Source organism: Trachypithecus francoisi, unplaced genomic scaffold (genome assembly GCF_009764315.1).
Source record: "Trachypithecus francoisi isolate TF-2019V2 unplaced genomic scaffold, Tfra_2.0 Contig00586, whole genome shotgun sequence".
In the NCBI taxonomy this organism is placed as follows: Eukaryota; Metazoa; Chordata; class Mammalia; order Primates; family Cercopithecidae; genus Trachypithecus; species Trachypithecus francoisi.
In genome coordinates this window covers 2688483-2832661 of record NW_022680749.1, presented here as the reverse complement: position 1 = coordinate 2832661, position 144179 = coordinate 2688483, and the positions used below count along the sequence as shown (strand labels likewise).

General features: G+C 37.9%; 2 long non-coding RNA genes across 2 annotated transcripts; both read right to left on the bottom strand.

The window, feature by feature from the left end:
• Positions 1 to 42195: 42195 nt before the first annotated feature.
• Positions 42196 to 86526, bottom strand: LOC117085809. The gene is made up of 5 exons (XR_004438082.1): positions 86294 to 86526; positions 63966 to 64112; positions 56152 to 56299; positions 52143 to 52199; positions 42196 to 42296 (listed from the first exon to the last, which is right to left on the bottom strand). It is a non-coding gene; the product is annotated as an uncharacterized LOC117085809 (long non-coding RNA).
• Positions 86527 to 113162: 26636 nt separating this feature from the next.
• On the bottom strand, positions 113163 to 134822 carry LOC117085808. Its single transcript, XR_004438081.1, has 3 exons — positions 134642 to 134822; positions 115583 to 115721; positions 113163 to 114609 (listed from the first exon to the last, which is right to left on the bottom strand). It is a non-coding gene; the product is annotated as an uncharacterized LOC117085808 (long non-coding RNA).
• Positions 134823 to 144179: the final 9357 nt, after the last annotated feature.

The following is a 144179-nucleotide window of genomic DNA, read 5'->3' as shown; positions in this document are numbered from 1 at the left end:
GATACTATCTTCTGGCCTAACTTAATGTAGCTAAACAAGCAATGATAGGGCAGAGTATTTGAGCCTAATGCTGAGCCTAATGCTGGCTAATCCAGAATAATAGCCATGATGTCATTTAGGTGTCAGAGCAAGTGTAACACAGAAAAGATCATGTTTTCACACAATTGGGTAATTTGTTATCAGTTGGATTCCAAAAAGAAAGTAGGTGCTCTCATACCAGAGAACATAGGCAGAAAAGGGCTGCAATTTCAAACAGGAGAAAATATGTGTCATTCTAGTACTCGCAAGTAAGTAGGCAGTTTACTTTTAAAGGCATAGTAGGGGGATAAAAATCACTGTAGGAGCTAAGGCAAAATAGAGCTTTGTTTATTTGTAGTGCATGGACAAAGATTAGTAGGGACTGAACAAATATTCTCCACATATCAAATACCACTGAAAAAAAGAAATATAATGGAATACAATGATAATTAGAGTGAGATAGGAAAGAGCAAATATTCAGACCAGGTTGGAACAGATCTACACTGATAATCTTCATTGAAAAGGAGCTCAAGGTTGATGTCATTGTCATAGTCATCACCACACATTATCATCATTTTACAGTATTAAGTGCTTTTAGTATGAGTTAGTTCTATGCTAATTTATTTTACTTAGCTTTTACTTAGTATGAGGTAGGTACTCTTATTTCCATTCTACAGATGAGAAAGTTAGAAAGGCAAACTGCTTTGCTCAAGCTCATGCTAATGTGTGTTACTCAATAAACCTCTGTTTGAATTAATTTATTTTAATCTCCACTCTATGTGGCATTACCCATCTAACGCTCATCTACTCAATATTTCCTTGCAATTATATACATTTATGTTTAATTACACACAATTCTGATGTCACATTAGATTCAGCTCTTCCCAAAAGGATTCTGAGTTAAAATAAACTTCATAAAATTCTGAGTTAAAAGCTATCTATCCAGGTATAGTTATGAATAGGCATCCATACTGAATGGAGTCTGTCTATTTTGGTTAAAATGTTGGTATTTACATTTAGTACAAACCATTCCTTTGCAAAAACTTCTGTTAAGAACACTTCATTCTTTCTGAGTATGCTTCTCCTATCATATTTAATATCATAATTTGAAGTCTCTCTTCAGTCACACAAAAATCCTAGTGTAAGTATATAAACTCAGTCACTGAGAAATCTGTTCTGTTGAAACAATGCAAAAGACTTTTAAGGTGAAAATACATTTAACATCTTCAGTCCTTTTCTTTTTGCTGGTTCTTTCAAACTGATATGAATTGTCCTTTGTGCTCTGGGTTCTCTGAAAAGAAAAACTGGTTTTTTAAAATCAATGTGATGACATGATTAGTGGCACATCAGCTGTGACATAGCTAGCCTGCTGTTCTTCTATATAGAATGCTGCCACTAGGTTTTTGGTCATAATTTTCTTCCAAAGATTTCTCTCCCACTGAGTTAGAAAAATGAATTCTTACTGTTTGTTTTGTTGGAAAGAAAGAAAAGTCCCAAATGATTGTCAGATGCCAAGTATATCATTCACATGTGGCTTTGTTTGAATGCTTATTGCTGGACCTTTATATGGAACCTGGAGATGGCTCTCTGATGACGTAGGTCTTCTCCTCCTTTTGTGATTTTTTTGGGCTTTGCAGCCAAAGATCATTAAAAACATTTTTCTTTCAGTCTGAAGATATCTTTTTCTTTTAAACTTTGTATTCCTATGAAAATTCAGGAACAAAATTATTCACTGATTTCTTTTTTTAAAATTATACTTTAGGTTCTGGGATACATGTGCAGAACGTGCAGGTTTGTTACATATTTATGCATGTGCCATGGTGGTTTGCTGCACCTATCAACCCATCATCTAGGTTTTAAGCCCCGCATGCATTGGGGATTTGTCCTAATGCTATCCCTGCCATTGCCCCCACCCCCTGACAGACCCCAGGGTGTGATGTTCCCCTCCCTGTGTCCATGTGTTCTCATTGTTCAACTCCCACTTATGAGTGAGAATACGCTGTGGTTGGTTTTATGTTATTGTGTTAGTTTGTTGAGAATTATGGTTTCCAGCTTCATCCATGTCCTGCAAAGGACATGAACTCATCCTTTTTTATGGATGCATGGTATTCCAAGATATATATTTGCCATATTTTCTTTATCCAGTCCTATCATTGATAGGCATTTGTGTTGGTTCCAAGTCTTTGCTATTGTAAATAGTGCTGCAATAAACATATATGTGCACGTATCTTTATAGTAGAATGAATTATAATCCTTTGGGTATATACCCAGTAATGAGATTGCTGGGTCAAATGATAATTTTGATTCTAGATCCTTGAGGAATCACCACATTGTCTTCCACAATGGTTGAATTAATTTACATTCCCACCAACAGTGTAAAAACTTTCCTATTTCTCCACATCTTCTCCAGCATCTGTTGTTTCCTGACTTTTCAATGATCACCATTCTAACTGGCATGAGATGTTGTCTCATTGTGGTTTTGATTTGCATTTCTCTAATGACCAGTGATGATGAGCTTTCACATGTTTGTTGGCCACATAAATGCCTTCTTTTGAGAAGTGTCTGTTCATATCCTTTGCCCACTTTTTGATGAGGTTGTTTTTTTCTTGTAAATTTGTTTAAGTTCCTTGTAGATTCTGGATATTAGACCGTTGTCAGATCTTTTTCATAAGATCTATGTGATTTTTTTTAAGGGCAAACTATCACTTGTTCTAATCACAGCTTTAAGGTACCTTGACTCATTTATATTCAAGACCTTTCAATATCATTAAAAGCAGTTGCCTAGGACACTTACTTTTCTGCTAACTCTGGTCTTATATTTTTCCCTTCTGCCTGGCACTTGGCCATAATATTTATCTCCCATAGATAGCATTTGGCCTCATATTGGATCTCAGTCTTCTCGGCTGAAGGTTCTGTTCGTCTGACTTTTGCTTCTTCTCATGCCTCTGGTAGAATGCCTTGTTTTAGCTTAGGTTCTAAGAACCATACGTCAGTACTACATCAGTTGGTATCTTGGCTCTTTTCAATATTCCAAACCTTGTTTAGAATATTCATTCATGTGACTATGCATGTTCAATTTTTTTTTTTTGTAATTCTCCAGTTTCTTTCTAAAAAGAGCTAATAAGATGTCTTAATGGTAGAGGCAATAGTTTTCTATTAGTTTGTTGGCTGTTTCCTAAAAACTAGGAGAAATTTTGCTTTCATATTTATGTTCTGAATCATATAAATGAAAAGTACATCCGCATTTATTAGGTAGGTAACAGATGTGACAATTACAGTGAAAAATCTGAGACAGCAAAACCTTTTGGTTGAGAGGACATTTTAACTAGAATGATATTCTTTTGTGGCTAATAACATCAGTTTAATTCTTATGAATTTCACAGTTTCTGATTTTTAACATCCTTTGAAGCTGAATGAAACTCTAGAAAAAAAAAAGCAGTCACTTCAAAGCTTTCTTGTTGGCTCTTGATAGTTTCACTATTTGTCTTTCCATCTAAAGAAGATTTAATAATATATCTGAGCCTTTTACCAGCAATATCAAAGCACTGAATGCTCTTCTAGACCAACCCTTAATGAGAACCTAACACAGGATACTGCATCACATTATCTTCCCAGTTTACTAGGACATTGGGATTTTTGAAGTTTAGTTACCCAGGAGACTGGCTTATTTGGACTAATTGACATGAGAAATAACTTTTTGACACAAAGTAGTAAACAAGCAGTAAGCTGTCTTTTCCCCTAAACATTACCTATCTTCCTTCTTGTGAATAGTTACAGTATTGTATAACTTTCAGCATTATAATTTAAAGGTTTATAAAATCTTTGAAAGTCAATTTCTTTGAGTTGGGTTTGCCTTGCAACTGAAGGCATACAGAAGTACATGCCTGTGGTAATGACATTTCTAAGCTTCTGTTAGTCAGAGGTTACTTCAATGGTGTAGACCACAGATCCAGACTGAGAAGTCACCATAGAGCACTCTATGGCAATAGACACCTCATATCCTGGTTGTCTAGATAGCCACTATTTTCATAATAAGTTCATTAAATGTACACAGTTAAATGTGATTTAAATTTTTTAACTTATATAATACTTTTCCTATGAGTAAACTCAGAAATCAAGGGAAAAAATCCTTTACCGGTCTATCCTGACTTTTATTTAAAAACTAGTGTCCTTGCAGCTAACGTGCATTCATAAATACATGCTAGAGAGTAATTTTAATAGTTTGTAAGCTCATGCACAGCTCTCATTTCAGCAGCCTAAGGAAAAGAGATGATTAAGATCCTATGAAGCTTGGCGTTAGCCTTATTTTTACTTGCTGCAATCTGATGGAACATTTCATTTTTATTCATTTTCTTCTTCCTCCATTTTTATGCACTGGCACCCTAGTGCTATCTGGAAGTGAATTCAATGGCTCAGAAGCTGTGATTCTGTAGCTATTAAAATGTGAGAAGCTGGAGTTGTTTATAGAAGGAGCTCTCCAATGCACCCTTGGCCATTTAAACCTAAGAAGTATGCAGGCAGCTTGTTCATATCTTTAAATGTTTACTGTTTCTTTGCTAAATGACTTAGGGCTTATTCACTTCAGGAATCACAACTGCCATGGATCCAGGGGCAAAGCAACACATGCGGTTGTGCTCACATTCCTGCATAGCTAGACAGGACCTGCAACAGCATGCTCCTCCAGAGCCGCTGGGCTGCAGCTGCGCCTCCCAAGGTCAGAACTGCTGCAAGAGCAAGTCAGCAGCATTGGCACCCTTTGATATCTCAGTTCCATTTTTGCAGCTGAAAGACTTGGCTTTTCAGTCTGACTCTAACCTTATGTGGCAGTGTGTCTGTAAGGCCAGTGGATCAGGCCCTTCTGTGCAGGGCCAGAGGAAAAGCAGGCCCAGGGCTATGGTGAGAGTGGGACAGGAGACCTGCCCTCCACATGGGTCAGAAGCATGGCTGAGAAGGACCAACTGCCCCTTCCCCTTGAGGAGCAAGTATCTGCTGACCAACAAGGCAAGGGCAGGAGCCCTGCTGTCAACAGCAAAGCTGGAAATCTGTTATCTCCCCAAGAGAAGCAACATTGCTGGGGCATTGTGTTCCTGGTGCCTTCTACCCAGACCACACAGGAGAGAAACACCATAGTGGAGAAGGGAAGTGTGAATGCTGACTTCTGTGTGCTAGGAGAGCAGAAAGGTCTAGCTCTGTGCCACTGCCCTTCCAAAAGGCTCACAGTGCACCCGGAGTCTCACAGGGACCAGCCTGGTACCTCGGCCCTGCTTCTGTCTTGAATGCTGTCTCCCAAATAGATGCCTCGACTTGAGTGCTGTCTCCCAAGCAGCATGCAGTCACCACTGCCAGTGATACAGACATGCATGGGCCAGGGAGATGGAGCTCAAGCCCAGCACCACCTTGGACAGCGGTCCCGGCCCAGCGACTGCCTTGTGGTATTGCTGTCCTTGTTCTGCCACAGGGAGACAGACCTCAAGGATCACTTGCCCAAGGCCTCACTGACTAAAGAGTAGAGCTGGGATTTGGACCCAATAGTTGGGCTTCAGAACTGTGCTTTCAACTATGGGGTGGCTGCAGGAATGAGAAGGATACTGTTCTAAAGCTCAGTATGTGCTGCCTTTATTACCTGGCTTCCCACTGAGAAAACACCTATCTTAAGTAGAAAGTGGTATCTATTCCTCCAGCCATCTGAAAGTGCTGCATTTGTAACAGCGTAGATGCTGTAGCTTCCTAGCCATCCTGTTCTTACCCATCCCTCTGCAATGTAAAAGGCATCCACTGCTGTGTAAATGCACAATTGCTTTCCAGAAAAAAAATTTACTGTTTCTACCTATGTACTTTCTAAATCAATGAATAATTGTTATTTAATAGAATTATAATAAAGGCAAACATGATAGAGAAGAAATAACATATTTCAAATAAAATACACAAAACTTCATCTTCAAGTAACTAGAACGCGAATGCAATTCCCCATTCATTGTACCATTGTACCATTGTTCCATTTCAGGCTGGAAATTTGTTATCTCCCCAGGAGAAGCAACATTGCTTGAGCATTGTGTTTCTAGTACCTTCTACACAGACCACACAGGGAGAAACACCGTGGTGGAGAAGGGAAGTGTGAACGCTGACTTCTGTGTGTAAAGAGCAGAAAGTGTGTGTCCTTTAAGGCCTGTCCCAATATGAAGAAGCTACTTCAGCGTACTTTGAGATAGTACTACTTCATTTTATAAATATTTTCTGGAATTGGTTGCAGGGTGGAAGTGAATCATTATTGTATGGGACATAATTTGTAACTGTTTCTGTTATTTTCATAAAAACCTATGCTTATTCTCGACTGTAATGTCTCTAATGTTACAAAAAGAGATGGGAAGTCACTAAAGTATTTTTGTCATTAACATCTATTTTAAATAAGGCTTTTATTCTTATTATTTGAACCCCACAGTGATCTGAAACTTGGGTAGTTTTCTTCTCTAAAGCCGGCACCCAACCAACCTTTTCTCTCTCTTCCCTCTCTTCTTCTTCCCTTCCCTTGTCCCCTTGCCCCTTTCCATCTCCCTCTTTTCTCCTCTCCCTCCCACCCTTTTCTTTTTTTCCCCACCTCTCACTTCCCACTTTTTGATCTCAAACATCTATTAAGCTCTTGTGTGGCAAACATGGAACAGGTTATAGAGACAGAAGAACAAATAAGATGTTATCTCTGACTTTGAATTGTACACACTGTAAAAAAAAAAGTTTTCAAACTTTTTTGACTGGGCCCAGAGTAAGAAACACATTTTACCTTGCAACTCAGTATACACCTGCACACATGTATTAGTTTCGTAGGGTTGCCATCACAAAGTTCCACAAACTGGATGGCTTAAAATACAGAAATCTACTGCCTCACAGTTTGGGAGGCTAGAATCCAAAGTCAAGGTGTTGGTAGGTAGTACCACGCTCCTCCTGAAACCTTTAGGGAAGAGTCCTTCCTTGCATCTTCCTAGCTTCTGGTGGTTTGCTGGCCATCCTTGGCATTCTTTGGCTTGCATCTATAGCATTTCAGTCTCTGCCTTGGCCGTCACATGACATTCTCCCCTCCTGTGTCTTTCTGTGTCTGTGCCTTGTCTCTTCTTATAAGGGCACCACGCATATTAAATTAAAGGCCTGCCTTACTCCAGTATAACCACGTTTTAACTTCATTAGTCACATCAGTCATGATACTATTTTCAAATAAGATCACATTCTGAGTAAAGGATTTGATGTGGTTTTGCTGTGTCCCCACCCAAAATCTAATCTTGAATTATAATCTCCATAATCTCCATGTGTCAAGGGTGGGACCAGATGGAAGTAATTGAATTGTAGGGACACTTTCCTCCATGCTGTTCTTGTGATAGTGAGTATCATGAGATCTGATGGTTGTATAAGTTTCTGCCATTTCTCCTGCTTGCACTCACTCCTTCCTACCACCCTGTGAAGAAGGTTCCTGCTTCTCCTTTGCCTTCTGCCATAATTGTAAGTTTACTGAGGCCTCCCAACCCTGCAGAACTGTGAGTCAATTATACCTCTTTCCTTTACAGATTACCCAGTATTAGTTATTTTTTTGTAGCAGTATGAGAACGAACTCATACAGTATTTGGTACCGAGACAGTGAGGCACTGCTGTAAAGATGGAAGTGACTTTGGAACTGGGTAACAGGCAGAGGCTGGGAACAGTTTGAAGGGATCAGAAGAAGACAGGAAGATGTGGGAAAGTTTGGAACCTCCTGGAGACTTGAATGGCTTTGACCAAAATGCTGATAGTGATGTGGATAATGAATTCCAGGCTGAGATGTGTCAGATGGAGATGAGGAACTTGTTGGGAACTGGAATAAAGGTCACTCTTGCTATGCTTTAGCAAAGAGACTGGCAGCATTTTGCTTTTGTCCTAGAGATCTGTGGAACTTTGAACTTGAGAGAGATGATTTAGGGTATCTGGCTTCAAGAGGAAGCAGAGCATAAAAGTGTGGAAAATTTGCAGCCTGATGATGTGATAGAAAAGAAAAACCCATTTTCTGGGGAGAAATTCAAGCCAGCTGCAGAAATTTGTATAAGTAACAAGGAGCCAAATGTTAATCACCAAGACAATGGAGAAAATATCTCCAGGGCATGTTAGAGACCTTCACAGAAGCCCCTCCCATCACAGGCCTGGAGGCTTAAGAGGGAAAAATGGTTCTGTGGGCTGGGCCTAGGACCCCACTGCTGCTCTGTGCAACCTCAGGACTTGGTGCCCTGCATTCCAGCTGTGACTAAAAGGGACCAATGTACAGCTTGCGCCATTGTTTCAGAGGGTGCAAGCCCCAAGCCTTGGTGGCTTGCATGTGGTACGGGACCTACAGATACACAGAGGTCAGAAATTCAGGTTTGGGAACCTCCACTCAGATTTCAGAAGATATATGGAAGTGCCTGGATTTCTAGGCAGAAGTTTGCTGCAGGGATGGAGCCCTTATGAAGGATGTCTGCTATGGCAATGTAGAAGGGAAATGTGGAGTTGGAGCCCCACACATAGTCCCCATTGTGGCACTTTCTAGTGGAGCTATGAGAAGAGGGACACCATCCTCCAGATCCCAGAATGGTAGATCTGACAGTCTGCAACATGCACCTGGAAAAGACATAGGCACTCAATACCAGCCTGTGAAAGCAGCCAGGAGTGGGACTGTACTCTGGAAAGCCACAGGCACAGAGCTGCCCAACACTGTGGGGGCCCACCCCTTGCATCAGCATGACCTGGATGTGAGACATAGAGTGAAAGGACATCATTATGGAACTTAAAGTTTTAATGACTGCCCTATTGGATGTAGGACTTGCATGGGTCCTGTAGCTCCTTTATTTTGGCCAATTTCTCCCATTTGGAACAGGTGTATTTACACAATGCCTGTACCCTCATTGTATCTGTGAAGTAACTATCTTACTTTCAATTGTACAGGCTCATAGGCAGAAGGGACTTGCCTTGTCTCAGATGAAACTTTGGACTTGAACTTTCAGGTTAATGCTGGAATGAGCTAAGACTTTGGAGGACTGTTGGAAAGGATGATTGTGTTTCAAAATGTGAGGACATGAGATTTGGGAGGGGTGATGGATGGAATGATACGGTTTGGCAATGTCCTAACCCAAAATCTCACCTTGAATTGTAATCCCCATAATCCCTACAGATCAAGGGCAGGACCAAGTGGAGGTAATCAGATAATGGGGCCAGTTCCGCCATGCTGTTTCTGTGATAGTAATTGAGTCTCACAAGATCTGATGGTTTTATAAGTGTCTGGCATTTCCCTTGCTTGTACTGACTTCATTCTGCTGTCCTGTGAAGAAAGTTCCTACTCTCCTTTGCTTCTGCCATGATTGTAAGTTTCCTGAGGCCTCCCCAGCAATGCAGAACTGTAAGTCAATTAAACCTCTTTCCTTTATAAATTATCAAGTTTTGGATATTTCTTCATAGCAGTGTGAGAATGGACTAATACAGGATTTAATATATATTTTGGAGAAGACGCAGTCCAACCCATAATAACACACAAACACGTATGTACAATGAAACGATAGTTCCATGAATCATCATTCATTTTTAACTGCGTGATTTTTCTACTCCCTTTTACTATGGTAAAGACTGGTTTTGATCCCTGTAAGTTGATTTCACCATCCACTAATAGATATAAGCCCCAGCTGGAAAAACACTGTTCTAGAAAGGGAGATAGGCATGCAGAGGAATATGTACCATATAGTATTATGGGTGCTAAGAGAAGAATTCATAACATGAATATTCTAGCATGGGGAAAACTTTGTTCATGCAAGTAATGTAAATCTACATAAGAGGTAACATTGGTTGAGTCGTAAAAGGTAAATAGGCGTCACTAGTGGTGGGAATGGGGACTTGGGGGAAATATAAAGGAAGATGATGAATGTAGGTGTGTAGGGATGATTTGATGCTTGGAGGATAAATAGGAGTTTATGGAAAAAATGAGATCAGTATATAAATACCATACTAAAAAGTTTGGCTTTTATTGTGTAATAATGAAGAATTGTGGACAATAATAATAGAATGGTAAAGAACATGGGTGAGAATTGCTTGGGTTTAAATCCCAACATGATCTTTGAGTAAGTCACTTCTTTCTTTGCCTTGGTTTTCTGACATGTAACTGAGAATGCCACCTGCTTCATTGAGTTGTAGAAGTAAATGAGCCATTATCTGAAAAAAAAAAAAAAATTGTTCCTCATCTACAGTGAGCCCACTTAGGGTTAGTTATTGCTTTTGTAATTTGTATTGAAGGCTTTTAAGCAAGGGAATTAAAGAAGGTGAGCAAGTGTGACTGGAGAGTTTGAAGATCATTGCAGATAAATACATAGACTAAGGTCATTAGGTGAGAAAAAATAATAATCAACCAGTGCTATACAACAGTTCCAAAGTCCAACCCTCATAAATATTTTGTTCTGCTCCCCAAACTTCCAGGATGACTGGAATAATTGGTTGTTTAGCTGTCTTGTAGATAAGGTCAATCAAGTCTCTCCCTCTAGACAGTTTTATTCACAAGAGTATATTTGTCATCATTTTTATAGTTCAAGTCCAAACATGAGGGCATTGCCTTTCTACTTTATGAAAATACTCCCCAAAGGCAGTCCTTGGGGATTTGTAAATACTCTTGGAGCTTCAAAACTGACTTTTTTCAATAAGCCAAGTTTCAAATGGACAAATTAAAATGATCTGTCATTGTTATATCATTATGTCATTCTATTTTGTATGATAAACTGAATGTAATGTATTTTACATAATATGATGAAATAGTTCAGAATATTTAGCTAAGACTTCGCTTAAAGTCAAAAATATTTTGTTAAAGTTTTATCACCATTTTGGGTTAATGTTGGCACTAGATTCAAAAGTTTATCACAATTAGACGTTTTATTTTGTTTCAACAACCTTAATTGAGTCTTTAGCCCACTCGGCTTGGCTTTAATGAGAGCTGACAACTCTAAAGTCGTATTAGTAGCAGTTACTGCAGTTGCACTGCGTGTGGTGAATGTATCTGTGAAGAAATCTGTCTCAACCCTACTCGGGCCAGCTGCCTTCAAATGGAGCCAAAATTGGAGCCAGCCAAATGAACCTCAGCGAAGAATCGATATCAAAGGGAAAGGTAGAGGAAATCTCATCTTAGGAACCCGGGGATCAGCCCAGTCCGACAAGGGCCTCGTGAGCAGGCAAGGGAGCGGCCCCGCTGCAGGAACTGCCTCGGAACCGGGGTTTCCTAAGGTAGCGCAAAGCCAGCCATATACCCACACGCTGGCGTGAACATACCACTCCTGCCGCGTTGCGCTGGGAGGCGCCCATTTCTTCTCTGCCCTCTAGTGGTTGCAAGGCTGTAGGGCTGGGTGATGCACTGAGGGAGCAGCAAAGATTCTGCAAACGATTGTCTTCTGTTTTGGCTAAAGGCAGCCCTGAGGATTATAGCAGTGAAGGTCACTTGCAAATACATTTCCTGGCTCTAGCACTGAAGAAATTTTACTTTCAGGGCTTGAAAACTAAGGTTCAGAGAACTCACCAGGCAATATGAAGATTTTGTAGACAGCTCCCCTGGCAGAGAGAAGCGGACTAGTTGTCAACAGACCTTGGCAAGAGCCCAGCAAAGCGGGGCTATGGTGGGAGGGGGAACAAGGCGGGTATTGGGGGACTGGACTTTCATTTTTCGTAAAACAGTCCTACATGTTAATACAACTTCTGTATATGAAAACAACTGTGAACCAGCATAAAAGGATTTTTGTTGTTGTTATGATCTCCTTTCTTAGTGATTGCAAAGAGAAGTGCCCCCATTTAGTCCCCTAATACTTTCCAAGGGTTTTGTAAACTAAACTTAATTCTTCGAGATTTCCACGGATTCTTAAAGCACACCATTACTGAAAGCAACCATGTACAATAATACCTACCTGCAGTTTAGTCACAGGTATGGCAGGATACATTTTCTGATTTATATACAAAACACATAGGTAAAGACAAAGCGATTTTAGGTTCTTGCACTTTAAAAATTAACTTTTGTTTTATTTTATCACAAACTGATGTATATATTTTATTGAAAACTTAGAAAACACAGAAAGACAAACTGAGGACAAATAAACACCACCATCACCCTACTGTTCTGAGATAACCAAAATGTAATTTGTGTGTTCTTTGGTGGCAGGAACCACACATTATTTCCTTCTGAATCTTCACAGTGTTCAGAGCCTCACATAGAGGATGTCATTGGTTTTATAGAGGTCAAGGGAAAACTTCCCCTTCGCCCTCTGAAGGTTTGCTCAAACATCGACTCACAAAAGGCAGAAAAGGCATACAAAATTATTAGCATGCACAGAGGAGAATCACAGTATATATCCTAATGGAATACAGATGATTATATATCCTTTTCCTTAGGGGAAAAGGAGATAGAGAAGAATGGATGATTTGAGGGAGCATAATAAATTATCTTTAGGAAAATTCAATGGGCTTCAAGAACATACAATGGCCTGGGACAAAGTCTGTTGGGCCCTTAGAGCAGACAGTGGTTTGCGACAAAAGTCTGTCCAAGTGTGTTGACAGATTTCAGTCTTTCTTTCTCCAAGATGAGGTCAGTTAATAAAAACTTAGAAAAGGAACCCAAGGTAACTGTTTTCTTCTTTGGCATGTCTGAAATTTGGGCAGTTAAAGAAACTTCAGAAAACAAAGTATATTCTGTGCTTTGGAAACAACAAAGGATTGATAGACAGGAGGAACAGGGCAAGGTCAGAGACCTAAAGCCTTCTTCTTCAGTTCTGCAGGTCAAAGTGCTAGATTTTGGGATAATGGTTTCTGAGCTCCCACAGTCTCAGCCTTGAAGGAGCATCTGTGATATCTGTAGAATGAAAAATAAGTACATAAACAAAGTGCTTATGCCTGTGCTCCACCTCAAACTTACTGCCTCAGATTTTGTTTAGTGGTGGCCTAGATCGCAGTATTGCAAGAAACTCCGCAGTGATTTTGTCACAGTTGCCAAGTAATTGATTTAATACTGAAAAACAATTTTTAAATCAAATGAAAAGTTTTGGATTTTGTTGTAAAATAAAAGTGGGTACACAAACAAGATACAGTTATGTTTTCTCCCAGCTGCTGACTTTGCTTACATTCCTTAACGCCTCAAATCAGCAGGGAGCTGCCACGCATGTTTGAAAATAAGTGTTTAACATCTTGAGGGTTTAACTTCAATCTTGTTGAACAAGGTGTGGCCCATGATTTTACTTAATCACTCCATACCTAGTTTTTAAGTTTGGTTATTCTGTGTGCCACTTAATCAAACATCTAAGAGCAATCTTCAAATATCATTATATAGTTTGAACTTGACTCCACCCGTGCTGTCAATTGGAAGCATGATTTTTTAAGTTATCTTAAATTTGAAAACACTTAGAACACATCTTTTGGCTTCTTTTTAGTTTACCACTAACTTAGTTCTGGTTTTGCTTTTGGCTTTTCTCAATTTCTTCCTCTTTGAAACAGGCTGACACTCTGGCCTTTGCCCACAAGGGGACATTAGAACTCAGAGACCAGATAATTATGAAGGACAATTTAGTTGAAGTCCCCTAAGATTTTTCTCTTCACTTTAGAGTCCTTCTTTTCTTATTTAAGATCCTGTGTACAAGTCTAGTATGCACACTTTATTTATCCACTCCACTTCCTTCCCTCTACCTTTCTTCTCTTCATCTCTCCATCATTTCTTCCTTTCCTTTTGCTTTCACTTATTCATTTCTTGCTTGCTTTCTCATTTTCTCCCAGTTCTTTTACTCCTTCCCTTCTCTCTTTTTTTCTTCTTTCTCCCATTTAAGAATAAATAACACATTATAGATGTAGATGAAGGCCTCTGTGTACCTCTCCCTGGCCCTATTCCCCTCTTTTCCTCTCCTGACTGAACTGCTATCTCAAGTTGGTATCTCGTATTTCGTATTCTATTTTATACCCTTCTATATGTATACTCCAGAACAATAAGTAGCACGTTTTATAGGTTTGCACAATTTTTATACATGGTGTTTGTTGCTTGGGTTTTTCTGAGATGAAGATTAATGTGTAGGATATTGATTAGGGAAAATGGTCAGAATATGCACCTGTAGGAGGCTGGGGAAGGAAGCATCATGAGACAGAGAGAAGCCGAGCTGCCATGCCCAATGAATACTGTGGCTGTCTCCACTCTTTTCCAACCAGAACCCTCTCTTTGGCATAGAAGACCTGATTTGGTTGAAAGTTTAACCTTTTTGTAGCTGGGATATTCTTAAAATTAATTTCCAAGCCCGGTTCTCAATGTTATCTTCCTTCTCTTTGAGAAAATGAGAGTGTTCTATTTGCAACCAAGAAGACACTCTGATTTTCTCACCTAGCTTTTAATTACCAGTTAATCACTTCAAGTTCTCTATTTTTTTGCAGAGCTTCGACTGAGTTTTGCAAGTCATGCAATTTCCCTATACTTATAGTTACTATTTCTCCGTATTTTTCAAATTCCCGATATAGTGTGTAGTAATTGTTAATTAATTTCCTTCATTGTTGTACCATGTCAGTTCATTGCCTGTAAATATATATTTTTAAATTATACATTAAGTTCTGGGCTACACGTGCAGAACGTGCAGGTTTATTACATAGGTATACATGTGCCATGGTGGTTGACTGCACCCATCAACTAGGTTATCTAGGTTTTAAGCCCTGCATACATTAGGTATTTGTCCTGTTGCTCTCCGTCCCCTTGCCCCCCACCCCATGACACTGCCTGTAATTATTTTAAGAATTGAACTGCTCCTTTATGCCAAAGGCTATCTGTACTTTATTTAATACCAGTGAGGGGGCCCTGATTCAATTTATCTATATATAACAATTTATTATTATTATCATTTTAATTGCAATCAGATATATTAATTGGTTTATGGCTGCAGAGCAGTTTTTCAAGGAGGCTACTTTATTTTTATGTGTTACAATTCTCATTCTGTGAGTGGATACTGCCCAAGTAATCCTTGTGACTTTTGGCCGATGAAACAGCTGGAGACCAACTCAGAAGTCAGAGTAGTAGGTTTAAGCTGTCATGTTTATTTATTTCAAACTTATGAGAATTCAGTCAGTAGTGTTTTCATCATACTGTCAAAATTTTAATGTATTCCTTTGAACTATACATTTAAAACTTCTAAGAGCCTAATTTGATTTAGGTAGCAAAGTTTAGTGGAGGCCAATCTAGAGAAGGGTTGCAGGTAGTTGTCAACTCAGCTTTTTTCAATAGAAGTTGCAAATTAATATCAACTAATTAAGGCAATGGCACCCTTTCTAGAATTTTGCTTGTCAGCTATGATTTTAGCAATTCCATTGTGCTCATTGTTTCATGGTAATATTCACATTTGTACTCCTATAAATGGCATAAAGCCTTCTTAACCTAATGAATTTTATATTCTTTTGGGAGGAAGTAAATGGAATTTTTTATAGAAAAAATTAAATTTACGTTAAGCCAGAGCTCTACAGATCAAAACCAATTTTCAGATATTATGGTCTGAAAACCAGACTATACTTTCACTGATCTAGTGGAATTATGTGATTTATCAGGTTACTGTTGTTTTATCAATAAGAGCAGATTCCAACCATTTATACACACTGGTGACTCTAGAATACCTAATCTCAAAGATGACCTTGGTAATAGAAGTTTCTGTTTCTCAAAACACAACCCAGACTTAACTTGTGCACTGTGGAGGTTTCACATCAAATAGCTGAATATGGGAAGGAATGAGCTGAAAACTTCCAAGCATAACAGAAAAATGTTAGTCCTTATTGAAATTCTTAAGGAAAATCGAATATGACCACTTACAGACCACCTTTCCTTTCTTAGGAAGGTTGATAATATATTCATAATGGAAATGGAATGGCATGGACTTAACTGAAATTAAGAAAAGTCTCCCTTCTTCATAAATTTAGGAATTATGCCCTTAATTGTAATTTATGACTAGCTAACTCAACAGAGGTATTGTTTCATTAATGAACTGTTTTGGGATTGTTTAAAAAAATTATTTATGTGTGCATATCTGCATGTGTATGTACCTTGGGAGGGCTGGGCATGGATTCCAGAGTGGTCGGTGAAGCAGAAGCAGAGAGAGTTGCTGGTCTGTCACGGGATCTCATTTGGGACATACTTATCCCAGGCCAATGAACTGGTAAACCACTGGCGTGTTTGGACACTGATGATAACACCCTGCAGGTAGAGCTAGCCAGATGGAGAAACTCAATTACTGTCACACCATTGCTCATTTATCCTTAGAGTTTTTATCTCTATTTCAAAGAACTACTCCTGGCAATCCATGTGGTTTCATTTAGAAGACTAATTATAACATTCCCGATCCTTGAACCGGACATCAATGTGATCACATTCTTATAGCTCAGGGAGAGAAAGTAGAGCCAATGTCTAGGTATCTGTGAATAATGTGTTTGTCTCCAGCTCTCCAGGCTTCTGCAAAGCCCATTTTTCTGCAAGCACTTACATATCTGTTATAATTACATTTTGGTTCCACTATCCTATTCACCTTGGAACTCACTGACAACAAATAGAAAAATATGAAAATGACTCATGTAAGCTGTGAACTACTAAAGAGTCATAAATTTAAATTTAAGTTAAACTTAAGATTGGAAGATTGCCTCTTAAATGGTAAATAAAAGCTATTTTAATAAGGTGTTTTCTAAAAAGTAGATTTTGCTTTAACATCTTGATAAACAAATGCCAGTCTCAGAATTGAGCCAGACTGCTTCTAAACTGTGATCTTATTAGTTTGGGGAGCAATTGGCCCAGCATCATACAGAAGTTTCACAAGGCTCATAAAATAACCTCTTCCCTGAGCCTCTGGCATCCAGGCATTCAAGTGCATGCAACTTTGTAATGTTTTCACAGCAGGATCCTGCAGGCTTTGAGTGATGTTGCCATTTTCTGGAGTTCTCAGCAGTGCAGCTCTTCTACCCAGTTGCAAACAATTTCACTGATCAGTAGTTCTGGCTTAGCTTCCCCCTCATAAATTTAATAATTCATTTGGCAGGTGCAAAGCAGACAAATCTCAAAAAAATGTGCAGATTCTTGGAAGAACCAGAAAAAAGACTCACCAATTCTTTAGTTCCTTTTGGATCTCAACATTTAATATGGTTATGGGGATTACTCAGTAGTTCCAGCATGTTCAGCCACCAGAGATACATTTTTTAATTCTTTAAATGGTATTCTCCTTCTGTAAGATGACTTCTATCTGTGGAATCCATATAAAAGCCATGGATATCAATAGGTTGCTAAATGTGGCCATAGAGATGGGCCAGTGAAGTATGGGAACAGAGCATTAACTTAGTGTCTGTCTGGCACATTGCTGTAGGCACATCCAATTGTGATCATACAGAGACTTTGTGTGTGTGTGTGTGTGTGTGTGTGTGTAGCCACACAGGGCCAGACTGTCTGGCTCCAGTTCTGCTACTTATCAGCTGGGTAAGTAATCTTGGGTGTATTTTTAAGCCTCCTCGAGTCTCATCTTTAATTTGTAGAAACTGACCATCTCTCATTGTATGTGAGGAATGAACAAGTTAACACATGTAAATAGGTTTTTTTTTTAATGTGCCAGGCATAAAAGAAGTTCTCAATAAATGTAAACTCTTATCATTATATTGTTATTTTCCACTCTTATGAAGAGATCTATCATCTATAATTTTTTTTCTATATTGCTAACAAATTGCTCTTTCTGTCTTTATTTTTCTTGAACAGGTAAGATAGTCATATGGTAAAATTTCACATAAAAATAAAATATATACAATGAGAAGTACATCTTTTTTCATCTCTACCTCTTGCCTCGCTTTCGGCCTCCCAGAGGTAACCATGGTTCCATCTCTTAGATATCCATCAGAGATAACCCATGTGGTGAAATATATTTACTTAAATACCCCACTTACAATTTTGAAATATATTTTGAATACAAATAGAAGATAATTTTCCTTAAGGAAAAATTTTGTCTCATTAGTATCATTACCAGTGAAAATAATAGTAATCATAATGTGAATAATGACAGCTGTCTTTGCTGTGTAGAAAGAACTCTGCTAAATTCCAAACTGATAGAACTTTACTCAGTGCCTACAACAGCCCTCTGAGATGAGTATTATTATCTCCCCTACTCGACGCATGAAGATACTGTGGTCAAGAGAGGCTAAGCCACTCTCTGAGGGTCACTCAGCTAACAGGTGGCAGTGCTGAATTTCGAACCCTGTGCACTTGAGACTCAAGAAAGTTTTCAGTGGAAGAAAGACACCTCCCAATCTTGGATTTCTCTTTTGGAGATGCTCCATGAGTCTTCACTTTGATTTTTATTTCCCTTTAAATGCCTTGGCCTGTGAGAAAGCATTCACAATTCGGACTCTTCGCATGTCCCCCACTTCAGTTCATCGTGCCTTTGTAAAACTCCACCTGTACCAAGCCTGTAGTAGTTGGCAGTTATTCCCATAACTGATCACATTTAGCCCTGTTCATCTTTGGGTTTGGGGATATGAGAACAGTCTGAACTCCTAGAAGGCAGGGGCTATGTATCCATTTCCTTGTCACTAGGGTGGAAGACATTTCCTGGCTCATACTTTGGGCTGAGGAAGTGTTGGCTGAATGAACACATGGGTACAGGCAGTGTTTCACTATAAAGAGGACTTTGGAAATCAATTAGATTAATTGGATGTGGGCCCTGGAGTGCAACTTCAAATTCCCTGGTGGTAGAGAATCTTTGTAAAATGAACAATTCTGGCCTTCAACAAATCTCAGAGACCTAAAGGTCTAGGTATAATTGCTTCCAAGGCATCCTGGTGAGGTAATGCATGTGCATGCGAGAGCATCTTTTTTGAGCCAAAAATTTTTTCTAACATGTCATGGGACAGTCCTTAGAAGGACTTAGGAGAAGGTGCTAAAAACTGTCATGCTTACTTTGATTTGTAGTGTCCTTGGGTTGTTTTGTCTTTGACCACTTACAAACTGATCTCACTGGTCAAATTGAGTCAGAGCAGCTTTTTAGATGTATTAATACAATTTGTTTTTGAGGAAGAGGCTTGAGTATTCAGAACTAGAGGAAAGATAGAGATGGTTAGAGTTGGAAGGAGTTTAAATGAGCCCAGAATAAATTAACAAAACAAGGCAAAATGATGGAATAGAAGAGAAGTTACGTTCAGCCACTGACCCCTAGTTCCTCTAATTGCTTACCAGCTTTAGCAAAGCCCTTTTGTACTCAAGGAAGCCCCTTGGTACTCTCACAGTCCTTTCTTTTTCTCAGTGAGATCTTGCCCTCAGAAAACTGCCTGTAAATTTCTATAATGCTAAAGTGTAACTGACTAGCTGTTGCAAGGGCAAATACAAATTATGTCTTAATTCTCCCTGTTGAAAATAAAGGAAGAGACTTCCCTCCCTTTTCCTAGACCATTTACTTTAGAAAACTTATACTGTATGTATAAGGTCTTTTTCTTTTTGAAATGTATGTAAATCTTTTTAAAAGCAAAATAAGCCACTTGGCAAAAACATCTTTCTCAAGGACCTAGGAACCGTGTCTTTCAAATGTAATCAATTAAGGTAGGTAGCACCACATCTCCTGGTTTCTGTGGGAGGGTAGGAACGCAACTTTGGTGAGCACCGTAATCCAAGTTACAAAACTATCTTCTTTCATAAAGATATGAGAAGCTTATTTTTTCCTTTCTACAAATAAATTAACTAACACAGGGGGATTTTAAGATAACCTAATTTTAAGATAATCTAATTTTAAGATAAATTAACTAACACAATTACCAGGGGGATTTTAAGATGAACTATGTGTGAAAAATGGTGCTGTCAAGTCCTCTTACTTGAGGACTAGTTATTTTTTACCTTGAGAGCATGTATAGAATGGGTTTACCTGCTTGGCTATATCAAAGGGTAAGATTTCATTCCGTCTTTGCAAATTCTTAGCAGACTATTTGTGATACGCATCACATTCTGGTTTAATGCTTATTCAATAACAAAATTGTTTTCTTTCTCTTCTAAGTTCGTGAAGAAGTTTTCTGGGTTGGGATGGGATTTTGTTTTTAATTATATTTTCCAATATAATATGCTTTAGGTTCAGAGACATTTGTATTTTAACTGGCGCTAAACCTTTACGATTAAAACACTGAAATGCTATAAACTTCCAAGCACCAATGAACTAAAATGGGAGGTTTATCAGGAAGTCTGGGAAGAGATATGTGTTAAAGAAAAATTTAAAGCAAGTTAAATTTAACAGAGTTTATTTGAGCAAGAAAAAGGCTCTAAAACAGGCAACACTTCAGATGGAAGATAGTTCAGAATGGTGAGCTGTATTTATAAAAAAAAAAAAAAAAAAAGACAGGAAATTACTTATTACAGAGATTACCCGATCGTTGCAATTCTGCATTTGCCTTATTTGTGAGGAATCTGGCAATGTTCAACCTGGGATTGGCTACTATGGATTGATCGAGACTCCATTGCTTGGTTACAAAGGCATACTCTTAGGTTAGGTTAGAACTTGCTTTCATGCCAAGCTATGTTGCAGTTCACTACATAGAGAGAAACTTTGGCCAAAATTTTATTAACCAAATATGGAAGGTGCTTTGAGCTAAACTTAAATAAGTTTAACATATGATTCAGGGCCAGGTGTGGTGGCTCATGCCTGTAATCCAAGCACTTTGGGAGGCCAAGGTGGTTGGATTACCTGAGGTCAGGAGTTCCAGACCAGCCTGGTCAACATGGCAAAACCCCATCTCTACTAAAAATACAAAAATTAGCTGGGCATTGTGAGGGCTGCCTGTAGTTCCATCTACTCAGGAGGCTAAGGTAGGTGAGTCGCTTGAACCCAAGAGGCAGAGGTTGCAGTGAGCTGAGATAGCACCACTGCACTCCAGCCTGGGCAACAGAGCAAGACTCCATCTCAAATATATATATATGATTCAGGAATACCTGAAGTTCTATCCATTAGCCAGTCTCTTGGGAGTGAGGAGCACTTTTCTTGGAAGAAAACAGCTGCCCTCCAGTATTTGACTCATCTCTGGGAGACGTCCACACACTCCAAACGTTAGAAGAGAGCAACTCTCCTTTCTTCGTGGATATTCCTCTGGCTTGCATAAATTGAAATTGCTATACCTTCTAAATTTAAGTATTTCTATTATGTAACTAACCACACACTTCAAAAATAACACATATTTCCTGAGTAGCTTAAATATCTCATTCACTGTGGTTTCTTACCAGTTTCCCTGGTCAATTCTTCCTGTATTTTGATGGTGCTCAAAAAGTATAGTGTAGTTTTTCTAGCTACTGGTGATGTCATCCATTAGGTTTACGTGTCCTTGAGAGCAGAGGCTTTGTCTTATTCATCTCTTTGCCCCCCACATTCTGGGCACATTAACTGGCTCATAGCAATTGTTCATTGAATGCTTGAGTGAGCAAATAAATGGATGGCAACCTCCAGTGTTCAATGAGGTATAAAACACAATGAGGAATACACAGATAATAAAAAGTTAATAATTCCTTAGTTTTTACATAATGACGCTTGAAAAGCCTGATTCATGGGAAGCAATTTTTAACAACTTTATTATCTCTCCCTATTGCTTTTAAATCCACTCTGTTGAGATATTTCTTCTCCTACCCCATGTTTTCCCTAGATATGATTTAGTAAAGCTGAATGCTGAGTTATAATGAACATCTCCATTCCCATATTAGAGTATAAACTTTGAACTTATTTTAACATTGAGGCTTCTTCTCCTGGAGCTCAGGTCTGAAAGAGAGGGAGACACCTTCAACCAGTATTAATAGTAGTGGTTGGATTCTTTTCTTTTTCCTCATATGGAGGGATCCTCTTGGACTGAGTTTTCTACAGTCCTGCCTGGGTTGGTGAATGGCAACTCAGTTTTTTTTTTTTTTTTTTCTTTGCTGCTCAGGTAAACAACTTGAGAGTCACCCTTGACATCTTTCTTCCATGCCCTACGTCCAATTTTTCAGCAAAACCTTAAAATACTTCCACATCCCCCTAGATCTCCACAACTCCAACCTGATCCGGGTTATCTTCCCTCTCATTTGTTACAGTACAGTCACATACCTTTCCTATGTTTATATTTATTCAGATACAGAAGTACTTACCATTGTTACAATTGCCTGCAGTATTCAGCATGGTAACAGTTTGCACAGGTTTGTAGCCTGGGGGCAATAGGCGATGTGATATAGCCTAGGTATGTAATAGGGTCCTCCATCTTTGTTTGTGTAAGTACACTCTGTGATGTTTGCACAAGGATAAAGTTGTCTACGGACGAATTCCTTGGGATGCGTCACTAAGCGAGGCATAGCTGTGGTTTCTTACCTGCTTTCTCTGTGGCTTCCACCTTCCATCCATAAGGCTACTTTCCACAGAGTACACAGAATCATCTTTTGAATATGCCGGATTACATAATTCTTCTATGCTAAACCCTCCGAAGATTTCCTATTCTTCTTAGTATGCCAGTGAAGGTAGATATTGAGACCACTTGATTGAAGAAGAGCGCATACGATGTGTTCTGTGACCTGCCTTCCTATATCCGAGATAACAAAGGTCAGTACAAATGGGAGTAGAACGTTGTCGTTTCACCTGTTATCCCCTAGATGGTAGTGTGGGACCGCGCAAATTTCTACCTCCGTTGTGATTTCTATAGGGCATTGATGGTGCAGTTATTTTAAGCTGAATCTTCAAGCAGCCTGAACTAAAATCGACAGAAGTTCCTGCTTTTTCTCTTTCTTTCCTTTTCCCACTCCCTTCCTCCTTTTCAAGAGTGCTAATTGTGGCTTCGAAAACGTGAGCGCGCACACACACACACACGCACACCAAATGGCAAAATTCGCAAAGTGCTTGATTCTCTCAGAAAAGCACGTCTGCTGTTCCCGAACGTAGACTAAACAGGCTTTCACGTCCAGGAGATGGGGGCTTGGGGAGGGGAGCTTCCAGGGAAAGCATCCGAACTCCTTGGAGACACGATTCCGGTTAGTGGCTTGTGTCTGCAGTTGCGGGCTGCCTGGCAGACCCCTGGACATTTGGGAAAAGAGTCCAAGGTCTTGAAAATTTCATACAAATTCATCAGTGTTACAACATGCTGCTTTCTTTCTTTTTCCTTTTTTTTTCTTTTTTTCTTTTCTTTTTTTTTTTTTAAGACGGGGTCTCTGTCGCCCAGGCTAGAGTGCAGTGGCGCGATCTTGGCTTAATGCAACCTCCGCCTCCCGGGTTCAAGCGATTCTCCTGCCTCAGCCTCCAAAGTAGCTGGGATTACAGGCACCCGCCACCACGCCCGGCTAATTTTTTGCATTTTAGTAATATTGACCAAAGGAGTGTCCTTGAAATTGGGTGTCTCTGAAGCCTAGGAACAGACACCTTCTGTTTTGTTCCGAAACAGTTTCTAAGGAGGAGAATCCTCGATTTGGAAGGGTCCAGGTGAGGCCGTGGTTGAACTCAGACCCAAGAAGAGACAGGCTTTTTATCTGCCTGAAAGCAATCTTGTTTTGGTGACGATGTGTGGGTGGGTGTTTGGCTCCTTTTTTAATGCAAGAAGATGTTAAGTTTCAAAAATAATTTTTCTTTTTCTTGGTCCAAAGTTTTCCTTCTTCCTTTTGGACAACATTCACTTAACTTTCTGCCATAAGTTAAATCAATTCATTTATTACGCTTTAACTCCAAATGGATAAGCATGAATTTCATTGATGTGATCAATTTTTAGTAATTACACCACCTTCACATGTGAGATTTCACTAGTCCTTACAGCATCCAAGGAAATAGATCTTCTCATTGCCATTTTCCAGAGGAAAAATAGTGGTTTAAAAACATCAAGTGAATGACTCCAAGATCACACAGCTAGGATAAGGTGGGGGACTTACTCAGGTCCATGCAGACCCCCTTATTCCATATTCATGCCTGCTTCACCATACCATGGTGCCATTTCCACAAATAATTTCTTAGTATAGGGATATCAAAGTTCGACTATTAATCCTTATAAATTAGAGTCTGTACTATTGTAGACAAAAAAATGATTTTGTGGTATATTAAAATAAAATTTAGTCAGGATTGCTTACCTCTTGAAAACAGTCTGTGAGTTCTCAAGATAGGGATAGTTTGAGCTTCAGTTTTTAGAACAGTTTCCTACACAGGAGCACACCTTGAATAATCCAAAAACATGCTCACTGCATCTTCCTTCATCAGCCAAATTCCATTAAGTAATACACAGACAGCTTAAGTCTGGCATAATTTCTTTGTATTTCAGAGATCTAGCAATAAGTAAGACGATCTGTAAAATATCTAACATGTAAGAGACCTTCAGTTCATCTGTCCATTCATCAATGTTTCACAATTCACAAATATTTACTCACCTCATATTATATCTCCAAAGTGTTAGAGAAGACAGTAAACAACACAGACATCACTGGGCTCACGCAGCTTACATTCTAGTGAGGAAGACAGAGGATAGACCATTATTAAATGTATACATCAGAAAGTTATACTGAGGACAATGAAGAAAAATAAGAGATAGTAAGAACACACAGGCAGATGAGAGTTGAGTAGCATTTCAGCGAGGGTGTTTCCACTGTGATAACATTTGGGTAAAGACTTCAATGAACTTGGAGAATAGTAAGTAAATATTAGTTATAATAGCTTCTTTTCAAGAGCATAAAACCTTATCATTTTTGATGGTGACCTTTCTTTCCATGCACTTATTAAGTCCAGTACCAATGTTTGTTCTGTTACTAGTCTACTATCATATAAAGCTGCTATAAAGCATCCAAAACCTCTCTTTGTTCGAATGCAGATTTTCCTGGCATATCAGCATCCCCCTTGTAGGCCCCTTGCCTCCTCCTGGTAAGCAGGCTGACAAACTCCAGATGCTGACTCTTGGCTTCCTTCAATTTGTCCTTCACACATGTGGCCTGGGTCCTTCCTCATGTGGTCATCTGGTTCCATGTTTTGGGTCTCAGACACAGAAATTTCTCGGAGAGAAATAAGTACAGTATACATGTAGACATTTTGACTCTCCCCAGCTAGAGAAAAATATATGCATCGTATAGTTAGAAATTTGGGAACTGATTCAGATTACAATGAAAACAATCAAAGTCTCTTTATGCAAGATAGATATTTGCCAACTTTAAATCAGAAAATCATTGTATTATGAGAATTATAATTGCAGGGCAAGCAATTAATTTAATTTGGTCCTGAAGCTCTGCTTTCCAGGATGAGCTTAAAACAGTCAGGGTAAGTCTGTTTTAAGACAAATTAAGGGGAGGTGAATTTGCGCCTGTGCATTTAAAAACAAATTAAACTCATGGATTTGGAATCTAAAATGTTAAATAGAGAGAGCAAGGTGGGAGCGAGTAGACAGGAAGAGATAAGTGACAATGCAGGGAGGCCTCTTGGAGTTTGAATAATGTGACCAGCTTTAGAGACCACCGAGTTCAACTACAAGCGGAGCCCTCAGTGACCAGCCTGCACAGATTGTATTAACACTCTAACTTCATTGTCTGTTTCCCACGTGATTGATTTCGATATAGCTTTTTGTCTTCACACTATATCTGATCTTCAATCCCCCCAGACTATATCACCTTATTGCTTCTCTGTTTCCCTGTGCTGCCTCCCTAGAGGTAATTTATCAATCTTTCAAATAACAGATTATCTCTTTTGAATTGTCTCACTTACTGTTTGACCATTTTATGAATAGTTTTTCATCTCTAGAAGTTCCTTGATTCTTTTTAAAGTTTACTCGTCCTTTTTTCATAACATTCTGCCTATCTGTTGTCCCTTCCTCTCTCTTTAGAGTGTTCAGCATGTTTTGTATTATTGGTATTTCTTTGGGTGTGAAGTCTCTTGTAGTTGCATTGGCCAGTCAGTTCTCACATTGGCAGGTTGGAAGACCAGTGTTGTCTGTTTTATGCCCACCTTCAGTGGGAATTATCCTCTACCATCCCCTTTGGACAAGATTTCAATACAATATTGACTTTTTTTTTTCTTTTTCTTCTTCTTCTTCTTCTTTTTTTTTTTTTTTTTTTTTGAGATGGAGTCTGGCTCTGTCGCCTAGGCTACAGTGCAGTGGCCCTATTTCGGCTCACTGCAAACTCCGCCTCCTGGGTTCACTCCATTCTCTTGCCTCAGCCTCCAGAGTAGCTGGTACTGGGACTATAGGCACCCGCCACCAAGCCCGGCTAACTTTTTGTATTTTTAGTAGAGATGGGGTTTCACCGTGTTAGCCAGGATGGTTTCGATCTCCTGACTTTGGGATCCACCCACCTTGGCCTCCCAAAAGTGCTGGGAGTACAGGCGTGAACGACAGCGCCGGGCCAACACTGACATTTTTTATACCAGCTTCTCCTCTTAGATTTTCATTACACTTGAATACACAGAATGTGAGCCTCACGCTTACAAACAGGGCAGGCTTGGGGTTCTGCATGCATAATAATCACTGTTTATTTACCTGAAGCTCAGGAGGGGAGTTGGTTTTCAAGGTAAGCCCTGGAGCAAGTAGGGAGAGGTTTCTGTTTGTTTGTTTGTTTGAAGTTTCTGATTTAGACAGGATCATCCCCTATGTTTGGCCTTTGGGTTTTTGCAGAAAGGGTAGTTCCAGCTCTCCCCCAAGAATGGCCACAAAACTAGTTGAAGATTGAGGGCTAAAATATACTTCCTCACATATGTACTAGTTTCAGTTACCTCCAAGGACTTCTGCAACCTCGCCTGATTCTCACGGTTGTGTTTCTCAGTTTTCTGCCATACAAAGAGTTCTCTTTCTTGCTTCTGAGCTTAACATGAGTTTGAAAGGTTTATTTTTGAATTGCACATGTAATTTATAAAATGTTTGGAACCAGGGAACTGGGGATCTAACCAACCTGTCTTCTTCATTAGAAGCTTCTGAACTAATTCTTTATGTAATTATAACGGGTGGCAGTGGCAGCCCATCGGGAGTGCTGCTGCAAAGATGCCAGCTGCAGCAGGGGAGGCGCCTCCAGGGCTGCAACCTCCTCAGAGCCCATGGAGACGGGACAGGTGGAAGCCCCGCCCTCTTCTAAGTTAGCGGGGGCGGGAGTCCTGTCCTCCCTGGTGCAGCTGCAGCCACCCAGCCTCAGCTGTGGACCCAAGTATCCCTGCACTCTCTGGGATTTCGTAAGCACCCCCAGGACCCTGCAGTCTCAGAAGTGCTGGGTTCCGATAGAGCCCGAGCTAGACCCTGGTCCGGATGATCTGCCTGTAGAAAGGAGCCACCCACTTCAGGTCTCCTGAGAGCTGTTTTGTTGCTCAGTGAAACTCCTCTCTGCTTTGCTCACCCTCCAGTTGTCCACACACCTTATTCTCCCTGGACGCAGGACAAAAACTTGGGACCCCCTGAATGGCAGGACTGAAAGAGCTGTAACACAAACAGGGCTGAAACATGACCCCACAGACTCACACAGCCTCCAAATGCCACATTGCGTCCATGAGAAGAAAACAGCTGTGGCCGTTGGGGAAGCCCAGACCCAGAGGCTCTCCAAGCCAGGGCTGTGACAACCTCTTTGGGGCTCTGCAGTTCCTGGTGTCTCCACACTTCCAGGTGCCGCCACATTTTCCTCATTCAGACGTGGGTGGCCGCAGGGGAAGCCGTGTGTGGTACACCTGGTCCAGTCACAGCCTCGCATATAACCAGCATCTGTGCGGGCGCCTGGAGCTGCCCAGCCCTCTGTAGCAGACGGCACACCTAGCTGTGCGCAGTGACTTGACCCCGCACTTGCTTGCTCGCACATCCCTCACCACTCTGCGCTTGGCTCGTCCTTGGCAGGTGTGGGATGTGGGCAAGCCAAGTGCAGCCTGCCAGGCCGAGTGCGTGGAATGAGCCCAGCGGGCACAAGCAATACTCAGAAAGAAGGCACCACCAGCTACAGAGGTTTCTGGCTGGCGAAGCAACACTCCAAAAATTCCATGACGTAATGAAAAACCCGATATTAAGTAGCTTACCAATCACAAAGCCTGAACCTAGAAAAGGGAATGGTAACTTATTGGTAATGAATTAATTAGCTATTAGTGTCCTCTACATAAAACAGATTTATAGTCTGAAAGAAGTAATCAGAACATCTGCTGAAGCAAAGTACTTATTGAATGGTAGAGTATCATTATTGCATTTCCCAGAGACAAATTTCATATCTGTATATGCACCTGTTCTAACACAAATTCTTTTGTGCCTCTGTACAAGATGGGATGGAAGTCTTGGTATTCCTAATAGCCCAGCAAGTTTTGCTTATGTGCTGGACATTCACTTTTTTTCACCATTGCTAAGTCTAAATTCTAGCAATCTCAAATTAAACAGTGGTTCCTCTTTCTCATGACTTAAAAGATGGGGTATGAATTGGTTGCTTATCACACCCGTGGTACATCTGAAAGTATGAGAAAATCAATGAATCAAAAAGTTGTGAACAAATGGTAGCAGTTTAACAGACCGTATGAGATGTATTTTAATAAAACAAAGCTTAAGTATCTCTCTTTCTGTGCTTCCAGACAAAACAAATATGGTTTAAGACCTTCTGATATGTGTTCTAGGTAGCACTCCAAATTCTTGAGGGGACCTTGGACATATGCCAAGGAGTTGAACAGACATCCTCTGGAGTAGCTGAAACTGAGACAGCTAGAAATCTGCAAGAGAAATGCATCTGTCTGTCCTAATAAGACACCCTGGGATGCGAAAATAAACACGGGCTTTGTACAACGCCCCAAATCAAGAGTCACAAGGGCATAAATTGCTAATGAAGGTATGATTAAGATTTGCAATTGAAATGCTTCTCACATGGGCAACTTTATGCGTTATCCTTCAGGATAAATATCAAAGGAATACTTTATTTAATGTTGAAGGTAATCTAAAAAAAAGATACTATTTAAAGATAATGGGTAATTATTCTCTGAATATAGTTGGATATGCCACCTAGTTGAGAAAAGATATTTTTTTCTACCAATGTTCAAAAAGAAAACACCACCGAAGAGCATGTTTTGAATTCAAGTTAATTAAAATATTTTATTTTTAAAAGGCCAACCTGGTATTGAAATAATATTTTATTTAATTTCCCCAAGCCAGCTTTGAAGGTTTCTGTCTATAATTATTGTTAATTTCAAAGCTCAGTCTGTCAGTAGAAATACAAGTAGATATGAAAACAGTGAAGCATGACTAAGCGTTTCTGCCTTCTACTGTTAAAGGGATCTCTTTTTTAGCTTCTCGCTATTTCTTAGCTCAAAGGCAGTGCTAAGAAAGCAAAGCATTTGAGGTCAAAAGCATTTTTTCAAGCTAAAAGGAATGATCTTCTCAAAAATTGTCCTAAGTATGCAAAGTAAGGTGAGAGAGGGAATGTTTTTAAAGTGAGAGAAAATTCCTTGCCTGGGGAAATTCCCCAGGGAAGTTGGTAGGTGGAGATGAAAAGGAATAAATAAATCACATTTCTCAGTGACTAACACTGGGAAGTCAGAGGATGGCTGAAATAATCTCTTGTTATCATCGCTTAAACTTCTATGATTTGATTAAGGAGAGCCCCAAGGAATTACTTTTTAAAGCATGATAACATAAAGCATCATATTTTCTAAGTAGCGTCAATGAAAGTTTCCTCCCTTTCTTTAACCCACTGCTTTGTTCTTATACCTTTTCTTTCTGACAGTTACTCGCTGAGCTGCTTAGTGGGTGTGAAGGCAGAAACTCCTTATCAAAAAATATTAAGTGAGGCTAAATATTAAAATTGTGAACAGATTAACTGAGACATGAAGAAAATATATTTTCTGAAAAATAAAGTGAGATGAACATTTGTTACATGAACTTGAAAATAAAAGCATTAAAATGTGTGTCAGCACACTTACATCAATTAATGTTTGATTTTAAAGGCTATATATGAAGCAGTTAGTATTTAAGAAAACTTTCCTGAACTTTAGTATTTTATGTGCCAGTACATCATTTATTCTTTGCAGGCCTAATAAAATAGTTATAAGAGACCTGAGGGATTTCAAAGGAAATAAATATAATAAAATATTCTTAATTTATGTTAATTGATAGGAATTAATTAATAGGTATTTATTAGATACCCACTACGTCCTATGCTTTATAATAGTCCTTGCTCAAAAATGCTTACAACCTAATTGTGATTATAAAATCAAGTGTTAATGAATATAGGGAATCATTGAAAACTGGTTGACTGGCCCTGACTGCAAATCTATGTGGAAATTAAAAATGAGAAAACACCGTTTTGAATCAGAATCATCGTGAGTGGCTCAGTACATCAATGTGAGTGGTTTCTTTTACACTTCCAGAAGGAAAGGAGACCTTTCCTTTTCTAGAGCTAAGTCCTCTTTTTCTCTTGATTGGCACAAGGGAGTAAGTTATTCAGAATCATGGGAAGTTTGGGAAAGAGAAAGCAAAGGAGAAGATGGAGATGTTGTGGTAGGGAATTTCTGTGTACCTATTGGTGCTCTAAATTAATCAAGTCTGAATTAGAGGAATAAGAAGAAAAAGGAAACACTGTTTCATTACTTTAAACTCAATACAAAATTCTCTTTAATTCTTATTCTTAGTAATAAGCCTCAGAACCAAGCTGAGTCCTTACACATTTGCTTCAGTGTCAAGGCTTGGTTTTCTATAGATGGTTTATTTGAACTTGGATAGTGCTTTAACATCTAAAAAGAGTTTTTTTCACAATATCATCTTTTCCTTTTAAATTTGCTTGACAATAACACTTTTTTAAAGGGTGAAAAAATAAGCATTGGCCACTTTCCAAGAAACTAGTCACAAATTGCAGCTCTGAACTTATAATGATGCTATATTTTGTTTATGTGACTTTTTACAAGTGACTTATTTATTTATTATTCAAAGAAGGGTTTTTGAACTTCTACTATTTGCCAGATACTGTTATTAGGTTTTGGGGATATATTGGGGCATAGAGATGGAGTGGTCAATAAGACAGCAACCACCTGCTTTCATGGAGCGTGGTTAAGTAGTGAAGAGTGAACAGAAGAAAAATCAATGAAAAGCAAGAAAACAAACAGAATAATCTTGGGTGCAGATAAGTACTATAAAGATAAAGAAGCCAGGTGATGAGTCAATGTGGTGGTGAAGGGCACAGGTGGAGTTCCTTTGTAAAAAGGGAACAGGGAAGGCCAGGCCTCTCTGTGGAGGTAACTTTCAAACTGAGACCTGGATAATGCCAAGGACAAGCCAGGAACTGGGGAGAATGTTCCAGGCAGAGGGAGCAGCAAAAGGAAATGCCATGAAGTAAAATTAAACTTGGTTTGTTTCAGGAACATGAAAAAGGCCAGGGTGACTGTCATACAGGGACTGATAGGGAGTGGTTTGAGATAAAAATCAAAGAGGCAACATAACCTAAATCATGTGGGGTCTTGCAAACTATAATAAAAACCTTTTCATTGTTTAATTGGAGGTGCAGAGTCAAAGTACTGGACGGTGTGAGTAGGAGAGCAAAGGGTATTTATATTTTAAAAATATTGTGACCAGGCCGGGTGCAGTGGCTCACGCCTGTAATCCCAGCACTTTGGGAGGTCAAGGCGAGTGGATCACAAGGTTAGGAGATCAAGACCATCCTAACATGATGAAACCCCATCTCTACTAAAAATACAAAAAATTAGCCGGGCGTGGTGGCAGGTGCCTGTAGTCTCAGCTACTCAGGAGGCTGAGGCAGGAGAATGGCGTGAACCCAGGAGGCGGAGGTGGCAGTGAGCCGAGATCGTGCCACTGCACTCCAGCCTGGATGACAGAGTGAGACTCCGTCTCCGGGGGAAAAAAAAAAAAAAAAAAATTGTCCTGCCCACTCATGGAAGAGTGAACTGCAGTGAAAAGAGAGGACACAGGGAGGAAAGTTAAGGACACTGCCATGCTCCAGGGGAATATCCTCTGGCCATTCTCATTTTTGGGGTAATAAACGGGGAGTCAGAGAATAGCTAAGTGAGATCTCCTGAGTCCAGTGGTCTTTTGCTTTTCTCCCAAAAAGTGTGAACACAGTGAGGCTGGGAGTCTCTGAGCCCCTGGGCCTCAGTAGTAAAAGCAAAAGACTTGGTGATGGAAGATTTAGTGCAGGCCCTGACATTGCCACCTACAAGGTGAGAGAATCTGGGGAAGCCACTTCATGTTGAGTTTCTATGGATATGAAATTTGACTCTCATGAGAAATGGTAAGACACAATCATAAAAGAAATACCTATGCTAGTTGAGTTATACAAACAGAAGAGTATACATTTCATAAAAGACTTTAAAATTTTAAGGTTGGAAAGGATTAAAAGTAAAGAGAGCCAGGGGCTAGTTTTCTTCCCTGAGTTTTAAAAATTGTGTAAGTTCAGACTTTAAATGGATCAGCAAGATACTGACTCTGCTATCACTGGCTTGAGGCTGATGAAAAGGTCAGTGATCTAGAACAAAACTATCTTTGCTGCTGACTCTGGGAAACTCATATCTTGCAGGAGAGAGATTTACGTAGAAGGATAGGCAGACAAAGATGGAGCTTAGAAAGAGTAATGTGGCTCATTCCATAAGTGACACATGAGGGAAAGGGAACATCATAATTTGTCTTGGCATTTGTAACTATGCCATGTATTCTACAGAGGAATGACAACATGTTTTATGATTTACAGAGCTTGTTTGCACCTGAATGTCCAAACTCACAATGTAGCAGGACGAGCCACAGACAAAACTCCTCAGACACTGAGTTAAAGAAGGAAGTGGTTTATTCGGCCGGGAGCATCGGGCAAGACTCCTGTCTTAAGAGCCGAGCTCCCCAAGTGAGCAATTCCTGTCCCTTTTAAGGGCTCATAACTCTAAGGGGGTTGGCGTGAGAGGGTCGTGATCAATTGAGCAAGCAGGGGGTATGTGACAGGGGCTGCATGTACCCGTGGTCAGAGCAAAACAGAACAGATGGGAAGTTTCAAAATGTCTTTTCTATACAATATCTGGAATCTGTGGATAACATAACTGGTTAGGTCAGGAGTCGATCTTTAACTACCAGGCTTAGGTCAGGCAGGCCCAGGCCTGGTTTCGGGTCTGGTTCCTTGGTTTCGGGTCTGTTTTCCAGGTGCCGGGCTACCTGCCTTTTGTTTCACTTTTCTTTTCTTTTTTTTTTTCTGAGTATAAAACAATATAAAACAATATGAGAGGGTCTGTCTCTTCCCTCATTTACCTGCTTTGAGACTCTCACTTTTTATTAGTGGAAGTTCTCTTATTTTTGCTACTTATGTCTTCTTGTGCAATAGATTGATAGGGATTCATATAGTACACTTGTGCTGAAACATTTTGGTGAACTAAGGTAGCGATGAAGCATTTTATCATTTGAAGAAGCACAGGTAGCAAACAAGGGAGCAGTAAGCAGGTTTCTATTACTATTATAACTCCTATTATAAGAGTTTAAAATCCTCCTAGTGCTGGGAACCACCTTCTAAACATGGCTTCAGGGTCGAATCCGTGCTATACTTGTATGGTCACATGTGCCAGTTTTGTCATATTTCTAACTATGTCTTTAACTACTTGCCTTTGATTGTCTATGTGTAGACAGTAATTAGTAAGGTTAAATTCCCTACAGACTTCTCTTTCAGCTGCTAGCAAGTAGTTGAGAGCCAATCTATTTTGATAGATAGCATTTCTTAACTGAGTTTCTTGCCGGGCCAGAATAGTCAAGGCTTGACCAGTTTTATTAGTGATGATTTCTAAAACAGCTTGCAACCATATGATTCGGTTGAGCATATAAGTGGGGGTCCGGTATCCCTATGAGCTGTCTTGTGCCTAAGTGGCAGGCCTATAGTATTGTATAATTTTTTTAGGAGGCCAGTCATCATTTTTTAAAATTATTTATGGCTGTGTTTCTCTTTTTGCGGGAAGCATAGACAGAGAAGCCCAGGAACTCGCCTGTCTTTATGGGCAGTAGGAAGAAAGATGGTTTAATAGTGCCAATAACACAACTACCTGCTTACTGGTTGGGTAATTTGGCATAAGTTTTATGCCCGCATATCCAATATAACCTAGTGGGGGCTGTCCAGTCCCGGTGGGACTCCAGGTGGGTTCACACAGTTTGCAACTTTGGGAATTTACTAAATGGATTTTTCTTAGTGTGGTCTGAACTCCACTAGGTGGCTGTGTTTGTAGTATTATTATATAGTTTTTGCCCAAGGCAGCTGAGTCTTCCTACAGGAAGGGTGAAGTCCTTCTTTACTCTTGCTATACAGTATTGTCTAATGGTTGAGGCTTTTAGAACCTAGAAATTATCAGGGTGATTCTTTTGGGCCAGGAATTTATTAGGAACTGGGTCTGCAGGGACTAATTCTCGGGCTTCTTATGGCTATTGATCTCTTATTGAAGTTCCTGCACAAACATAACACGAAGTGACATTTAGAGATTGGGCTACATGCTCAACTAATTGCAAAAACAAATTTCTAGTTTTTCCTGAAATTTCTGGTACTGGCACATTCAGTTCATTATAGAAGGTTTGAAATACTGGCTCAGGAGAGCGTTTATAAACTTCTTTCAAACTACGATATTTACTTGAGGATCTAGTCCAGCTTCATCGATTTTTTTAGCGAGGATCAAGGGGGTTGGTTATTACTAGTTCTAAGAGGTTACACTGACCACTGGTACAGGAAGGGTCACTTTTCCCTTTGTGATGGTGGACAGGATTTTTGTTTGTTTAAGTAGTCTAAATGACACAAAACCAGTGTCTACATTTATTTTCACACAGTCTTAATTTATGACAAATGTACTTATTTGTCATATAGGCTTTTTCTTAATTAAGAGAACCACATCTTATTCCTAACTTATTAATGAAAGCACAGGCATTAAATTTCAAGGTGACTTGTTTGGGCACCTTTTTTTTTTTTTTTTTCCTGTTTTGGCTAACATTTTACTCATATCACTTAGGAGCCTTTACCAGTCCTCAGTCCTTAATCTTATTTTAAGAACTGTGGTCATGGGAGGCTTAGATAGGTCATAACATATATCAGGTTGGTCATTTCCTGGGCTATATGCTTTGCATGGAATAGCATTATACAAACAAGTTTTTTTTTTTTTTTTTGAGTCCTGATACACTTATAATAATTATAAAATAATAGGACTGTAGCAACTTTTTGTCCTACCTCAGTGACTTGATGAATACACTGGGAACAGTCCTTAGTCTTAGGAAGGTCAGTTAAAGTCCTTACTGTACAAGTCCAAATTTTAAGGAAAGTGAGTCCCGTGATGAATTTTCCCATGCTTCGGCCATGCATAGACCAGTCAACTTCCGGGTGTGACTACAGCAGGGCTTGTCACCTTCTTCAGGGTCACTTTGCAGGGGTTGGCAAAGCTGCTCCTATCCACTTACAGCTCCTAGTCTACTGATGTTTAAGGATGGTCTTGGAGGTTGGGCCCACTAGAATAAACTGAGTCTAATACTGCTACACAGTTATGTTTAGCTGGGCTCTCTGATACTGGGAGCAAAGTGGCAGGGTTTAGGGTGTTGCAAAGTTCAATGGTTATGCAGGGATTTTAACAGAGCAAACTTTGGTATCTAGTTAATCTAGCATTCGTTAGTTAATGATGTCCTTTGGTATTTATTAAAGTCACCACAGCATGGGGGGACTTTATGTTTAGGTTTTGCCTAAGAGTTAGCTTATCTGCTTCTTGCGCTAACAGGGACATTGCTGCCATGGCCCTTGGACATGGGGGCCAGTCTTTGGAAACCCTGTCTAGTTGTTTTTAGAGATAGTCCACTGGCCTTGGCCAAGGTCCTACAGTCTGGGTTAAAACTCCAACTGCCATTTTTTTTCTTTCTGACACATAGCGTGTAAAGGGTTTTGTCAGGTCAGGTAGCCCCAGGACTGGGGCTGACATGAGTTTTTCTTTTAACTCATGAAAAGCTCATTGCTGTTGGTTGTAATAGGTGTAGTTTATCTCACCTACATTTTTATTAACTGTCATCTACTAAAATATTGACTTAAATCCTGTAACTATTTGATTTCAAGCTTTAAATTGATCTGATATTCTTTGCAGGGCTCCAATTACATCTAAATAGATGTGAGAGTTGAAAGAACTATAAGGGGCTTCTCTCTCTTTACGATGTCTTATTTGTTTCTCCCTCTGGCTGATGAAATGCCAGGGTGAAAGGGATAGCCAATTGGACTAACATATAAGTGCCACTCCAGTTATTTGGCAGAGTGCCTGGTAAAGGTCCACCACAATACCACCACACATCTGCTCGGGGATGAACAAGGGCTGACTGATAAGCTCTTGAAAATTCTTAAGCTCCTTGCATCCCTTCAGGTCTCCAAGGAATGCTAAGTTTCCTCCCTGTCATGAGAGACACGAAGTGAACTTAGTGTTGGGAGACAGAGGCTGGATGGCCCTCGTGGGCTGACCCGCAGGGTGTCAGACTTTGGGATATAGCAGAGAGAGCTTGGCATGACTTACTACTCCAGGCTGTAGAATCCTGGAAAAGGGCTACCATGCAGCCTATGCCTGGTCGCCTGAAGGACCACCTTAGTAGAAGGGGGACCATCAGGGCCTCTGGCCTGCCATGTGCACAAGCATAACAATTGCTTTTGTTTAATGTGCAGATGGAATATTTGATCCATTTCAACCAGGCATTTGCATCTTGGTATGCTATCTTAATTGCCAAAGTTTGTTGTAAGTCTTTAACTTCTATGATCCTCTAGTAAAATGAATTCTTTCCTTTAACATCTATTTTTATTAGTTCTTAGACCAAAGAAAGCTAAACACTATTTTATATTTAATAATGCTTCTTGTATGATTTTTATACCAGATAAGCTAAATTTTACCTTTATATTAGTGTGTTATTAATGTTAAACTTAATTTTAATAAAACATTGTAGACATATTTATCCAATTTTTTATATTTGCCCATAAAATAAGATTTCATAGACTCTTTTTAACCTTTTATAATCTTTGTTAAAGAGCAGGTTAGTGCTTTAAGAAAAACCTGTAACTTTTTTACTTTAATGTCCAGTTCACAGAAAAACTGGATACCTTTTTAACTTTAATTAATATGTTTACACTCAGAATTTTCTTTACAATTAACATTTTAAAACTTGCTTAAACTTTCAAAACAATAATTTTGTTTTAAACTTTTTAATGTAGGTAAAAATCTACATTCTTATGTCTCCTTATAATTCCTTTACCAAAGGTATATTTTACTTTCCTTATACACGTTGCACATAAACTGTTTCTTCAATAGTACTCAGGAGGCCTTATTTACTTTTAAATTATACAACATTTTTTGCATAACTTTTTTTAACGTTTTTTCTTTCATAACTTTCACAGACAATTCTTTGACTTGTCTCAACTTTCTGACTTAATATAAAAAACATTTCTTTCTTTAAACAACCAGTTAATTTATTTCAGGACAAGAATTTACCATATAACACTCTTTTTACATAAATTCTGCCTCCCCTCTTTTTTTTTTTCCATTTTTTTTCTGTTAGCAAAGCAGCTACTGCTACAGATTGACTGCATCTGGGCCATCCACGGGTTACTGGGTTAAGGATTTTTGATAGAATAGCCTCGCTGCTTTCGGCATATGCCCTTGTTCACACTGACAACAAAGTGGTATTAGAGTGTTGCAAGGTTATGGAGAATACCTTGAATTATCAATTATAGGTTTTAAATTTACCTTGGCTTTTAAAGGAATACGGTATACTGTTTTTTTCTTAAGTACTTGCATATTTCTATCTTTCTTTTTTTTTTCTCTCTTTGACTTTCTGTCTCTCTCTCTCTCTTTGACGTTCCTTTTGCCTCTGTCTCTTCCTCTCTTTCTGCCTCTCTCTTTCTCTGTCTCTCTCTCTCTCTTTTCTTGACTCCTTCTTTGTCTCTCTGTTTCTTCCTGTCTCTCTGCTGGTCTTTCCTTGCCTCTGCCAGCCACTTATGCTGCTGTTCTCTTAACTACTGTTGGGGAGAAGGGAGTCTAAAACCAGCTGTAACTGTCTATGTATGGAAACTGGTCTGGGTGTCTTGGCTTACAGGTTACTTTGTGCCATACCCTTTTAACCTGTTCTTTGTTTTGTGGTGCGTGTGGTGTGAGCGTGGTGTTTTGTCTCAAAGAAGCGTAGGTCAGGTACAAATAAGCCCACCCCACTAGGAGCTATGTTGAAACATTTCAAGAAAGGATTTAAGGAGATTACGGTGTTACTATGACACCAGGAAAACTTACAACTTTGTGTGAAATAGACTGGCCAGCATTAGAGGTGGGTTGGCGATCGGAAGGAAGCCTGGGCAGGTCCCTTGTTTCAAAGGTATGGCACAAAGTAATCTGTAAGCCATAATTGATAATAAAGGTATTCTCCGTAACCTTGTAACACTCTAAAACCACTTTGTTGTCAGTGTACTGGTACAGGCACACCATGGGTGATCAGGCCACGCTTCCACTCAAATGGAGTAGGCAAGTTCCTAAGACCAGTCCTGTCAAGCAATTCAAACCAAGTCAAGCCCCAAACCAAAACCAAAGTGCTGATAAAGGCACACCATGGGTGATCAGGCCACGCTTCCACTCAAATGGAGTGGGCAAGTTCCAAAGACTAGTCTTACTAAGTTTTAGATGTCCGGACTCCAAGTGCCAGTTCCTTCCCAGTGTTCAGCCACTATGTTGGTCCTCCATGGGGGCCTGCCACACACTGCTCTGGTGAGGCGTCCCACTGGGGCAAATGTCTACCCGGGAGAGCACTCAGGATCCGCATAGCTCTGGCTGGTTGGAGTCCCCCGCAGGGATGTTCAACAGGGCAGGCTAAAGCCGCCTAAGGAGCTGCCTTGACCCTCCGTTAATCACCTTGCTTCCCGGTCAGGGAACCAAGAAACATAGAAGGATGAGCCACAGACAAAACTCTTCAGACACTGAGTTAAAGAAGGAAGTGGTTTATTCAGCCAGGAGCATTGGGCAAGACTCCTGTCTCAAGAGCGGAGCTCCCTGAGTGAGCAATTCCTGTCCCTTTTAAGGGCTCATAACTCTAAGGGGGTCTGCGTGAGAGGGTCGTGCTCGATTGGGCAAACAGAGGGTATGTGACAGGGGCTGCACGCACTGGTGGTCGGAGTGAAACAGAACAGACCGGGAAGTTTCAAAATGTCTTTTCTCTGGAATCTATAGATAACATAACCGGTTAGGTCAGGGGTTGTTAATTACCAGGCTTAGATCAGGCAGGCCCAGGCTGGGTTTTCAGTCTGGTTCTTTGGTCTCAGGTCTGGTTCCCAGGTACTGGGCTACCTGCCTTTTGTTTCACTTTTCTTTTTTTTTTTTTTTCCTGAGTATGAAACAATATAAAACAATATGAGAGGTTCTGTCTCTTCCCTCAACAAGGCTGCATTTACTTAAGTCATAGTGAGAGGTGACAACGTGCTAGCAGCCCTTGCTCTCAGCACCTCCTCAGCCTCGGTGCCCACTCTGGCCATGCTTGAGGAGCCCCTCAGCCTGCAGCTGCACTGTGGGAGCCTCTTTCTGGGCTGGCTGAGGCCAGAGCCGGCTCCCTCTGCTTGCAGGGAGGTGTGGAGGGAGAGGCGTGGGTGGGAACCAAGGCTGCGCATGGCACTTGCATGCCAGCTTGAGTTCTGGGTGGGTGTGGGCTCAGCAGGCCCCACACTCTGAGTGGCGGCCGCGCCACCAGTCCTTGGCAGTGGGGGGCTTAGCACCTGGGCCAGCAGCTGTGGAGGGTGCACCAGGTCCCCCAGCACGGCGGGTCCGCCTGTGCCATACTCGAATTCTCACTGGGCCTCATCTGCTTCCCTGCAGGGCAGGGCTTGGGACCTGCAGCCCGACATGCCCCAGCCCCAGCACCAGTGGGCTTCCACACGTGGCCAGAGCCTCTCCGATGGACGCCACCTCCCGCTCTGCAGCGCCCAGTCCCATCGACCACCCAAGGGCTGAGGAGTGTAGCCATGCAGCGCGGGACTGACGGGTAGCTCCGCCCCTGGCCCTGGCATGGCATCCACTAGGGGAAGTCAGCTGGGCTCCTGAGTCTGGTGGGAATTTGGAGAACTTTTATGTCTAGCTGGAGGATTGTAAATGCACCAATCAGCACTCTGTGTCTAGCTCAGGGTTTGTGGATGCACCAATTAGCACTCTGTATCTAGCTAATCTGGTGGGGATTTGGAGAACCTTTATGTCTAGCTGGAGGATTGTAAATGTGCCACTCAGCCCTCTGTGTCTAGCCCAGGGATTGTAAACACACCAATCAGCACCCTGTCAAAATGGACCAATCAGGTCTCTGTAAAACGGACCAATCAGCTCTCTGTAAAATGGACCAATCAGCTCTCTGTAAAATGGACCAATCAGCAGGATGTGGGTGAAGCCAGATAAGGGATAAAAGCAGGCTGCCAGAGCCAGCTAGCGGCAACCCGCCTGGATCCCTTTCCATGCTGTGGGGTATTTGTTCTTTTTTTTTTTACAATAAATCTTGCTGTTGCTCATTTTTTGGGTCCACACTGACTTTGTGAGCTGTTACACTCACCACAAAGGTCTGCAGTTCACTCATGAAGCTAAGGAGGCAGCAAACCCGCCGGGAGAATGAACAACTCCAGACGGGCTGCCTTTAAGAGCTGTGACGCTCACTGCCATGGTCTGCGGCTTCATTCTTGAAGTCAACGAGACCAAGAATGCTCCTGTTCTGGACGAAATAGGAGCTAGACAATTCCATGAGCGACTAGCAGGCTGGTATGGAGACAATCGCACTGGTTACTTGGTATCATGTTGACCAAAACCCTGTGGTTTTGGGTTGAATGTTTTGCTTTGCATCCAGGGTACATTTGTGCTCTGTTGGCATAGCTTAATGCTGATAAGCTGAATCTGGAAAAGGAAGACTGTTGTCTCACCAGGTGGCTCTGGACCGTTTTGATGCTTAAAGAAATATTGATCTTGGAACTTCTGAATGCAAGCTGTGAGTGGACACAGGGAGCAGGTATTGACGACTTTGACTATTTAAATAGATGGCTCTGGAAAAATATAAACTATTTGAAGTCCAACCCATTTTAAAAATTGTTGAATTTAGGTTTAGAATCAGAATGCCTATGACGGGGAATAATTACATGAATTGCTTTGCTTACATGAAGAAAAAATCTGTTAGTTACCTTCCAGATGTTCAACCTTACCTAAATAATTTCTTCTCTTTGAACCTTAGTATTCTCCCTAAAGAGAAGGAGAGTGATAAGATATCTTCTCTGGCTTGCTATGATGGATAAATGCAATAATATATCTCTAAGAACTGAGTGTCCGACACATAGTAGGCATTATATGTATGTGAATTTCTGACCAGGTCAAAACAGTGTGTTAATGCTGAGGCCTTATGGCAGGGAAGAGCTGGATTTTTGGTTTGAATATTTAAGATAATAAGAATATTGACCTTTGGCTACATTGTATATGGGCTTTAAATTTACTAATACTAAGTTACTGAGCTGGGGTGTAGATTTAAAGTGAGAGATGGAATGTTTTTTCAATGGTCAGTTATCTGAGTAGATTCCTAGAAGTTGGAAGGAACCTGAAACAGTGGAACGAGCATGTCCTTTCATGTCAGTCATTCCTTGTTTTGAATCCTGGCCACTTACTAGTGCACCTCTGTGTCCATAGTATATGGGAAAAGTTGTGAAGTTTGGAGCTTTCAACTATTTAAGACAGTTTTTTTTCTGTCTCTGACACATTGTTTGATTCAATGTGTAGGATGAAAAATGGCCTTTGTTAATGCTACCTTTTATTATATCCCAGGACCCTGAAGCCACAGATTTAGGAAGGGGAGGGCCCTAGTAGCCAGAATACTTAACTCCTTACTTTAAAACGTATCAGTCCCAGGTCATGTTGTCACATGACTGCTAGATACCCATTAACTATTCTGATGAATTTCAGCGAAGGTGAGCATGGTTGATGGTGACTACGTATATGACCTCTCTGAAGGAATATTTGTAAAAGTTGCAAAATTTTAAAGCAAAAGCAGTTAATATTAGAGAAATGTTTAGCCCTATCTCAAGATAACTTTTGTAAATATTTTTATGTAGGAGATGTTAGCAATTTTCAAATTATATTGCATAGTTTAGATACGGGGATTATGTTAAATCTAAATATAACGTTGTTTCAGCATAAAGCCAGTCAATGATGCCAAAATTACTTCAGTCTGATATTTATAACAAATTCTACCCACCTTCAGCCACAGCAGAGTGTTTATGTATTAAAAGAAAGATTTATTCTTTCTGCCAACATTTGTTGAACACTTATCATGCTTCTAGTTTTGGAGATAGTGGATGCAGAGATGTAGCTGTCCCCACTCCCCGCACCTCCTCGAGGCTAAATTTAAACCTAAAAGGAAAAGACAGCTAATTGAAACGACAAATTAAATGATAGGATAGAGAGGTACAATCTCCAAAGAAGGGGACCTAATGGCTCTTTCTTTGGTACAATCTCTGTATAACAGAGGGCCTAATGGCCTCTGGCTAGTCAGGATGGGATTCTTAGAGGCTGCTTAAGCTGAAGATGACAGGAGGAGTGAGGGAATTCACTAGACAGAGAAGAATTAGGAGCAGAGGGAGCAAGTGTCCTAGGAGTTTGCTATAAATTCTATACTACTCACCAATTAAAGTGATGCAGCCTATAATTGTGAAAATTAACTGTATTTTCTTCTTTTCATGAATCTTCCTCCAAGTCTGAGATGATAACAAATGTTGTTAAAACCTTTAAGCACTTTGCTGTCCTCATTACTGGATAATTAAGCAGCACCAGAGTTGAACATTTTGCAATACTTTTTCTCTTTGTTTCCACAACACTATTCTCTATTTTTTTTCCCTCATATCTTATTGGCTACTCTTTCTCATTAACTTTTGTTTGACTTATAAATTTTAAAGCCTGTCGGGACTTGATCCCAGACGACCTCATTTCTATGTTTATGTTCCTTCCCTGAGGCATCTTGTGAATTCCACACACCGCCAGGGCTTCAACCACCATCCATAAGCTTATGACTCCCAAATGTGTCTTTCCTTCCTGGTCTCTCTTTGGCTCCATATCTGTGTATTAAAATGCCTACTGATCTCTCTCTCTCTCTAAAACAGGGTCTTGCTTTGTCACCCAGGCTTGAGTGCGGCATCACGGCACACTGCAACCTTGACCTCCCAGGTTCGAGTAATCCCCCTGCCTCAGCCTCCCAAGTAGCTGGGACTGTAGCCATGTGCCACCATGTCTGGCTAATTTTTAAAACTTTTTTGTTGGGACTAAGTCTCCTTGTGTTGCTCAGGCTGGTCCCAAACTCCAAGGTTCAAGTGATCCTCCCACCTCAGCCTCCCAAAGTGTTGGGATTACAGGCATGAGCCACCCTTCCCAGCCTGACATGTCTATTTTGATATAGACAAATCAAACTTTTAATAGCCAAAGTAGAATTCATGATTCCTCCCCAAGCATTCCTCCACTCATCTCTATCCCTCACTCTCACCCTATTCTTACCCTCCCTCATGTAATCCATGAAGTTTTCTTGATTACACTTTCAAATCATTAACTTGCATCGTTACTACAGTCGTGATACAATTACTGTAGCATCCTTTCGTAGAGAAAAAGCCTCCAAACTTGCCTTCCTCTGTCTACTTCTGCCACCTTACAGCCTATTCACTACAAATCAACCAAAGTTATCTCTTAAAATTATAAGTCAATTCATATTCTCCCACCGCTTAAATACCTCCAAATAATTTTCAGTGCATTTAGCATAAAAATCTACCTTTTTCATCCTGGATTTCATGGGTGCAGGACTGTCTCTGCCTCTCTTCCTTAACTCTTCTCTTATGCCCCCCACCACCATGCTCACTAAGCCCCATGATCTTGTGTTCTTCCACATTTCAAATTTCTTCCCATCTTTGTTTCTATAAGTTATTGTCATCTATGTTTGGAATGCTTGTGCCTCTGTTTATTGTATACAGAGAAGGGTTTTAATTTCTTCTTAATTCAGGTCTCACCTTAAATGTTATTTCAGAGAGCCCTTCTCTGATCAGTCTATCTACAGGAGACTCCAGCTCTTTCTGTGAATGGATTATAGAGATGTCATGGCACCTATACAATACATTCTGTAGCATCGTTATCTGGGTCTAGAGCAATAACCCACAATCAAACTTATCAATATTTCAGGGAAATTTTAGAATGTTCATATTGAGTGGGATAAGGACTTTGTGTCAGTCCAGTCACATTTTGCTGGACACACAGGAGAACACTTCAGATTTGCCCAAACTCTCCTTTTGGATGTGGCAATTCTAAAACTAATAGAATGGTAGAATTGAAGAGGAGAAAGACCAATGAATTGCAGGTTCTCATTAAGCTTGATTAGATTTTTGCTTCGGTAGGCTGTCTTTTTTTGTTGAGTTTCTGAGTGGGTGAGCTGAGCACTTTCATACCTTATCATTTATTGTTGCAATATGAGTCTCATTCAACAGAAGATTACCATGAGAAAAATAATTGCACAGAAGTAGAAGATAAAAGGTTGAGAGTGATTATATTTGACAGTGTTAATTCATATGGTTATTTAATGTAGACCAGTTTGGATTTATAATAAATCAGATATCCAGTTTGTATTTTTCTTCAGTTTCTGAAAAACGGTTTAAATCTCATTTAAAATTTTAATCAAATTCCAGAAGATAAACTTTGTGTTTAATTTTATAAAACAATTGATGCAATGCAGTGACATAATAATCTTTGATCTAACACCAAATGTGTAGGGTTACTTAATAAAATATTCTATTATGCTGTTTGCATGATACATTTTTCAAGTGATAAACCACTTCATGTTTTTCATGTGTCACTATGTAGATCCTGAAATGATTGAATAGGAATAGAGTTGTTGAGCTTTAGATGTCTTTGGAATCATTTCATTTCTAGTCTTGCTCTACATTAAATGATATGTGCTTTATTTATTTGTTTTTAAATGATAGGAATTCAACTTTGGATGTTGAAATAAAGTCCCATGGAAGCGAAGTGAATTTCCTATAGAAAGGTGATTTCTGTGCCCATTTGTCATGAACTGACTGGCCTCAGAGTGGGGTACAAAATTTTGTACACACATTCATGTCTGGTTCTCCACAATTGAGAGGTTAACTCCGAAATTACTAAAATCAATTAAGATGATTCCAAATGCCCAGTGGATTATGCCACAGTAGAAAGTGTTAAAGTGAAAAAATCAGGTCTTGCACTAGCAAAATTGTGCTGAAACACCAGAACACCAGAGCGTAACTCATTGAAACTCGACTTTTTTCCTAGTTGCACAGAAAACGAAAACGAAAACAAAACAAAACAAAACAGTCTTTTAGAAAGCTCTATTCATGCAGAGGCAGTCATTACTGATTTTGAATTCTGAGTTTTTGCTGTTTGTCCTGCCTGCCAGATATTTCACAGGACTAATGTTTTTTTCACCATTAGGATATCTTGGCAAGCAATGACAGAACAATAGAGTTTCTTCTTTTTTATCTCTTTAAATTCTTAATGTATTCGCATCCCCAAACCCCAACAAAAAGAGCCTCTGTGAGAAGCAAATCTCTCTATGTAAAGGCTTTCCTATCATAAAAGCCTTCCCATGATGATCAGTCATAATCATTTGTAGTCATGGTAATGTGAAGAATTAAGAATCATCCATTTAAGTCAGCAACTCCTTGCTATGTGTCACTTTCCAAATTAGTAAATTATCAAATTAAGTTTGTGTTTGAAGAGGAGTTATGCTTCAATATTTAATTTATTGGTAAAACTTAATAAAATAGTTATAAGATCACCTAATTTTGCCTAATGTACTTGTATATTTAATGGATATAAGAAATAGCTTGTCATTTGGCACTGAAGCCTATGAATCACATACTTTGTAATACAGTAAGTTCTCACTTAACATAATTCATAGGTTCTTGGAAAATATGATTTTAAATGAAATAATATATGATGAAACCAGTTTTACCATAGGCTCATTGATATAAACAATAGTTCTTACGGCATATTCCTGGTCACAAAAACACCACCAAATATCTAAATAAAGATCCAAAGCATTCCTAATATTAAACATTGAAATCGATGTGAGTTATTGTTACCAGAATATCAGGCTCACCATACAGAATGCAAATTACAGAGATAACGAGTATTGTCAGGGAAGGTTTTAATCGGGTGCTGTAGCTGAGGAGAAAGGGAGATAATGTCTCAAATTCATCTCCCGAACCAGCTCAAACTGGGGGGGTTATATAGTGGGGAGGGTGGGAAAACAGGAATTAGGAAGGGGTAAGAAAGCAGTCCTGACGTATGAGGGGTCTGGTGGCTCACTGAATGTAATCTGGTAAATTTCAATTTCTTGCCTGAGAGTGACTTTTGAGGAAGAAACTCAGGTGAGACAAATACAAGTTTCATGTTTCAGGGTCAGGGAGGGTCAGTTTCTATGTTTGTTTTTAGAAACCCATAAATATTAGTTCTGTGAGACAATTGGGCCTGTTTCACTATACATTTCACCATACATTTAAGAAAGGTTAATAAAAACAAACAAGATCATTATATAACTTGCTGGCAGTTTTTGGTGAATCAGGGAGTGATGGTAGTCGTAGTGGTGGTGGGTTAAATCAAATAATAAATGTTTGCAAAATGAAAACTGCAGGGAAACTCTCCTCCCACTATGCAGTTCAAAAGCAAACAAGAACAAATACTGCTGTAGGAGACCCAGAGATCACCTCTCTTTATCTCTTATGTAGGTTGTATGGCTGAATCAAGAAACCAAATTGACACCAGGCAGATTAACAAGGGGAAAGCATACAAACTTTATTAGTTTTACATGTATATGTAAACTTCATATATGAAGATATGGGATCTTCACAAGTGAGTGAAGTCCAAAGATGGCCAAAGGAAGATGCTTTTATACTTTTTAGACAAAGAACAATAAATTTGAGAAGAAATGAAAGGAAAAAAAGAGATCTGTCTAGAAGCAGTAAATTTTTAGGGAGGTCACTAGGAGAGATATATGAGGGAGGGGTGTAGTGGAAGGTGTTACTTTATTAAGTATATTTTTTCAGGTCTACTACATCTTCCAATTCCCAGTTTCTAGTAGGGCTATTTTCACACCTGATAAGGGCTGTTTTTACACCATGGTGGGGAAGGGCATCTCTCCCAAAGGATTCTTTGTGGCTTGCTACATGCAGGAAGAGACAAGTTACCTCCCCTTTCTGAAACTATAATTTCTCCAATGTTTTCAACGCAGAATAAACAATATACCAATTCAGCATATTCTGGGATGGCAAGTCCTTCACTACTTCGGTAGGTGAGCTGAACACTTTCATACCTTATCATTTATTGTTGCACATTTGAATGATTATCAAGACTTAATGAATTTTGATTTGACAATAATTTGTATTCATTTCTTCCTTCATTCATTTTCCAGCCTGCTTACTACAGCTCAGGATCGTGAGGCTGTGGCAGTTCAGGGTCAAAGCAGGTACAAAACATGGACAGAATGCCATCCCATCACAGGGTGCACTCACATACACACTCAGTCAGACTGGAACCACGTAGACATGCCAGTGAACCTAACAGGCACATCTTTGGAATTTGGAAGGAAACTGAAGTATTCAGAGAAAAGCCATGAAGACGTAAGGAGAATGTGCAAACTCCACACAGACAGTGGCTCCTGCTATCAGTCAATTTTTTTCCTCGTCATTATTATATCTAAACGACCTTGAATGAAACAACATTATTTGAGGAACTGCTGTACATTATTACTGATTATCTGACTATAAAATCATATTATAACATTACTATGTTTATTTTATCAAGTCTTAGCATGAATGCAAAATTAATTTTGTTCATCTCAGTAAGGAAATAAAAAGCATCCTGATATCGTAAGAGCCCTTAATTTTACTGTAATTGTTCTAGACTTGTTTTTATGAATATTTATTTGCAAAGACTCTTGTTGTACAAGTAATAGCAGATATTACTTGTCTAACCAGGAAGAGGAGTAAAGTGATTTGTTGCAAACCAAAATCAATCTTCTGAAGCACAACACTTTTCATTTAAGGTCTTTCCTTTGAGAAAATATATTTCAAACCTGATACCTCGCAGAAGAAGCATTTACTGGAAGCACATTCATAGAGCAGGCCATTCACAACTGCAGTTGTTTGAGTTCTATAGGATTCCAGAGGGGAAATAGGGTTCTACTCATTGCACCTTTCCACTTATTCCACTAATGAGTTCACATTCTCTTGTAATAAACATTGATCGTATTAAGTATTAGGATAAGCAATTTGCAATTGCTCCAAAATACTTAGAACATTTATTCCCTCCATCTCATTTTTCCTATGTGATAGAACATACCCTTCCAAAGAAATAATCTACAGACACTCCTCTAGGAGCCGAATAACTTTGGTATAGGTAAAGATGTGAATAAAAATATTTCTCCCATTCTTTTCCTCTCTGCTTTCCCTGTTCTATATTCGTAAATCAATGAACAAGTTAATACATTAGAAAGTACAATACATACTAAAATGTCCTTATTTAAACTAGCTTTTCATTTACTTTGTACGTGAAGGTATTATAGAGCAATAGGATAAAATAAATTTTCTCCTTTAAAAGTAAATTCTTTTACTGGACATTAAGATTGAATGTACTAGCTGGGTGCAGTGGCTCATGCCTATAATCCCAGCACACTGGGAGGCCAAGGAGGGTGGATCATTTGAAGTCAGGAATTCAAAACCAGCCTGGACAACATGGTGAAATCCTGTCTCTACTAACAATACAAAAATTAGCCAGCGTGTTGGCGCGTGCCTTTATTTTTTTTTATTTTTATTTTTTTATTATACTTTAAGTTCTAGGGTACATGTGCATAACGTTTATATCATGTATAACTCCCCAATGCAATCCCTCACTCCTCCCCCCTCCCCCTGATAGGCTCCAGTGTGTGATGTTCCCCTTCCCGAGTCCAAGTGATCTCATTGTTCAGTTCCCACCTATGAGTGAGAACATGCGGTGTTTGGTTTTCTCTTCTTGTGATAGTTTGCTAAGAATGATGGTTGGCGCGTGCCTTTAATCCCAGCTACTCGGGAAGCCGAGACAGGAGAATCACTTGCACCTAGGAGGCAGAGTTTGCAGTGAGCCAAGAGGGTGCCACTGCACTCCAGCCTGGGCAACCAAGCAAGACAAAAGAGAGAGAGAGAGAAGAAATAGAGAGAGAGAGACAGAGAGAGAAAGTAAGAAAGAGAAAAGAAAAGATTGAATGTACTTGGGTAAATAGGGAAATAATGTTTTGTGTCTCTTTGTTAAAGTGTTTATAAAAAAACTGATTTTTTAATTTGAGGAGAATTTATTAAAAATGCAGATTACAAAGTCAGATGTAAGACGTGGAAGGTGGGGTCAGGTATTTATAGTTGAGAAAATCAGCACAGGTGATTCTGAGGCAGGTAATTTTCAGACATCTAATAGAAGAACACTATGCCTATACTTAATTACTTCATAGTAGTTATTGTATATTTGCTAATGTTTACTTTTGTTTTTTACTAGCTTTAATAACTTTTTATGCTTTCATTAAGTCAGGCCAAATCATTTGTAGTTTTTGTTAGAGTCATACTTTTTAAAAAAGTATTTGGATTATCCAACTTTGACCCTAATAATTCTGTTTACCTACATTTTTGCAAAAATGAAAATCTACTTAGTAATAATAAAATGAGCTAAATCTGCTTAAAGCCAAGATCAAAAATTTTACTAAGGTAATTTTTTCTTAAGTTTTAATCTACTTCTTGGAGTGGAGGGGCAATCTGTCAATTATGTATTAAGTTTGAATCTCATATACCCAGCACACATGAAACATTAAAGCTCTGAACTAAAATAATTTCTTATTAACATTTAAGTAAGATGTTTATCTAATCTTGTCACAGCTAGAAGCAGAAACCAAAGGAGTTTAAATATGTACCTCATCATTGAATGTCAAGCCACTAACAGAGCCTTTAATTAGCATGTGAAACATCTTAGTTCTGTGCCAAGTGGTTTCTTTGTCCCACTCACTCCTGCGGGTGGAAGACAGCATTAAACAACTTGTTGCTGAAACTCAACTCACATTTGTTTTCTAAAATATTTATGTGTTTCCTGTGTTCATGGCTTTACTGCCCACTGAATTGTGTCCTGGAGGAATGGACAAAAGAGGAGCAAACATTTTCGGGAAATTGAAGAAAATTTCAGATTTCATTGGGAATTTGGATACCAATATAATTTATGGACATTTCATTAGGTTTTGGCTCATTAAGTGCAACAAACATATTGGGGATTAAAAGCAATGCCTTCGGCCCGGCGCGGTGGCTGAAGCCTGTAATCCCAGCACTTTGGGAGGCCGAGACGGGTGGATCACGAGGTCAGGAGATTGAGACCATCCTGGTCTACACGGTGAAACCCCGCCTCTACTAAAAAATACAAAAAACTAGCCGGGCGAGATGGCGGGCGCCTGTAGTCCCAGCTACTCGGGAGGCTGAGGCAGGAGAATGGCAGGAACCCGGGAGGCGGAGCTTGCAGTGAGCCAAGATCGCGCCACTGCACTCCAGCCTGGGCTACAGAGCGAGACTCCGTCTCAAAAAAAAAAAAAAAAAAAAAGCAATGCCTTCAAATTTTAGGGTCATTTTAAAACTCATTGTAACTACATAGCGTAACTCCTTTTTTAAGATCCTTAGTTGCTCGAGATTGACTTGTACTCTCAGTGTTATTTGGAGAGTTCTGAAATTGGTGTGATGTTGGCATTTCACAAGCCCCATCCATAGGGCTTGAAATCTAATAACATTTTTAATTAAAGTTCTTCCTATTAGAAAAGCAGTTTAATGAAGAATTGTTACGTTAGGTCAGGGATAGAGATGGGAAGTGGCTTATTACTTCACCATATGCAACAGAATTTATCACATTGCCTAATGAATAATCATTCATTATTTCACAGGTATTTATGAATAGATTTTCCTTTGGTGGGTTTGGTAATAACTGTTGAATATTAAGCCATTTATGTAACTTCAATGACCTTCTTTTGTTAAAAATCTATACAATAATTGAATTGGATTAAATGATCCTGTGCACTTTCAGATCAAGATTTCAAAGGATTTTATTGTTTCTAATTTTTAAAAACTTGTGTCTTATATTATATGTAACTCTTTAGGTTGAGGCTGGAACCAATTATCTATGGGAACAATTGGATTAATGCAATTCAAAATACAGATTTTTATGAAGAGCCTACTCTGTGTTGAATACAATAAATAAATATTGTTACAGGTCTGGTCAATGTTCTATATCACTGAGAAGATGGAGGGGCTCTCCTAAAGTAAGCAGCAGGGCTTGGCTCCTTCTTGCAGAAGCAAAAGAGAAATAGGAGCTAAGGAGAAGTTTGAGGAGGCAGTACTGGGGCAGGTGAATGGGCAGGAAAGGTGAGAGACCAAAGGAGAAGCCACCTCCTTCACTAGTGTGAGCAGGAAGTAAAGAGGCTAATATAGGCCATCTCTTGCTCTGGGGCTCAGGAGTCTGTTTATATATAAAGGTCACATGAAGGTAAAAACTTCTGTTTCAGTCTGAACCGTGTCAATTCCAAGTCAACACCAGGCTCAAAACTGTATCTGAGAGGTCCTGCCGAAACATCTCCAGGTAGTGATAGTGATGCCCAAATATTTCTTTAGGACTTTAGTTCATTCTTAAAATTGAATATATCCTTATTCATCTGAGTCCCTAGTGCTTGGGTAGTCAATTAAATGCTGCCCATGCAAACCAGAGAGAGAGGGACTTTGGCTAAACTGAAGGAGCCAGTCCTTCACCGTCAGCTCTGCTGGGTAGGAAAATAGGACATATAGGGGTATTCTGGGAAGGAGAATGGCAAACTTGGCAAGTAAGGGAATAAGATGCTTTTCTGTGAGGACTGATTAGAGTGAGAATGATGGTGAGGGAAGGGAAATTTAATATGGTTCTTTGGACTTTTTTTTTTTATTCTTCTCCTCCGAGATTTCACTATCATTTGTAGTTGTTCAGCAATTAATGTATGTAATTTCACATAGTTTAATAAAGAAATTAACATGATTTGTGGGCATACCCTGTGCATTTCTGTATCACAGCTATCAATGGACTTTAATTTTTCTCACTGCAAATCATATTAAGGAAATACGATTATTCTTGAAGCAATAAGATCATCAAGCATTTATTTCTTTTCCTTACCCCAGCTTTATTTTAAATAGATCATTAATTTCTCCTCTCAAGACACCTTTGTGCTACCTGTAAAAAAAGATAAGGAGATTAATAATGTGGAGGACATTATAATGTAAAATATATAACAATTTAAGAAAATAAATTTTAAATAAAATAATGTATCCCATTCCAGACTTCTGAATATATACTACATATCAGGGTATTGTGCAGCCAGATAGTGGCGGGAGTTAAGAAAGCCTAACATCCACTCATAGATCTTTCCTAATTCTCTGCAGCATACTGAAAAGCAACAGAGTGTGGTGGTTAGCCTCAAGAGTCAGACATTCAGTCTTCCTAGCTCTTCCACTTTCTAGCAGTTTGACTTAGGGCAAGCCATTTAACCTCTTTAAGCCTGTGTAAAATTAGGATATAATAAAGCCTAAATCAAAGTACCATTATGAGAATTGTGAAACAATGGATCTAAAGTCTGTATTTCAGTTCCTGACACAAAGCTAATACTTAATAAATGGTAGTGGCTATTATTACAGTAATTGTTGCATTTATTTTTCTAGTGGTATCAGTATGCTGCCATATAGCCACCACTCTGAACAGGAAATAGAAATTGGATGGCAAAATATCACTAATTCTTATTAATGGGAGATGTGACCCTATTTGGAAATAGGGTTATGACAGATACAATTCATTGATATGAGGGGTGAGCCCCTAATCTGATGACTGGTGTCTGTATAAAAAGTGGCAATTTGAATCTAGAAACACACACAAAGAATAATTTTCTTATGCAAAACTAAAAAATGATTAGAGGTGGTTTTATCTTTTATCACTTTATTTTCTTCTAAAAGAAATGTGAAATTATTTAAATAAAAATATTAGCTCTTGGTTAATGGGCACTTATTTTGTGGTTGGAATACTCTACTAAAGAAATCCCACTGGGCATTTTTATAAACCATTCAATATAATGAGGTAGGTATGCTAGCAGCCTCCTTTATTTTATGTATGGAAATATTGACATTGGGAGGATTTTGTGGCTTGCAGAAGGCTTCACAATTGGCCTAGAATATATTAATCGACAAATCTAAGATAGCCTGAAACTTTGTGCTTTAAAAGAGCTATTGCGCATATGTCTAAAGGTTGTGCGATGTTCTGAATGTGTGGGTCGAGGGGAGGAGGAACTTGTCCCTATTCTCATGACCACTCCCTTCTCACTTGATCAGGGTGGTTGGATGTTGGGAAAGAAACCTTTGGGCCTCAGTTGGTTCTTAGTACAAGGATGAACATGATTTTGCCTCAGATCTCAGCTCCACTCTGGAACCACATTTGGGTGAAGCGTCTGGAGATTTGGATTTGCCTGGATGCTTTTTGGTTCCAGGTAAAAAGCATTTTCAGAGGAGTCCAGGAACTTCAGCTGCAGTAGCATCAATGTTCATGAATAAAACTCTATGAAATAATTCTGAAAACAAGAAGGCTTAGGTGGCCATTTTAAAAGGAGGCAAATTAGAGGGCTCAGTCTGAGTCCTGCTGTTTTTTCTTAGTAAAACTTAATGTGTCCTATAAAAACATAGGCTCTTCATTTCTCTCTTATTATTCAGTTCACATTTTAGCTACTCAATATAATCATATTCTCATTTGTTCATGCATTGATTTACTCATTAAATAGATTTTGATTGCTGACTCAGTGCCATGATTCACATTGGAACATGACCTCAGGAATGATAGATACCAGCCTAGAGTGGTTGTGCGGGTGTGTGAGAGAGATCATTCTGGAGGAAGTAGTAGGTGGTTCCTAGCTAGTAAGTGGGAATTAGCCATGAGAAGAAGTAGGAGAGAGAATATTCCAGGCATAGCAAAAGGCAAGGAAAGAAGAATGCTAGAGGAAAGTGCTGAAAGATGAGCCCGGGAGGTACAATGGAGGCAAATAGTCACAAAAAACTCATACGGCAAACAAGGAGTTTCAATTTTACTTGGTTAAGTAATGATGAAATACTGAGAGTTTTAAAACAGTTTGTTGTACTGATACCAGTGGGCTCTGGAAAGTTCCCAAATGCCAGTAGGACCTCCATTCCAACGGGTGTCCAGGCTCTTGACATCATCTTGAGCAGGAATTCATGGATGATTCAGAAAATCGTGAAAGTACAGAGATTTCTTGCAACATGAAAAGTACACGCTCAAGAAAGAGGAGTATTGGTGTACTCAAGGGAGTTGCACACAAGGGAGATTGGGGATGCTACTTTCATGAGTTTCTTTAACAAAAATGTGGAATATTCATGATTCCTGAAAAAAGGTGATTTTCTTAGCACAGTTAAAAGTTCTGTACTCATATCTCTATGGGCCTGATAAATTTTGAATACTTCACAGAGCTCAGAATGCTCTCAGCTAGACTAGGATTTCTTGGAAAAGTGGTGTCACCCAATTTTTTTTTCTTTTCTTTTTCTTTTCTTTTCTTTTCTTTTCTTTTTTTTTTTTTGAGGCAGAGTCTTGCTTTGTTGCCCAGGCTAGAGTGCAGTGACATGATCTGGGCTCACTGCAACCTCCGCCTCCCCGATTCAAGAAATTCTTCCTGCCTGAGCCTCCCAAGTAGCCGGGATTACAGGTACCAGCTATCACGCCTGGCTAATTTTTGTATTTTTTAGTAGAGACGGGGTTTCACCATGTTGGCCAGGCTGGTCTTGAACTCCTGACCTCAGGTGATCCACCCACCTCAGCCTCCCAAAGTGCTGGGATTATAGGTGTGATCGACCTCTATGGCTGTGATAAATTTTGAATACCTCACAGACCTCAGAATGCTCTCAGCTATTTTTCTTTCCTCATATGTTATAAGCAGGGCATCTTTACCTTTTAGGAATGTTGAAAGCTGTTAAACATAGTTTTCTGGGCTGCAATGCTTAATATGACTTGAATTTTCACTTACTATTAAATATGCAGGATGAAAAAGTCACTTGGTAGATACTTTGTATAGTGTGGGTAGATTAAAATCCTCATTAAATTAATTTACATTTACATTTTATGTACTTCTTTTTTTCTTTTTTCTTTTTTTTTTTGAGACAGAGTCTCGCTTTGTTGCCCAGGCTGGTGTGCAGTGGCATGATCTCAGCTCACTGCAACGTCTGCCTCCTGGGTTCAAATGATTCTCCTGCCTCAGCTTCCTGAGTAGCTGGGATCACCCGACTAATTTGTGTATTTTTAGTAGAGACAGAGTTTTGCTATGTTGGCAAGGTTGGTCTTGAACTCTGACTTCAGGTGATCCACCTGCCTCGGGCTCCCAAAGTGCTGGGATTATAGGTGTGAGCCACCGTGCCCGGCCTTATGTACTTTCTGATACAATATAAAATGCAGCTTTTTTATTTGTCTACTCTGGGTGAATGGCTGTTCCAAAGTGCCAAGTATCTAATAATCTCTACTATGGTAAGGGCTGGGAAAGCTCTTAGGTATCAAGTTAGCTTTATTAGATGGAAAGCACTATGAATTTGACAGCTGCTCCAGCTGCAGAGTTTCTGGGATGCTCTTCTTCTTAAGGACAGACCTCGTTTGCTATTCAATAAACGAGTGCTTTTAAACCATATCAGCAACAGCACCTAAGGAGAGCAATTCTGTATTTTACACAAGAATTTCCACAAAGTAGCTGTTAATATCAGGAAATACTTACTATGTTTAATACTATCCTTAATTCTAAATAAAGAGAAATTGGACTGTATCCTTGGAGCATAGAAATTTGTGCCTTATTTATAACAAGAGAAAGAACTGACTTCCTTTTCTTGAAATCTTCCAGCAGGTTTATTTGTTATTCAAAAGTATTCACAGAAAAATCTCTTAGCATAATAGGAGGAATATGGAAAATAAGGAATAGAGTATTTTTTCCTTCTACTGCTTCATAGCAGGCACAGATAATTACAAAGTTTGGCATTGCTTTCGGACAAGTTGTGTCAACTGTTTGTGGTCATCTGTAGTACAGAAGAATCAGGCAATTCTTCAGGTTGACACTCATGGGAGAACTTGAAATAAGAGAACAAGACAACTTCCTTACCAATCTGAAGCATGACCATTCTCTCTCTCCATTCCTACTTCTCTCCATTTGCTGATTCAGGCATTAGATAAAAGGAAACAGATCGCATTTCCCAAAGTGCAAGATGCTGAGAAAAACAGTTGCTGGGTGTCAGATTATTTGAGGAAAGCTGGATGGACAAAGCCAAACAGGTTTATTTACTACAGAGTTTTTTAGAGTCTTTAGATGCTAATGTTACAGCCATCAAAATAAGAATGAAAATTCACTGAGTGCCTACTGTGCCTCAGGTACAGGGCTTAGCTTGTGTTACCTTGTTTAACACTCATGAGGAACTCTGCCAGGGGGGCACTAATATTACCCTCATTGTACACATGAGGAAACCGAGGCCAGATAACTTGTGAAGCTTACAGAGTGTATTAGGCCATTCTTTCATGCTATAAAAAATACTTGAGACTGGGTGATTTATACAGAAAAAGATTTAATTGGCTCACAGTTCTGTATGCTTTACAGGAAGCATGTGATAGCATCTTCCTGGCTTCTAGGGAGGCTTCAGGAAGCTTACAATTATGGCAAAAGCAGGTGCAAGAAGGGCGGGGAGGTGCTGGGCACTTTTTAAAGACCACATCTCATGAGAACTCACTGTCAAGAGGACAGTACCAAGGGGGATGGTGCTAGACCATTCATGAGAAATCTGCCCCCATAATTCAATCACCTCCCACCGGGCCCCACCTCCAACACTGGGAATTAAATTTCAACATGAGATTTGGGCAGAACAAAACATTCAGACTAGGCCGGGCGCGGTGGCTCAAGCCTGTAATCTCAGCACTTTGGGAGGCCGAGACGGGCGGATCACGAGGTCAGGAGATCAAGACCATCCTGGCTAACCTGGTGAAACCCTGTCTCTACTAAAAAATACAAAAAACTAGCCAGGTGAGGTGGCGAGCGCCTGTAGTCCCAGCTACTCGGGAGGCTGAGGCAAGAGAATGGCGTAAACCCGGGAGGCGGAGCTTGCAGTGAGCTGAGATCCGGCCACTGCACTCCAGGCTGGGCGACAGAGCGAGACTCTGTCTCAAAAAAAAAAAAAAAAAAAACAAAACCATTCAGACTATATCACACAGCTAACCAGTTGTTCTTTGAGGGCAGGATTCAGTATGCAGTATTTTACACATTTATTAAACCACATTTTTTTCTTCCATCCCTTTTTCCTTCCCGTTATCTATTGAAATTAAAATTCTGTGAGATACAGTTTAGGAAATGTTGTAGCAGAGGAAATATGAAAGAATTTTGGGAAGAATCCTGCAGAGTGGTTGCATTTTCTCAGACATAAGAGATGTGTGTTACACTAGCACAAGACCAGGGAATCTTTGCCTCCTCTTTGGGTTTGGACAAAATACTACAGGCCCGTGACTTCATATTTCAAAATCTATGGAGCCTAGTCTTTCCTTCAAAATAAATTATTTCCATTTCTGGTAGATAAGTCTTTGTTGGGGTAGTACTTAAAATATTTTAATTAAGGAGAAGGAATAAATTCTGACACATGCTATGTCAAGCATAATCCCTATGTCCAGAATCCTTTTACTTTACATAGCTTATGGCCTTAGCTACACTAGCTAAACCTCAAATCTGACTTTTGTCAGATAGAAAAGAATTTTAACACTTTGGCTCACTTCTCAGATCATACTAAAATATGATTCTTTGTCAGTTACCTGAACAGGCAGTACATAATTTATGAAAAAGAAATGTTCAATAAGCATAAAATGTCCAACTTCTCTCCTAATCAAAAAAGAAAAATAAGAATGATGAAATTCTTTTGTTAATCAGATTGTCAACACTTAAGAAGTTTGATAATGTCATTGTTGGAAAGGCCTTATATGCATTTCTGGTGGGAAAGTAAATTATTACATTTTAACAGGACAATTTGGGAATATCTACCAGGTTAGGGGGAGAAAAGTTCATATCTTTGGACCTAGAGATGCCTGTTGTATATATTGTCAGTAAGTTCTCCTTTGTTCTTTCCACAACTCATCTTTTAAAATGGTGGATTATATGTAATATCCAGATTTTATCTGTCCTTGTAATAGGATTATACATCCTCACTCATTGACATGTGTTTTGCAGTGCCTCTCCCAGAGGGAGCATAAACTTCTCACCCCATTGACATCACTCCTGGCTACATGATTTGCTTTGGCCATGGAAAGTGAGTGGATATGATATATGCCACAACCGAGCAGAAGTTTGAAAGCATAGATTGGTTTTGCCATTTCTTTTTTTCCTCTGCCATGAGATAGAAAAAGAAGTTGCCTCTTCAGCCTCAGCCCTAGAATATAAATGACATGGATTCAACCTGAAGTCAAATATCAGCTGACATACATGTAAGCAAGAAATATTGTCATCGTAAGCCTGAAATATTGCTGTTGTGTTTTTTTAACCCCAGCAAAAGCTGGTATCAGCTAATAGAAAACCAATATTCACTATCTCTATACTCAGTATAAACTCTAATTATAGTTGGCTTTCCTCTTTTCCAAACTATACAAATGTTTGAAATTTCTAATATATTTTATAGTATGTATTTTCTTATGTTGTTTGCCAACCGTATTACATGGTCCTCTCTCAAGATGTGCTTTAAACAGCTTCATGCCATATCATATACATTTTTAAAAATTGGGGTAAAATTTATATGAAAAATTAACCAATTTACCCTGTGCAATTCAGTGGTATTTAGTACATTAACCATATTGTGAAACTACTACCTCTGTCTAGTTCCAAAGAATTCTCATCAATTCCATTCCCAGTTGATAATCAATATTGTGAAACTACTACCTCTGTCTCATCATTCCCAATGGAAACCTCATATACATTAAGTAATCACGCCCTGTTCCCCCCACCACCCCTTTCACCTGGAAATCACTAATCTGCTTTCTGTCTCTATGGTTTTATCTTCTTTAAATGTCATATAAATACAATTGTACAATATTTGATTTTTGTGGCCTCTTTCAGGTAGCATGTTTTTGAGATACATCCACATTGTAGCATGCATCAGAACTTTCTTTTTTATTGCTGAATAATATTCAGTTTTATAGATACACCTTATTTTGTCCATTTGGGTTGTTTTCACCTTTTACCTGTAGTGAATAGTGCTACTATGAACATTTATGTACAAATGTGTGAGAACCTATTTTCTATTCTTTTGATTATAAACTGGGAATATAATTGCTGAGTCATGTGGCAATTCTGTGGCTTTTTGAGAAACCACCTAACTGTCTTCTACAATGGTTGTACCACTTTACATTTCTACCAACAATGTATGAAGGTTCCAGTTTCCTCACATCCTTGCCAACACTCTCTGTTCACCTTTTACTGTTTTTTATTGTAGGCTTTCCAGTGGGTGTGATATAGCATCTCATTGTGGTTTCAGTTTGCACTTTTCTAACGACTAACAAGGTTAAACATCTTTGTATGTGCTTGTGTGCCATTTTTATGCCTTCTTTAGGAAAATATCTGTTTCAGTTCTTTGCCCATATTTAATTAACTTATTATTCTTTTTATAGAGACAGGAGGGTCTTGCTGTGCTGCCCAGCCTGGTCTCAAACTCCTGAGCTCAAGAAATCCGCCCACCTGGCCTCCCAAAGTGCTGGGATTATAGGCATGAGCCACCACGTCTGGCTTCTTTGCCCATTTCTTAGCAGAACTCTTTTTTGCCCCAGCTGCCATCTGTTTGCAGTTAGCAGTGACTTGTTTATTCACCTTTCAATGTTATTGAGAAATGCCCTCAGCATAGCCAGTTTTCTACCTTGAGCAAGTTCTGAATTAGGCAAAACAAACGAGAGTGTTTTCCCTTAGTCCCTCAGGGAGCACCCTGACGGGTCAATACAGAAAAACATAATTACATTAGACAAAGTTCTGCTCTGCTCCCTCTGGAGTGTCGAACCCACAGTGAGAATGTAAGCTTTTGTTTTAGGACCACCACAAATCCATGGAGGGTGCTGGAACTTGGCCAAGCAAAATGCAGTCAAATTCTGCCACGGTTAAGTCACTTTTCCCTTGATTCAGCATTAGCTTAGTTACTGTACGCTTTGGGCTATTTTTCATAGTTCTAACACGGTTCTTTCTGAGAGTTTGGCTTTTTTTTCTGATATCCCATGATATATATATATATATATGAAAAGAGAATACTGAAAGCATGCTGATGAATGCAGTTACATCTTCTTGGAGAGAACTTTCATTTGTATATTCTAAGGTTTGTCCCTTAGCACTGAGCTGGTCCAATGTTTGTGTAGATGATTGATATAACAATACAGATGGTATGCGGAAGACCCAAAGTTGAATGGAAAAGCTAGCTAATATGCTTTTTGTTAGAGTTGATATTTAGAAATATGGAAACCTTGAGTCCCTGAATATAATAGTGAATAGATTTGAATGTTGTTTAAAAATACAATAAAAAGTAAAGCTACCATAAATTGTTTGGCTGAAAAAGAGCAAAATTTGTCAGCAGTGCAAGTAGTATACACCTTGCTTGATCAATAAGCTCAGTGTAAGGCAGCAGTCTATCAAAAGATTGAATATGCATTTTTTATTATTTTATACTAGTCTTTAAAAATATATCCAGAATCGGTGATAGAATGGTGCTATTCAAATCGTAACCAGATATTATATATATATATATATATAATGGGATATCAGAAAAGTGTATATATATACACTTTTAAGTAATTTTCTCCAGTTCTGGAAACATAGGGTTGCTAACCAAATATCCTTAATGTATTTAAAGCCATTTATGAAGGTACCTAACATTTGAAAGCAACTAATTCCTGAATGATTGGTGAAAATGACAATGAAAGATTTTATTTCTGCTTAATGAGTAATCCCAGCACTTTGGGAGGCCGAAGTGGGCAGATCATGAGGTTAGGAGTTCGAGACCAGCCTGGCCAACATGGTGAAACCCCATCTCTACTGAAAATACAAAAATTAGCCAGGCATGGTGGTGGTTGCCTGTAATTCCAACTACTCGGGAGGCTGAGGCAAGAGAATCGCTTGAACCCAGGAGGCAGAGGTGGCAGTGAGCCAAGATCCCACCATTGCATTCCAGCCTGGGCAACAGAGCAAGACTCTGTCTTGGAAAAAAAATAGAAATACTCATTTTTTTTGAAGGAAGTAGCAGGTACCAAAAAAAAATTTATTTGCTGGTTGATAAAGTTCATTAATTGACTTGCTCTACATTGTTTTATGTTTCCAAACCAGGGAGTCCCCCAATAAACCTGTTTAAGAAAAATACTGAAAAACTCCAGTAACACACAACAACAAAAATCAAAACTTAACTCATACTTGCTTCTTGGAAAGAACCCCCTTTAAGAAAAGATCAATGCCACAGTCAAACTCATATAAGCAAAGAATACAATCGTGGTTGTCAGGGGCTGGGAGGTGGAAATGGAAATAGGACAGGCAAGGTTGTTAACACCTGTAATCCCAGAACTTTGGAAGGCAGAGGTAGGAGGACTTTTTGAGCCCAGGAGTTCAAGACTATCTGGGGCACCATAGTGAGGCCTTGTCTCTAAAAACAAACAAACAAACAAAAACTTAAAATTAGCTGCGCATGATGGTGCATGCTTGTAGTCCCAGCTATTCAGGGGGCTAATGTGAGAAGATCGCTTGAGCCCAGGAAGTTGAGGCTAGGGTGAGCCATGATTACACCACTGTGCTCCAGTCTAGGTGACAGAGTGAGACTCTGTCTCAAAAAAAAATAAAAAGAAAAAAAGAAAATAGAAATAAAATGAATACCAATGACATGATTAGATTCGCTTAATTTTTACAAGGAATGTTTGTATAAGATAAAGTAAGAAGGAATAAACATAATAATCAAAGCTGCCTCTGACAATGAGTCATATTTTATTTGGAGGCACTAATTACTGGATTGGACTGGCTTTATTTATAGGTTTGAAGATTTCTTAATAGGAAACATATTTATGTATATATATGTAAATAAAGTCACATGATTCTTTTCCTTTTATGTTATACTCTATGCTTCTTAATAAAGCAAAGTAAAATTAATGATTTTTTATTTTAAAAATAGGACACTGTTCTTTTATATTGTATGGTTAGATACGACCTTAAAGTTGACTCTGCAAACTTTCTTCTATAATATTAAATGGACAGTTTTGGGGGCTTAGTATAAGGGTCGTGGTTGTCTGGGACAAATATTTCACACATAGGTGGCTTATAGGCTACAGCTATTTTTAATCTGCCTAAACATCTGTAATATACTAAAGCGTATGCCATCTGTGTTTTCTTTTGTTCTATAGTCTCATAATATTTATTAGAATAAATTTTATTGAATAATTGCACAGTTAACCTTGTTATATTTTTGGATGTACTTGCCCTTCTGAAATTAACAGCCGATATACTGAATTAATAGGAGACATTAGCCAAGGTTAAAGAGTTATTGCTATATGTAGCACATTGGCCATTTTAATGCCTAGCAAAGGGCCTCTAGAGGAAACATGAATTGTGTGATGTTATATTCCTAGTCTACACTCCACTATGGATATCAATCTAGAAAATCCCATAATTTTCTTCAGGTTCAGTTTTTTCCAGCAAATCACTACAATACCATCAGTAAAATTTGTTGAGTTTTTGTTGGGGGAAGAAAAGTCTAACAAAAGTCAAAGAATCATATAATCATACAGTTGTAAGGAACTTTAAGATCTCTTAGCAAATCATGCCTTTTTGAGGGGGAAGGGTGTGAGCAGAATGGTGAAGAAATTGAGTCCGGGAGAGGTTCCCTTTATGATGATGAATTTGTAGTAAAAGTATTAATATTAAAAATGCATTTTAACAGTAGGAATTTACAAAAAAAATTCAAGAGTCCCTCAATAATGTATTTTCATGGTAGAAGCCAGTGATTTTGGAGATAACACTGCGACGTTAGGGGATGGACTTTTAAAGAGCTTATTTGAAAGAAAGCGCAACTGATAGAAGGAGGTGGAAAATATCACCATGGTAGGAAGGTAAACAAGGAAAACTACAAATATGGAGCCAAATAAATATAAAAGAGAATACTGAAAGCATGCTGATGAATGCAGTTACATCTTCTTGGAGAGAACTTTCATTCGTATATTCTAAAGTTTGTCCCTTAGCACTGAGCTGGTCCAATGTTTATGTAGATGATTGATATAACAATACAGATGGTATGCAGAAGACCCAAAGTTGAATGGAAAAGCTAGCTAATATGCTTTTTGTTAGAGTTGATATTTAGAAATATGGAAACCTTGAGTCCCTGAATACAATAGTGAATAGTTTGAATGCTGTTTAAAAATACGATAAAAAGTAAAGCTACCATAAATTGTTTGGCTGAAAAAGAGCAAAATTTGTCAGCAGTGCAAATAGTATAGACTTTGCTTGATCAATAAGCTCAGTGTAAGGCAGCAGTCTATCAAAAGATTGAATATGCATTTTTATTATTTTATACTAGTCTTTAAAAATATATCCAGAATCGGTGATAGAATGATGCTATTCAAATCTTAACCAGAATGTTGTGCCTACTGGGTATCATATTGAAAGAAAATCAGAAGAGACCGGAGTAATGGCCCCAGACCTCCTTTAAGAATCTATTGAAAGCTCTTTTTTTTTTCGTGAAATAAACATGGTTATCAAATCCTGCCAATGAATTCAAAGAGTTCACATATCAGTGTTGAAAATCTTTAAAGTAGAATAGCAAGTAGAAGTAAGCCAGGAGAAGAGAAATTAAAACTATACCATTTGAAGAACATGTGAATTAGGAGTGTTTAGATTGGAGAATAAAAAGTCTGATGGGACCTGAGTTGTAATGTCATAGGCCTTACCAGTGTTTATCAATATGAAGTTGGCTTCTTTTCCTGGCACATTTCCATGAGATTACCTCTGACCAGTGGCGTGAGGAGAAGGGTGTGTATTACTCCTGGGCAATGACATCTATTTGCTGCTGTGAGATATACCAGTGATCATTCCCCCTGCAATGTATATCAAGCAGGCAGCATATTCATGATAATGCAGTTAAAAATGGGAAGTTTTCCATCACTTTAGGCTTCTCAGTAACTATGCTAACTCATGATATATATATACAGTGAAATGTCTTCATTGAATTTAAGCAGCTGGGATTTGGGGACTGCAGCATAAGTTGTTATCATATTTAGGTAACTGTTTTCACTTTCTAAGAAAGACAATATTTTTTATTATTTTGGTTGTAATGAAATTTCAAGACAGTAAAAACAGAGATTTGGCAAAATATTTTATTGTTTACTTTTTAAAATCAAATATTATGGCTAGCAAAAAATAGTGATCACCCAATCTTGTCATGCCTACTGCATGAAGGTGACATTCTCCAACTGTCTAACCTTTCTTCGGTCCCAGAGATGGCATAGCTGAAGGTACAGATAGATGACTTACTGTGGGATCACTAATTACAGCTAGTCCTTTGACAGTATTAGTCAGTCAATCACTCCTGGAAGGGTGGGAGTGGAAGGCACTGAAGCTTTGAATTGCTTCTCTCTGGGTAGAAATTGTGCCCATGTGGCCATATTTAAGCCCAACTTAATTCATCACTGGGGATGCCGAAATCTAAAAATAAAGCACACATGATCTCTAAACAAACAGGTTTGAAGCATGAATTTTTCAAACATTCTGCCTCCCTCTCCCTAGTTGTATATATCTGGTTTATGCTCTGGAAAGGGGCGCATACATTTTTATGTGTCTTTATTTAAACCCAAACATAATAATCTTGGTCTAATTTCCATAAAAACTAAATATATTCCTTGCTATCAGGTAAGTCATAAAGAAGATATTCCCAAAGATTCCCTATCATAATAAGAAAAAACGTTGCTAATAAGTAGGGCTAATGAGCAATTAGATATAGCAGGTTTCTCCTGGTTCAAATATTCAAAGGGTGAGTATATAGAAGGCACCTGGCACCAGGTAAGGGATTGGACACAATGACCTCTAAATTACAATTAAAAGCTGAGAGTCTGTAGTTGTTTTGGCCTGAATATTTCCTGTCTCTTCTATTTTCATAGGCACTTTTTATCACAAGCTATTGACCACACAGATTTTTATCTAATGCATATAAATGAATGTTTATGAGAAATTCCAGAATGTTTTATAAGACACCGCTTTTTAATAATACAATGCTGTAAGGGTAAAAGTCTAAATTTTAAAGATAATAACCAAATTTGCATATAACTGGTCTATGCAAAGGCAAAGTGGAATTGAAAATTCAAGAAAATGCCAGGCAGCCTTTCTTAAGTGGTTGGAGTCAGTACCAATTCAAGGGCCACCGTCTTTTAACATTTTTATATCCAGGATACTCAACCATGTCTCTTGACATTCAAAAGAATAATTCTTCGTGACTTAACCTTAGCGATCAAGAAATGATTTCATAGCATCCCCTCCATTTTGACCTCTGGTCAGCATCCTCTGACCATTTTATGGTTTGCTTTGTCTTTTAAATTAAATATGAATTAACATATCCAAGACAATGACTCTTGCACTACTGAATGGCATTCCTAAGGAAGTGAATTTAGCATTACTGAATGTTGGCTATCACCACTGTTATGACTTTTAGGGGATTTTAGTTGTCGTTGTTTCAGATTTAGATAGGAACATGCATTATTGATTTATGAAACAATTTGTAGCTGTTTGCTTTTATGTCAAACACCTTGTACCACACAGTACTGAATTCCTTTATCTGCTACTTGTAAGCAATGTGCTCATGTTTAAAAAAAAAAAAAAGAAAAAAAAAAAACCTTAGCAGAATTGGTTTATATGACTCTGAATTTTATGTTGTTTATATCTGGAAGTGATTCCAAGGGAATCAGAATAGCACTTGCTGATTGAAATAGTACAATTCCTGAGAAGTAATTAGAACATATGCTGGTAGTGGGTGTGTAAGCTACTGTAGGTGAACGATAAGGAGGGAATGTTTTCAAGAAAGAAATATCAGTGATCATACGATGGTCAGAAGCACAGATTGTTCTCCCAAAACAGTTAATTTTCTCAAAGTGTACCTTTGAGTAATTTTTTTCTTTTTTCTTTGTGTAATTCATATAGATTCAATATCTTATCTCAGCCTAAGTTTTCTCCATTGTATCTAATTAATACTGTTTTTGTACATATTAAGTGACAATAATACATGCAAAACATGTAACAGATTGTTTAGTGTATAATAAGTGCTTATGTTATGCCCAGACCGTTTATTCCCCGAAGAAGAGCACCAGAGTCCAGAGTCAAAGCCAAGCGGCAAGGATCTTTAATGCAAGTTCGAACTTGGTCCCTCCGTTATACAACATACAAGAGGGCCCCAAACAATGCGTGCGCTTGCTCTTTATAGCTCGAGGTAAACAGGACTTGTCAGGTTACAGAGCAACAAGGCATTTCTCTAGGCTACAGCATTACAATTGGTTTACATGTTAATGTTAAGTTATGCTTTTAGCAGCCTTCTTATTGGTTCCTGCGCTTTTACAAACGGTTGTAACCTTATTGGAGCTTCTCCAGGTGTTGTTTTTCTTAATGTGTTTGTGTCGGGCAGGCATATGGGGGGATGTAATGTGCTCAAGGCTGTGATGTGTTTGTGTCGGCCCAGGAAGTGGAGGCATATGGGGGGATGTGATGTGCTCAAGGCTGTGATGTGTTTGTGTCGGGCCCAGGAAGTGGAGGCATATGGGGGGATGTGATGTGTTGAGGAATGTGTTCTTTCACTTATGACTATTTTTATTGTTACTGTTAACTCCTATTACAACGAATTCTCTTGATATAGGTAAGGATGTCTATCTAGCTTAGAGAAGGACTATACTGGTGGGAACAGTAGGAGACTGTACACCAGCAACCTTGCCTTCTAGTCCTTGTTTTTCTGCTAACCAATTGTGTGATGATCACCAATCCCTTATCTCTTTGACCTAAATGTAAGACACTTGTTTGTATTTTGTTTTTTTCTAGCTGCAAGAACCCCCAACATTTTCAAGTTACAAATTTCTTTGAATTTATGTAAGACAGCATCATGATTGATAAAATATCTTAATACAAACATCTTATTAATGATAAATGCTGAAAACTACACATTATGGATATCAAGTGATCCAGAGTATTTTCTTCCCTTGGTTATAGACAATGCCCCGTTTACTGAATGCCCTGCCAGCAGATCTCCTTTCCATCCTCCTATTTCACACACTGGTGGCTGTCTTATCTCTTACTGAACACTTTGAGAACACTATTTTTAATGGGAGAATCACCTTGAACTTACTGAAACCTCTTAGACCATCTTCAGATCCGAGAGTGGGTAGGTGAAATGTGGACTGGGCATTGTGTTCTATTACCTTGCTAAAGATAGCTTTTTAAATAAATTTTTAAGGCTGCACGTGGGGCTTCAGTAATTGTTTCTCTAAATTCAGAGACAAAAATTCCCTCTGGGCCACCAGTCAGTTCAATCTGTTCGAAAACAATGACTCATCATCCTCCTCATTCTTCTTATAATCTTTTCAATAATTTCTTTCAGGAAGAAATGCCTATTCCATGCCAAGCACAGGGATACATGTTTTAAACATTGTCTCATTTTATCTTGACAACAAACCAACAGGTAGGTCCCGTTATCTCTATTTTTACTGGTAAACTCACATGGCTTGTGAAGAGGGTGTCTCTGTTGGAACGCTGCTCTCTTTCAATCCAAAGCCTGTGCTTTCTGCTTCTTCCCCATCAGATTTGATCAAAGTTTAATCTTCCTTTCTCATTTCAAAACCTGACTTTGTTGGATGAAAGCCTGTAAGAGAGGAAGTGTGACTAGATCGTATCAATAGCTTCTCCTGAAGGGTGACATTACTTCTGGGCTAATTCCTTATTGAAGGAACTATGGGAGAAAATTATTATGGTGCTTGTCTCTTTGAAGGTGTTTTTCTTAAGTCAAGGCAGCCCCAAGGAGTCCTCAAAGGAGATGTAATTGAATTGCTCTTCCTTTTACTCATCACTGTTGAGACAGGTATGCAGATAACACTGAGGCATTTAGGAAGGTTATTTGAGTCCTGATGTTTGTTCAAGCAACATTTGAGAAACACTATTAGGAAAATGTGTGCATATTCTACATCATTTGAGATATAATGAATCTTGATTATTAGATTAATCATATTATGTGTGTCAGCTAGGAAAATGTGCCTTATTTGAGGGATGAGATTTTTCTGCAGGTACTAGTGAGGATGTTTTTTGGTAATCGATTGAAAGATGAAGTCACAGTTTTTTTTTTAAACGAGGTTTTAGCTTATATTTGACTGAGGTTCAAGTAAGAAGCCAATTTGGAAGGCAGCTACTTGTGAAGCTCTCTAGATATTAAGTGTTATTTCTAAAACAATCACTCCAGGAAACTGTAAAGACCATGATCCCAGGAAAACCACAGGGGACAGTAGAGCATAGAAGGAAGAACAATGAACTAGGAATAAGAACCTGCTATGTCAGGAACTAACTGTGTGTCTTAGGACAAGTTACTTAACCAGTATCAAGCTCACGTTCTATGTTTGCAAAGTAAATGTGGTTGCATGTTTGACCAAGCAGTTTCTAATGTCCCATTGAACTACATATACCATGATTTGAAGTGTATGCAGAATTAACGATTTGCTATCAGTAAGGATGTTTATTTTATATTTGTTTCCTTAAATGTCCTTTTAACACAATGAAAGATGACCTTAAATAGTTGAATAAAAATAGTATTCATCTTTCTAAAAATCAAAATCTGTCCATGTGTTAACCCTTTATTGTCACATTAGCCTTTGCACTGTATGCATATTCCTGTCAATGTATACAGCTAAGAAAAGATAATAGACAGCCAAATAATACTGACTTTACTGGTGTAAGATACAGATATTAAAATTTAGAGGCTTCCCAATTTCTGGGCAATTGATTTACCTTTTCATAACCTTAACTCTGAAAGGTAACTACTATGAACTGAATTGTGCACGCCCCTCCCCACTCAGATACAGAAGTTCTAACCCCCAGTATCTCAAAATGTGTCTGTATGTATTTGGAGATAGGGCTGTGAAAGAGGTGGTAAAAGTAAAATGAGGTCATAAGTGAACCCTAATCTAATACGACTGGTGTTCTTATAAGAAGAGGAGATTAAGACACAGACAACACAGACTAACACGCTCGTGTGAGGACACAGAGAAAAGGAGTCTGTCTGCAAGCCAAGAAGAGAGGACTCAGAAGAGTCTGTTGACACCCCGATCTTGGACTTCTAACTTCCAGAACTGTGAGAAAATAAATATTTAAGTCATCACCCTGTCTATTGTATTTTGTTATGACATACCTAGAAAACGAATACAGCATTATTCTTCTCAGTTTTTGATTTAGAAAATGTGACTCAGAGAGGTTAACTGGCCAAAGATCACATGGCAGAACTTGGATTCAAACCTATTTTTCTGTCCATGCACTTTCCATGTCACCATATAGTTGCCTTATTAAGCAGAACAGGTGACCTTCACCCTTTCATGGAGCATCACAATGTCCCATGTAAGAGTCTATGAAAGGGTAACTGCTTGCAGAGACTTTACGAGGACTTTGCAAGCATGACACTTTCAGGAAGAGGCAAAGCCTGTTGCTCAGAAGCCTGAGTTCCTTCACTGGACTGTTCAGGACCTGGCACCAGCCCTTGGTCTTTGAACTTGAATAAGCTACATAAACTTTCTGTGCCTTTTTCCTCCTTATATGGTGAAATGTAAATAAAAATACCTACCTTATATGTTTGTTGGGAGGATTAAATGAGATACTGCATATACAGCCTTTAGTGTAGCCCTTGGCATGTTTTAGGAGTCAATACATGTTAGCTGTTAATAATACTACAGTTGCTATTATTTTTATTCCTTCATTTGATCTGACAACTATTCTGTAAGATGAATAACTTGAGGGACTTTTGCAATTTTTATGATGGACATTTTTATGCTAAAGAGAAGAAACAAAGGCCCTGAAATTACAACAGATTATTTTGAATGAGCTCAGTTTGTTTTATTTTAATTTCACTTTCATTTTTTAAACTAAATTAGCTTATTATAACTTTATTTGTTTTTTATTTATAATAACCGTATGATTATGACTCGAAGTTTTGTGTACTTTTTGAATTAACGGGATGCTGGGTATCAGTCTAGGGACAGGTCTGTTGAGCTAACCTGTAATTGTTTCTTTACACTTTTAAGGGACTATCCTCAATATAAAAATAACCATTTTTTTGTGGTGATCTTTTATGACTGAGAGTATTTTTGTCGTACCAGAGAACTACAATTTTCTCCACTTAAACACTGGAGTTTTGAAAGCTCTTAGGGTTTGAACCAGGTCAAGTCATGTTTTGCAATTACCTCTCCTTTCTCAAATAATTTCCAATATGTTACAAAATGCAGTGTAAAAAAAAGGATTTAGTAAACATTGCTATATGGGAAATGTTTTTAGGGATATGTTGTTAAATGTCCTCAATATTTATTAAATACTTTTAAGCAAAAACAAATAAAATAAAATTTCTCTTCAGCACTTTTTAAAAAATTAATTGTGTTGTACAACAATGTTTTGATTTAGGCATACATTGTGAAGTGGCTCAAACAAAAGCTGTCTAATATCTGCATGACTTCACATACTTGACCATATTTTTTGGTGAGAACACTCAAAAATCTACTCTTTTAGCATTTTTCAAGGATATATCATTAACTATGATCATCATGATGAACAATAGATTTCTTGAACTTACTCCTGTGTAACTAAAATTTTATGTCCTTTAACCAACATCACCCCAATTCTCCTAGCCCCCCAGCCTCTAGTACCATCATTTTACTCTCTGTTTCTATGATGTCAACGTTTTAAGATTCTACGGAAGTGAGATCATACAGTGTTTGTCTTGCAGTGCCTGGCTGCTTTCATTTAGTGCCTCAAGGTTTACCCATGTTGTTGCAAATGACAGGATTTTCTTCCTTTTTAAGGCTTAGTAGTATTCTGTTGTGTATATATACCACACTTTATCCATTCATTCTTTGATGGGCACTTAGGTTGATTTTATACCTTGGCTATTGTGAATAATGCTGAAATGAACATGGAAGTGCAGACACCTCTTCAACATACTGATTTCACGTACTTTGGGTCTATACCCAGAAGTGGGATTGCTGGGTCATATGACAGTTGTATTTTTACTTTCTTGCAGAATCTCCATACTATTTTTCATAATGGATATGATATACCAGTTTACATAGTTGCCAATAATGTACAAGGGTTCCCATTTCTCCACAACCTTGCTAAAACTTATCTTTCATCTTCTTTATAGTTGCCATTCTAACAGGTGTGAGGTGATATCTCATTATGGTTTTGACTTGCATTTCCCTGATAATTAGTAATTTTGAACATTTTTTCAAATATCCATTGGCCATTTGTATGTCTTGTTTTTCTTCAGCACTTTCTTCAACAGGAATTTCAATAGATTGGATAAATAATTACATGTTGATCATTTGACATTTTTACTGAATTAACCATTCAATCATGTCAATCTAGACTTTAAAAAATTGTTAATAATGCATTTAATTATCAATTGTCAGTCATTCTTTCCTGAAGTGGCTCTTAATGCATTCCTAGAGGCTCTAATTCAGGAAGCAGTGGGAAACTGAGTCAGGGAAGAACGCTTAGGCCTGGTAATGGAGAGGACAAAGTGAAAGGAAACATTTTATTCTGTAGACACTAAAGAATCTTTGTAAATTACTTAGTAATAAAGTGACTTCTGACCTCAAGAAGATCAAGCTGGCATAGATATCTACAATTTATTAGGTAGAGCAGAAACTCGACTTAGAAGTTTATTTTAAATGGTCCTAGTAAGAGGCAATGAGCATTGAACAACACTGCCTGCACTGGAAATGGAGAAGGGAGAAGGGACGTGAAAAGCAACACTTAGGTTGACCAAATAGGCATGAATAGTATAGGAGCAGCAGAGTCAATGGTTACTTGTTTATGTGGGAAAAAAATGTTTAAACTAGAAAAGGCGGAAGAAATATTTAAAGGGCATTTAAAGCACAATAGCTTTTTTTTTTCTTTTAACTACTTTGTTAAATGAGTTTTTATCAATAGATTCTGGTGAATCATATCACAGGGTAGTAATAATAGCCATGAATTTTCAAGGAAATACCAGAAGGACAATGACCTGCTTCTCTTAGGATAACACTGTGGCTTCACAAGGAGGGTGCTGGGTAGGGCAATGGGGACTCTAGTATTTTTGGTCTATCACATTTGTTGTAGATCGGCCTTAGGAGTGGGAACTGGATGAAGAAAGATAGTCGAAGGTCTTTTGGCTGCTCTTGCCTTGAATAGATCTCCTTCAACGCAGAGCTGGGTGTATGTGATAAATCTTGGTGGCCTGCAACTTCCAGGAAGAGACTTCAACCCTGACTGGGAGCTGGGTACAGAGGGAGCCCTCTGTTCTCAGTAGCACCTTTAGTGGTAGAGTTTCTTTTTGTGTTGAACTGGATAGATGGAGAGGGAATCGATCCCGTATTAAATGACACAGGCTGCTTGGTATTCTGAGAGTTAGTAGATTTTCTTGAATAAATGTATCTTCATTTTCTGTGCGTCCTTAGGACAATTAACCGAGACTTTAAATAGTTGTAAGTGTTGTTGCAATAATTTTCCCCAGTTATGGTTATTTCACTGTAGATAGAGTTCAGAGTTCCTCACACAGCCACTCCGGGAGTTTTCTCTTTAGTTGTCATCTGTTAATTGAGGTATTGGCAAGTGAAACCGTGCTTAGAAGATGATAAAGGAGTGTGGGTGTTTCTGAAAACCAGGCCATGTTTGTAATAAGTAGAAGTAATAGATGGAAGAGATGCCAGGAAGCGATGTTTCCACAGATGTAAAATGATGAAGACAGCTTTAATCTGGATAGCTCCGCGGAGCAGAACTAAATTTTATACACAGAATTACTAGGAGAAAGATTTTACTAAATTTTTGAAACAAATTTAGTTGAGTAAAAAATAAATGGCAGGCAAATATGTGGCACTGAACTCCCTTTGGAAATGTATTAGCAAAGCAGTGTCATCATGTTTTAAGGGAATGCTAAAGGAGATGTCTACAATGATAGATCATCAGGCAAAAATGAACATAGAAATGTTTACATTGCACAGAGGCCAGTGGGAGGCTACTGTATTAATCAAGGTGAGAGAGGATGCTTGTCTGAAGGGGACAGTAGCAGACAGAATGGAGAGAGGTAAGCTAGCGCCGCAAGCTGTGGCGAAGGATCCAGGAAGGTATGCAATTAAGCACAGCATGCTGTAGACCAACAGACTTCACCTGATTCACAGTGAATGACTCTCATTCCCTTTCATTTATAATCTAAAGGGCCATAGGTGTGATAATAGGGAATGTTTAGACACCCATATATTTTGCATCTTCTGCTCTTTAGTTAGATGTATAACTGCTTCATTAAAGCTTGACTTCATATAGTTCAAGACATTAAGACATTTCAAAATGTAAGCCTTTCCTTGCCATATCAGCAACAAAAGGAAAAATATACAATAAAGTGTTACGAGCACAGTATTTCTCAAATTATTTGACTACATCAAATATCAGAAGTTTCCTGAAGCAACAAAATGAATAGTAACACAAATAAAAACAAATACAATAAATGCCTGTTTATAAGTGTCAGACCTAGATTACAAGGTCAAGCATACTTTCATGCATTTAAAAAAAAAATCAAAGAAGATAAGGGAATATCGCTACAAAAAAAGTTCTATGAACTAAATGTCCATGAAGCAGCACAAGATAAGCAGAATAAATAGAAGTCTGGATAATACAGCCTTTAATCAGAATAGAGGTAGAAACTCTAAGAGAATTAGAATGTGGCTAGAAATAATAAATTTTGACACCAGGTCATCAATTTTGGTAAAATAAAGGAATGTGAGAAACTCGTAATTTTAGTTGTGATTCTGAAAAGCTCATCTATTTTTCTTTTCGTAAAATCACAATTTTTGAGATACACCTTATTAAGTAAAATGCCAGAACCGTTTTTTCTATGTATGCGTTTTTACTTACGCCTTTAAAATACTCAATATTCTGCTTAAAGTAATAAATTTTACTGTTAATATCCTTCTTCATTTAGGATTAGCTTTACTTAAATCTCATTAAAATACTATAATAGAAAATGGGACCTCTGTAAATGTTCAAGAATAAGAAGCAAATTTTCAGTCATAGTTTTTAACTTATTTTTTACAATAGATTTTTAGGACACATATATTATAAAATATATTTCAGCAAGCGATTCTCAAAGTTTGTTTTATATGTGAACCCTGTTCTATTAGGGTGGTGAAAAAGAAATTGCGGTTTTTGCCATTGCTTTAAATGGCAAAACCGCAATTGCTTTTGCACCAACCTGACAAAATAATGCACCACAATTCAGCCAAGAATCTAATAAAAAATGTATGCTATTAAGATGAAGATCTGTTACAGGCATGGAAAAAAGGTTTTCATTCTGCTGTAATTTGGGGTTTTTAGGTTTTGTATTTCTTCAATAAATGTTTTCTATTTCTTAAAATTTGTCCTGCAGTTACGATATAAGATCATTGATCAGCTTATGTTATAAAGGGACTGACACTATAGAAGAGATCCCCTTAATAGACTTTACAGCTTCAAATATAATGATATGGTTAGACTTCATGTTCCCATTTAAATCTCATCTTAAATTGTAATCTCCGTAATCCCCATAATCCCATGTGTCAAAGGAGAGACCAGGTGGAGGTAATTGAATCGGGGGGGGGGGGGGAGGTGGTTCCTCAGGTGGTTCTTGTGATAGTGATTGAGTTCTCATGCGATCTGATGGTTTTTTTTTTTTTTTTTTTGAGACGGAGTCTCGCTCTGCCGCCCAGGCTGGAGTGCAGTGGCCGGATCTCAGCTCACTGCAAGCTCCGTCTCCCGGGTTTACGCCATTCTCCTGCCTCAGCCTCCCGAGTAGCTGGGACTACAGGCGCCCGCTACCTCGCCCGGCTAGTTTTTTGTATTCTTTTAGTAGAGACGAGGTTTCACCGTGTTAGCCAGGATGGTCTATGATTTCCTGACCTCGTGATCCGCCCGCCTCGGCCTCCCAAAGTGCTGGGATTACAGGCTTGAGCCACCGCGCCCGGCCGATCTGATGGTTTCACAAGGTGCTGTACGCCCTTGGCTTGGCGCTTCTTCCTGTGACCTCGTGAAGAAGTTGTCTGACTTCCCCTTTGCCTTCTATGACGATTATAAGCTTCCTGAGGCCTCCCTAGCCATGCTGAACTGTGAGTCAATTAAACCTTTTTCCTTTATAAATTACCCAGTCTCTCAGATATTTATTTATAGCAATGTGGAAACAGATTAATACATACAAGTAAAACAAATTTAAAGAAATTAGAAAAATAGAAAATGTGTTATAACTATGAAGATAGCCATTCATTTGAATATACTCATTCTACTTGCATTCCTCTCTTTGTAGTTAGAACATTATGATTTTTATATTCAAAAGGTGATAGTTTCCTTTGTTAAGACTTTTTTATACCATTAACAAATCATGAGTTCAGATTTAATGTAAATTTACTGTGGAAGGGATTTACATAAAACCATTTTCCATGGACAGTGTGTCATTATAAGAAATTTGAACATTGCATAGTTTAATAGGTTGTTAATTGCTTAACATGAAATATATAAATAAATGAAATGTGTTTGCATTTTATTAGCAATTATTACAAGCATTTAAATGCCAAATTACTTACATGTATGTAGAAGCAAAATGCTTCTAATTTAATAAATATGGTAAAATATAATCTTCAAATTAACAATAGCTAATTAATCTACAGATGAATTAATTTACCTAAAGTGAATATATGATGTGACTTAGATGATTAGAGGTCTAATTTGAGTAATGTTTTTAATGTTAATTTTGTCCAGTGAGAGTTCTAGCTTTTTAAAATGTTTTAACTTTCATTTTAGGTTCAGGGGTACATGTGCAGGTTTGTCATATAGGTAAACTTGTGACTCAGGAAATCACCAGGGAACTAAGCACAGTACTCAAAAGTTGTTGTTTCTGAACCTCTCTCTCCTCCCATCCTCTTTCCTCAGGTAGACCCCATTATCTGTTGTTCCCCTTTTTCTATGTGTTCTCATTATTTGGCTCCCATTTATAAGTGAGGGCATGCAGTATTTAGTTTTCTGTTCCTGCATTAGTGTGCTAAGTATAATGGCCTTCAGTTCCATCCATGTTCCCACAAAGGACATAGTCTTGTGACTTTCTTTATGGCTGTATAGTATTCCAAGGTGTATATGTATTACATTTTCTTGAATGAGTCTACTGTTGATGGGCTTTTAGGTTGATTCCATGTCTTTGCTATTACAGTGAACATACCAGTGCATGTGTCCTTATGGTAGAACAATTAATATTCCTTTGAGTATATACCCAGTAGTGGGATTGCTGAGTTGAATGGTCATTCTCTTTTTAGTTCTTTGAGGAATCACCACACTGCTTTTCACAGTGGTTGAACTAACTTAGCTGCAGGTTTTATGAATGTCATGAATTGAAAAGGCTGGGTTTGATCTTCTCCATCGCTATTTTAAGAGAGAAGAAAATGTGTAGAGTAAGTTTATATACTTTCAGTAAAAAGTAGAAGAAAATGCCCAGTTCTACATAAACTTTAAATAGATGACAACTTTGAATTTTGTCTCATTGCTTCATGCTAAAAATAATTTATATGTAGGTGTTGATTAGGTTATAAAGCCTATCAAACATACACATGTGAATAACACGTTCAGGCTCTCTTCAGTGGTTGTATTAGTCAGAATTGGCAGTTAATGCTGTATTGTTAACCCTGAAAATTCCAGTGGTTTAATTCAATGAAGAATTATTTCTGACTCAGGCTATATATTTAATGTGGGTCAGCAGGGGTTTCTTTCACTTTCCACTCAGATTAAGAGAGAATCTTGGCCAGGTGCAGTGGCTCACACCTGTAATTCCAGCACTTTGGGAGGCTGAGGCGGGCGGATCACGAGATCAGGAGTTTGAGACCAGCCTGATCAACGTGGTGAAACCCCTTCTGTACTAAAAATACAAAAATTAGCTGGGCATGGTGGTGCACACCTGTAATGCCAGCTCAGGAGGCTGAGGCAGGAGAATCGCTTGAACCCAGGAGGCGGAGGTTGCAGTGAGCCAAGATTGCACTCCAGCCTGGGTGACAGAGTGAGACTCCATCTCAAAGAAAGAGGGAATCTTAAGCCCTGGTTTCATGCTCACTTGGAAACAAGAAGAGAGAGTGCTGAATCTAGCACTGGCTGCTATTTCCTGTAATTCACATTTTTGCTAACATTTTCCTGGCCAAATAAAGGTCATATGTCTTTGCCTGATTTTGGGGATTTGGAAGCATGAAATCTTACCATGTATTGGTATGTCAGACTGCTATTAACTTCAGTAGGGATGGTACCAGGTTGAAGAGACCAAAGCAAAGACCCAGAACCAACAAATAAGACATATGATTTATTAGTGGGAACTTATATACAGGGATGGTCCAATGGCAGGAGGCTGGACAGGAGAACTTAAACCACATATAAAAAGCATGCAGTTTATAAAGCGCCTTCGCTTAGTGCCGTTCCCCTAGCAGCCTCCACATGGTAACCCTCATAAGTTATTTCTGTTAGTTGCATCTTTCTCACAGTACGCTGGTTATTGTTAGATGTGTCAATGATACACTTGCCTAGAAGGCAGGGAACCTGAGTATTTAGTAAATAGAATTTATGATAATACATGCTGAGTATTGGCCCTAGGTCATTGCTGGATAATGCTACATCTGTCATCCATGTCAGAAGTTAAAATATATGTACCAACATTTTTTGAGAATTGATATATTCACTTCAACATACATTGATATATGCTAAATGTGATGATTCCTTCAACAACTGGGAATAGTGTCAGGTTATAAAGATCACTTGCATCCAGTGAAGCGCATCACTAGGTAAAGTTGAGAGAGACAGTTGGGCGAGACTGGGCATTGAGTGAACATTTTTTATCTGAGAAGTATCATCTTAATATTAGATCAGAACTCTTGAAATTGGATTCTATAATGAGAATACTTTTTAATGGGAGAGTAGTAGGTATTTTAGGCCACATAAAACGGCTTGCAGTCCACAGTTTATAATTAGATGTTTTCATTTTTTTCTTACTCTTCATTTTATAATGTTGTATTTTGAAATGAATTAAGTACTTAGTTTAACTGATATTCTATGGCATTGTATAAAACACACTAAGAATATTAAGTGTATTATTGCTGTTAACTTTCTATTCTTAACAGATACATTTATTAAGTTATTAATCTAAATGTCTATTAATTTGGTGGAGACTCTAAGCTGAGAGAAAAGCAGAGATCAATGGAAAACTTAAACTACCTCTTGTGTACCATAACATGACTTCATGGTTTATAACGATCAAAACAAATCATTAGAGCTTTTGCTGCTTACGAGAGAAGTCTTTCATTTAAGAAGTCTTATTAATAATAATCTTTAAACTTATCTTTATGCATAAAACATAACTTGTATTTAAAAGATGAGTATATAGTTCATTGTGTTTATTACATATTGGATTTTAAGCACAAAGCATTTCTTAATGGCATTTCATAATTTTTATTTTAATAATGAGTATCCTAAATATGATAAAATTAAAGATCATTTTATATTCACAACATTAATTTTAGATACATATTCTATGTCAATTTCTAATTTATATAAAATTTTAATATTTATGGAAGTATTTCAAGGCACATAAAATGTAAGTTTGCTATTCATTATTCATAAACTATAGAACATAAATCTTTTAAATCATTATTTCAACATTTAATAAAATGCAATAAACCTTTATAACTATATTTAAGAGTTTTTCCCCCCAAAGGCCAGCAGTATGTGAAATAATTTGTTCTTACGCTGTCAATCAGAGACATTTTATTTAACAGTCAACACTAGAAGAGAAAAATTATTCATTCATAATCTAGAGATCACACTGTAGGCCTATTTACTTTCTCGATCTCTTCACACTTAAATTTATACAAACAACTGAATGCTTCATCGATCATTAAAAATCTACCCAGAAATGTTTCCAAACCATGGTCTCTCACACATGAGAAGCCTATATATTTCAAGCATCAGACAATTACATTTTGTAGAAAATAATTCTGTGGTAAGGCAGAGATGTAAAGGGTAAAACAAAGATTTTCTAGTTACTTTCCTTGATCAGATGGAATTTTGAGGTTTACAATTGCTATAACAAGCATTACGTTGTTGAAAACAGGTATTAGATTAGGGGGATAAGACATATGAGGGAGGTGCTAGTAAACAACAGACCTAAAGAAGTTAAGTAAAGGTGATAGACTACAGGATTTCCCCAGAGTTTTATTAAATTGGATGTTTATGATTTGCCTTATCCTCCTCATCTCCTTTTATCTGACTACCTTACCTTTGGTTTCATTTTTTAAGAAGTTGTTCTGTTCATTAGGGCTGTGTAAAACACTGGAATTATATAAACCCATACATCCTGTCCTTAATTCTATCATATAAAGTGCATCCCACTTTGAACACTGTACTGTAATTGAATGTTTACTAGAGGTCACCTCTTTTAGGACAAGAACTGTTCTATAAAATGAAGATACAGAGATCTATTTGTAAAGTGGTTGTGAAGATAGCTTAGAAAGCACTTAGCCCAGCTCGTGACATGTAAAAGGCTAACTATTCATCCCTAGCACCTAGCAAAGTAACTGGGGCCTTTTTGGTGGGTAATAAATGTTTAAATCAATGAATAATTAAAATTAACCCTGAGTGAATGGAATAAACTATGTATATTGAAATATAGTAGGTTAGCATTAAAGATGTTGGGGAAAGGTCATAAATTCAAGGTCAGAATTGTTGGAATGGATTCTTTTCCTCTTTTCCGTGCTTGTATTTTAGAGCAAATGACAGCATGCTTCACAAAGAATTAAAATTTCTAAGTTCTGATCCTGGTTTTGCAAATAGTTATCTTTGTGATGTCAGAGAAGTTTTCTAACTATTTTAAACATTCATTTCTGATTGTAAAAAGATGCTTAACTCCATTATTTCCAAGGTCCTTTGAGTAACAATGTTATGATGATATGAAAAGTTCTTTGACATTGGTGATCAGGCTGAGCAATTAGCTGGCCAGGATGAGGGACATTCCTCTTGGGTAGCGAGTGGGTGTTGCTTTGTCATGCTTCAGTAACCTCAGAAGCAGGAAAAATTTAAGAGCTCTCCTGACCCTGTGGAAAATGAGGAGTGCTGATATGCCTGCAGGATTGCTAGAGATCCAGAAATGAAAAATAAAATAGAATTGTTCCTGAAGCATGAATTTAATGATAACAGAAAGAAGTTCAAATTTGCATTACACAACTGAGGCTGTGTGGGAGTTACAATTTTGCTACAGATAATCCTCATTTCACTAACAAGAAGATGTATTAGTTAGGGCAAGGCAATACTGACCCAATAATACAATTGCTGAAAGTCAAAGGCATAGGTCCATGGAGAGCTCTGCTCCTCTCAGCCATTCAAGAACCTATGTTTCTTGTAAGTCACCATGGTATTTAGGGCATCGTAGTCATCTGTGTGGTCAAAGCTGGGTTAGTACTATATCTGGTTTCCAGCTGGTGGAGAAGAATGATTATACAGGAGCATATGTGTAATGAAGGTAACAGACATAATTTCTTCTCACTTTTTTAGTTTTTTTAATGATAATTAAATGAACACACTTTAAATCAAAGTATATATTTTTTGCTATATGTTCAGGATGAAAAAGAGAACAGATTTTAGTGAACATATGGAAGTCTTTGCCAGGCACAGTGGCTCACACCTGTAATCCTAGCACTCTGAGAGGCCGAGGGAGATGGATTTGTTGAGTCTAGGAGTTCGAGAACAGCCTGGGCAGCAAGGAAAACCCTTTCTTTACCAAAAAAAAAAAGCACAGAGAAGAAATCTCTACCACTGAAGGTGACTATAAGACTTTTTTTTTAATCAAAAGAGATATGGCCAGTGTATTCAATATGCATTATCTGATGAATTATTGTATACTTTTGATTCATCTATCATATCATAAATATATACTTTAATATATAATCATGATACAGTATGAACATGTAATATACAGTGTAGCTATTAATATTTTCTTAAAAGTATATTTAATAGATTGGAAATGAGTTCACAGCAAATTGTTAATTTAAAATACCATTATGAAGCAACAAATCTAATTTTCATAAATCTAGTATCTATATACAGAAAATGTTGGAATAATATACATGAATATGTTAGTAACAGTTACTGCTGAAGCTTTTTAGCTAGTTATATTTTCTAATTTTCCCAGTGAACATGCATTTATCATGTAAATAAGTAAAAGTTAATGTATCATGTTAATAAGTATCATGTAAAGAGGTAAAAGTGTAAAAACAAAATTTGAGGATTTTGAAATGATCACTGGGGAATTCAAATTCAAGTTTATTCTACGTCAGCTATGATACTGCTAGAATTACTAATTTCTTTAACCAAAAGCTTCAGATAGGCTTTTAAAATCCCAAAGCAGAAAACTTAGAGGAAAGAATGTGGGAAGGAAGGTGTTAAAGGAACTGGCTGTGATCCTCTGTTTCTCCCTTGATTAATATGAGAATTTTTTAGTCAGTTCAGGCTGTCATAACAAAATACCATAGACTGACTGGGTGCTGAAATAGAAATGCATTTTCTCAGAATTCTTCAGGCTGGAAATCTGAGATCAGGGTGCCTGTGTGGTTGGGTTCTGATAAGGGCTCTCTTCCTGTCTTGTAGACAGTAATCTTTTGCTTTGTCCTTCGCCCTGTGCCACTATATGGCATACTGGGTGTGGGAGGTGGGAATGGAGAAAAATGGGTAAAAGAGGGACAGCATATGACATACCCTGGTGCCTCCTTATAAGGGTACTAATCTCATCAGAACAGTACCCCACCCTCACGATCTAATTGCCCCATCTCTACATACTATCACCTTGGGGGTTATAGCTTTAACACACAAGTTTTAGAGGACATAAACTTTCAGTCCATAACAAGAAAATATTACAAGAGAAAATAAAACAAGACAGATAACTGGTCTAGTTTTCTTGTATATATAACTAGACCTCTAGATAAGCAGACTAATGGTGTTTCCTAAGAGGAGGAGAGTTTTAAATCTATAAAATACTTTGAATGAGTTGTCTCTTTTTTTGTATCTACTTCTGGTAAACTAACCTACAACGTATAGGTTTATGAAGCATAGCTCCCTGGTGAATATCACATAAGCTGTACAAGTGTTATGGATATAAAATGGAGCTGTTTCATAACTTAAAACTGTCCCTGCTTGGTGAGACAATCCACAACCCTAACTTTGAGATCTTATCTTTTATTCTGTCTAGAAAGCATATGCCTGATGAAGGAAGGAGAAGCTGGGAGTCATGCAGGATGTAATAGGCATCTCCTTGCTGTTTTTATACCATTCTTTCTTATATTCTTAATTTATTAATAAAACTTGATACTGGATAGGATCTCTACTCTGCATGAGTCTGACTTAACAACTTAATCTTTTATGTTAACTTGAAAAAAACCATTAGTTGTGACTTGTGGTTCTCTCTAAGTAATATAAAAGCTTTGCTATTATTAGAACAGTTGCATGTGGCAACAAATTCACATAAAAAGTCTTATCACAAGCCCATAAAAGCATAAACTTATAAAATGAATATCTGAAATGAGTGAAACATTTGAAAGTGAGTCTTTATTTCTTATCTAAATGACGTAGTTGTTTAAACATTTTCATTCTGTTTATTTTTGTGTCCTGATGTTGAATATTTGCTTATTCAGTACTCCAGCCATGTTATACAAGGCAGCAATATTTTACTATTAGAAAACTTGATTCCTTTTTAGAGGCTTAAATGTATATTACTTAGTGAAAGAAGCCAAACTAAACAGGCTTCATACTGCATTAAAAAAAAAAAAAAAAAAAAAGAAAACTTGATTCTTTTTTCAAGAGAATATCAGACTTCTATTAAACAGGCAGCATTATTTTTTCCTTTCCAAACCAAAATAAGAGAAGATAAACATAAAGGCTTAATATCAGCATCAAGTTGTCTCTTTTTTATATCAATTCATGAGTTTTGTCCATATGCAATATATTCAACAATTAGGAATTCGGTTAAAATATAATCAAAATAGTCTGATCTTTAATACAATGACTTGCTGTCCTTTTTCTTTCCCCTTTAAAGGAAGCATTTTATCCAACCTGAGTCTAATTGAAAGTTTTATGCATTTGAGTTTATACACATTCTGCTTGGAATACCCCTTTGGTTCAGTTTTGCTTTTGGCTTGTCATGGGTCATTCTCTGGTGACAATGATGATCACCTGAAACTCTGAGCATTTATTTACTTACTATGCACATGGCTACACTCTACTGTAGTCAAAAACATGGAGTGGAGTATGCTTCTTCTTTTGCTTTTAGTCTTTAGTCCCTACAAGGCTAACATCCAAGTCTGCATATATTTACAACAGAGATGCATCAAATTTTGGCTTCAGTCATGATACAGGCCAAAATTGGCTACTTGTCATCATTTTCTTTTGGTCTTTGTTAGCTGAATGGGAAATATCTACTTTAACATTATCCAAATATCATTAAGAACAGAACAAACGTGGAGGTGCTATCAACAATTTTGGAAGCATACTATGTTTTATTCCAAAAAGTCCATTTTGTATGCAAAATTCAAAATTCACAGGCTATGTCACAATGTTACTCAGTTAGCAAAATAAAAATGGGCCTGTTTCATCACTCTTCTTCAGGTTTGAAAATCTGCATAATAAGCAAAAAAAGATTGGATTTTTTTTCATGCAATTATATATTTAAATTATCTGAAAGAACAACGACTGCATGTTTAAAAACATTTCCTGAAAAAAAGTTGTAATATTATACTTTGCTGATACAAATACTGAAGTAAATATGTAACGAGTGGCATACTAATGCCAAAGTGGACTTACTAACAATCAACAATTGCTTCAGAAAGAAGAAATCATTCACTAAAAATTAATCACACAACCAAACTTGTATCTCCTGCATTCAAATGTTTCTTACGTGATGACTGTATCCTGTTCCTGGAAATAATTGCTCAAGTTGGTACATGTGCAGTAAAACTGAGATGCAGTTGGGAATTCAGAGGCAGTTCTGTTATCAGAAAAGTCAATCACACAGATTCAGTGCACCCTTTATAGACTAGAGATTTAAGGGCATTTCCTCAAGTGATTGTGTTATGTAGCCTAAATGTGAATGAAAAAATAGAAATAAAAGTTAGAGTGAGGGCAGTAAGTCTGTTTCTACAAATACTCAGAAAGTATCTTCTTTAAGCTGTGCACAAAGCTTCAGTTTCTAAGACTGCTTCAGTGAAATTACAGCATTACCATAGAAGAAATCTGCTAGTCTAAGAGTTAAAGAAGAGCTGTCTTTAATTAGTTGTTATTAAAGATAAGAAAAGTAAAGAAGAATTTGTGGCAACCTGATCCTTGACTGTAATCTATTCAGGTTTATCTGTCCCAAAACATACCTTACTCCTCCACTAATCTCAATTAAAAGTGAGCATATATTTAGTACTACAAATATTTAATGCAGTATCTTCAGAAGAAATTAACAAGTGATAGTACTGAGAAATATTTTTCTGTAATGTCAGAATAATAACAAAAAGGAACTTGATACTATTATTTTAAATAAGGTATATCACAGCCTTATGAAGTGTTTTAACTTCATTTGTGTATCTTAAATATTTATTCTATGATATTATTCAACTTCCATCCTGGTTACGGATAAGTTGTGATTTCAACACTCAACTATTTAGCAGTTAGCCAAAAGATTCACTTTTTTTGTGGCTGGGGGGTCGGCGGGTGGATGGCGCAGGATCTTGCTCTGTCAACCAGGCTGGAGTGCAGTGGCATACACAGGACGCACTGCAGTCTCAACCTCCAGGGCTCAAGCAATCCTCCCACCTCAGTCCCCTGAGAAGCTGGGACTTCAGGTGGGTACCACCACACCTAAGTTTTTATTATTATTATTTTAGTAGTGATGCGGTCTCATTATATTGCCTAGGTAGGTCTCCAACTTCTGAACTCAAGTGATCTGCCTGCCTTGGTCTCCCAAAGTGCTGGGATTACACATGTGAGACACGGTGCCTGGCCAATTCCATTTTCAATAAACCCTTTTTTTACCCCTGAAGGCTCAGGACAGTGAAGGAAATTACATTGTAACAAGTTAAAGGTTAAAATTCCAGCAAACTTGGTCTTGTCTTGGACTCAGAAAGAAAGTCCCCAGTAGACATCTCCCTTCACTCTTCATCTGAATTTCTTGACTTCAGGTTGACAAGGAAAACTCAAATCTTTTACCACAATGAGCAAATTTGCTGTGGCTTCTTCCACCTTCCCCTGTGCCCATCTCCACTCTGGATGCCACCATCTCAAGCTGCACCAAGTACTAATGTTTCACAAGTATCTGGGAGGGGAAATGTGGGGAATGTGCTGTAGATGGGCTCGTACGCCTCCTTCGGACCAGAGAAACATTTTTCTTTCCATTTACATTTTCTTTTCAATATTACTTTCAGTGGGAGCTGCCAAGCCTGCTGACCCTCTACTACTACATAATAAAAGATGACCTATTTAATATATATCTCTTTTCCAAGGACAAGCATTAATATTTGAAGAGACGGTGTGCCTTTAGTTCATATTTAGAAATAATATTTCCTACATTAACAACGTTTCCGCCCTGCCCTTGGAGTATATTGTTCCCCAATGTTGCTCCAAGGGGCTTTTAATTTCTTTGCCATTTTTTCTCATTGCCCACAGGAATCATAAAAATTTACATTCATCCTTAATGTCCACTTTTATTGAAACCTAGGGACACACTTGCCATCCCATTCCACTCTTTGGAGTCAGAGCCTCCCTTTGATTTAAAGAAAATGGAAGCTGATGATTACCGAGATGTCCTACAACTGACCCATGAATAGATAAAGACCCGAACAGTCATTAATATGCTGCATAGCAAGTAGACATACGTAAGAAGAAAGGTTAGAATTAAAATAATAAACCAATAATCCACACTTCCAGTCAGTAGCACGTAATAATTTCATCTTACCCTTGCTTCTAGAGGGTAAAATGGCTGACTCCTCTCAAGGGGTCCTCGCGGTGAGCTGAAGCTAGAGAATTCTTTTCTGCAACTGGAATAACTTGGAGAAGTAGAATCTTCAAAGCTGTGACCAACCAGTAATCGTAAAATTAATATCGAAAATCATCTTATAACAAGGAAGCTAGATCAGGGCCTGTGGCAGAGGAATATGGACTGGAGAAAGGGACAGTATTTCTTGGCCCTATGGAGGGAACAAGCAACTGGACAAAGCAGAGAGTTGTTCCGTGGAAACACAGAAGGCTGGATTTTCCTGTCTTCTAACAATAGATTTTAATTATCTGGTATTCTGAGAGGATCATGGTATCCAAGGAAAGATGTGCGTGTTTCTAGATAATGTGCTCACTTGCTCATTCGTTCACTTACTCAACCACTTACTATTGAGTTTTGGGCTCTGGAATTATCCACTGTAGTGAATAAAATAGACAAAGATCACTGTCCTCATTCAGCTGACGTTATACAGGGGAAAGGCAGACAAGAAATGACATAAAGAAATAACGATAATAGTAGTTTAATTGTTATAAGTGCTATGAAGGAAAAGCAGGAAAGGGGGAAAGGGATAGCCTGGTGAGGAGTGGATGTAAAGATTTGAAAGAGGGTTGAGCACAGTGGCTCACACCTGTAATCCCATCACATTGGGAGGCCAAGGTGGGAGAATTGCTTGAGCCCAGGAGTCCAAGACCAGCCTGGGCAACATAGCAAGGCCTTATCTCTATCAAAAAAAAAAAAAAAAAAAAAAAAAAGGAAAAGAAAAGGAGATCTTATAAAGGTTGGGCTGGGCATGGTGGCTCACACATGTAATTTCAGCACTTTGGGAGGCCGAGGAGGGAGGATCGCTTGAGCCCAGGAGTTCAAGACCAGCGTGGGCAAGAGTGCCAGACCCTGTCTCCACGATAACAATTTGAAAAAAAGTTCAATGAAGGATGGAAAAATAAAAATAAAGTGTATTTTTTTTTAATTAACTGGGGATGGTGGTGTGGGGCCTGTAGCCCCAGCTACTTGGGAGGCTGAGGCAGGTGGATGACTTGAGCCTGAGATGTCCTTGTTCCTGCCATTGCACTGAAGCCTGAGTAATAGAGGAAGAACCTGTAACAAAAAAATTTTAAAAATTAAAAAAAGAGGTTGGTCCCTGAGAAGGTGATATTTGAGCAAATACCAGAAGGAGAAGAAAGAATGAGCTCTGACATCTGCAAGATGAGAGTTCCAAGTAGAGGGGGCACAAACCAAAGACCATGAGGCAGAATGTGCCTGAAAATTTTCATAAACAGCAAAGAGGCTAGCATAGCTAGAAAGAAGTGTGAGCACAGGGGAAAAAGTAGGAGTTAGAGGAATATGTGCAGGCTTGTGGGTCATTGTATGAACTTTGGCCCTTGCTTTGAGCTGGGGTTATCTTTGAGGATTTGGGTAGAATAATGACATAATCTGACTTATATTTTAAAATAATCACTCTGACTGCTTTATACTGAATAAAAGAGGAGAGAGTAAAAGTAGAAAGGTGATTTGGAAAGATATTAAAACAAGGCAGGCAATATATTATGGTGGCTTGGAACAGGGGTATGTCATATATAGGGAAAGATGTAGAGAGATTCAGAATATATTTAAAAAAAAAAACAGTATTTGCTGAAAAATTGGATGTGAATTATTCAAGAAAGAGGAGTGAAGGATCTATTCAGGTTTTTAATTCACCCAACTAGGATGATGGAAATGCTATTTAAGTTAGAGAAGACTGCAAGAGGAATATGTTTGCAGGGAGTGAGATGGAGAAAATTAATATTCATGGTTTTGAAAATGTTAAATTTGATGTACCTAATAGATATCCAAGTAGAGAAGTCAAGTAGGATAGTTGGCTAGGTCTGGCTTTCAAGGGAGATGTGTAGATACAGATATAAATTTGGAAATTAACATCAGGTATGAATTATGATTAAAAAGTATCTGATGTTGGGGGATATTCAAAGAGAACAACTATATTTTATTAGCACTTTTCATCTTGATTCACTGATTTGATCTCGTTCCTGTATAAGCATATGTATTAGCCCATGTTTATCATGAGGCAGTAGAGTCTACTGGTTAACAGCAGAACTGGAAATAAATAGTCTGAGTTGAATCCATCTTTGTGGTCATGGAGTAATAACTTCATATCTTTATGCCTCATTTTCCTCATATGAGAATTATAACTAATATTATTTATCTCAAATGTTATAGTAAGAATCAAATGAATTAACATATGGTAAATGCTTGGAACAAGGTTTGGTACCTAGTGAATTTGGTACATGTATGTAACCATTATCATAATTTTTATTACTGCTGTTTTCTTTATTAATCTTATATTTGGAACAGATGCAATTTAAGCACATCATTGCCTTTTGTCAGTTTTTGAGTAGAGAAAAATTAATCTAATTTGGAGTAATTACCTTATATTTATCTAAGTGTAAATTCTGATTGTTTCTAAATTGCAGTTATTCATTATTACAAAGCAATATATCTCCCAAACAACTGAATTTTTGGAAAAAAAATCAAAAATTTAAAATCGGGGAGTTTCCAATATGTTTCTTACAACTTTTGTAAAAATAATTTTTAATTTTAATTTTTATGGGTACATAGTAGGTGTATATATTTATGAAGTAGATGAGATGATTTGATACAGGCATGCACATCATGAAAAGTGGGGTATCTATCACCTGCAATGATTTTTCAATAAAATTAATGTATTCTACCATTCATCAGTCTTTGTGATAATACCTAATATAGTTAGATCCTGAGCAAATATATTTATGTTTTGTATTAAGAAATAGTTTGCTTACATTGAAATGTACGGTTTTTAGAAGTACAGTCCATGCGTTTTGATAGATGCATACATTAATATGTCTGCAGCCTGTCAAGATTTAGAATACTTCCGTCACCTTAGAAAAATCTGTTGCACTGATCTCAGGCAATCCATAACCACCCATCCTCAGGAACCAGTGCTCTAGTTAACTTCATCACATATTAGTTTTGCCTGTGTAAGATTGCATATAGGTGGAATCATACAATATTAATTCTTTTGTGTCTGGCTTCTTAAATTTTACGTAATGTTTTTGTAGTTGATCCATATATTTTCTGTGGATCAGTTTCTTTTTATTATAAAGGTTTTGTTTGTTTTAAGCCTGCACCAAATTTTATCTGTTTTCTTGTTGACAAACATTTTAGTTGCTTTCCAGTTTGGGGCTAATACAAATAAATCTGCTGCAAATATATTCTCTTTGTTTACATGTCTTTTTATTTCATGTAAATAAATAACTAGGAGTGGCATTGCTGGATCACAGGGTAATTGTATACTTACCTTCATGAGAAATGACTAAACTGACTTTCAAACTGGATTTATCGGTTTATGCTTCCACAAACACTGTACGAAAATTAGTCGCTCCACACACTTGACAACATGTGGTGGTGTCTTTTTTTTTTTTTTTCTTTTCGGAGACAGGGTCTCACTCTGTTGCCCAGGCTGGAGTGCAGTGGCATGATCTCAGTTCACCGCAACCTCCGCCTCCCAGGTTCAAGCAATTCTCCTGCCTCAGCCTCCCAAGTAGCTGGGACTACAGGCGCCGGCTACCAAGCCCAGCTAATTTTTTTATTTTTAGTAGAGGCAGGGTTTCACCATTTTGGCCAGGATGGTTTCAAACTCCTGACCTCAAATGATCCACCCATCTTGGCCTCCCAAAGTGCTGGGATAACAGGTGTAAGCCACCATGCCTGGCCTGTCATTTGTTTTTATATTAGACAATCTGATATATGTTTAGTAGCATAATATTATGGTATTAATTAGCAGTTTTCTGATGGCTACTGACGTTAACTACTTTTTCTTGTGCATGTAGGCCACTTTTATATCTTGTTTTCTGAGAGGCCAATTCAGGATATTTGGTTAACTTAAAATTTTTGTTTGTCTAATTTACAATGAATTGTGGGAGATATTTACATATATTCTGGATTCAAGGCCTTTGTTAGATACATGTAATGACAATAGTCTCCCACAGTCAGTGACTTGACTTGCCTATTCATTGTCTTAACATTGTCTTTTCGATACCGGAGTGCTGGGAAGGGAAGAACGTGGTCCCTTTAAACGATAAGGAAGAGGCAACAGGGAAGTGCTAGGTAGAGGAGGGTGTGTTCCCTGGCTGGGGCTCTACCCCCACAGACCTAGGTGAGGGCAGACACTTCTGCCTTAGCACCCAAATGTCTCATGTTCCAAGACCACCCTGGCCCACCACGACCCCATACTGGGCCTGTAAAAACCTGAGACGCCAGCAAGGCAGAGACAGAAACTACTGAAAGTAACACATCAGCGGAAGAAGACCAGCCACATCTCCATCGCACACCCTGTGAGGGGGACAAGGGAACTTTTCGCATTTCAACTGTGGACCTCGCCTGGGATCTTGGAAGGTGAACGTGAACCTATGCGAACCCGTCAGGTCAGCTCCTCTCCCAAAACCCTCATCTGCCTTTCCTGCAGGTGAGAGGCTCTGTCTTCCTTCATGGAGTTTAAAAAACTGCCCTCGCCGGCCGTGGTGGCTCACGCCTGTAATCCCAGCACTTTGGGAGGCGTAGGTGGGCATATCACGAGGTCAAGAGATCGAGACCATCTGGCCAACATGGCGAAACCCTGTCTCTACTAAAAATACAAAAATTAGCTGGGCGTGGTGGTAAGCGCCTGTAATTCCAGCTACTAGGGAGGCTGAGGCAGGAGAATTGCTTGAACCTGGGAGGCAGAGGTTGCAATGAGCCGAGATCACATCACTGCACACCAGCCTGGCGACAGAATGAGACTCTGTCTCAAAACAGAAAACAAAACAAAACAAAAAAATACGTGCCCTAACCAGGCAGGTCAAAACCCCCAGATTTCTGTCTCACAGGGTTTACAACGGCTCTTTTCTTAAGAATGTTTTGCTACAGGCTATGGCAATGTTACTAAGTACAATGAGCATTAGTCTCAACTGCCAAATGCGCAAATCAGACCAATTGTTCCTAGAGATGCCATTTATGCGTCCACCCCAAAAGCCGCAGGCATGCAGGGCTCAGGGCACCTCCTGTTACCCTTTCCCCTCCCAGTTTGGATGCCTCCGTGTGTCCCCAGCCCGCAAAGGCTGAGCCGGACAGCCACTAGGGGGACTGAAGAAGCGAACCACACCCCCATCGCACGCCCTGCGAAAGGGAAAAAGGGAACCTTTCCTGTTTCAACTGGGGGCTCTTTGATGAATCAAAATTGCAGTTTTGATAAAGACAAGTCTATTGTTTTTTAATGTAAGATTGGTGCTTTCTTTTTTCTGTTCAAAAAGTCTTTTCATAGTACCAGTTTGCAAAGATAGTCCCCATTTCTATGGTTCATTGAGATTAATTTTTGTGTTTGGTAAATATGAGCTAAGTTTCCTTTTTTCCTTATGAGTGGCTAGTTGTTTCACACCATTTGTTGAGGAGACAATCTTTTCTCCATTTAACTTTTTTGGCACCTCGGGCAAAAATCAATTCACCGTTGTAATTGTGGGTTAATTTCAGGACACTCTATTCTGCTCAATTGAACTATTTGTGTACATTTATGCTAATAATGCACTGTCATGATTAAGAAATCTCAGTCAATCTAAGTCAGTCTACAGTGTTTTACTTCAATTTGGTTTTTCAATATTTTTAGGACCTTGTATGTCTATTGAATTTTCATATACATTTCCATATACATGATATTTCCAACTACATTTCCAATTGGTTTGTCAATTTAAAAACAAGTCTGAGTTTTTGATCAGCATTATGTCGAATTCATAGATAAATTTTATGACAATTTACATCTTATAAAAGAGTCCTCTAATATGATCATGGTTTATCGCTCCATGTATTAAAGTCTTCTCGAATTTCTTCCAACAATATTTTGTAGTTTTCAATATCGAGGTCTTATAAATATTTCAGCCAATTTATTTTTAACTAATGTTTTTGTGATTACTGTACACCTATAGTTTTAATTTTTATTTTACAGTTGTGTAGCTAGTGTGTCAAAAGACAATTTTTATTGACCTTGTATTTTGTGACTCGAACATCCCCCAGTCCTATGCAAGAGCCATGACTCCCTGATTTAAAAATAGAATTTATTTTAAAATATTTTAATATTGTGCTTGATATAATCTAAGAATCATTATAATTTTAAAAAATATGTGTTTGGAAAGATTAAGAAATTTAGACAAATAGGAGTTGTTTTATAAGAAATCATTAGTAAGAGTAAACTTCATTTAATCTTTTTTTTTCCCCCATCTAACTTAAATTTGTTTGGAGAATGAGTAGCTTTAAGAAAAGATGTAACTTTGTAGCATATGATATTTTGAGATAGGTCAAGTTTAGGGGACTCTCAATGAGAAATCTAACAGCGAGAGTCAGTATGAAGACATTGGGTTCTTGGGGAGTAACATACTGGGTGGGAAAAGTTAAGAGTAACTCAGAGGTGAAATCATCAGTCAAAATTATATTTAAAATTTTGGGCTGGGCGCAGTGGTTCACGCCTGTAATCCCAGCACTTTGGGAGGCCGATGCGGGTGGATGACATGAGGTCAGGAGTTTGAGACCAGCCTGGCCACCATGGTGAAACCCGTCTCTACTAAAAATACAAAAAATGGGTTGGGCGGGGTGTTGGGTGCCTGTAATCCCAGCTACTCAGGAGGCTGAGGCAGGAGAATTGTTTGAAGCAGCAGGTGGAGGTTGTAGTGAACTGAGATCATGTCACTGCACTCCAGTCTGGGTTACACAGCAAGACTCCAACTCAAAAAAAAAAAAAAAAAAAAAATTTGCTGTGAGTTAGTCACTTTCTTGTTTATAATTCTTTCTGAATAGAGGAACAAGGGTTACATCTCAGACCTGGGTACAGGACTAGCTATGTACAGCAACTGCAAATTCTGAGTTTTTCAATGTGTGTTTTAAAAAGTGCCATTTCTACTAAATTTCTTCCTAGAAAACATCCAGGACCATTTTGTAAACAAGAAGAAGACTCTATATCCAAATACCAAAACTTCTTGCTGTAGAAAATGGTCCTAATCATGATCTAATTTTCATAGCAAAAGTCAATCGTGTTGTAACTCAACAAAATCCAACTAATGTATACGTGACTTCTGTTTTATTTCCCCTTAAAATTCATTAGGCTGTACCTTGAAAATGAAAATCTTGGACTTAGGAGATTGCACAGTTCACTAGTGAATGTCAGAGGACTGGAAACTGAGAAAAATACATTATATTCCAGACTCTAAAATAAAACCATTTATGTAAGACATGTGGTATCTCTGGGACTCATCATCTAAGAAATAGAAATAATAATTTCCTGTTTCCTATATATCCATTAAGCATGATAGAATCTTGCATGTTATGGAAAAATTCTTTGTTATCTAAAAGCAATGTCAGTTTTCTCAAACATGTTATATTATCCAATGGTCTAGTTGCTGAACTGATTAGTTTCTAAAGAGATTAGTTTATCTCTTGATACATTGGCTGGTTGGTTTGAGATAAACCGTATTTTCCCATTCACCTAAGGAACCTAAGGAACCTCTCCTAAAGTCTGACTATTATACATCATATTTATAGAATGTTTGAAACTCTCACTCCTGAATTTGCACCTGGAAAGTGTACAGTCAGAAAAGAAAGTAGGAACAAACTATATAAGGAGACACAGTGTAAGAAAACATTTTTCAGAGCCCATTTACTTCCATCAAGAGTGGTGAATTTAAACTGGCTCATTGAAGCAGCAAATACATTTTGTCTCTCCACCAGGCGTAACCACTGCTGGATCACATAAATACTTTCTTCCCATATCTGACTTCTATTTCCTCTTCAGTATATTCTTGATAACACCAAAGCACTGGAAGTATATTTCTGGTTTCTTCCAATGATGAGACTGTGAAGTGTTAATTTGAAGACTCAAATTTTATCTGTGACTTTGGTAGAACTTTCAAAATATGTGAAGGAGGAAGGAAAACAAGTGGATGACATTTAAGTACGTCTTTATTGCATGAAAACATTTAATGTCAATATGAGGGACAATCAGCATTTTTGTACTCTGCCTAAAAAGAGAAAATATGTTGTCCCTAGTTCTCATTGATTCTTCTCCACAAGAATCTGAGAATACATCTTAACCAGTTCTAATAAAATTACATTTTATAAAAAGGTTTTTTAAAAAAATTGAAGTAATACATTATGTGATTTGTGACTTAGTTAAATAAGGCCACACAACATACTTTATCTGCATTGTTCTGCGCTGCAGGACTTTTAATTTCAAAAGAAAAATCAGTCCTGTCAATGACAATAATAGTTATGATGTGCTAAGTGTTATGTTCCAGGCACTATGCAACTTTCCATTTATTCCTCATAAGATACCCAAGAGTTAGTTTTAAGTATCCTCATCATTGAATAGGTGAAAAAAATGATACTTAAGAATAATAAATACCTTGACTAAGGTCATACCACCACTATATAGGAGAAACATTTTGAACACAGTAGTTCCCCGATACCAGTGTGTCCAGAATTTATTCCTTCTGGTGGGTTCTTGGTCTCACTCACTTCAGGAATGAAGCCGCAGACCGTCGCGGTGAGTGTTACAGCTGTTAAAGATAGTGCAGACCCAAAGAGTAAGCAGCAGCAAGATTTATTATGAAGAGGGAAAGAACAAAGTGTCCAGGAAGTAGAAGGAGACCCAAGCCCATTGCTGCTGCTGGTGTGGGTGGCCGGCTTTTATTCTCTTATTTGGCCCTGCCCATGTCCTGCTGATTGGTCCATTTTACAGAGTGTTGATTGGTCCATTTTTACAGAATGCTGATTGGTACATTTACAATCCTCTAGTTAGACACAGAGCTCTGATTGGTGTATTTCAATCCTTTAGCTAGACAGAAAAGTTCTCCAAGTCCCCACCCAACCCAGAAACCCAGATGGCTTCACCTCTTACCAACACGTAGGCCTTTACTTCTACCCAATGCAGACTCATAATTTACAGAAAAAAGGATTTTTTACAATTGACTTGTTAGAATAGAAATATATTAGCTGAAAAAAAGTCTGTCTTCTATGCAGTAAAATAGCAAATATTCTCTTGTTGTCATGATTGATGGAAATAGAAATAGGTATAAGTAGGAAATTTCCAAGTTACTTTATAGCACATTTTGATTGCATTTGGTTTCTGAACAAGTGAACCACACAATCTCCATGTTTATTTTATATTTCCTTAATTCTGTTCTTTAATTTCTTCTAATACTTTTAGATTTAATACACTGTTAGTTTTCTAACTTTATGAAATAATAATTAAATAATTGATATTCAACTTATTTTCTAACATACATATTTAAAGCTATTAAGTTCCCTTCTAAACAAAGCTTTTTCTACTATCTAAATCATTTTATATGTAATATTTTGTTTAAAAAATTTTCATAATTTAAATTTTAATTTCTTTGGGGCCTATTAGTTTTGTAGTTAAGTTTCCAAATATCTGTGGATATCTAGCATACCTGCACTGTGATCAGAGAGTTTAAAGCATTTTAGTTTATTAAACATTTTTGAGACTTGCCTAGAATATGCTGATTTTAAACATTATTCCACGTATATTTGTTGGTTAGCTCTATTGGTTACTAATGAAAGAGTATTAATATGTCACACAATAATTATGAATTTCAGGTTTGCATTTAAGTTTTAGTTTCCTGTGACTGCTGAAACAAATCACTGTAGACTTAATAGTTTATAACAACACAAGTTAATTATTCTACAACCCAAGAAATCATTAAACTGAAATGAGTCTCACGTGGCTGAAATTAAGGTGTTGTATTATCAGTGATATCTTCCTTCTGAAAATTCTAGGGAGAGAATCTTTTTTTTTTTTTTTTTTGCTTTTCCCAGCTTCTGAAAGAGGCTGCCTTTATTCCTTAGCTTGGGGTCCATGGTCTATATTCAGAAGCATTCAATCTCTAAAGCCTAAAAACGTTGGCCCAATTCACTCCAAACTTTGCTTCCCTCATAACATCTCCTTTTCTGTCTCTGACACTCTCTCTCCTGCTTCCTTCTTCAACTTACAAGGACCCTTGTGATTACATTGGGCCCACACAAATAATTCAGCATAATGTTCTCATCACAAGGTCAGCTGATGAGCAACCTTAAATCCATCTGTCTCCTTAAAATCTCTTTGCCACATAACCCAAGAAATTCAAAAATTCCAGGGATGAGAATGTGGATACCTTTGGGGGAAACATTATTCTGCATATTACATAACCATTCCGGGGCTCCTACTAAAACATAAGCTAAAACTTATGATTATCTGGGTCCATCATCCTTGGGGGACGTTTCAATCACAATTTTTGTTTTCCTAACTATGCAGAAAAGGATTAACAGCAGGCCAAGGTTGCTCAAACCCTGTACCTTCTAGATAAAAGCTGGTTTTCAGAACTGGGCCTAGCGCATGGGATATAACCTTTGAGCCGTCAAAATATTCTGCCTGATTAGATTGTTTTTGTATTCTTGAGTCCTTGGGACACACTGAACCGGTGTTACCAGATAACTTTATCCTGTGTGATTCATGTTTTTGCTGTGAGAGGACTGGGGTCTGAGTAGATAAAGTTGGCCATTCAGGCCCTGCACGTCTATGTGACTAATTCCCAATAAAAACCCTGGACTCAAAGCTCAGATCAGCTCTCCTGGTTGGCAACACTTTGAACATGTTGTCACACACAGATGCTGGGAGAATGCACCATGTCCCTGTTTGACTTTACTAGAGGAAGGAGACACTTGAAAAATGCTCCTGGTTTTTCCTGGATTTAAGAGTATCCTTTTTCTGTAATAAACCATAAGCCTGAGTATAACAGGTTTTATGTCCTGTGAGACTTTCTAGTGACTTACCAAGCCTGAGAGTGGTCTTGGGGAACCCCACCAACACCAGTATTGTGAGACTGCAGAAAGTTGTGTCGGGTTGTCTGCCTCTTAGCATCAGCTTTCTGCTTGACTTCTCATTCTCTTGGCCCCATTCTACTTATGAGTCAGCACACTCCTTAAGGATAAAGTGCTGCTATCTTTATCTCCACTTCAGTCTCCACTTCATCTCTATTCTTTCTGAATTTTGACTCCTTAATCCTAGCTTCCTTTGTACCTTGAACTTCATTTTTTTTTCTTCCAAATCCTAGATGACTGTAAAAATTTTGCTCAGCTAACATGCTTCTTAGTTGTTGCTTTTCATTCAGCTTCTCAGTTTGTTTGTACTGTTTAAAAACTGACAGATGTATTGTATATCAAAACAATGCAGAATATTGGATTCATCACAAGCCATTTCTCTTTTCTGTCAGGTAACGTCCACTCCAGTATTGTCTTCCTGCTGTTCTCTGATGACCTTTGGCTGATTTTGTTAGATAGGTTTATCTGATACAAGCTTGTCCTTCATAGGCGGGATCACACATCTCTCTATTCCCATCTGTTTCTGTTTGTAATTTGACCATTTCATTCCTGAGCTCATTCATTTCTTGTAATTCCTTTCAAATCTTGCCCATATCAGAGTTAAATACACTCTACCACCATTCAATTGTCTACCCTTTTGCCCTAAAAGAATAGGATCATTGGCTTCATAATCTGTGTCCCAATTTACTTTTCATGAGTTTTCTTCCTGCATTCTCAAATTGCATGTTTCAACCTTACATTTAATTCCTTATTCATTGTCACATGATTTTAGGTCTATCCAGAGTAGTAACCCATTCCTGATACCAATTTCTGGTTTAACACAATAAAAGTTGATTACTCACTCATGCTACATGTTTCTTTTGATTGAGATATAGCTTTTTTACACATAGTTACTCAGAAAACAAGGGTGATGACAGTTGTTCAGTCTTGTAGTTTCAGTATACAAAATGTCTTCTTTTTAAACTTTTGCTGACACTGTTGCTCATAGTACATTGGTTATAACTAGTCAGATGGCAAAGCTTAACTGTAAGGGTGCTGGGAAATATAATCTTCTATGTTCCTGAAAGGAAAAGAACTTGGATATTGGTGATCACTAGTAAAGTGCACCTCAGTAACTGACATTTATTGAGTACCTATTTACGCCAGGCTCAGTACTACGAGACCAATATACTTCATTTTATTATATTCTTTTTTGTGTGTTTTTTTGAGACAGAGTCTTGCTCTGTTGTCAGGCTGGAATTCAGTGGCATGATCTCAGCTCACTGCAACCTTTGCTTCCCAGGTTCAAGCTATTCCCCTGCCTCAGCCTCCCAAATAGCTGGGGCTACAGGCTTGAGCCACTACTCCCGGCTAACTTTTTTTGTATTTTAGTAGAGATGAGGTTTCACCATGTTGGCCAGGATGGTCTCGATCTCCTGATCTCGTGATCTGCCTGCCTCAGCCTCCCAAAGTGCTGGAATTAGAGACATGAGCCACCATGCCCAGCCTGTTATATTCTTGTAAAAACCATATAGCATAGCTATTAATAATTTTACAAGGCTGATGTAGATTTAGTGTTTGCCTACAGGTCACACAGCTAGTTTAGTGCAGCAGCCCGAGTTTGCATTCAGAGTCTGATTCACTCTAACTCTGTGTATTTCCCTTTTGTGCATAAAACATTTGTGCTGTAAATATTTGTTGAATGCATAAATATTGTGTTATGGTAGTTGATATCATCTCATTCAGCTTTCTTTTGGGAAAATATTGTTATTTCAGAACTTTATTTGTGAGGGACATCATTAGAGAAATATGGCATGTGTCATATGTCATCTATCATCTCTGAATATGTCATCTATCATGTCTTTTCTCTAAATAACTGCTAGCTCAAAAGAGCTACATTCTGTAATTGGTTATGTACATCTATTCATGTATCGTGTTAATTATTATCATTATAGTTTCTCCCTTTTCATGTCTATGACTTTAGAAGAGGAATCTACCTTCTACAGCAAATGTGTCTATTAGTTTGAGTTTGTAGGTTGCAAAAGTAGGTACAGTAAAGAACTACTCATTCTGCTTAATAAAAATAAAGTATGTGTTTTATGGATTTAATTGATATACTGCATATGGAATTTTCAATATCAGTAGTACGGTATTACAGTAAACTATGATTGGCACAATGCATATTTTAGTAGTAAAATCATAAAGTTATTTTGCTTAAGAAATTGGTATTGGAAGAGCACATATTTTGTGTCATTTAGTTGTATATTTTGTGTGGGAGAAGACTGTGTCTTATAAAAATATCTCAAATCTCTCATTTTCATGGAATGTGAACTTAATTCTTATGTAGGTGAGAGATGTGAACTGACACATAAAACCAAGAACTGTTTCCCCTCACCATCTATAATTTATGTCGTAGAACAGTTGTCCTATTATACAATACAAAATATGGTATATTGGTATATAAATATGAAATTATAAATTAAGATGAAATGCATTATTCGTATATTAGGAAGAGAGTAGATTGCCTATTATGTGCCAGACACTGCAAGCTGCTCTAGGGTGATGCTTCGTATCTATTTAAAGGAAATTGGTAAGTTTACATAGCCTGAATTTAAAAATGGGTACTTTAGCTCCCAATTTTTATGTCATTATGAGCAATCCTTGCATGGCAGTACCTCCTAAGCTTCTAAAATGAATAAGAAATGCTTCTAAAGGATGAGAATATTAAGTTTAAAGAAAGGTGAGGGAAGTTTCTGTGAAATTAATCTTATGTCAAGAATGTCCTTGGGAGGAAAAATGGAAAATCACTGCTGCTATCACCCTTCCAATTATAAAAAGAGGTTCATCATTTTGGAGTTAACTTGCTATGAAGAGTCTTAATTATCAGGTGTTTTGTATAACCTTTTTTTTTTTTTTTTTTTTTTTACAGAAAAATGTTTGTAACTTTGTGTGTTTTCCTTCTGAGATGGATATACTTTCTCTGCTAATTTTGGAGTCCTACTGGTTCCTTTTCATCATTCAAATAGGACACAGCAGAGAGTGGCTGTCAATAAAAGAGCAATTTGTCTTTTAAACAGAAAACACATAACATCTCCTTTGCTGTCATAGCTATTGATTGCAGCCTGAAGGGTTTGCCCCTCTTTTTAAGAGTCTTAAGATCATTGCTTCATATTATTAGCAAGGTTAAATTCCACTCAATTCCTTTTGCATAAGTCAAACCAATACACAAGAGTGAAAGCTAAATTTTTTACTTCTTGATGTCACATTTCATAGTTATTAAGAAATTATACATATAGAGAAATTTGAGTTATCTTTGTATGTTATTGCAATGGGTTTTTTTGTTTGTTTGTTTATTTACAAAGTTAGTTTTAAATTACAAACTCAATTTTAAAAGGGCCATTTTGGTATTGGCATATATTTTAAGAAAAAGCATAAGAGCTTCTGATTTGTGAGTCAGTCAGACATAATAAGTGAGGTAATGCTGTGATCATGAACAATCTCTAGAACTTAGGGACTTAAAGTAGCAAAGGCTTATTTCTTGCTCACATAGCATGTCCATCCTAAGCTACCTGGGAGCTTCCTTCATGTCCTTCTTATTCCATGACCAAGGACAATGTAATCATCTGAAACATTTCAAGTTGCAGGTCAGAGAAAAATAAAATGTAATAGAGAGAAACTGGTTCTTAAGGCTTTCTTCTGGTAGTGATACATAACACTCCTGCTCACATCTTCATGGGCCAAAGAGTCACATGGCTATGCCAAAATTCAGGTGCATACAAAATGTTTAATTCTGCCATGTGCTCAGGAGAAGAACCAAAATATTTGTTTTAGTAGTCCTAAAGTCTACCACAGAAATCATATACACATTTTCGTATATTTTAAGAATGTATATTTTTGGAGAATTTTGTGATTTAGAAAATTATTTCTAGGTTCTTTATATTATCTCAATTTATGGCAGAAATATTTAGAATTTATCTAAAGAAGTCTAAATGCACATGGAGTGTAATAAACGTTTTTGACAAGGTAGCATCTGTGTAATATCCTGACAACCAGACCTTCCAATCTGGATGTCATTACCTTGTTATAGTTAATCTTCTTTTGACCACAATACTAATTCTTGAAGGAAAACTTTAACTTGGAACTTTAATGACCACAAATAATTAATTGAGAGTCATTAAACGTAGAGTATACTATGGAAACCATGCATAGTTTCTTGAATTAATTTGATATAATCCTCAAATAATAACACAAGACTAGTCTTGTTTAAAACTTCAAATCTTATAAATTCCAAATTGTAAGTTCAAAATCCTCTCCTGACTGCAAATATTTCAGCGCTGTTACATAACTGTTCTCTGGGTATTATTGTATTATACAGTTGTTAAATTAAGTTTAGCTTAAAGCTCCCTCCTTGCATATTTTAAGTTTAGCATAAAGGCTTCTCACTAGGTAGTGAACCACAAACTAACTGGACGTGTAAACAGACTGCAATCTACTCTTGTGCCAATCAGTGAAGTTCAGCCAATCAAGGATCGACAGCTGTTCAAACCATGTTCAAATATGGCAAATAAACACTGAACTATAACTGACCCAGCTGTCTCTATACCTCAGTTCTGCCTCAGTTCTGTCTTCTGTATATCACTTTCTTTTTTCTGTTTGTAAATCTTCCTCCACACAGCTGACCAAGCTGGAATCTCTGAATCTGCTGTGATTCTGGGGCCTGCCCAATTCACAAATCATTCTTTACTCAATTAAACTCTGTTGGATTTAATTTGTCTAGAGATTTTCTTTTAACATAATTTCCTAAAATTGATGCTGTTTTCCTATTGAAAAAAGTTTTAAGTCTAGTTCAATGGTTCTTGAATTTGTTTGAACATTAGAATATCCAAAGAAACTTACTAAAGCGTTTTTATGGGTTTGTAGCTCAGGAAATGCCAAATGAGAGGATTTGGGAAGAAGCCTGAAATGTATGTTACTCTGGAGATGATAACAAAATAATATCTTCCACTAAATATGTCAAATATTTTTGTAGATATAATGTACTAATTATTGGGTGGTCACTCTTGTAAACAGAGAAAATGAAGTTCAGTCAGGTGGCAAGCATGGAGATTAGGAAAGTCAGAGTGAGACAGAAGTTATCCTTTGTTTTTACTAATAGTGTGATTTTGGACAAATTAGAGTTTTTTCCTTAAAGGTACATGACAGAAGTAAATAATATATGTAATATATTTCTTGGCACACAGACTTTAAACAATATTGGCTTATATTGTGATTGTTCTTTTGGTTTAGTATTGTTTTTGCAACTTTTGCTCCTGAGATTATCTTAATTGAACTTTATGTAAGTTTGACATTAAATTTAAGTTTCATAAATAGTAAAAGAAAGATGTCAGAATTATGAGTTCTTTTTCTTTTCTTTTTAAAAAATGTTCCAGGATACAAGAACCCTTTGGCTTCGGGGTTAATGCTAATTAAAATGAACTTTTTGGAAAGTCATTTTTCAGGTTATTTTGACATTATATTTCAAAATAGTTTGAGAATTTTAGGGAGAAAATCTTCTAATATTGCTCCGTTAAAAACATTTTCTATTTAATGTTTACAATTATGGTTTTTTTCTGCTTTGTTTTGTTTTGTTGTTTTGAGGTGGAGTCTCTCTGTCGTCTAGGCTGAAGTTTAGTGGTGCAATCTCGAGTCACTGCAACCTCTGCCTCCTGGGTTCAAGTGATTCTCCTGCTTCAACCTCTCGAGTAGCTGGGATTAGGGCACAGACCACCATGCCCAGCTAATTTTTGTGTGTCTACTTTTAGTAGAGACGGGGTTTTGCCATGCTGGTCAAGCTGGTCTCGAACTCGTGACCTCAGGTGATCCACCAGTGTGGGTCTCCCAAAGTGCTGAGATTACAGGCATGAGCCACAGCGCCTGGCCAAAGGTGGCATTTTAAAAATCTTTTTTATTGTACATGGTACATTTTAAAAATCTTTTTTATCGTACATGGTATAAAACATGATTTTTTAATATACATATACTTAATGTAATGATTATTGTAGTAAAGCAAACTAACATTTTCATTCCTTATATGGTTACCATTTTGTATGCTCATAGTAAAATAACCTAAAATCTACTGTCTTAGCAAATTTTCAGTATATATTACAGTATCATTAATGACAGTAATCATTCTGCACATTAGCCTTTTTCGTCCTGTATAACTCCAACTTTGTAACTGTAGGGGGGAAGATAATTTCCTTTCCTTCCTTCTGAAGGATTGATAATTTGAGTCTATAAAACAAACTGATAATAGATTAGCAGGAAAAAACACACAAATTTATTATGTGCACAAGAGTCGTGCAAAATATGAAAATTTAATGAAAGTGCCAGATGGCTCAAGTTTTTATACTATCCTTAGGTCACAGAAAGAATGGGGCTTGAAGCACTGAAGGACAGTTTATGGAGCAGAGGGAGAAGGAAAGGCATGGAGCAAAGATGGTCTTGTTACACAGATGAAACTTCACAGGTAGCAGCTCTCAAAAAGTATGTGGTTGCCTATGATACATTTTCACTGTCAGACCCTTAGTCTCCTTTTCCTGTGAGATAATTATTCCAAGACCTAAGGAGCGCGCTGATCCAAGTGCGTGCTGATTGGTCCATGGGTGACCATGGCTGGGCCCAGACAAAGCACCATAATTTCTCACTCCAGGTCACAGATTTCACCCAGAACTAGCAGTCATAAAAGGCCTGTTTGCCCCTGCTGTTTATTTCACTTTACTCATATAGATTTCCTCTGCAGATGCAAATCTCCTCCACAAAAAGACAAGCTTTCAGCTATTCTTGTGTTTGCAACCCCTTTGAATAGCCATCTTGAAATATGCTAAGACATATACTTTGGGGCAAAATATTTTGTATTTTGTTCATAGTTGTGCATTTTTTAATGTTAAGATAATTTATGCATTCCCTTATGGAGTTTATAAATGGGATGAGACAGTTGTAGAAGCTTGATGGTGTTTTATCAAATGTATTAAAAATTTACATGATTTAAAAAATATCTCTTGATAGATGGGGGAGAACAAATAAGTCTTTTTTTTTGTCATTAGAAATGACATTCTTTAGGCTGGGCATGATGACTCACTCCTGTAAATCCAGCATTTTGGGAGGTCAAGGTGGGGAGATCACTTGTGCCTAGGAATTCAAGACCAGCCTGGGCAAAATGGCAAAACCTTGTCTCTACAAAAAAAAATACAAAAATAGCCAGGTGTGGTGGTGTGCACCTGTAGTTCCAGCTACTCAGGAGACTGAGGTGGGAGAATCATCTGAGTCTGGGAAGTTGAGGCTGCAGTGAGCCATGGTTGTGCCACTGCCATCCAGCCTGAGTGTCAGAGTCAGACCTTATCATAACATAACATAACATAACATACATAACATAACATAACAACATAACATAACATAACATAACATAACATAACATAACATAATGTTATTTAAGCTTCTTCAGACACTTATTTTACAGCTCAAGAAATGGAGGCCTAGGGCATTTAAGCCACTTGCCTAAACAAGAAAAGGTAAAAAAAATGGAAGGTAATGAGAGCATAATGTCTAAGTCACTGAAAATCAGGCATTTTTCTCAAATACTGATAGATTAGCTATAAAAGAAACCAAAATATTTCACCCCAAATATTGTCATGAGATCCTTGAAGTATTGCTTTGCCAGCCCAAAACCTCTGACCCTTGGCATCTTCTGCATGAGTATTGCTCGCACCCATTGGACTTGTTCCGCCCACTCGGCCTGGCAGGCTGTGGTTGGCTTGTGCTACTGGCTTGGATCCCATGCCTCCCGATGGCAAGCCAGGCACAGAGCAGTGAGGGGTGTGTGCGCAAGCGCAGGGTCCAGCCACTGTGCAAAGCCAGGTGTGCCAGCTGCAACAGGGTGGGCAGTTCCAGGCACCTGCACAGCTGCTGACAGAGGCTGCAACTGGACAGATGTACTACAGGAGACTTCCGTTGTGGGTACCCATGTCTGGATGAGGGGAATGTGGTGGTGCCTGGAAGCTTGGAGATGCCAGGAACCACAGAGCCCCAAAGAGGGTATCACAGCCCTGTATTGGGGAGCCCCTAGGTCTGGGTTCCCTGAAGGGCAGCAGCTCTTCTCACCTTCTCATTGCCCACAGTGTGTTGGGCCAGGGGGTGGAGGGCAAAGTTTCAGCCCTGTTTGTGTTATAGCCCTTTCAGTTGTGCCATTCAGCAAGTCCTATGTTCTTGTCCCGCATCCAGGAAGAATGAGGTACGCAGACAAACTGGAGGGTAAGGTGGAGAGAAGCTTCACTGAGCGACAAAACAGCTCTCAGGAGACCCAAAATAGGTACCACAGGCAGGTCATCCTAACGAGTATCCAGCTGTCAGCAGAGGAGACTGACAGTGGGTAGCTCCTTTCTGTAGACAGATTGTCCTGATGAGTCAAGGAGACCCTACATGGGTAGCTCCTCCCTGCTGCTGGTAGTCCTGGTGAGTCAAAGAGACCTTAAGTGGGTAGTTCCTTCCCGCATCTAGTGGTCCTGACGTCTTTCTGAGTCTGACTCAGTCTGTGCTTTTTATGGGCTCAGAAGGGAGAAAGTGCATGCTGATTGGTCCATGGGTGGCCATGGGTGGGCCCAGAAAAAGCACCATAATTTCTCACTCCAGGTCACAGATTTCACCCAGAACTAGCAGTCCAGCCCACAGGCTTCAGGCTGGCCCTGGCTTGAAGGTGGGGTTTCACCAGGGACCCGCTCCTTTCCACCCAGGAACCTGTCTGCCTCCAGCTGTAAACATGCCATCCATAGCACCCAGGCTGTTTGCACCAAGGGGCACCTGCAGCCCCATGCAGAGCTGCCCTTAGTTCCCCCAGGCCTCCCTCCCGCACTTGTCAGTTCCCAAAGTCCTGTGGGGACCCAGGTGCAAGGGCGGCTGCTGTGTCAGCACTGCCCTGAGCATGCACACACCCAGCTGGTTTGCAACAGTGCTCAGACTTGACCACAACTTTGCTCCAAAATCAAAGTGGGCACTGGGAGCAGGGAGAGGCCAGGGAGTGGGAGCAGGCACTTTTGAGCCTGCAGGGGCTGGGGGTCTTCCTGGCACCCCAGAAAACACAGGGATGCCTCTAGAGACATGGCTGGGTGGTTGTAGCTGGCATGGGAGCACGGGGCTCCTGCCCTGCCAACTTGGTAGGGGGCAGGGCTCCTGCCTGTTCCTGGCTCCCTGTGGTCCCAGAGCACACAACCCAGCCACAGCTCACCAGCTGCAGCCAGCCTCTTCACAGCAGCTCCTCCAGATAGGCTGCTGCTGCCATCAGTATGGCTGAACTAAACAAGCAACTTCAGGTTTCTCTGATTACTTCCCCCTCTCTTAACCCTTTATCTCAAAGCACAGAATGAGGCTGTTCTCTTAAGTTCCCTTTTCTATCTGGAAATCCCCCAAAACAAACACAATTGCCTTCCTTGTCCTCTCTGAAATTTCATTATCTATCTGAGAAAGAAGACTGAGGAATACAACCACACCTGGATGGACCTTTTACAAGATACTGCCTGCCTCTCAGACTCATTCAAATTTCAAAGAGAATCATTTACAAATTAATTTCTGTACCCTGGGCCTACTCATTGTCCCTAACAATCATTCACTGCCCCTCAAATAATTGTCTACATTCACCATCTTCCATCCCCTATTAAGAAGGGTATATAAGCTTTTATACTCCATTTGCTTATTGGGTAATAATCATTATCTTATCCTGTGATTCTCCCCATGCAATGCACATTCAAATAAATTTTGTATGCCTTTTCTCCTATTAATTTGCCTTTTGTCAACTGGTTTTCAGCAAAACTGCAGAGAGGACATGGATATTTTTCTTTGGCTGCTACCACTAATTTGCTAAAATTCATTTTATCAGGAAGAATCTTAATATATGCAAGTGAACTCTTATCAATAATTATAGTTTTTCACTAGTCCAAATATGATTGTTTACTATATAATATAGCTGCAATAGCATACTCATCTGAAATAAAATCTTTAACATGTTGAAATAGAATAGAACAATACTATAAAGTAAAATAATTTAATTTTCGTTAAGTGCAAGAGCTTGAGGAAAACAGGCTTAATTGGAAATTATGGAAATTTTCTAAGATTTTGAAGAGATTGGGTGGTGAAAGATGCTGGCTTTCCTTTTATCTGTCACTTCAAAATATATAGCTTTCTAGTACCTATCCACAGATGCAGTACTATATCTAACACTAAGAAGCCACAATTAAAGTCACAAAATGAACCAAAAGACGCTAGAGATAGACTGAGAGAGAAAGCTGAAATAGGGCAGAGAGAGGGAGGAAAACAGAGGCAGGAGATTGATTTCCTGATGAAGTTGATGAGAGTTAGGAAACAGCAGGCAAGCCTTAAAGTAGGTGTATGTCTGTGTGAGAAGTGCTGATGAAAAAAGCCAAACTTTGTAAAATATTTAAAGAGGCTTATTCCGAGCCGAATGTGAGTGACCATGGACCGAGGTAGTCTCAACTCCTGACACCATGTGCCCAAAGTGGTTGGGTTACAGCTTGGTTTTATACATTTTAGAGAGATGCAATTCACCAGTCAATACACGTGAGGTGTATATTGGTTCAGTCCAGAAAGGTGGGACAACTCGAAGCACAGGTGCTGAGGTGCTTACAGGTCATAAGTAGATTCAAAGATTTCCTGACCTGCAATGGGTTTAGAGTTAAATTATTACCTAAAGACCTGTACTCAATAGAAGGGAGGGTCTGTCAAAAGATTAGGTATTGTGGAGATCAAGGTTCTTATTACATAAATGAAGTCTCATAGAGGACCAACCTTAGAGACAATAGATGGTCTATTTAGACCTTTAAAAGGTGTCATACTCTCAATTAATCTCTTCACAGTTGGGAGGGCCTGGAAAGGAAGAGATCTATTTATGTTAATATAGATTCTTTACAGATGCATATTTCTCTCCACAGAAGACAGTTTTGTAGGACCATTTGAAAATATGACAAATAAGCATATTTTGAGGTAAAATATTTTGATTTCCTTCTTTATCTGTCATGTGATGTTAGACTAGAGTCAGGCTGGAATATGATATCGTATTGATACAAAGAGTCTGTTTTGACAGTCTTAAGACCTCTGTTTTAATGTTAATGCTGATCAGTTGCACCTGAACTCCAAAAGGAAGCGAGTAGAATGAAGCATGTCTGACCCTCTCTTTTCTGTCATGGCCTGACCTACCTTTTCAGGTTTCCTTGGGTTTGCTTGTCTCAGAGTGAGATCCATTTAGTCAGCTGAGAGGCTTAAAATCTTATTTTTGATTTACAGAAATATTTCCAGAGACAGATCAATTAGTCATGAAAGATCAAAAGGGAGTTTATGAATAAGTAATTCAAAATAAAAGCTGTTGGAATTTTAAACTATTTTGAGCCTTAAAGGAATGGGATTATGGGACCTTAGTCATGTGACAAGCAGCTGTAACATAGGCAGCTGTAACCTTTGTTCCTCTGATTATAGATTAGTCTTTTGTTTATCTACATTGTTTTGCAAAATGTTGTAAAAGACCAAAGGGTGCCAGAGAAGACCCCCTTCCCTTTTCACTGTTGTTTTTCATTATAGATTAACTTCCTTTTGTTTGTTTTATACAAAGGCTTCAAAGCTATCACGTCATATTTTCTGTGATGGAATGTTAAATATATTCTTAAATTGGAAAAGGAAAAGAAAACAACTGTAACTAATCAAATTGCTGTAACTCATAAACCAGCCTTTTGTGAAAATGTTGTAATCTTGTCATTTCTTTGTTTTCTGCCGATATAAGCAAGACTGTAACTTGTCAGCTTCGGAGCATTTACCTTGTTTCTTTGGAGTCTGCCTTAGTCAAATGGCTATTCTCAGCTTTGCAATTGAATAAACTCTTTTAAACTGGATTCTGATTATTTTTATTATTTCAGGCTGAAAGGAAGAAGAAAAAGTATCAGGCTAGATGAATTCCTATCCAAACTGACTAACAAGAAACAATATCTGGGTATTGAAAGAGTGCAGCTGGAGAAAGATATGGATGGCTGTGAGTTGTGTGTGTATCTGGAGTTTTCCAGGGCAGGAGTTTATTTCTCAATGAACATATGTACAGGGGTTTAATGGTTCTGGTCTGTCTTTTAGAATATAACTGATTAGTTATTTATTTTGTCCTAGAAATATCTACATATGTTTTCATCTTGGAAGAGACCTAAAATATTTTTAGTGATAAACAAATATTTTTACTGCTAAAAGTACAAAAATCATACATGCTGACTTTCCTAAGGTCACAAAATCTTTGGCTATAGAACTGGGAATGCCCACCAGGTTTCCTAACACACATCCAGAACACTCCTTTCATTCTGCTTTTCATAATATTGCTAGTCTTTAAAACATTTTTTTTAGAAGTAGAAAAAAGTATGGAATATTGAAACAAATACTGAATGCGTAAGGTGCTATGAAATATGAGAAATGCATTATGAAAATAACTATTTTATTCATTTATTTACTTTTTGTTCATGTTTTTTCACTTTTTCATCTTTTGTTTTAGAATCAGGAGTTAGATGTGCAGGTTTGTTACAAAGATATATTGTGTGACTCTGAGATTTGAAGTGTGACTGAATCTGTCACCCAGATAGTGAACATAGTAACCAAAAGTTAGTTTTTCAACCTTTGCTTCCCTACCTTCCTTCTCATCTTGTATTCCCCAGTGTCTATTATTCCTATCTTTATGTCTACATGTATCCAGTGTTTGTAACTCCCACTTGTAAGTGAGAATACGTGGTATTTGGTTTTCTGTTCCTGAATTAATTCACTTAGTATTATGGCTTCTAGCTGCATCCATGTTGCTGCAAAGGACATGATTTTGTTCTTTTTTTATGGCTGCAAACTTATTTCAATTATAATTTTATTATCTGTGGAATAGGTACCCTAATACTCATATATGAGTATGAGTATTTGGAGAAATTAAGGAGGTAAAGGATTTATATCAGATGCTAGAAAACAAAAATAGCTCAGAGCAGTTCTGAGTTATGTCAGGCATGAAAAAATTGTCAGGTCCAGAAATACATGAGAGTGGGACTTTACTTACAGCCCTCCGTCCCCATATCCTCACACATGCATGGATAATGAGCTGCCTCACTCTTATCTTTGTGTTCCTGGAATTTGTAAATTCTTGGTAAACAATTTAGGAACTGTATCTTATTTTCCTTTAAAAATCTACTTTATTTATTTATTATTTATTATTATTATTTATATATATATATTTATTTGAGACAGGGACTTGCCCTGTAATCCAGGCTGGAGTGCAGCAGCACAATCACAGCTCACGGCAGCTTCAGCTTTTTGGGCTCAAGCCATTCTCCAACCTTATCCTCCTGAGTAGCTGAGACAACAGATGCACAACCACACATGGGTAATTTTTTTTTTTTTTTTTTTTTTTGTAGAGATGGGGTCTCCCTGTGTTGCCTGGGCTGGTCTTAAACTCCTGGGCTCAAGAAATCCTCCTGGGCCTCTGAAAGTGCTGAGATTGCAGGTGTGAGCCACTGCATGCAGCTTTAAAACCTGCTTGTCACTGTTGTTAATCAGAGTGTGTATTCAAGGCTACTTAAATTTATGCTCCCAGGTTGCAATTCTCAGGTTTGACCCAAATAAACTCTCTGCTTATATTGATCTTGCCTCAGCTTCTTCCTTTTAGTTGGTACGATATTTAACATTGTGTCTGGCATATTGTAAATACTTAATAAATGGTAGCTGTTGTTAAATTTTTGTGTTTCCTCTGTGTCTGAATTGCTGTTTGATTGCTTATTGTAGCAGCTCAAAGAACAAAAGCATTCATCCTTCTTGGATTTGCATTCTGCAGTGTAAGCAGGTGGTAAATATGTGCCTTCAGGCATCCCCCTTGGGTACATAATCCTTTATTCCTGGCCTGAGTTCAGTTCCATAGATTTTATCTCCCAGAGATATTTGAAGAGATAAATATATAACAACAAAGAAATAAAGAAGAGCTTCTTCCATAGACGAGTTTAGAACTGCATTTGGAGAACAGTGACAACTATCCAGTATTCCCTTGAGCTAACTGATTTAGAAAAGACATTAAAAGGAAAATAAATGAAATTGATAAATTTCAGTAATGATTTCTAGAAATTCCTCTACATCATAGACCACTAGTTGGCAAATGCCTCTGTTAGAGAGAATGGAGGAAGACATTGTGATACAGAAACTTGTAGCTGTCCCCTCGAAATTCACTCTTTCCTTAATAATAGAAATAGGAGAATATTGTCTGACTTTCCTTATAGTTGATGATGGCCATTTGACACCATTCTTTCCAGTAAGATATATGTGAAAATTATGCTGCTCTAGGGGCAGGAAAATAATAATTTTGTACAGGAGCTGTGGCGCATGCCTGTATTCCCAACACTTTGAGAGGTCAGGGTGGAAGGATCATTTGAGCAAGAAGAATAAGCCTGGGCAACATGGCGAGACCCTGTTTATACCAAAATTTAAAAAAAGTAACCAGATGTGGTGGGACATTCCTGTACTCCCAGCTAGTGGGAAGGCTCAGGAGGGAGGATCATTTGAGCCCAGGAGATTGAGGCTGCAGTGAGCGATAATTATGCCACTGCACTATAGCCCAGGTAACAGTGAGACCCCATCTCAAATCATAATAATAATTTTCTCTCTACCAAGTTCTCAACTGAGAACACTGTAACAAAAGACAGTTTAATAAGAGAAAAACACAATTTTATTTACATCTATACCTCACATATGCATGTATAAACTAAAAATAAAATTCTAAGCCCCTTAGCTGACTGAAGGGACGATCTCTTGGCCAAGGGAACCTCAAAGTAGCTTTGAAAACTGTGTTCTAGGTCATGAGATGGGAAGGTCAGACAGGCCTCATTACACTCCACTCCTTGCTAATTGCAATTAGGCTTTCTTCACTGAGGCTTAAACAAAAAGTAGCCCTTTCAAAAGACTCCACCACTAATATCTACCAACTGCCTGATGCTACACCTCCTTTTTTTACCTGTTAAGAGACCACTGACCATGGAGGTGTTCTAGCCAGTCCATGGAGAATGCCCAATAAGAGCTTTTGTGTCCTGTCCTTTATTTTTTGAAATTAAGAGAACGGGAAACTCCACCCTCAGATCACCGCTAGTTTTTGAACATGGAGACTCGTGAAGCTCTATTGCACGTGTGCACACGTGCACACACACACATTTCTCCTTTCATAAGTATTTATGACTCCTCCTATTGCTTATTGAATATGTATATGTGGCCACCCTACTCAGCATAAATCCCTGTTCCCTTTGGCCCTTCCTCAAAGTATCTGTTTCTGGCTTTAGGCTGGAGGCTATCCTTCCCCATCTGTCAGAATGGCCGCCTGCGAGCTATAATCCTCTATAAGAAACAAAGTCTCCTCTTCTCCTTTTTCTACATGTATAAGTTGTGTTTTTCTTTTAAGCTAATACATGGGAGATACCTAGGAGAAAATCAGGCGGCTTAGAATTCAGGCTTGAAGCCATTTTCAGCTAAGGACAAATAGAATTGTCACAATATGCCCCAACAGACAGACCAAATGGACTTTCTGTGGCTACAATGAGACAAAGCAAAAAAAAAAAAAAAAAATCTAAAACAAACAAATAAAAAACTCCAGAATTTCATGGCTAGTAGGATGAAGGATTGTTCATATATCCTGTTGTTGTTAATTTACATAAGATTTCTTTTCTGTAATTAAGCAGAAACCAGCTCCTGGAAAACATTGCCAAAACAACTATAATTGAAAAATTTTTCAGCCAACACTAATAAATCACTGGACTCCAACTGTCAATGCCCTTTTCTTGCCTTGTGGTCCTGCGCGCACTCTGATTAGACAAAGACTGTTTTTATCACATTCTTTATTGATAAGTGACCATAGACCTTAAGCCAGTTTCAGTCAGCTTGTAGAGACTATGCCCAAATTGTCTTTTTGCCCTAGAGTTTACCTTTTGACAAAAACAGCCAAATCCCAGCTAAAACGTCACCCCCAAGTGAAAATGGAATGTATGTTACATACAAGTTTATCCAATTTGCAAGCACATGACTATAAATATTCATACAGTTTTCCCAACAGTACTCAGTATGTATGTAAGACTGACTCTGTGAGAGTTTTTTGGTGGGCAGGTCTATGCAAACCTACCCCAAAGTCCTACGAAGCTGAGAGGCTGAAGAAAGAGGCTGGTAAATCTGGTATCTAGAAACACTTAATAGGAACTTAGAAACAGAAGCCACACGAGTGGCTTGTGCAACAATGAGATAAGATGATGGGTTCCCACACCATTAGCCCCCAGACCCGGAGGAGTTCATCTATTGTAGGGGAGATTATATGTAGAGGAGAGGCACACATGCTTCAGAGGGAATGGGTAGAAATTTGCCCTAAGAGCAAGATTTATGGTAAGTACTTTGCTCTTACACAAGGGACAACAGATAAATTGGAAACCAGAGGCCTTCCAGAACTGGGGTTAATCAGAAGCCAACATGGCGGATGAGCGTCCAAGATGGAGTTGCTTTGGCCTCCAGATTCCACTCCCCTACTTTGGCTTTTATAATCTCACACACCCTCATCTTCTGTTATGGTCTCTGAGCCTTTAGGGAGAATACTAGATAGGATATAGGTTTAGCAGAAGTGCACTGGCGATGGGAAACAGATCACGCCCAGTGGGGTTCCAAATGAAGAAGATTCACAGGCTATTGGATCACCTCTTGTCTTCAGCATATCATGACTTCAGTTTTCTTAGAAGAAGTAAAACAGAGATACATACTATTAATAATTTGAACAGTAGAAATATAATGTACACAAGGATTACAATCGAAAGAGAAATTGTATGCCAGTTATTAAAGAGCATGAAGAAAATTAAAACCCAGCTCTTTTTTAGAGATATCTTGTAGCCAGCAAATAGTTCAGGATAGCCTAAATTGTAGGCAAATAATAAAAATTCAAAAACAATGGTCAGGAGCTAGAATCCAATTTTTTCTCTCTCCAATTTCTTCATTTCTACCAAGGTTAAATTGTGGCAGGAACAATTTATTTGCAAAGTTTTAGTCTTGTTATAGTGAGACATATAGACCAACTCCCTGTTCGTTCTGTGAAGCATGCACTTTCAAATTTTCCTGAAAGTCACATTTACCCAATCTTGGTGTTACAACTTTTTCTCTTCTATAGTTCAGAGGGTGGGAGGGAGTGGTGCCAGTGGCTTCTCTCCTGTTGTTCAGCAAGCAGGAGAGAATGTTACAGCTCTTTTATTCCCACTGCTTGCAACTCAGCAAGCAGGAGCATTACAGGTCTTTTGCTTCCATAGTTCGATGAGTTCTAGGTTCTTGTCCTGTAACCAAGAATAATAAGATATGCAGACACCTGAGAGTGAGTAAGGCCGAGTAGAATTTTATTGAGCTACAGAAAGCTGTTAGCCACACAAGGGGAACGGAAAGTGGGTAGCTGCCTGTGAGACTGAGTCCAGAATTTTTATGGGCTTAGAAGAGGTGAATGTGTACTGACTCATCCATGTATGGTCTTGGAAAAAATCACTTTTCAATTGGTTAAAAGGCATCATTCAGAAGGAATCAATTGAGAGTGACTAAGATGGGAATAGAAGTTCTCACTCTGGTCATGGACTCTATCTGGAACTGGCAGCTCAGTTTTCAGGATTTAAACTGTCTTTGTCTTGAAGGTCAGCTTTCACTGGGAATCCATCTCTGTCTGCCTCTGAATTTGTCCGTCTTCTGCCACTATCAATCCACCATCTGAAGAGGTACATCTAGCTCTTAGGATAGGGACAATGACCGTTCTAATTGCGTCATACTGACAGGGAGCATTAGTTTGGGAAAATGGCAGTCAGATATCATTCAGGGACCTGTAAGTGTCCCTGATAAAAAGGGAGCTATTATCTAAGGCTCCATTTGCATGACCATTTGGAGTGTGATGGCCTTTAGGCAAGAAGAAACAAATTTTATAAGGAGGTTAAGTATGCATGGATCAAATATAAGTACTATACAAAGAGGAGCTAAAAGGGAACATTTAGTGCCAAAAGAAAAAAGTAGACTAATTATTCTGAAAACAATGTTGTGGCCAGAACTCTTTCACCCTTGTGAGGGAAACTAAATCTTGTATGGGGGAGGACAGTTAAATTTTAGAAGAGAGATAGTCATTTAAGGGAGTAGATAATCCCACGGGTGTTCAGGATTAAGGGATCTTTGGCAAAGACATCTTATAGTGAGGAACAGAATGAAGATAAGAACATCAGTCATAGGCAGGACTATAAAGAGAACATTCATGGAAGGTTAATTATAAACACTTACCTTTTATGATTTTTGGCTTGAGGTCTCTGATTTCTGCACACTGGTGCTTTGGGTGCTCTTCTGGGTCCACAGAGGTAATTCTGTCAGTTCCCCAGGTCTTTGCTTGAGTGTAATGAACATATTCCAGTGGCCTTCACTGCTGAAGGAACAGAAATAAGAACAGTATAAGATTCCTCCCACTCCAGGCATGCTGGAATATTAATGTTTCAAGAGGAAACAGAAGTTATTCATCTAAGCATTGCCATTTCTAGCCAGAATTTTGAAGGAGGGCCCTGGGTTTGGAGTTAATAATTTAGTTTTCCATTTCATATTTGCCATTTTGTAGTTTTAAGATTTGGGGTAGATTATTTAACTTTCCCACATAAAATATATTTTACCTAAACTGCTAAACCTTACCTTATTTTATTTTATTCTTTTTTATTTTATGTATTTAGTTTTTTGAGACATGGTCTCATTCTGTAATCGATCCCAGAGTGCAGTGGTATGATCATAGCTCACTGCAGGCTCCACTTTCCAGGCTCAAGTAATCCTTCCACCTCAGGCTCCTAAGCAGCTGGGACTACAGGTGCACACCAACACACCCCGTTAATTTGTGTATTCTTTGTAGAGATGGGTTTTCTCCATGTTGCCCAGGCTGGTATCAAACTCTTGGGCTCAAGTTATTTGCTTATCTCAGCCTTCCAAAGTGCTGGGATTATAGGTATGAGCCACCACACTCAGCCTAGTCTGAACTTTCTTATATATAGAATGCTAAGGAGAGTTGGTGTACTGTTTATCTTTCAGAATGGAATTAATAGATGAGAACCCTTTATAAGCAAATATGCAAACAAAAGGACAAAAAATTACTTCTGTACCCTCTGTAGTCCCTTAAGGCAATAACTTATTTTTGTTTGCTTTACCAGGAATTTATATTCTAACAATTCCTCCTTATTGGCCATTAGTAAAATTCCCGGGAGTCTATTTCAGGGCTTCAGTCAATCAAGTACTTATTAAGAACTTACATATTCTTAGGATTTTTGTATTAGACATTAAGATTTTATGTTCCACTTAGAAGATTAAGAATAATAGGTCTAAATATACTGTAGCACGTATACTTCTTTGTTTTGAAAGGCCTAACCAATCATTTGTTACTGTTTTTCTGTTTTTGTTTTGTGTAATAAAAACACCTAAAAATAAACACATAAACAAACAGAGACCAGTATTAGATCCTTCCATTGCAAGGAAGTAAATACTTAAGATAGTAACTGCTTCTTGAAATGGCAGGTATCTGTCATGTGCTCACACTCCCACCTTGCCTTAAGTTGTTCATTCTCAGAAGTAAATGAAAAGCTAGCCAAGGTCTCAGATTTAATATCAATGTTCTATTTAGACTCAAATATGCGTACCTTGGGTCCAAGTAGGCACATCTAAGTCCATGTATTTTCTTTTATAAAATGATCATATTGCAACTCTTTGCTTTTATATTATGTATTTCAGAAATAACAGAAACATCAGATAATGACTCTCCAATGTTTTTGCATGATGAAAAATGTCTGGATATATGGAACTCACCTTAGTTTCCATATCTACATATCTAGCTATGTAACAAAAATGTGTTACACACATATGACACAGAAATCAGATGTGTTAAGTATGAGACTGCTTTCTGGTTTGCTATTATATCTTAATAGTATATAGACATATTCTCATAAATCTTTAAATTTTATTTTTGTTTGTTTACTTATTTATTTTGAAACAGGGTCCAGCTCTGTTACCCATGCTAGAGTGCGTTGCACAATCATGGCTCACTCTGGCCTCAAACTCCTGGGTTCAAATGATCCTCCCACCTCAGCCTCTGAATCAGCTAGGACTATAGGTGTGTGTCACCATGCCCAGCTAAATTTTGTATTAGTTTTGTAGAGACAGGGTCTTGCTCTGTTGCCCAGGTCAGTTTCCAACTCCTGGCCACAAGTTTTCCTCCTACCTTGGCCTCCCAAAGTGCTAGGATTACAGGCAGAAGTTACTGTGTCTGGCCCACTTATAAATTCTTTAGGTGAGTTATGGGGGACACTGTTATTGTCTCAGTTGATGTAGGGAAATCCACATGCAAAGTAAGAATTCAATGGGATATTAAACTTAACCTTATTCTCAATATGAAACCAACCCAATTGTCATATATAAATATTTATGGGTTTTTGAAAAAATAGAAATTGATCCTCCCAGTCTTAAGACTTGAAATTTACATTTGTATCATCTGAGTTCCTTCCTCAGGAAACTGACCAGATCACAATATCTAGACAATGAGAAGCCAGTCCACTCATTTGCTTCCTTATCACTTCCTAATTCCCTTCTACAGGTAGCTATCCCTTCCCCCACATAGCTCTTCTTTCCCCCACTATATAAACCTCTCAATTTTAGCTAGTCTGGGAGATGGATTTGAGACTTATTTTCCTTTCTCCTGGTTGGTGTCACCCAAATAAAAAGACTTCTTTCCTGGCAATACTTGTTGTCTTGGTAATTGGCTTTCTGTGCAGTAAGCAACAGGACCTAGACCAAACCCCTGGAGTTTCAGTAACAAATACTTGTGCCACTCTCAGAAACTTCCTTAGGTTTCCTTGAGAAAAAGTGAAGATAACACATAAATGAATCTATCTTACATAACCCCCCCCACCCCCAAAATGGCATTTATCTTCTTTGTCTACAATGTCTGAAGCTGAGGTCAAAGAATTGAACTTTTATGAAAGTAACAAGGTTTTCCTCTCCACTTTTGTAGCCCTCTTCATTTCTTTTCATTAGGTACCCTATCCCATTCTATTGCTTTAATATTCTGCCCTTAACATAATTGATGGGTTGAGAAGTTGAGATAGAGTAGGGATGGGACTCAGCACTTGCCAGACCTGGCCCTTTCACCCTCACATATGCATTTTTTCCATACCTACCAATTATCACAGCTTACACCACCACCTCTCCTGGAGCCATTCCTGATGATCACAAGACACTGAAAAAACTAAGATAAGCAGTACCCTACCATAAATATTAAGGGAGTTAAAAAGCAGCATCCCACCACAGCCATTGCTCAAAGGAGTTGATTCTGTTGCCCACATGCACACAAGAGCAGAAGAATGACCTATCTTTGTGCTTTGCCTCATTATAATACTAAAATCCACACCCAGGGAGAGGCTTATCTGCCATTTTGTGATCACGTAGTGTATGTACTACCATGACTTCTCACTGTGCTTGTGTACCCTGAGCTCCACCCTGCACATGTAAAGATTGTCACATACCTCATGCATATTCATGTCACCTTTCCTAAAAACATAGCAAAGGCCTGCCCTTAGCGAACTGGCTGGAGAACTCATGCACTTACCTTGGCTCCCTGGTATTAGAGCATAAGCCACTAATAAAGGGCCTTGTCTGAGAAACTTGCTTGGCTTTGTGTCAATTTCTATTGCACAGGAGCCTAAGAACCTGTGGTCAGTAACTGAGGCACCTGTAAACATACTCTATTGTTCTTCCAGTTTTTCCTTTCTTCCCAGCTATGAATTCAGACAGGATATGTTGGTGGCTCTGTTTAACCAAAAAGTACTGAATTTTTCTCTATACTCTTATGAGTATTAAATAAAAGGAAATAATGTCTACAGTGGAACCAAAAGTTTTCAAACTTGCCTGTTCAGGGTAACTCTTTCTTATAGAAGTCAATTTTTTTCATATTATTATTACTTTTTTGTTTCTGCCTCCCCTCTTCCCACAACTTCAACCTCTAATTTCTATTCACTTTATTTTTATAGAATTTTCTTTCTCCTATGTAGTTCTGTGAAGGGGGTGTGTAGTGGGGATAATCTATATGATTAATTTTGTCTTTGTTGAGTTATTTTTTATTTTTTATTTTTAACGGCAAGCTTATCCTTAATTTGCTGAGTTCTTGACTATATTTTGTTATGTCCCAAATATGTTGAAGTCTCCTATCACTCCTACAACTGCAAAAGAAACATGATTTTATAGTTTCATCCTTGTTTTTTTTTCTACACTGTAGACTATAGAAGATGTATATACTGTCTTTTTTTCTGAAATTTCTAACCTAAGTTATTGTCTTTTTGTCAGTTTTCACATTTTATGAAAGTCATGCATACATGTAGTTTGAAAAGTCATAGTTTACACTGAAGACTTAAGCCAACTGTCTTATGTCCCGCCCATCTCCAACTTTAATTCCCTCTTCCTAGAAATAACCACTCAGTTTCTTTTACCTGTTTTCTCTAACATCAACATCCATCTTTCTAAATAAATTTTTTGTCCTTTTTGTTTTAGATATTACATATTGATATCTTTCCCTGGATGAGAACTATGTAACTCAAATACGTTCCTCTTCCAATATTCTAACACTTTATGTCCTCCACTTTTCCTCCATGTAACATACTATTTGCTTAGAGTAGTATGTATAGAGATTGTTATTATGATATGTAATTTGTATTCACATTTAAACCATAAAATGTACCATTAGTATATTCCCTTTTCTGTAATTTTTAGTTATCTTGAAGTTAAGAATTGCCTCATTTCCTCATTTTCCTTTTTTTTTATGTTCTAATTCTAAAAATAGCCTCTGAAATTGTTAATTTTCTCTGAAGTACATTCAAAAAATTATTTTGTCCTTTTTCTTCCTGCCTGCCTTTTTGTCTTCCCCCTTTCTGTGTTTTCTACTCCTCCCTCCTTCCTTCTTTCTTGAATTTTTCTGGACTTATACCCCTTTGATTCCTTCATACGCCTTCTTTGGACTGCAGTATTATCTCATGGTATTATCTCTCATAAATCACACTTGGATGTCACTTCACCAGTAATCTTGGAGATTTCCTTAACCTCTCATCTGTGATGATACAATGTCCTATTCTCTGCCTTGGTCTGGAGTAGAGTTATTTCTAGAACGTTGCTGGGAAGGGTATATGAGAAATATATATTTTTTGATATTTTATTTGTAAGGTATCTTGACTTTCTCTCAAAATCTTCAAAGCAGTATCTTAGTTTCTTCTAGCTTCAGTATTGCCACAGAGAAGTCCAATGATATGCTGATTCCTGGTTCTTTGCATAGTATATGATCTTTTTTAGTCATCATTTCTTTGATGTTAATTTGTGTTGTAGTGTATATTAGTAATTTGTTCCTTTTTATTGCTTAACACAATTCCATTGTATTAAGATGTTTTGTTTATCCACTCATCAGTTGATGGGAATTTAGACTGATTGTATGAATTTCACTTCCGCAAATGTTTATATACATGACTCTGTGTGAACATACATTATTTTTTTTCCTTAGGCAGATAAGTAGGAGTGGAACTGCCAGGTAATATGGTAAATGTAGGTTTAAATTTTTAAGAAACTGCCAAACTGCTTTTCAAAGTAGCTATACCACGTTACCTTCCCACCAGCAATGCATAAGGGTCTCAATTTCTCACAGCTTTGCCAATACTTACTCTGGAAGGCTTTTTCAATTTTAACTATGCTAGTGTGCATGTAGAGGTATCTTACAGTTTTAATTTGCATTTCTTGATAACTACTTCTGTTGAGCATTTTCTCATGTACTGATTATCATATCTCATAATGCATCTATTAAAATATTTTGGCCATTATTATTATCAAGTTGTAAGAGTTTTTTATAGAGTCTGGATTTAAGTCCTTATTAAGATGTATGATTGGCAAATGCATTCTCTCAGCTGTAGCTTGTCTTTTCATTTTCTTAATGAAGAGCAAAAGTTGTAAATTTTGATGATGTTTAACATCAATTTTTATTGAATACATCATGCTTTGATGTTGTATTTGAGAGATCTTTGCCTAATACAAAATTATAAAATTTGCTGGGTGTGGTGGCTCACCCCTGTAATCCCAGCACTTTGGGAGGCTGAGGTGGAAGGATTGCTTGATGGTGGAAGTTGGGGACCAGCCTGGGCAACAAAGTGAGGGCCTATCTCCACAAAAAGTTAAAAGTTAGCTGAGCTAAAGTTGGGAGGGTCACTTGAGCCTATGAGGTTGAGACTGCAGTGAATTGTGATCGTACCACTGCACTACAGCCTGGCAGACAAAGTGAGGCACTGCCTTGAAAGAAAAAAAAGAAAAATTATACAATTTTTTCCTGATGTTTTCTTTGCTAATTTTTTTTTCACATTTTGTACTTATTTTTAAGTCTATTATATATTTTGAGATTAGTTTCTTATGTGGTATGAAGTGTGGGTCTAAAATAAATTCATTGTTTTGTATGTGGATATTCAGTTGTCTCAGTAGAAATTGTTGAAAATGCTATCCTTTTCCCATTTAATTACCTTGGCACTTTTGTTGAAAATCAGTTGACCTTTCATTTAATGATTTATTTTGGGACGCTATTCCGTTCCATCGATCTATATGTTTATTTTTATAACAAGACTGCACACACTCTCAAATACTACAGCTTCATAGGGTATTATAAAATTGATTATGATAAGTCCTCCAGCTTTTCTCTTCTGTTTCAAAATTACTTTGTTCATTTAAGGTCTTTTCCTTTTCCATATCAAGTTTAGGATCAGCTTACGAATTTCTGCCAAAAATCTGGGATTTTCATAAGGATCGAAACTGTAGATCCATTTGGGGAGAATTAACATCTTAACCATATGAATTATTTCTCTATCCATGAATATGAAATGTCTCCCATTTATTTTAATATTTAATTTATGTCAGCAATATTTTATAGTTTTCAGTATACAGGTTTTTCACAACTTTTGTTACATGTATTACAAAGTATTCTACTCTTTTTAATGATGTTGTACATCGTATTGTTTTCTTAATTTTAATTTCTGAAATTTTCTTTCTAGTATATAGAAATCCGGTGACTTATACTGAGCATAACATTTTCAAGGTTCATCCATATTGTAGCATGCATCAGCATTTCCTTCTTTTTTAAGGCTCAATAATATTCTATTTTATGTTTATCCCACATTTACACCACATCTATTTTGGTGTATCGATGTTACATCTTGAAAATCTGTTAAATTTTTTTTATTAATTCTAGTAGTTATTTTGTAAATTTCTGAGGATTTTCTACACGAGGAATCATGTCTTCTGCCAATACAAAAATGTTTCCTTCTTCCTTTTTAATCTGGAGGAATTTACTTTTTATTTCTTGCTTTATTGTACTGGCTAGAACTTATAGTACAATATTAAATGGAAGTAGTGAGAATGGATGTACTTGTCTGGTTCTTGATCTCAGGGCAAAAACATTGTCTTTTATTCTATGTATGATATTTTTAAGCTATAGGTTTTACGTAGATGCATTTTAATAGGTTGAAGATGTTTCTTTCTATTCCTATTTTACCGAAAGCATTTATCGTGATTAGATGTTGGAATCTGTTGAATGTTTTCTCTGTATTTATAGAGAGGACCTTGTGGATCTTGTGTTTTTGTTCTTTATTCTAATATAATGCATTAACTAATGAATTTTTGATTTTTTTTTTGAGTAATACATGAGAAGTAAAATTATGTTATATTAATCTTAAATTTCTGGTATAAATGACACTTGGTCATGGTGTGTAATTTTTTTTTTTTTAGTATATTGATGGATCTAAAAACTGTTTTGTGGCTGGGTGCAGTGGCTCATGCCTGTAATTCCAGCACTTTGGGAGGCCAAGGTGGGTGGATCATCTGAGGTCAGGAGTTCGAGACCAGCCTGACCAATATGGTGAAACCTTGTCTCTATTAAAAATAAAAAATTGGCCGGGCGCGGTGGCTCAAGCCTGTAATCCCAGCACTTTGGGAGGCCAAGACGGGCGGATCACGAGGTCAGGAGATCGAGACTATCCTGGCTAACATGGTGAAACCCCGTCTCTACTAAAAAATACAAAAAACTAGCCGGGCGAGGTGGCGGGCGCCTGTAGTCCCAGCTACTCGGGAGGCTGAGGCAGGAGAATGGCGTGAACCTGGGAAGCGGAGCGTGCAATGAGCTGAGATCCGGCCACTGCACTACAGCGCGGGCGACAGAGCGAGACTCCGTCTCAAAAAAATAAATAAAATAAAATAAAATAAAATAAAAAATTTAGCTGAGTGTGGTGGTGGGAAATCTGAGCTACTTGGGAGGCTGAGCCAGGAGAATTGCTTGAACCCGGGAGGCAGAGGTTGCGGTGAGCCGAGATTACACCACTGCACTCCAGCCTGGGCAATTAAGCAAGACTCCGTCTCAAAAAAACAGACAAACAAAAAACCTATTTTGCTCAAGATATTCATATGTATGCTCATGAAAAATATTTTTCTCTAGTTTTTATTTTGCATAATTTTACCCCTCAGCTTTAGAATAAAGGTAATATTGGCCTTACAGAATGAGTTGGCAAATATTCCCTCTTCCTCAATTTTTTTTCTTCTCAAACTTTTATTTATTGGAGATTAGACCTCCTGAAATAATATTCTAAATGTAGTATCTCATTTCTCTTATGCTTATCTTATTTTTGTTATTGTCATAAAATATATAAAATGTAACATTTTCCCTTTTAACTATTTTATGTGTATGATTCAGTGTAAATACATTCACGCTGTAGTGCATCCATCACCATCATGCATTTCCAGAACATTATTTTCCCAAACTGAAATGCCCTATGCATTAAACAATAACTTCCCATTCCCCTCACCCCAACCATGGCAACCACTATTCTACTTTCTGTCTCCATGAGTTTGTACCTATGTACTCTAGGTACCTCATGTGAGTGGGATCATATCATATTTGTCCTGTTGTGACTGACTTACTACACTCAGCATAACGTTTTCAAGGTTCATCTGTATTGTAGCATGCATCAGCATTTCCTTCCTTTGTAAGGCTCAATAATATTCTATTTTATGTTTATCCCACATTTTGTTTATTCATCCATGGACATGTGGGTTGCTATTACCTTTTGTCTATTGTGAATTATGCTATAATGACCATGAATATACAAAAATCCATTCAAGTACTAGCTTTCAATTTTTTAGGGTGTATGCCCAGAAGTGGAATTGCTGAATCATATGGTAACCTTTTGAGTTTTTGAGGAATTACAACATCATTTGTTGCATTTGTTACAAAGGGACTGTACCATTTTACATTCTCAGCAGCAATGTACAAGGATTTCAATTCCTCGGCATCCATGCCAATCTTTTGTTTTTGTTGTTGTTCTATGAGAGATGGTATCCTTCTATCGCCCAGGCTGGGGTGCAGCGGTGTGATCTCAGTTCACTGCAACCTCTGCAGCCAGGGCTCAAGTGATCCTCCCACCTCAGCCTCTCGAGTAGCTGGGACTATAGGCATGTGCCACAATGCCTGGCTATTTCTTTTTTTTTTTTTGTAGAGAGCAGGTTTCACTATGTTGCCCAGGCTGGTCACAAATTCCTAGGCTCAAGTGATCTGCCAGCCTTGGCCTCCCAAAGTGCTAGGATTATAGGCATGCACCACTGTGCTCAGCCTCCAACCATTTTTTTTAGATTAATGATTGACATTTGAATGGGTGTGAAATGGTCTCGGTATGGTTTTGATTTGTATTTTGCTATCAATTAGTGATGTTGAGTGTCTTTTAATGTGCTTTCTGCCACTTGTATATAGTTTTTGGAAAAATATTTCTTTATTTGCCCATTTTTTAGTTAGGTTTTTTGTTGTTAATTTTTTGAGATTTTTCTTTTTCTTTCTTTCTTTCTTTTTTTTTTTTTGAGACGGAGTCTTGCTCTGTTGCCCAGGCTGGAGTGCAGTGGCACAATCTCTGCTCATTGCAAGCTCCGCCTCCTGGGTTCACGCCATTCTCCTGCCTCAGCCTCCCGAGTAGCTGGGACTACAGGCGCCCACCACCACGCCTGGTTAATTTTTTTTGTATTTTTAGTAGAGACGGAGTTTCACCGTGTTAGCCAGGATGGTCTCGATCTCCAGACTTCGTGATCTGCCCCCCTCGGCCTCCCAAAGTGCTGGGATTACAGGCCTCAGCCACCGCGCCCAGCCCAATTTTTTGAGATTTTTCAAAGTTATCTATTTAGAGCTGTTATTGCAACTTTTATTTCAGTTAAAAGTTAAATATATAAATATATATAGTTTTGCTATTTTCTATCCTCTCTACCTCCTATGGTGCAATATTTTCTATCTCAATGGGACCATGAGTTATAGATTAATAATATTGTACTTACTCTTTATATTGCCTGTATTAACTAGGCTATGATTCCCTTTAAAGATTTTTATTTCGGACTCTATTTTTTATGTTATCACTACCAATGATTTTAAGATCTATAATTTTCTGTTTCTATTTAACAGCGAGTCTCAAAATACATTAATTTAAATTGACATACATATTTGGCCAACTGGTAGTCTTTGTTTGGGGTGATCTTACTAGTCTGTATCATTGGAGGTTGCCTCCCTCACTGTACCAGACTTCATCTGATTTTTATCTCTTTTTTTAGAACCATTTTCCTACAGGGGAATCTTATCTTCTGCTTCTGAGGAAGGAGCTGTGAGTCTGGAGCAGAGTTATAAACCTAGCTACATGTGTTCTTGGAGATGAGTCATCTCATTATTTAGAATTCAGATTTTCACTCAGTCTCTGTATTTTGATTACATGTCTTGCCTTTAGCTGTGTCTGGTTTTCCTGAGTCTAAGGCTTTTTGTTTTGTTGTTTTAAATAGAACTTCCTTCTTCTGCCAAGTGTGTGGGAGATGTGATCCCCTGTGCACAGGATAGTGAGAATGCCTGGAGTTCTATCTCTCTCTTCTTTTTTTAAATATGGAATTTGAATCAAACCACCAGCTTTTAGCCCAATTTGGCATACATTAGTGGTTCCACCATTGGCTGAATATTAGAAGTGTCTTGCAGATTTGAAGGAAAACAATATTAAACAAACAAAAAAGTGGAAAAGATCGAAAAAAGAAGGGGAAATCAATAATTTACTAGCCAGAGTTTCTGGTAGATAGAGGATTTTTTAAAAAACACTGAGTGCCTGCTGTGACTGTACAGCCAGGGTATGGAATAGCTGCCTTTCTTTTTATCCCTAAACCTTCCATAGTTCCTGTCTTATAGCATCTCCTGCCACTATTCTCTTTTATAATTAGGCTCTAGCCACACTTTTGCTGTTTCATTAACGCTCTGTGTATAAGCTTTTATGGGGGATGGTGGGGAGAAGACAGTTGCCAGTATTTTTCTTTTGATTTGAATTTCATGATTAAGATTTCTGAATTCCGCTTCCTTGCCTTCTTCAAGAATCTATTAAAATATCTGAGTTTTTGCTTTTTTCCCTGACCATCTGATTTTAAATAGCAGCACTCAATTTCTTATTTTTTCTTCATTCTATACTTTATTTTTCTCTATAGAGTGTTTGTTAATTTTAAAATAGTACAGTTTACATTTTATTTCTTAATTTATTTTCCCTTGTTCTTCCAGTAAAGTAAATGTTCTGTGAACCAGGAATTTGTATTGGTTCCATTCCCAGCTTTTCCTCCAGATCCCTAAATAGACCTAGGTGTAATTCTATGTTTAATAAAAAGTTGTTGACTCAAGAAATAAATGATGAGTTAACAAATAGTAATATTTCAAAATATGTGAGAAAAGTAGAGAAAAACTTCAATATAGTATAACGCTATAAATTTTATTTCTCAGCTTTTGATAGATCAAACAGACCCCTAAAATTAGGGAGATAGTAGGTATTCTGAATAAGATTAGTACTAAATTATTTTATGTTTTCAACAGTAAAAATAATATGAAAGATTAATAAACTCTTTATACCTAATATAAAAATTATTTAAAAAGTAATAACAGAAGTAGAATCGAAACCTACAGATACTTGAAAACAAAACAAAAACAAACGCCCTTCCTAAACAATTCTTAGTCAATGCAAATAACGATGAAACATCCGATTTTAAACTTCTTAAGTATGTGTCTCTATGGATTTGACTAAAATATTAAGTAAAATAATAAAATAACTTTTTTTTTTTTTTTTTTTTGAGGCGGAGTCTCGCTCTGTCGCCCAGACTGGAGTGCAGTGGCGCAATCTCGGCTCACTGCAAGCTCCGCCTCCCGGGTTCACGCCATAAAATAACTTCTTAAGTAAAACTATAAGCAAACAAAAACTCTACATTTTGCCAGTAATAAATAATATCACAATCACCTTATTTGACCCAGGGACATTGCTTTATAAAATCAACCAGAAGAAAAACGCACTTGCACGTGTATTGAAATTCCTTGAAAACATAGAGATACAGTAGCTTCCAAATAACCAGGAATCTCAATATGAAATAAAAATATATTTAAGTACAAATATGCTGGAAAAGTTTAAAAGTGTATTTTTCATATGTATTCCTTTAAAATAGTTATAAATTCTTTACCCTTGTATTTAAATGTGTTTTCTTATTACATCTCATACTTAGTATTTCAATAAAAAACATATTCTCTAAGGCTAGTAATAAAACCAAGTTAATATCTTTGCATAGACTTTTATTCACTTTTCATGTTATGAATCTCCTTTTGTTGTTAAGAAAAGTACCCACCTGCGGTTCTGAAGAGCCACAACTCTCATCTTCAAACAGGTCAATGCTCTAAGCAGTAATCCCGCAACTGGAGACAACGTAAAAGTCAATAAACTCCTCCTGTTTCATAAACAGTGAGCCCTGAAAGCTGAGTGTTTATGACAGCAGGAGCTTTACTGCTGAATGACATTTTCTACTACTCTGGAAATATTGTGGAAGAGAACAGAGCAAGGGCAAGATTATCATGGCAAAGATATAAAGATTTTAAAATTTTTGCTTTTTTTGCAGAATTTGAAGAATAAATAAATAGAATTGATAAGCGAGAAAGTATGTTTGTTGCATACAAGAATTATGTGAGCTATTTACTGAGTTTATCAAAGGCAGGCCTTTGGATCAACTCTGGTGAGAGCAGGTCACTCAAAACAATGCCATTGGATTTAGGAGCATTCTCTACTGCCTAGAAAATACTAAATGAGGAAAAAAATAAATAGGTAAATAATGTGTACACCAAATGGTGGCTCACACGGCTCATGAAAAAAATATATGTTGGCAGGGCGCGGTGGCTCACACCTGCAATCCCAGTACTTTGGGAGACCGAGGCGGGCGGATCACGAGGTCAGGAGTTCGAGACCAGCCTGGCCAACATAGTGAAACTCCATCTCTACTAAAAATACCAAAAGTCAGCCAGGTGTGGTGGCAGGTGGCTGTAATCCTGGCTACTCAGGAGGCTGAGGCAGGAGAATCACTTGAATCTGGCAAGCAGAGGTTGCAGTGATCCAAGATTGCACCACTGCACTACAGCCCAGGTGACAGTGCGAGACTCTGTCTCAAGGAAAAAAGAAAAATATATATGTTGATAATTTTTTGCTTTTAAAAGTAATAATGCTTATTGGGGTAAATAAAAAATGGAAGAAAATTTTTGAAATTGTGTATACAACCATGACCCAAAGACTTTTCCTATTTTGAAGTGTCTCTTTTCAATATTTTATTTTTACCTATTTCTTTTTATTATTTTTATTTAAAAACATAGAAATGGGGTCTCACCATGTTGCCCAGACTGGTCTCCAACTCCTGGCCTCAAGTGATCCTCCCACCTCAGCCTCCCAATGTAAACTGTGATTACAGGTGTGGGCCACTGTGCCTGGCCTGTTTTCAGTATTTTCAACATGTGTATACGTCTTAAACTTTAGTTTTTAAATTATAATTGAAATTCTTGTTCATTTTAATTTAAAGTTGCCTTACCTCCATAAGATAATTGAAATACTGTTCTCCAAATTTCTCAAATCAGAAGAAAGTACTGTTAAAAGTGTCCGTTGTTTTCTTTTCCACATTTTTCTATACACACGAATAATCATATATACATAAATGTGGATGTATGTAAACAACTTTATTTGTGAAATAGGCAAAATTTTAAATCTGTGCACTATTGTTTACAAAAATCTACATTCTCATTTTTTAACTTTTAATTGATAGGAATTGATAAGAACATTTCACATTACTGTATGGTATTTATAACTGTCATTTTTAATGGTTTTACTAACATTCTGCTGAAAGAAAATGCCAAAATGCAAATAGCATTTACTTATTGTTATATACTTGGATTATGTGAATTTTTAGGCATGTAAGTTATGTTTTGACAAACAACTTTTTGGCCTTAATTTATTTTTTTATATTTGAATTAGAGTTAATGAAAGAAAACTCTTATCGTTTAGTATAAAGTTGCCTTTCTAGTGTGTTATACTATTTTTATATGCTCACAGCAATATTTCAGAGTCATTAAAACTTAATCATTGAAAACTTGTAAACACAGAAATGACATAATGTTATTCACAATTTAGATGAAAGAAACAGTAGGCAGAACTAGTTAGAAATTGAGTGCAGCAAATAAGGCAAGAAAAATTATGTGAAAACCTAAAAATATTTAATAGCACAAGCAATTATTTATGTACACACACACACACACGTTTTGTTTGTTTTTTGAGGCAGATTCTCACTCTATCACCCAAGCTGGAGTGCAGTGGCGTGATCATGGCTCACTGCAGCCTCGACCTCCCAGGCTCAAGGGATCCTTCCACTTCAGCCTCCCAAGTAGCTGTGACTAAGGTGTGTGCCATCAGTTTCAGCTAATTTTTTTTTTTTAAATAAAGATGGGTTCCCACAATGTTGCCCAGGCTGCTCTGGACCAATATTTGTTTTGTAAAATTTTCTTGAAATATGTTCAGCACCTAGCTCAGTGATGCTCCTCCTGCCTTGGCCTCTTAAAGTACTAGGATTACAGGTATGAGCAACTGTGCCCAGCCTAAATTATATATTTTAAATACGCTGTTCTAAGAATTGTTCTAAGCTCTCTGGCAGGTTCTTGAGACAAGGTCCAGATACTCTCTTCTGAATATATATAATTAAAATAGTTTATATATATAAGTGAACTTGAAATATTTAGAGCATAATGGGGAAAACTTGGTGAAAATGACTTCATTTTCAGGCTTGGTGACTAAGTGAATGATAATTTTTTTTTCACCCTTTTTCTTACTCTGTTGTTGCAACATTCCCCTCCTTCCTCCATCATTCTTAGTGCCATCTCAACTAAATGACTCTTACTCATTTTTCAGGACTAGGAAAGATGTCTCTTCATGCAGAAGACCCTCCACGACCTAACCACATTTAATACAATGCTGCTCCTTGGTGCTTTCTTATTCCCTAAACAGACAGAGGAGTGGTATCTTTTATTTACTTATTAAATTTCAGTACTAAATTCTTCTGTTAATAATTCCAAGTTCTGTTGTTCCTGTACTTCTGAAGGAAAAGAGTGGCAGATCAGAAGAGAAGAACTGCAAGCATAAGAAAGCCAAACCATCCTGACATTCATAGGTTTCAGTCATTTCCTAAGAAGCATTTTTCCCTGAACCATCTCTTCAATGACAAGGTCCAGTATAGAATAGCAGCTTGCCAGCTTGACATGTACTTATTCTTTGCCTTCCTCACTCTCAGTTAACAAGTTCCTGTTATTTTGCTATTCCGTCAAGTCATAGACAATATTATTATGTGGTTGAATTAATTTAATGTCATGCAAGGTCATAATGGCTGTACAAGCATCATCTTGTATCGATTTCTGCACCATTTGCCATGAGCTTGACTCAAAAAATTCATTTACTGCTGTTTCACTTCATTTGGAAGAATCATAACTGCTTAGATCTTTTAGAACAGATAGTCTCTTAGGAAACAGACTGAGGTATATTTTTGAAATTCAGTGCTATAAAATGTATAAACTAAATCATCATGTAATTCTGTCTAAAAATGATTTGTTTTCCTTGAAAAAAAACTATTCTTCATAGTTAGAAAACAAAGAAACTGTTTTATTCTACCACTTAGTTGTTTCTATATAAATTTCATAGGTGTAATATTATATGGGCATTTTGCATGTGGCCAGTGCTCTTAAGGGCTTTTCCCACAATTGTAATTTATCTTTCGCTGAATTTTCTAACTTAATCATGACAGCATTCTGAAATTATCAGAAATCTCATGAAAGTAAATTTATTTCTTCATTTCTTTATGTTTTTAAAGTTTCCTCTCAAGAAGAGAAAATGTTTTATTTTTGACAATATGTGTACACAGCCTATATTCACATCTTTGCCATTGTCTTATTTGGACATTGAGACAATACTTATTTTCAATCAGCTCTAGATGTCAAAGTATGTGAATTCACATTCTGTTGGGAAATAGAAAAGTAAAAATGCAAAAATTCTTTAAAATGAAGACTCACTTTTTTCTAACTTCTGTGTTCTTTATCTTACCAATGTCATCTTGCTCTATAAATTTTCACAAAGATATAATTATCATTATTAATTTTTCTTTGTTTTGAGGTGAAAGTTTTTTTATAGGCACTTTCAAACCTAGGAACATTGGAAAAATTTACAATATTTGCTTTGTAAAATTTTCTTAAAATGTGTTCAGCACCTAGTTCAACAATATATTCTCTATGAATTTCTTCCTAAACTGTTTAGCTAATATTGACCTCTGACTTCTCTGAAGTTGAGGATGCCAACTTCTTCCTTTGTATCATCTACATCAGGGATCTGTACAGTTCTGTAAAGGGCTCATTATTAAGGGTCTTTGGGGATTATATGATTTTGTTGTACCCATTCCAACTTAACATTGGGTGTGAAATCAGCAATATGTAAGTGCATGAGCATGATTGTATCCCTGTAACACTTTATTTAGAAAAACAGTTGGTGGGCTGGATTTGGACAATAAGCCATAGTTTATAGACCTGTGGTCTATAGCAAACTCTAATAATGAGAATACCACCAGTGGCTAGATGGGTAGCACGAATGCAGCAAGCCAGGTGCATTCCTTTGACAGATTACTTTGTTTTGTCTATTAAGGAAGTAGAGCTTTTATAAGAAAAATATGTGTTTTACTGATTTTTATAAATAGATGTGTTAGTCGATTTTGCATTTGTTATAAAGGAATAGTTGAAGGTGGACAATTTATTTAAAAAAGAGGTTTATTTGGATCACAGTTCTGCAGGCTCTATAAGAAGAAAGGTTCCAGCATCTGCTTCTGGTGAGGACCTCAGGAAGCTTCCAATCAGGATAGAAGGCAAAAGGGAGCTGGCAAGTCATGCGGGAGGGAGCAAGAAAAGTGGGAAGTGCCACACTCTTTGAAACAATCAGCTTTTGTGTGAACTAATTGAGCAAGAATTTATTGCCACAGGGAGGGCACCAAGTCATTTACATGGGATCCACCCCTGAGATTCAAACACCTCCCACTAGGCCCCTCCTCCAACACTGGGGGTGGCATTTCAACATGATATTTGGCAGGGGAAAATATCCAAACTATATCAAGAGAGTTTTATTGTGTTTTCTCACATCTGATAGAGTTGACAAAAATAAGGACAATGTCACGATAGACTCTGTGCTTTGATATAGGTAGAACAGCAGGGAGTACTGAGGACTATGGAATAGAAATAATACCATATAGGAGAGAGGCACAATGTTTCAGATATTCCAATTTCTCCAATTTAAAAAATTGCATTAAAAATTCCCCCAAACTTAAGTGTTGTCAAATAATTTAAAAAATTTTACAGGTCAAGAAAGTGTGTTTTATATAGAACATTTCTACAGGCTGAAGTTGAACCAACTATTCGTAGGATTGGTCTCACAGCACACAGCATAAGAATAGTGTGTGAGAAACAGATGCCAGTTTACTAGTTTACTGTGCTCTGTCGGGGGTCATGTGTTAGATAACCGAAAAAATATGAATCCTGTTAAAAAGACTAGAAATATCAAGTATCTTATTTTCTCTTATAGACACAAACTAGTTTATCAGTTGATCATTGGCCAGAAATGTATGTCTAAAGGGTTTCTTTGATCAGAACCTATGTTATTCAATTATTGTCACTAGAGGCGGCCTTCATAGTGGTTTTGTTTGGTAGCACTTTACCTGCTCATTCTTTAACATATACATATCAGTTATTTGAGCAGATAAGATCTAGTTGATAATCACAAGTGCTATTTATAAAAAAAGAAAAAAAAAATCTCCAAACCTATCCAGCTGTGGTTAATAGTGAATGTTGGTGGCCGGGTATGGTGGCTCATGCCTGTAATCCCAGAACTTTGGGAGGCTGAGGTTGGCAGATCACCTGAGGTCAGTAGTAAGAGACCAGCCTGGCCAACATGGTGAAACCCTGTCTTTACTAAAAATGCAAAAATTAGTCGGATGTGGTAGCAGGCGCCTGTAATCCCAGCTACTCGGGAGGCTAAGGCAGGAGAATCCCTTGAACCTAGGAGGCAGAGGTTGCAGTGAGCTGAGATTGCACCACTGCACTCCAGCCTGGGTGACAGAGTGAGACTCTGTCTCAAAAAAATATAGAGTAAATGTTGGCATAGCCATAGCATGATGTTGGGTACTGATGGTTTGACCACAGTTCAATAATTAAAGTACCAAGATTCTCATTTTTTTGAAGAGGGACTGGGCAGGGGCTATCTTCACTTGTGCATTAGACGAGAACTAGGATGATGCGGGTTCTATTGGACATAATGAACAGGAGAAGAGTCCTCATCTTGAATAACAGAAGACCCTAAGGATGGAGGAACATCTGTTCAAAGCTTAAGACCAAGTTGATGCAGAAAGCAAATGTAGAAAGAAGAGACAAAAAAATGACCATATTGAGTATGCTGATAGGTAGACTTGAGAGAAAAGATGGATACTAAAGTTGAGTAAAAAACGTATTAAAAGATCAGGATTAAGGAGCAGATGAACTGTGAGTAAAGGTAAAACTCAAATGAGCCCACAATTTGCCCCAGATAATACACAATGATTTATTGTCTTATGGGGAAAGATACAGACATACAAATTAAAGGTAAAAATCATTCACTAGGAGCCTAGTGAATTCTGTGGCAGGGATTTAAAAATGGTTACTTCATCAGTTTCCTAAACCATTATCCCTTCAAATGTTGATGAAGAGAAACAAGCCATGCCAGAAACCCAGGCATTAGTAGCCAATCGTAATGAGAAACTCAGCACGAAGCATTCTCCACTGGGAAAAATCCTAGAAATTTCTAAGTACTTTGACATATTTGTAAGCAAGAAAGCAACACCACTGTGAGCAGTTACCAGATGCTAGTGAGGCTCGGGTAGAGCTGGAACGATGATGGCAGTTACCAGATGCTAGTGAGGCTGGGGAGAACTGGAACGATGATGGCAGTTACCAGATGCTAGTGAGGCTGGGGAGAACTGGAACGATGATGGCAGTTACCAGATGCTAGTGAGGCTCGGGGAGAGCTGGAACGATGATGGCAGTGTTACAGCTCCGCAGTCAAGGCAGACAAGATACGGGAATATTTTACTCTTTGAATTTAATCTAATTAAGAAAGATAAATTTTGTTCTAATTTTTTCCCCATTGTAAGAAGTTAACTACAACTCAACTTGATCCAGGGCAGATTTGGCACAGCTTTTGGATGAGTTCCTTATTTCATATGCCTAGTAGCAACATCGCTGGATGAGTTCTCAATTGTATTGCAGGAGGGATGTGTGGCTGTTCCAGACTAAAGTTGGGTGCAGCTATTCATAGTTCATAAGTCTTTGGAAGGTCTAATAATTTGTGTAGAGTGAATACATTAACACAGTAAAATTCTCTGAGAGTCTTTTTATGCATTGTATCCATATCCACAGGTTTTTAAGCAGATTTTCTTTTCTGCCTTTCTCTTCCTTTTTTCTTTTCTCAGTAGCAATAGCTATGATCCAAATATGGCAGGCACATTTCTTTGAACACGTGCATTCATAAGCACAGTTAGTGATGAATGACAATATTGAAAGAAGAGTTTATTTTTTTAAACACCCACTAAAGACAGATGATTAAAAACTTCAGTATGATTTAACATAAATTTGTCAAAGCTATATTTTGAAAATACTCGTACATTTAAATAAGAAGCTGTAAAACACAAGAAGCCATTTAATATTTCACATAGCTGCAAATGCATATATTATTTGAGGTCAAATTAGGCCATAAAATATAAAAGTTAAATTGTAAAGGAAGCATAAAATTCCATCCTAGATTGATTGCGTAATATCTTAGCGGAAGACATAGGTATGTGATCAAGGTTCTGATGAAAACAAAGATTTTTGGGTTTGATAAAGATTCTTTGCCTGCTCAGACTTAGGCTCCTGAAGCTTCTCCTAGGTCCATCCGTGCCCTTCAGTTTCAGTAAGAGCCCTGTTAAGTCATTTTAACAAGAAACTTTCCCATTCTCAATATTTGATTGGATTTTCAACCCCAGCCTTCCCCAGGTGATGTTTGGTCTCCCTGGCTTGCCTTAAGCAAGAATCCTGTTAGGTTGGTTTGACAAGAGTCCCCCAAACTAAAAGCATTGATGTTTGCTGATAGTAATTTTCTATCCACTCACTCCCTCTCCCACTACTCCCAAATCCTCTCTTCCTTGGTTATAAATTCCTACTTGCCCATGCTGTATTCAAAATTGAGTATATATATATATATATATACTCTGAATATATATATATATATATATATATTTTGAGACGGAGTCTCGCTCAGTCGCCCAGGCTGGAGTGCAGTGGAGCGATCTCGGCTCACTGCAAGCTCTGCCTCTTGGGTTCACGCCATTCTTCTGCTTCAGCCTCAGCCTCGCTAGTAGCTGGGACTATAGGTGCTTCCACCACGCCCAGCTAATGTTTTTGTATTTTTACTAGAGACGGGGTTCACCATGTTAGCGAGGATGGTCTCGATCTCCTGACCTCATGATCTGCCCGTCTCGGCCTCCCAAAGTCCCGGGATTACAGGTGTGAGTCACCACACCCGGCCCACTGAATATATTTTTTAACACCTGAAAGATTAACAAACAAGTAAAATCATAGTGTAGACCATTTATTTATAAGAATAAATAATCTACAGAAAATCTGTGCATGATCAGAGGTTATTTTTCTAGGTGTTGTAAATTGGTTTTGAATTATGCTAAGTATGTTACAGATTATTCCATTTTTTTGTTTTCCCCACTTACATCATGTAATTAGGATACAAATTATCAGTGGAAAGGAAACCAATTTATTGTGTATTATAGAGGTATGGAAAAGATAGTGTATCATTAATCACCCATCTACCTGTTCTTTGACCTCTTGTCTAGCTAAGGAATTTCTCAGAAGAAGAACTTTATTCTAAGGGTACCTGTCGCTTGGAAGGCATTGAAAACCTATTCATTTGACTTATTCTCCTAGGGAAAATTGCCAAGGTTGAATTCTGTCTCAAAGCATCTTCTTAGAATCAAGATATTCCCTGAAGAAGCCTCAAGGGGTAGTAACCCATTTGGCCCCATCCAGCAGAGATGAACCTTTTCTTGACATTAAAAGTAGGCTTTTTATTTAATGGGTAATTTTTCTTAAAACTTGGAGCATTTCAATTACTATTTTACCTTTAAAAACATTCTTAAAAAGAGGGTTGCCAAATTTAGCAATAGTACAGGATACCCAATTAAATTATTCATAATTGTCTTGTGCATATGCTAAATGTGATAAAATTAAAATATTCTATGAGCCACACTTCTGCTAAAAATTATTAATGTGAAATATGTCTCTAAATTACATACGTCTTCCTTCATTTGTCTGTTGATTTCTCTCTCCTTAATAGTTCCTTAGTTTTCAAAATTTGCTTATAAAATTTTATGCAGTTACATGTGTTCCATTTACATTGTAACGTATCTTCTACAGTAGTCACATTCAATTTGTTTTATTCCATTGCCCATTAAGTATTTATCAATAAGGAGGCATGTCAGTATTAGCATTATGAGCCAGTATACTGAATATGTCTTGGTTTAAAGTTAATAACACTGAAAATTGTTCTATAAATTTGATTTATTAATACATATACTACCACCTTTCATGACATAATTTGTTTTTCCATTCAGTGGAATTATAATGCATCTGTTGATTATAGTGCACCTTATTAAATGGTGTCCACCAACAAAAAAGAACACTGTCATCAATTTTTATCCCTGTATTCTTTTACACGACACATAGAACTAAATACTCTTCCTTCCAGCATGTTATCAAATGGAATTATCATGTGCAATTTTGACAAAACTACAGTATTTCAAATAAACTCGTGTCTCTCAACTATATTTGTTAAAGAGAGCAAATTGACTTGTTGCCCAGTTTGGAGTGCAGTGGCCGGATCTCAGCTCACTGCAAGCTCTGCCTCCCGGGTTTACACCATTCTCCTGCGTCAGCCTCCCGAGTAGCTGGGACTACAGGCGCCCGCCACCTCGCCCGGCTAGTTTTTTGTATTTTTTTTTTTTATTAGAGACGGGGTGTCACCGTGTTAGCCAGGATGGTCTCGATCTCCTGACCTCGTGATCTGCCCGTCTCGGCCTACCAAAGTGCTGGGATTACAGGCTTGAGCCACCGCGCCCGGCCTGCAAATGGATTTTTAATGAAAGAAACTGAAGAATATTGAATGGCAACACAAACACAAAAATACTTTGCTAAATTTTAATCGTAATTCCTGAAAGAGGAGAAAAATTTTATGATAATAATGTCAATGTCAATTAAAAGGACATCAGATGTTCTTTGAGTCACATTATGCAAGATATGGGCAGGACAACCAACACCTTCCATAGAATGAATCATGCTTTGTTTCAATTATTAATGAACATGTCAGCCTGTTTACATAAACATCCACCACAATTTTATTGTCTTCACCAAAAACAATACAAATTTTCTCATTAATTTCTAGCTCAATATGAGAGTCTCCACAAATATTTGCTATTGTTTCTGGAGTCTCATATGGATAATATTTTGTTCACAATATCCTTATAAGAAGCTTTCTTTAGAAGAAAAAATATTGCACTACCAAAATAAATAATGACTTCTGCATTATTATTACTTGTACCCTTAAACGTGCCAGCCATTCAGATATTTAGTAGCACCTGTAATAGTAAATGGAGCTATCATCCTTTTCTGTTTCAGTACATTTCTTTCTGGCAGTTGAAAACTTGATTGCAATTTTGGAATTAAAAAATATTTCTCGTAGCAGTGCATCCAAACAGTCCCCTGAGCTGAAAGGCTGATAATATTATACAGTGCAGAAAGTTATTGCATCTTCTTCACCTGAATTAAACTATCACAAATTCTAATTCTGGCAAGGATGTGAACAAGATGGTGGAATAGGAGGTTCCTTGATCACAACCCATCCCTGCAACAATAATTTAGCAGCTATTTATAGACACACATGTTTTGTGGAGTTTGGGGGTTCAGCTAGAAGGTTATAAAAACCTAGTGGAGCTCAAGACCTAAAAGGGGCTGGGCGCAGTGGATCATGCCTATAATTCTAACACTTTGGGAAACTGAAGCAGGAGGATTGCTTGAGCTCAGGTGTTCAAGACCGGCCTGGGCAGTACAGTGAGGCCCTGTGCCTATGAAAAAAATTACACACACACACACACACACACACACACACACACACTCCTAGAAGAGCTCTTTTGAGAAGACAGACCTGTGCCCAGGTGGCAGGATCACCAACCTAACACCAGGTGGTGTTAGCTCCAGATCCAGAAATGGCCCCATCCCACTGTGAACATAGCTACAGTCAGGTTTTGTCTTGGTCTTGTTACCAGAACTATCTACAAAGTAATCTGGGAGGAGTCACTCTCATTTCCGCCTCAGGTGACAGAGCTGCTGATGTCAGTAACAGTTGAGGACCCTGAAAAGGCAACTTGACTCATGCCACTTTTAGCTGAAGTTTGAGAGCAGTCCTGCCCATAAAGGGTCCAGGAGAAAGATACTCTTGTTTGAGTCCCTGAGGCATACTTGCTAATCTTGGCTCAGAGCAGATCCTAAAATGTCCGTATGAATGATTCCAGCCCCTCTTAGATGTGGTCTGAGAGCAGTCCTGCTTGTACGGGTACATGCCAGGAGACACATTTGTCCAGTGCTCTAGAAATCAGGCCTGCAGACCTTTGTCCCAGCTGTGCACCCTGAAGCAACCCTGTAACTTTGTTCCAGCCCTCTCAGCCATACTACAGCAAATATTGCCTGCCCAGGGATATACTGAGTGACACAGCATAAACCCTCACAAAGTACCTGGAGGAAGACACACCTGTGTGCACACCTAGTAACAGTCCATCTGTCTGCAGACCCTCATTCCAGGACCAGCCCTACTGACCAGGGTCCTATAAGCAGTTTTGTTCACTCAGTCCAGAGAGAATTCACTCCCACTTAGGCCCCCAGTAACAGTAGTAACAACTGCAGAACCTACTCTGAACCCAGCAGCAGCCATGTGACCTGATTCTAACACTACTCAATGACAGTACCAAAGGCAATCCCAGTATTCTAGAAACATGACAGAATAAAGTCTTTTCCTTCCAAAAGCAGTATTTAAAGATTGAAAGGAATGTTATTTCCCTTCAAATGCACAGACATTAATTCAGGTCTATATGGATAACAAACCATCATTTGAAATTAGCCAACAAAAGGAACAAAAAGAAAATTGAAAGAAGAAAACATAAGGAACCCATGGGACACCATGAACCATATGAATATACAAATTATGGGAGTCCCAGAAGAGAAGAGAGAAAAAGTCAAAAAAAAAAAAAAAAAAGTATTTAGTGAAGTACTGGGTTAAACCTTTCTAAATTTTGAGAGTGATACACACATCCAGTTTCATGAAGCTCAAAAGATCTGAAGCATGATAAACGCAAATAAGAATAACCTGAACACGTTATATTCATTTGTCAAAAAAAAGGGGGGGATCTTGAAAGCTGCAAGAGAAAAGTGATTTGTCACATGCAAGGAAACCCCTATGAGGTTATCAGCAGACTTCTCAGCAGGAGCCTTGTAAGCCAAGGAGAAACGAGAGGAGGTATTTAAGAACTGAGAGAGAAAGAACTGACAACTAAGAATACTACATCTCACAGAGCTGTCCTTCAAAAATGTAGATAAAGACATTCCTAGAGAAACATAATCTGAGGTAGTTCACCACAAGGAGACCTCCATTACAGAAATGCTAAAGGGACCTCTTTGAGGTGAAATTAAAAAATGCCAAGCAACAACATGAAAACATATGTAAGCATAAAACTCATTAGCAAAGGTAAATGTATACCCAAATTCAGATTATTCTAGTTCTGTAAGGGTAATATATAAATAACTGTTTACATTAGTATAAAAATTCAAAGACAAAAGTATTAAAAATAACTATAGCTATAATAATTTGTTAATAGATACACATAAAACGATGTAAACTGTGATATCAATAGCATGAAATGTGGGGGAGGAGTAAAAGTGGAGTTTTGCATGTGATTGAAGTGGAGTTGTTTTCAACTTGAAATAGAATGTTTTAAGTATAAAACAATTTATGTAAGCCTCAACATAGCCAACAAGACAAAAACCTCTCATAGATACCCAAAGGATAAAAGAAAAAGGAATACAAACATATTATAAAAAAATCAAGTAACACAGAAAGACAACAAGATAGGAAGAAAGGAACAAAGGAACTACAAAACTGAAAGCAATGAAATTGAAATAATATGTCTTTATCAATAACTACTTTAAATGTAAATAGGTTATATTCTCCAATCAAAAGACACAAAGTAATTGAATAAATACATAATAATAATAATAATAAGATTCATCAATATGCTGCCTATAAGAGAGACTCACTTAAACTTAAGGACACACATTGGCTAAAAGTGAAAAAACAGAAAAAGATATTCCATGAAAATGGTAAGCAAAAGAGTGCAGGGGTTACTATACATATATTTAAAAAAAAATTGACATTCAGTCAAAATTTGTCACAAGACACGAAGAAGGTCATTATATAACGATGAAGTGATCAATGTATCAAGAGAAGGATATGAAAATTATGAATATATGTGCATACAACATTTTAGCACCTAAATATATAAAACTGATATTAACAGAGCTGAAGAGAAAAATAGCAATACAATAATTGTATGGGACTTCACTATCCCACTTTCAACAATGTTTAGATTATCCAGGCAGAAAATCAATAAGGAAACTGCTTCCTTGAGTAACACTGTAGGCCAAATTGACTTAGCTGACTTTAAAATTACATGAGAAAATCGAAGTATTTTCAAGTATTTTTCTTTTTTTAAATTTTTAAAAATTATACTTTAAGTTCTAGAGTACATGTGCACAACTTGCGGGTTTGTTATGTATGTATACATGTGCCATGTTGGTGTGCTGAACCCATTAACTCATCATTTACATTAGGTAAATCTCCTAATGCTATCCCTCCCCCATACCCCATCCTACGACAGACCCCAGTGTGTGATGTTCCCCATCCTGTGTTCAAGCATTCTCAGTATTCAATTCCCACCTATGAGTGAGAACATGCAGTGTTTGATTTTTTGTCTTTGCAATAGTTTGCTCTGAATGATGGTTTCCAGCTTCATCCATGTCCCTACAAAGGACATGATCTCATCCTTTTTATGGCTGCATAGTATTCCACGGTATATATGTGCCACATTTTCTTAATCCAGTCTATCATTGATGGACATTTGGGTTGGTTCCAAGTCTTTGCTATTGGGAATAGTGCCACAATAAACATACGTGTGCATGTATCTTTATAGCAGCATGATTTATAATCCTTTGGGTATATACCCAGTATTGGGATGGCTGAGTCAAATGGTATTTCTAGTTCTAGATCCTTGAGGAATCGCCACAATGTCTTCCACAATGGTTGAACTAGTTTACAGTTCCACCAACAGTGTAAAACTGTTCCTATTTCTCCACATCCTCTCCAGCACCTGTTGTTTCCTGACTTTTTAATGATAGCCATTCTAACTGGTATAAGATGGTATCTCATTGTGGTTTTGATTTGCATTTCTCTGATGGCCAGTGAATAGGAACATTTTTTCATATGCCTTTTGACTGCATAAATGTCTTCTTTTGAGACGTGTCTGTTCATATCCTTCACCCACTTTTTGATGGGGTTTGATTTTTTCTTGTAAATTTCTTTACATTCTTTGTAAATTCTGGATATTAACCCTTTGTCAGATGGGTAGATTGTAAAAATTTTCTCCCATTCTGTAGGTTACCTGTTCACTCTGATGGTTGTTTCTTTTGCTGTGCAGAAGCTCTTTAGTTTAATTAGATCCCATTTGTCAATTTTGGTTTTTGTTGCCATTGCTTTTGGTGTTTTAGACATGAAGTCCTTGCGCATGCCTATGGCCTGAATGGTATTGCCTAGGTTTTCTTCTAAGGTTTTTATGGTTTTAGGTCTAACATTTAAGTCTTTAATCCATCTTGAATTAATTTTTGTATAAAGTATAAAGAAGGGATCCAGTTTCAGCTTTCTACATACGGTTAGCCAGTTTCCCCAGCACCATTTATGAAATAGAGAATCCTTTCCCCATAATCCCAATGGTGTAAAACTGGATACCAATAATACGGTCAATTTAAAATTTTTAAATGTATAAATTAAACAACACACTTGTGAACAAGCAATGAGTTAAAGAAGAAAGCAAAAGGGAAATAAAAAATTATATCTTAAGGGAAATGAAAATGGAAACACAACATACCAAAACTTTTTTGATACAGCAATAGTTCAAAGAGAAAAATTTATAGTGATAAATGCCTACATTAATAAAAAGACAGGTGGGCGCGGTGGCTCACGCCTGTAATCCCAGCACTTTGGGAGGCTGAAGCACGTGGATCACGAGGTCAGGAGATCGAGACCATCTTGGCTAACATGGTGAAACCCCGTCTCTACTAAAAAAATGAAAAAAATTAGCCGAGAGTGTTGGTGGGCACCTGTAGTCCCAGCTAATCGGGAGGCTGAGGCAGGAGAATGGCGTGAACCTGGGAGACAGAGCTTGCAGTGAGCCAAGATTGCGCCACGGCACTCCAGCTTGGGCAACAGAGTGAGCGAGACTCAGTCTCTAAATAAATAAATAAATAAAATAAATAAATAAATAAAAAAAGATAGTTAAATAAACAACCTAATTTTATATATCAAAGAATAAGAAAAAGAACAAACTAAGCCCAAAGTCAGCAGAAGAAAGGAATTAAAAAAGATCAGAGAAGAAATAAATGAAATAGGGTGTAAATAAAAGATCAACAAAATTGAGAGTTGTTTTTTGAAAAGACAAAGTTGGCAAAATTAGTTAGACTAACAAAGAATAAAAGGAGAACAGACTCAAATTAAATTAGAAATAAAAGAGATATTACAACTGTTACTGCAATTGTTAAATTCTTCTTTGAAGAAATACAAAGATTCTTAAGAGACTACTGTAAACCAACAAATGAAGTTTTATGCCAACCAATTAGATAACCTAGAAGAAATGGATAAGTTCCAGAAATACACAACCTATCAAGACTGAGTCATAAAGAAATAAAAAATCTGTTCAGACCAACATTAAGGATATTGAGTCTGTAATAGAAAACCTGCCAACAAAGAAAAATCCATAACTAGACAGCTTCACCGGTGAATTCTATGAAGCACTTAAAGTAGAGTTAACACCAGTCTTTCTCAAATGCTTCCAGAAAATTAAAAATAAGGGAACACTTCCAAATTTATTATATGAGGCCCTCTTTATACCCAGACCATAATATAACATCACAGATGTTATGTGTATTTATGAATCATTGAGAGTTCAGAGATTAAACTCTCTTTAAAAACAAAAA